Here is a 144,179-nt window from a genome sequence, read left to right on the forward strand (position 1 = left end):
CACTGAGCTAAATCCCCAGCCCTCTTTTTACACTTTTAACCTTTGCCAACCATTGAGGTGTTCTTTATTGGATAGCTTTTCCTCTTTCAATATGTCATGGAAATGAATGAAATGATATACCATTGTTTCTTTGGTTTTATTCATCAGGAAAATAATTTATTCTGTAATGTTCACTGAATTATTTATAGTTTTATCACTAGATTTTTAAAGCTTTATTACATAAAATACCAAGTATGTTTCTATTTTCTACTTACACATTAAAATGATATGATGCACTCTTAATTTTTCTAATGATTTTCATGACTTAATAATGACTGAATTAGGCCAGGCACACAAAAGTAGTGAAACACCTTTCTGAGTATATTTGCAATGTGTTTATAGAGAGTTTTTCCATGTAGTACAATACACTAAGGAGGGAAAGATCCCTCTAGTGTTGGGTGGCTTCATGCAACAGGCATGTAAAGCCAATGCAATAAAGGAAAAAAGGAGAAAGCTGAACTGCATTTTTTTTAGCTTCACTCTGCCTGAAGGGTGTTTCTGTGGCTACAGTTGGCAACTGTGGACCTCACAGTCCAATTTCTTCAGGCTTAAGGAAGACTCAGATCAGAAATTCTCCTTGGAGCTTGAGGTCCATTGCTTTGAAATTGTGCTGCCTCCTTAAACTGACTTTCTCTGACTCCATCTTCTGGGCCTGAGCTACTGTAACATCGCACTCTTTGGCATGGAGATGGTATTGTACATTCTGCTGCCTCTGATTATGCAAACCCCCTATCGAATACACAGATCTATAAAATATCTGGGCAGCTGCTGGGTCTCATCACAAATTAGCACTTGGTCATGAGACATCAAGTTCTGAGACAATGTTTGATGCCTATCACAAGCTGGATATTACCTGACCTTGCAATACAAACAGATGGCTTAAACATCATTAAAGTGATACATAGGGGATCAGACATGAAAATGTTCCTAAAGCACAAATGAGTTACCAATGATATATAAAACATGCCATGATTCTTACTTCTGTGGAACAACTTTCTGTCCCTCAACAAACGTCTAATGTGTCATGATGTTCAAACTCTTATTTATAACAAAGCATGAATATGAGAACCAAGCCTGCATGTTTACTGTGCATTATAAGCAAACTACCTGCCTGTGGACAGCCCTTTTCCAAGACATCACAGAAGGATGTTTGTGAGGGGTAGCCTCACAGGAAGCAGAATTCTGGGAAGTGAAGCTGGTCATGTATTTTGTTTGAAAGGGAATAGATAGATATAAAATTTCATGAATCAGAGCCAATGGGCTGGCAAGAACATCAGGGTTTTGGATAGAACACTATGTGAAAATTGGTGACAAAATTTTCTGGAAGAAAGATGTGGGTTGAGTGTTGCCACTGAACGATAATTGTTAAGATAATTTTGTGCTACATAAACACTCAGGATACCACTACCTCCGAAGAAGAAGCCTTCAGTAATCAGGTGCACAGTAACACCCATGCTGAGAGTAACATAAAGCTCTTCACTCAGATACTCCTCTGACTGCCCAGTGGTCCTGTGGGCAAAGGGATCCAAAGGCTGAGGTAGAAGACATGAATTGCCTTTGTCAAATTAATTTCAGGCATCAAGACTGACACAGTTTGAGCTGTGTAGCCACAATGAATAGCCATAATGAAAGACTGTCAGCTGGAGACGTCTATGGTGGCACTCTCTATGGTGATGAGCCTATGTCCTCATGGCAGGTTGATGATATATGTCATGTTTAACCATGGAATAAGTAGCACTTTCCTCAGTGGATTAGATGCACATTCCTGGTGTGACTTTACCTTCCCTCTCCATAGTACCTCTTCTAAAATGCACAACTATGTGTTAAAGATGGCTTCCCCCAACATCATGCATCATTGCTTCTGACTAAGGGATGCACTTCATGCCCATGGAGATTGGCTAAGGCTCTGGGCTCATGGATTTCCCTGGGCTCATGTTTCCTCTATCTACTTCCAGTAGGATAGATGGAAAAATGAAAGCTTTACTTCTTAAGGTTAAATTATGTTTACATTGAACTATGCAGCAATAAATTCCAGGGATGCAGACAGTTCTTCAGAATTGTTCCATATTGCAATTATTTGTTATACTCTCAGTCAACATCCAATGTATTTCCATGCCTTGACAGGTATTCTGTAAACTAATGTGGACAACTGGAAATATAGCACTAAATTTTCCCCTAGGATACCTAGGAAGAATGTTTGCTTACTGCTCCAAATACCATTGGCTTTGCTAATAACTGTGCAGTGTAAAAATGGCAAACAATTCTGAGAGAAAAAGACTGATTACATTAAATTGGATTCTGAGATTGCTTTTGGACTCATCATGCTTCTGAGGTCACACAGGGATTTTTGGTGCTCACAGAGTGATTGATTCAGACTACCATGGAGATATGATACAAATACTCCACCAGGGAGATAACACAGAGTAGGCTTGGAGCTCGGCAGTTTGTTTAGGAATCTCCTCACATTGGCAAACCTTGTTATTAAGATCAACAGAAAACAACCATAACTCCACACAGACAAAATGAGAGTCTTCCAAGACCCCCCAGGATTCATGGATTATCCCTCTAGCTGAAGTAACAAAACACCTCCTAGTAAGCTTGCTGAATATATATATTCATATAGATAATCTTCTTTGTATTTTTTATTGTCTGCAAGAAAACATTTTTGAACCATTGTCCCCAGTTTAATATTAAATCTGCATTGTTAGAAATGTCATGAGGGATTCAAACACTACCAAAAGTAACTTTGACTGCTATTCTAAAGAGAAATCTGTGCATTCCCACTTCCATGCAGGGTAATTGTATTATATTAGGTGAAATTATAAACTTGCTACAGTTTTTATTTGGAAGTGTAGTATGGTTTAAGTGTATGTACACTGTCATGTAGTTGATAGAGATGAAAAGTGACTATTAATTATGGTAGGTCTACTTGAGTGAATTTCAAAATATGCAGCATGTTAGCAAAACCCATTTCTGCATATGCCTGCAAGGTATTTGCAGATATGATTGGAATATTCTCCATCCAATTGGGTAGGCAAGACCACCAGATTGCAGCTGGCAGAATCCAATGGTCTTGCAGTCTGTGTAGAATAAAAGGCCTAGAAAAAGCTGGTCTCCTGTACTCAACATGAGCTCATCTTCCTCAGTCACCCATCTCAGCTTCTTTGCAGTGGCTCTGCTGTAAGATTCAGGGTTTTCATGTGGGTCTTAGAATTGTTTCCTTCCCCCTTGTGTTCTGCAACTTACAGCTTGTTTTCTTGATCAGGTTCTGGACACTCTAGCTTTCTAGCCCTCAGACATCCTTGTGACCTTCCCTACTGCCATACTCTAAGCCTAAATAATGCAGCTCCTAGCATAACTTTATATTTCTGTTTGCTTAATATGAATTCCATTGTTTCTTCCCTTCCAGCAAAGGCTTACACAGTTAGAAGAATAATTTTCTTCACAATAGTTATTAATTTGGTGATAAAAATCATGAAAAATGTACTATGCTGTTTTTTAGTTCCAAGTTTTATCACTGGAATAAAATTGTTATTTTTTCAGAAATCTTACTTTCTATTCCGTTTACTGTAATCAGCCTGAGCAAAAATTCTAAAATCAATTTTACTTAAGAATTTATTTCACAACCTTGAGTTGTTTCTGTTATTTTTCTCTCAAAAGTCCACCATTATTTAGTTTAAGTTCTTGCATGATAGATTACTTCATGGTGTTGTAATAAAGGGTTGTGCTTAGAACAATTAGATGAGGATGTCAAGTTTATAATATTGTTTTATGACGGTCACCCAGAGTTAACACAAGAGACTTCTGGAAATTTATCCATGACACTATATACATAGAATATTTAATTAAGGGGCTAAATCCCTCAGCAGTGTCCCTCATGAGTCCAGATGAAAACCCTGAGCTTATGACAATGTCTCCAATTAATCAACTGGAAGTCCAGAGCCCACAAGAAGGACTGACACCAGTCTTTTTTATGGATCCCTGCAGGAAAGGCCCAAAGGTCAGTACTGGAAGCCAGAAAGTTCATGCCAGTGGGGTGAAGGAGCTGTGCTAGTGGCATGAGTTTTGTATGCTGGGGCCAGGAAGCCACACTCATAACAAAGACCAGAACTGTCTTGAAAAGCAGCACAGCCATCCTCAGTGACATGGAGCTCTTCTAATGATAAGCACAGTGCAGTGCATGCCAGGAAGCCAGGGTGACGAGTTCATCCTTGAGATGAAGTGGCTGACGTCTTCCCCTTCAGAGCCAGGAAGCAATGCTGGATGTGAGGACCAGAGCTTCTCCAGTGTGTGCAGCCTATTACTGGCCTACATTATAACAACACTGGCTTCATCTTGTGACAACCAGTAGCCATCTTAGTGCTTATAGTTAAGTTTGTTGTTCCTAGATAAGTTTCTGCTTCTTCATGCCCTACTGTTTCCACTATAGTCATGCTCTCTTTAGTAGTAAGATAAGTTTTTCTTGCTCCACACTCTGTCCATATCCCCAAAGCCACTCATCTTCCCTATTGACTGAGACCAGCTGCTGTTGCCTTACTATCTGCTGACATCTAGAGCCATAGCTCCTGACTCCCCCAAATCCTATATATGTGTGACATTGCCTTTCAATAAATGAGACTTGATCAGAATCCTGTCTTGTCTCCATTCCTTGTGTTTCTTGTCCTTTTTTCATCCTCCTCTTGGGTTCCTGTTAACCTACCCACAGGTTTGTAAGTAGCACCCAGCCCAGGACAAGTGGTACCCCAATGCAGGGTTCAATAATGAAGGATCCAGTGAGGGACATTTTTTGGAAGGCCAGCACAAAGACAGGGTGGAGAAAAGCCTTCAAACAGAGGAAAAGACTATCTGGGAGCTTGCTGTAGTTTCTAAAACTTGGTGAGTGACCAGTGATTATGGGAAAAGTATTTAGTCAACATGAGATATTTATTGAAAGTTTAGGAATGGTTCTAAAGGCATGAGGAGTAAAGGTTAAAATTAAGCAATTGTGTCAATATTTTGATTTTATAAAAGAACTCTGTCCTTGGTTCCTACTGAAGGAACTATAGATACAAAAAGGTGGAAAATGGTCAGTGATGCTCTCAAAGATTATTATGAGACCTTTGGACCTGAAAAGGTCACTGTAGATGCCTTTTCTTATTGGGGTTTGACAGATGAAATTTTATCCCAAAGGCATACCGATCTAGTTGTTGCTAGCATATTTCATAAAGGGGAAAATATATTAAAAGGAAAAACTGAAAGCAAAAAAAAAAAAAAAAAAAAAAAAAAACTAATCTAAAGAGTAAGGATAAAAAACAGATAAATGCAGATGAAAAAGAGGATGACCTTATGTCCTTTGATCATGATGATGAGTAGGAAGAGGAAGCAGAGATGAACAACACAGGCATCACAAACTGATGTGTGTTCAAAGCAAAACCCAAGCCTTGTGACTTAGAGGGGGCCAAACCCAAAAATAAGATGTATCATGACTTGTCAAAATTTTTGGGGGCTGACACAGATGTTAAAGAGATAAATTTGGATAACAGCTGAAGAGGATGTGGGATATCATGATCCTGACTGGTCAGCTAATGATCAACAGCCTCTGCCTTACTATAGAAATCCTGCTATAGATTATAGATAGAATCCCCCCCTCCCCAATCTGGCATGTGCAGTTCTTGATCCCAGAAAAGAAATTAGAGACAAAATCGAACTATTAAAAAAAATTACCAAAAAATCACCAAAACTTAATAGCCAAATTAGAAAGCCTAAAAATAGGAAAAATTGATAGTACAAACAAATCTGAAACCTTCTGCATCCAACGACCATCTATAAGGGGCACAATTCCAAAAGGTACTCCTCTCCTTGACCTGGCACCAAATTTAGATGAATTGGAAGTGTTTCCAGTGACAGATACAATAGACACACAAGTCCAGGTCTATCATCACCTTAGTTTCAATTTCAAATTGATCAAAAAACTAAAAACAGCAGTAGCATAATAAGGAGCTACAGGTCCATATGCTACCACAAGTTTGGATTCAATAGCTACAAATTGGCTTACACTCATAGACTGGCAGACATTAGCCCAAGCAACTCTATCAGGAGGAGATTATCTCTTATGGAAATCAGAATATATAGCAAACAGTAAAGACACCGCAAGTCATAATGCACAAGCTGGAAATGGGTAGAATTCTTATATGTTAGCAGGAGAAGGTATTTTGTGAACAATGATACTCAAATGCAATATAGCATAGGGCTTTTTGCTCAGATTCAAACAGCAGCATGGAGGAAACTCCCCTCTAGAGGAGACGTGAGTTCTTCCCTCACTAATATTAAACAAGGGCCTGATAAAACTTTTGCAGACTTTGTCCACCGCCTGCTTACTGTGCCTGGTAGAATTTTTCACAACCCTCATGCAGGTACAGAATTTGTCAAACAGTTAGCCTTTGAAAATGCTAATGATGCATGCCAGGCAACTATCAGACCCTACAAGAAAAAGACAGATTTATTAGGAAATATATGCTTTTGTTTCTACATCAGAGCTGCTTAATAGCAGGGACTTGCTATGGCTGATGCCTTACAGGAATATAGAGTTAGACAGTTTTTGTCTCAAAAAATAAACAAAAATGTTTTAGTTGTGGAGATACTGGTCGCTTCACTAAGGACTGCAGAAAAGATTCCAATGCTAATACAAAGCCCAAAGCACCAGGGTTATGCCCTAGATGTAAGAGAGGATACCACTGGGCTAGTGAATGTAGATCTAAAAAAGACGTTAATGGCAAAAATTGCCCCTGTTGCAGGGAAACAGGGATCAGTGCCAGCCCCAGGCCCCCAAACCCAAACAGATCTATGGGGCAGTAAGCTTTGTTACAGCACATAACAATTCATTTCAGATCTCTTCAGAGCCACAGCAGGGAGTGCAAGACTGCACATCAGTTCTACCACCCACACAGTACTAACTTCTGAGATGGGGGTTCAGGTCCTCCCTACAGGAATCTTTGGGCCCCTACCAAAAATACATTTGGCCCTATAATAGGGTATAGCAGCACAACACTTAATGGACTACACGTCTTTCATGGGGTGTTAGATAATGATTACTCTGGAGAGATAAAGGTCATGGCATCCTCTCCCAAGAACATTAATACCTTCAGGGAAGGACAAAGATTTGCTCAATTGCTACTCCTATCCCTAATTCCAACTCATAATAAAGTAGTTTCTCAACAGCGAAGCAATAAGGGACTTGGGTTATTAGATGTCTATTAGGCAAAAGTCCTTTCAATGCAAAAGCCCCTTATGTCCCTGTGGTTAGATGGTAGGGATTTTCAGGACTAGTAGACACAGGTGCAGGTGTCACTATCATCAAAAAGAGTGATTGGCCTGCAGTTTGGCCTTTGGACATTACCATTACTCATTTAAAAGGCATAGGTCAAAGTCAAAACCCTGAAAGAAGCATAAAACTACTAACTTGGAAAGATAAAGAGGGAAACCAAGGCCCTATACAACCCTATGCCATAGCAGGTCTACCAATAAAGCTTTGGGACAGAGATTTGCTATTTCACATGTGGCTAATCATGGGCAGCCCTAACACTATTGTCACTGTCCAAATGTTAAAAAATGGAAACAGCTCAGGAATAGGAACACCCATTGAGACTCCCCAAAAGACGGATATAGCCGGATTAGGCCATTTTTCATAAGGGCTGTTGATTCACCTGTGGCCCATGCAGAAAAAATTATATGGCTATCAAAAAAACTGTGGGTCAATGAATGGCCTCTCACCGCTGAAAAGCTATTGGCTGCACAACATCTGGTACAAGAGCAGCTTGAGGCTGGCAATATAGTCCCCAGTAATTCTCCATGGAACACCCCTATCTTTGTCTTCAAGAAAAAAATCAGGAAAACAACGATTATTACAAGATGTTAGAGCAGTAAACAAAACCATGGTTTCGGTGGGAGCTTTACAGCCAAACCTCCCTTTGCCAACTCCCATACCACTGGGCTACTTTAAAATTGTCATAGATTTACAAGACTGCTTCTTTACTACCCCCCGGCACCCAGAGGATCAAGAATGTTTTGCTTTCAGTTTGTCTACTATTAACTTTAGAGCACCTATGAAGAGGATTCAATGGCATGTCCTCCCACAAAGCATGGCAAATAGTCATACCTTGTGCCAATCTTTTGTCGCTTCAGCGTTACAGTCAATTAGAGATTGTTGGCCACAGATGTATATCATTCATTCTATGAATGACATTTTAATAGCTGGAAAGGATGGTAGTGATATTCTGAAATGTTATAAGGCATTGCAGACCACCTTACAAAACAAGGGACTAGAGGTGGTCCCTGACAAAGTACAACTTATAGATCCAAATATATATTTAGGTTTTCAAATGAGGGAGCCCTGGATCTCTTCACAGAAGATACAATTAAAACTAGACAAACTTAAAACCTTGAATGACTTCCAAAAGCTTCTTAGAGATATTAATTTGTTTACCCCCTACATAAAACTTAGTAAAGGTGAATTAAAATCCCTTTATGACATCTTACGGGGTGATCCTAATCTCATGTCTCCTCATAAACTTACTCCTGAGGGGACACAAGGTATAAATATTGTAGAACAAGCCATCAGATCTCTGGCTGTGACTTTTATGGATTATGAAAAACCATTAAAATTTATTTTATGTAAAACCAACCTTTCCACAACTGCCGTTTTCTGGCAAATAGTGCCCTTAATGTGAGTCCATTTACTATCTTCACCCAAAAAGTCCATTGAACCCTACTATCAAGCCATTTCCATCCTTATAATCTTGGGTATAAAACAAGGAAAATGTTACTTTGGTAAAAAACCAGACGTTATTATATTGCCTTATGCTCGAGAACAAATTGATTGGCTTATGCAGACTACTGAATTCTGGCTTATCACTCTTGCTTCCTATACGGGACTCATAGATAACCATTATCCCCCAGACAAGCTTATTAGCTTTGCCAATATTTATTTTTCCCATAGTCACAGCACTTAGCCCATTAAATGATGCCCCACTAGTGTTACTGATGGCTCCTCAACAGCTATGGCCACCTATGTCTTCCATGACAAAATTATAAAGTGTCCAACAAACAGTACATCAGCCCAATTAACTGCATGCTGTCACTGCAGTTCTCTATGCGCTTTCTACTCAAGCTCTCAACATACATACTGACAGTGCATATATTGCCCATTCTGTTACCCTATTAGAAACAGCTGGCCAAATTAAAATGCCTCCAATACCAGAGAACTATTTAAACAGATATAGATGCTAATTTATAAGCTCACCCAATTTTGTAGGGCACTTACATGCTCACTCTGGGTTACCAGATCCTCTGTCTAAAGGCAATCATAAGGCTGACCTGGACACTGGAGCACAAGTTCCTCATGTGCATTGACTATTATCAGCATCAATGGTCTTGATAAAAAAAAAATTGCCATGGTTCCAAATACCCACTAGCTACATCATCTCAATGCCCAAACCTTTCGACTCATGCACAAAATTTCCACACAAGAGGCCAGAGAGACAGTCAAAAATTGCCCTTCTTGCACCACACACCTCCCAATTGCACATCTTGAAGTTAATCCTAGAGGATTAATACTCAAGGCGTTATGGCAAATGATGTCACCCATATCCCTGACTTTGGTCATCTCAAATATGTTCATGTGGTTGTGCACACCTTTAGAGGCCCCATTTTTGCCTCGCTCTGAACTGTAGAAGCTACCAAACATGTAACCAGCCACATGCTCACTGCCCTATCAGTCTTAGGATGCCCACAACAACTAAAAACAGATAATGGCCCAGGCTATGCTAGCTCTGCTTTTTCTTATTTCTGCCAACAACTTAATATTCAACACATAAAAGGCATACCCTATAACGCTCAGGGTCAAGGAATAGTTGAGAGAGCATATCTCTCCTTACAACTCACTATTGAAAAAAAGGGGGGAAATGGTATCCCTCTAGGTGGTCACCTAGAAACAACTTATCTCATCCCCATCCCAAAATTTGTGCTGCCTTCATTGAATCACTCTTTTGCTATGCATGTCCACTCGAACAGAGTGATTTCAACAAAAGTACAATAAGTGAATATCTGAAATTATCAGAAATAATGCATCATTAAAATAAAGATTTAGTATTACAGATAAAAGCAATGATAGATTTCAGTTTTGAGGTAGTAGGTACTTGTTAAACTGTACTATTTTGTGATTGTCATTGAAGAAGCTTATCTCCAACTCATGGACTCATTGTATTGCAAAGAATATTTTACCATAGGAACATAGAAAATTAGCTCTTGGGGGCTGGGGATTTAGCTCAGTGGCATAAGAGCCTTCCTTGGAAGCCAGCAGTTGTGAGTTTGATCCCCAGTACCAATAAAAAGGAAAAAGACAAAAAAAATTAGCTCTTAATTTTCAATCTTTTCTTCATCATTAAAAACCAAATCCTAGAGCTCACTTATTTGTTTCAATCTTTATCAGTTCCTGTTCTAGTTTTTCTACCACTTCTTCATTTGTTTCTACTCACACCAATTTATATTTTCATCCTGTTTTAAGGATAAAACACCAAAAGCAAATAAAAATAAACAGACAAAAATTAAGATCAACCATGCACTTTAAACTCCAATAAAAGTCCAGCAGATCATGGTGTAAAATCACCCCAGGTTCTGTCCTTCACTTTTGGAATCAGCTGACTTCTTTCCCGGAGAGTCAGGATGGGGTCTGGCATCTGGAATCCCTGGAACCTCCAGCTTGCAGGGGTCTTTTGAGCTCACAGAACACCAATGTCTTCTCTTGAACTGTGCAACACAATGTGAGGCACCCTCTCAAGACTACATATGGCATGGTGCCCATCACAGTACGTGCTTCCAGCACCCATCCTTTTAATGGTGGTACTTCCAGTAGCTGCAACCCCAGGGAACTCAAATGAAGCACATGCTCCGCATGGAAAACAGGGAGGAAATAACCCTGGGTTGAGTAAGAGACTCCTGACTGTCAGAGTCAGTTCTGTGCAAGTACCTAGTGTCTTTCTCACCACTGTTGAGGGTTTTTATTTTACGGTAACCATATGAAGAGTAATTCAATTCATAACAATGCAATATGAATAGTGACATATCAAAAATGCAAAGGGTTCACCCAGGACAAGATGATGTCAATTTCCCTTACATGACATACTACAAGCTAAATGTTCTACTCTCCCTAGTGTCATCCATGTCATCTTCCACTAGCAACTTTCTGGTTTTCCAGTTCTTTACTGCTTCTAGGAGCTCACTTCAACTATGATCACATGCATGGCAGGAAAATAAAAGATAGGCTCTGCTTCTAGATGCTAGCTGTCACCTGATTAGTAGATGTATGATCCCCTGTGTGAGATACATGAAAGCTTAGGATATTGGAAAAAGTTTTGCATTTCCATCTTTTCCTCTAATCTTAACTGCTTAATTGATTAGAAGAAAGATAAAAATTACTATTAATATGAGTAATACCTTGCTTCTCTCTTTGGTGACTAGGATGGTCTTCAGATTACATGGACTATGTTGGCTGGACTGAACTCTCATCCCTAAAGTCAGATAAAAGATATCATTGATATTTTTGCCACTTGTGCCCCTGCCTGCTCAGGTATACATATAAAGTTGACATTTTCCTAAAGGTTCTAAAAGCCCAAGTGTCCAATGATAGGCATAACTAAGCCCATAGCCCTTTTTGCTCTTCTGAGTTGGATCTTAATGATATAGGGGAATGAAATGCTCAATCTACTATGTCAGTGGGTTCGTGTTCTCTAAAACTGAAGAATGAATTTTAGGAACAATAGAGGTGAAGAGTGGACTATACTTATTGAGAGAAAGAAAGCTTCTGTCTGAGAGAAACAGAAGGGATCCAGTGTGGGTTTGCAAGGACTCTATCTTTTCCAGGGACTTTTACAGAGTAAAACCATGGGTTCAACATGGAGGAAGCCTGGAAACTCACAAGGAAGATGGGCATAAGGTGGGACACAAATATAGTTAGCCAATAAGATCAATATTTCAGATAAAATTGATTACATTAGGAACACATGGGGAAGCCAGTCACCTAGAAAGCAGGCATTCTTCCAAAGCAGTGACTCTTTCCTAAGGGGATGGGAACTATTTAGTGTATCAATCCCAGGATATGGGTGCATTTGTATAGTCATTTCTCTTGATGCCTCGCCCACAGCAGAAAGCATCAGCTTCCCCTGTAGCTCTCAGCTGTTTGTACTGGCCCCATTGAGGACCTAGCTCTATCTCATTGCCTATAACATTTCTGACAAACTCAGATGGCTGCAACACTAATGACATATGTCTTGGAAAGTTTCTTTTAATTTTACATATCATCTTCATTTATCTATATGTGTAATATTATGAAATATCTCTTCTCAAAAAAATAAAAAACTAATACATTTCAATGTGAAAATATTAGAAGTCAATGTGTCAAAGTTTCTCTTTCATTAATTTGAAAACTCTTCAAAACATATCACTATAATGGAGAAATTGAACTCAATTGATACTGGTTCCATGTAAAAAAATCTTTCTCCCTATTTCCAATGATCTAACTAGGAGGGATGGAGAAATGTGATAAAAAATGAAAATAAAGTAATTGGGATGTGTTACATTCAGTTGCAAAATACACACAAGGAACACAAACATTGGGTACTGCTCACATACACTAAGAAACTAAAATTAAAAGACAATTCTTGTGTGTAACAAAAACTAACCTTGTATATAAGAAAACAAACATTTACAGTCAATTAATATGAGACCATTAATTGGATTTGTGATCATCAAAGTGTGCATTTCATGTGATTCATTACACTCATATCATAAAGTCCAGTAAACTTTCAAACACTTGTGTATTGTGAGTCACATTCTATCTGTGCACATTTCTAATACTCTGAATCACAGCAGAATTTCTATTTTAAAGCCCATAAATAGCATAAGACTTGAGGAACAGAATAAAAATTTGCACATCACAAACGTAACATGGATTCAGATTTCAGTAACACATGCATTCAACTGTGTTCCACTGCCCTCCTAGTTCTTCCTCTTCAGCTTGGAACCACTCCATATGCTCTAATCACACTGGGCCTACCGAGGCAATTTAGTCCAGTTCTAACTCCACTTTACACACAGTTATTGAATTTCTTGCCCTCCCTCTGTGGTGGTTTATAGATACAGTGGTGGTTTAGAGAATGAAGATGGAATTTGTTTCTAGAATATTTCCCCCCTCCTCCATCTTAATCACTACTTCTCTGACTAGGGTGCAGTGTGATACACAGGCAGGAGAAATGAGAAAGTTTGACATCACAAACACATGTGGGGTTTTCATACCCTTCCTGCTGCTGCTGAGGATGCACTTCGATCTCCTACTTGGTGGCAAATGTGTCCTTTTAATCTCTCAACATAGGGACAGGTATCAATCAGAAAATATTTCTTATTGTGTCTACTTTCTCCCAAACAGTTCTTCCCCCTGAAATATTATTGCCAGTATCTATCACAGTCCCACAATGCTTAACGTACCAGTATGAAGACAGATGCTGTGAGATTAGCCTGCTATCACTGACTCTGAAGAAAATCATGTACTGTTTGCACTGTAAGCTGAAGAATGCACTGCTATTTCCACAGGACTATCCCTTCAAGGGTTTCCTCACATTCTGTTATTTTCCTGTTCTTGTGAACATTCAGGATGTAGAAGTCCATTTCAATGGCTCTCTTTGAATGTACTGCCAACTTACTTAAATGGTGCCCTATCTTCATGTATGGATATGTACAGAGTTGGCTAAGGTATTTCCTTCTCCTTTAATTGGTTCTAAGCAATGTAAATAGGGCTAGCTGGGGCACTGATGTGTAATCCTTGAAGCCACATTGTGTCTGCCAGCAAATGGTTGGGCCCGGCAGGATGGTAGAGCCACATAACTTCAGCCAGTAATGTCAACTGGATTCAAGCCTTTTCTTAGTTACTTTATGCTCATCATGAGACAAAATACCTGAAGCCCAAAGTTGAGAGAGGAAAGGTTTATTTCTTACAGTTTTTGGAGGTTTCAGTCCATGCTCAGTTGGCTCCCAGGCATGGCCTTTCATGGTGGCTGCAAACAGCAAACTCAAACCAGCAAAGAGAAAAAGACACCTTCTTCCTGCCATTACATCACGTCCTGTCTCCACCCCTATGAAGGTGTAGCACTAACACCATCAATCCAAGCACTATACAATGAATGAATAACAAATGTACAATTCAAACTCATGAGGCCTGGGGGACACAAACATAAACCATGACATTCCACCCCTGACCCACAGGACTCATATACATCCTTTATACAAAAGACATTTAGTCTACCTCCAAGAGTTGCCAAAGTCCTAAGAGCTTCAGCATTGCTGAAAAGTCCAAGGCCAAAGTCTCGACCAAGATCTATGGCAAACTCTTAACTGTAACCCCTGTGCAAATGAAACAACATTAAACATTTCTCAAATGCAAAGGCACAAGATAAACATTACCATTCCAAAAGTTACAAACAGGAGAATACAAAGTATTGGAAACAAAGCAAGTCCAACACCCAGCAGGGCAAACATTAAGTCCTAGAGTTCCACACTCAGCATCCGAAGCCAAAAGCCTTGGGTGATTCCACCCCCAGGCACTTCCAGAGATTTCAACTCCAGGAGCTTTTCTTTTTAATCTTCTCTGCTCGCTTTTTGCAGCTTCCCTTGGATCATCCACATTCCTGGCTTTTCCAAACTTCTGGGGTCTCCACTGCACCTTTGGCTTCACATTTACATCTTCACAAATTGCCCTCTCAGTGGCACACTTCTTGGCCTCCCAGGCCCTTTGCAATCAAGGTGGAAGCCATCTTACCCTCAGAATTCATGTATTTTCCTTGCAACTAAAATCAGCACCTTGTGGATGCCACCAAGGTTTGCTGCTAGCTGAAGCAGTAGCCAGGCTTTTCTCTCTCTTGGCTGTAGGGGTCAGTTGCCTGGATCACAGGGCTCTGTTTACCTGATTGTGATGAAAACTTCTCTGTGTTGCTACCATTCTGGAACCTCACGTAGCCTCTGTCACCCTTCTGGAACCTCACTTGGCCTCTGTCGCCATTCTGGAACATGGCAGTCTGTAGCTTTTTCCTCTGAGCAAAATTTTTCATCTTTACTGTGAGGCTGCACGGGGTGGGGACCTGCTTCTTGGGATGCCCCGGGGCCATCTTTCTTATCTCTCTGTTTCTCCTCAGTAATCAAAATCTCACCTCTGTCTTTAAAATCCACACCCTTCTTGGAATCTTCCTTCAGGCCAAACTCACAGCATTGTACATTATCCTGATGGGCTCGTTGCTCTTGATTTGAAACATTAAGCTGGCTGAAAGCCCCCAACAATAGCCATGCCAAAACCTCAATGTTCAATTGCTTTCTAATTTCTTTTTCAAGAATAATCAGCCCACTGCCCTTTGTCTCAGTCTCAGGCAAAGTCTCTGGGCAGGAACAAAATGCAGACAAACTTTCTGCCAAGCCATAACATACATCATGTGGAGTCCAATCACCAATGCAGTCCTTCCCTGAAGAAACCTCCCAAGCCTGGTCTTTACCATCTGGCTTTCTATCAGGCTTCTGGTTTCCTGAACTCTGAGCAGAATCTCCTCTACAGAACAGCCTAAGTTGCTCCAGCTCTATGCATCCAGGGGACATGTCCAAACCTTTCCAAACTCTGCCCACAAGCTATTTCCAAAGCCTCTCAAAAAATATTGTCAGATATAATCACAGCAAACAACCCCACTCTGCAGAACCAAATTCTGTCTTAGTTACTTTATGCTCATCATGAGACAAAATATCTGAAGCCCAAAGTTGGGAAAGGAAAGGTTTATTTCTTACAGTTTTTGGAGGTTTCAGTCCATGCTCAGTTGGCTCCCAGGCAGGCGGGCATGGCTGGGGTGCCTTTCATGGTGGCTGCAAACAGCAAACTCAAACCAGCAAAGAGAAAAAGACACCTTCTTCCTGCCATTACATCACGTCCTGTCTCCACCCCTAAGTGGGTGTAGCACTAACACCATCAATCCAAGCACTATACAATGAATGGATAACAAATGCACAATTCAAACTCATGAGGCCTGGGAGACACAAACACAAACCATGACAAGCCTTAAGATCAAAGGCTATGATTTCCCAGGGCATAAAGTTTATATATCAGAAGATGGATCATTTAAATGCTATCCAAAATGAGTTACACAGATTAATTTTTCTTTCTTTTTTTTATTTAAGGAGAAAAGAAAAAAACAGTGAAAGGGTACAAGTTATACAGATTTACAGAAGAAAAAAATGCGCAGTAGGAAATCACTAGTTAATGGATTACATATTGCCATCTTAGAAATAATTGTTCAAGTCACAAAATTAAAGCTTGTAGAGTGGACATTCCAACAATGATACTGCAAACAGTTCTGTTCAATGATCCAATAAAACTCTGTGATATCATTTTCTATCTTATACACTTAAATATACATGCAGTTATATAGTTTAGAGCACTTTCTTTTCCTCTCTTTTGTACAATGACTATTACACATTTTGGGTTTCATTGCTCCGACGGTTCTCATTGCTTTTTTGGAAAAGAGTAAAACCAAATGTGACATAACAGAACAGAATCGGTCAAGTCAAAAGGGTGGACATAATAGATAATATAAAAGCATTATACAAGGTGATCAACAATGGTTACCATAATGCATCCCGCTATCTCTAATAGAATTGCCTATATCATTAGTTGTAATACAATTGAACAAAACAGTAAAGAATAAAACAAACAAAACCAAAACATTGGAGACATTGTAGGTCTTCAAAAGTAGATAAAAGTCAATGAGAATGGGCGTTATAATGAATCTCATTATCTTCTCAGCTGATGCCTAAACTTTTGAACCTGATACTATCCAGCAAAACAGAATAGAGGAACCTCAGTCAAAAACAAGATGGTGAGAGTAATACAGGACTTCAAATCGAGATAATAGAAAGTCAAAGTGGGTTACTATATTACATCCTGCTATTTTTTCCCTTTAATTAAACGGATAAAAATAAAAAAGTAAATAATGGAGTGGAGATTGAGAAAAAAAGAGGGCATAACAGCGAAACAGGACAGATCAAAATATAACCAATTAAGCAGAATAGTGTTTCACCACCAGATAATTCCGACCCAAAAGTAGTTACCATATTGACTCTTTCCTTGAAGTCCTTGAGTACAACTTCGTATACTGTAGCATTAAGTATATCAAAACAATGTAAAACCATTTAAGAGAATGACAGCATTATAGAGTATTTAGAATCGACTAACAGAAAATGAACAATGGATTCTGTATAATCTCCTTGTCTTTAAAAGGTTTTTGCTTATACTATCGTACATAATAAAATCCAATAAGATACAACCTGTTTAGACCATTGGAGACAGAAGAACAAAAGCTAGATGAGACTTCAAAACAAGATGGTACTAAATCAGTATTACCTATTAAGATGTCATTTTCTCCAAAATAGCTGTTCCTATCATCCAATCTTCTCTGTCTCATTTCTGTTGAGCTGTTTTTCTGTCAGTAGCTGTCAGTTTGTCTTCTTCATTTTGTTCTCTGCTCCATTCGTTGTGGCCTCCCCGCCACTATTTCTGGGTTCTTTGTATTTTTCTTTTTTTAGAATATCCTTCAATACTTTCTGTAGGGTTGAATTGGTGGCTGCAAATTCCCCCAGTTCCTCTTTATCCTGGAAGCACCTCGTTTTTCCATCAATTTCCAGGGACAGTTGTGCAGGATATCTCAATCTTGGCTGGAGATTATTATCTTTCAAAGCTTGAATTATTTCCCCCCATGCTCTTCGTGATTTGATGGTTTGTGCAGAGAAATCTGCTGTAATTCTGATGGGTGTTTGTTGGGAGCCGCGGCCGAGCCCGGTCGCCTTACTTGGCGGACGTGAGGCCTGTAAGAAAGAGCAAAGCCTGAGCTAGATTACCCCTCCCATCAAGTGTGCTAAGATGGCGCTTATCTCCTGCTTCCTGCTTGGTAAACAACCCGCTCTGTAAGATAGTCTGCCTAGCAACAACTGATGTTAGCCAATCAGCCCGCATCACGCGCTTTGAACTGATTGGCCACTGTAACCCTATAAAAGTGCGTGCCTCTCCCGCCACGAGAGAAGAAGCACGGAAGGAGCCATGGAGAGCAGACTGGTAGAGGCTTCGGGACAGACTGTAGAGAAAGAAGCACGGAAGGAGCCGCGGAGAGCGGACCTGTAGAGGCTTCGGGGCAGACTGTATAAGGAGAGAATAAAGAAAAGCCTGACCACCGCCAGATATTGTTGCGTGTTCTTCCTGCCGGCCGGGAGCGACACCGACAACTGGTGGCCCGTACGGGGACTGATCAACCCCGAGACGCGGCGGTGGACTGCATTCTCCAGTACAGTGCTGCAGGACAGGTGAGTAGAGGATAAACCTGGGCCCTGGGTGGCGCGCACCTACAGGGTTTGTAGACTCCTCTCAGGCTCACGTGTAAGTGGCGGATTCCTTGGGCCTCACGCGGTGAGTAACATATTAAAAAAAAATGGGAAACATGCCAAGTAGCGGCACTAAGAGTGAGGGTAGTTATGGGGGGAGCTCTCAAGAACTTGTAGAAGTACGCGAGGTGTTTGAACAGGCACAGTCAAGGAGCTCCCGAGAGGGGTCCGTCAAGGAGGACAAAGGTATAGAAGACAGGGCTCAAGCCTCAGAGTCGTCAGACTCCGAGGAAGAGGGAGACTTGAATAATGGGGAGACCAGAAGGGCCGACTGCCGGGAGGCTAAGCCAAGTGATAGGGAGGCACACAGCTCTTTCGCCACGTTGCGCCGAGAACTGCGCTCCGCTCAACTAGGCTTACGAAAAAGCAGAGAGCTTCTGAGCGCCCCCTGGCAGGGGAGGGAGACAGAACCTTCTGCTCCGCCCTGGAATTCGTTCCCGGAAGCGGTCCCTCACCGCGAGGCCGCCGCCTGGGACTTCCCCCCTCTTCAGCCAGTACAGGAAGTAATGCCTAGGCCGCCATTTTCTACCCAACCGCGGCCGCCATCTTATGATGCTCCGTCGCCGGCGGGACGTTATTTCCACAGACAGCTGTGGCATGGGGGTCGTGTGTCTAATGAAGACCACCCGTTCCCAGGGATAGATAGCGGCCCCTATGGGATATACCCTGTACAAATGGCCCTAGGCCAGGGACATAATGTGTGGGAACCCTTTGAAATAAAACAGATTAGAGAACTTAAAAGCGCTGTTACGACCTTCGGACCTACTGCACCATATACCATTGCCATGCTGGAGAACCTATCCGCCGGGCCCCTTACCCCCGCGGATTGGGTCCAGTTGGCAAAAGCCTGCCTGCCCTCGGGTAGTTACCTAGACTGGCGAGCCTGGTACGCGGAGTTCTCCACCTAACAGGCTGAGAGAAATGCCAGCCGGGGAAACCGGGGATGGAATAAGGATATGCTTATGGGAGAAGGCCAACACGCAGATGATCAGACCCAGTTCCCCGGCGCTGTTTATGAACAAATTAATGCCATAGGGCTTCGCGCCTGGAAGCAGGTAAGTGGTGCTGGAACAGCCTCCCTATGTCTTTCAAAAATAGTTCAAGACACCACGGAGCCATTCGTTGACTTTGTGGCCAGGATGCAGGATGCTGCCGATAAAATATTTTCTGACCAGGATGTGGCTCGTCCGCTCATCAGGCAGTTAATTTTTGAACAGTGTACAAAAGAATGTAAAGCAGCAATAGCCCCACATAAGAATAAGGACCTTAACGCCTGGATCAGAATATGCAGAGAAATAGGGGGGCCACTTTCCCATTCAGGAGTTGTGGCCCTCCTAACCGTGGCAGTACAACAAAAGGGCCCTCGAGGGCCGAGGAAAGAGCGCAAGGCCAAGGGGTGCTTCAGCTGTGGGGATCCAGGGCATATCAAACGCGACTGCCCGAATAACACAAGCGCCAGGCCTCGCCCCAAAAACGAGGGATCGTATGGCGTCTGCGGGAGATGCAGAAAGGGCCCACATAAGGCAGAGGATTGCAGATCAGTCTATGATGCTCAAGGAAATTGTATTTGTGGCCGAGATGTTAACGAGCCAAAAAACGGCCAGAGGGGGCCCTCCTTGCCGGCGGGCCCCCACCCCCGAGACAGAACAACACAGGGTGGCAGCCTTCCACAAGGGCTACCCCTGGGTCAGCAGGCGTGGACCTCTGTGTCGCCTCCAGACTCATATTAGCGCCCGACATGGGTGTTCAGGTGGTCGAAACCACCTTCAAAGGACCGCTGCCTGAAAATACAGTTGGCTTAGTAATCGGAAGGTCCTCCACGGCCCTTCAGGGTCTCACCGTGATCCCTGGGGTCATAGATTCAGATTATACAGAAAATATTAAGATTATGGTTCAAACTCTTGTAGGTACTATGGTAATTAATGAGGGGAACAGGATAGCACAGCTCCTGCTGCTCCCCAGCCTCCATAAGAGGTTCCAGTCTAAGCAAAAGACCAGAGGAGATCAAGGCTTTGGCTCCTCCGGGGAGATTTTTGAGGGACTCCACATGACTCTTGATAAGAGGCCCATGCTTTCGCTTAAGATCAATGGCAGACAATTAAAGCATGGTATCCCATACAATCCTCAAGGTCAAGGAATTATTGAGAGAGCTCACAAAAGCCTCAAAGAAGTTTTATATAAACAAAGAGGGGGAGTAAGCCAAGGCCTGCCTCCAAAGGCACGGTTATCTATGGCACTGTTCACATACAATTTTTTAAATTTAAACAATAATAACCGCTCACCAGCTATGGAGCATTCTAGTCGATCCCCTAGCAATAAGGGATGGGTGAAATGGAAAGATGTCCTAACAGGACAATGGATGGGCCCGGATCCGGTAATCAGCTGGAACCGAGGTGCGGTTTGTGTTTTTCCGCAGGAACCGGGACGGGAACCACTGTGGGTCCCAGAGAGATTGACACGTGCGACAAGTCCATCGGCCGAAGACCAGACTTGCCCCACCAGGGACCAGCCGTAGACGTAAAGTCAAGATGAGCCAAAAAAGGGCTGCCCTCTATACTGGGAGTGCTATCTGTTGCCTGCTTCTGCTTTTACTTATAGGACCATTCTTGCTCAGATGGGTCACATCGTTTATTAATGGACGCCTTGCGGCGGCCCGACATCAGGTCCGCATGGTTGCCCATGCTGCTCTGGCAGCGGTCCAGAATGGGCAAAACGACCCCCAGGCATACGCATGGCTCGCTCGCATGGCCTACGACCGCGTTTAAAAGTGACAGGCTTCCCACATTCTCCTCCCTAGACAACAACATGTAGCAGGGTGGGTGAGTCAATGACGGGTAAGAGCGTGCCTCCCCAGCATGACTCGACCTAAGCCAGGCCCTACCCCACATCGCACAAAAGCCGCTGGATTGCTAGATTCTGCCCAGAGTCTAGATGCCTCTCCGAGGGGATCACACGGAGTGGCATGAGCGCATGCCTATGTGCATCCAGGTTCCATCCAGTTCGTTCCTGGCCCTGGAAAAAAGGACGAGGGCCTCAATGCCTTGGTGGACCCTGGGACAGCCACCCGGTTTCCAACCCAAAGGCCTGCGGTGGGCCTCAGATACAGGGCGTAGGCCTCTATGCTCGATCCAGGACGGGCTGCGATGCGCTCGTTCTTGTAAAATAAAATAGGGGGAGATGTTGGGAGCCGTGGCCGAGCCCGGTTGCCTTACTTGGCGGATGTGAGGCCTGTAAGAAAGAGCAAAGCCTGAGCTAGATTACCCCTCCCATCAAGTGTGCTAAGATGGTGCTTATCTCCTGCTTCCTGCTTGGTAAACAACCCGCTCTGTAAGATAGTCTGCCTAGCAACAACTGATGTTAGCCAATCAGCCCGCATTGCGCGCTTTGAACTGATTGGCCACTGTAACCCTATAAAAGTGAGTGCCTCTCCCGCCACGAGAGAAGAAGCATGGAAGGAGCCGCGGAGAGCGGACCGGTAGAGGCTTCGGGACAGACTGTAGAGAAGAAGCACAGAAGGAGCCGCGGAGAGCAGACCGGTAGAGGCTTCGGGACAGACTGTAGAGAAAGAAGCACGGAAGGAGCCGCGGAGAGCGGACCTGTAGAGGCTTCGGGGCAGACTGTATAAGGAGAGAATAAAGAAAAGCCTGACCACCGCCAGATCTTGTCGTGTGTTCTTCCTGCCGGCCGGGAGCGACACCGACAGGTGTTCCCTTGTAAGTGGTCTGTTTCTTGTCTCTTACAGCTTTTAATATTCTGTTCTTGTATTGAATTTCTGGAATTTTTATTATTATATGCCTGGGTGTTTCTCTGTTAGGGTTGTAGGTAGCTGGGGTCCTGTATGCCTCATACATCTGAGTATCTTTGCCTTTTGCTAAATTAGGAAAATTCTCCTGGATTATTTCTGTGAGTAGCTTTTGTAATTCACTTGTTTGTGTCCCTACTTCTTCTTTTATGTTCTTAATCCTTAAGTTATGGCTCCTCTTATCATCTTCTTGTCTTTGTATTATTGCTGTTTGTTTCTTTGTTATTTTTAAGAAGTTTTTCATTTCATTCTCCCATATTACAAGTCTGCCCTCCAGTTCAGATAGTCTGTCCTTACTTTCTTTCAAGCTGTTATGCCAGTCTTCGGTAGACTTCTTAATTTCTTGATAGTCCCTTTGAACCTGCTTCACATACTCAATGCTTTCTCTGTTTTCTCCATCAAGCAATTCTCTCCTCTTTTTCTGTTCTTCCATTCCACCATCTGTTTTTTCCTGGGTGGTGCTTAGCATTTCTCTAACTATTCTGCATACTTCTAGCTTCAGGTCGTTGATAACTTCATTCCTGAATTGGTCTATGAGGTTCTCTATATGGCGCTTAATGTATATTGGTGCAGTGTCCACTATTGCCTGTTTCTCAGAATTGGGGGCCGAGGAGCCTTTCTTGTTGTTTCCCTTCCCCATATTTTCTGTTCCTTATAAAATGCAAGCTTACATAGGAGGCCCTGCTTCCCTGCCTGTCAGCCACAGCCTGATCAAAGTGCGCTGGCTAGTTGTTCCCGCCCACTGCTGTGCACCAGGGAGTTGCGGAGGAGGCAGCCTACTCGGGAGTCAGTCACTCCTCCGGGCCACAGTCAGGCTCTGGGATCTGGGTTAGGCCAGCCTACCGAGTCTGCCAGCATTGTCATGCAGGCCAGGCACTTTTCAACAATCCCGTCCGAGAGGGGAATGTGTGGCTGGAGTCGCCACCACGCCCTGCTCTTACAGGACTGCCCGAGCCCAGAAAGTCCTTCGCTGGAGTCAAACTGTGGTAGGGGGTCAGTTTCTCTCCCTCACCTCGCCACCAGTCAGTTTTCGTGTATGCCTCCTTGTCCATCCTGTTTTCGACTCCGTTCGCAGACTCCCGTTCCCAGAGCTTCTGCGCGTCTCTCCTTGCTGAGCCGCTTGTGGAGGCAGCCAGCCACCGGGCGGCGGGAAACCCAAATCGCGGTTTCCAATGGTGCGGGGTCGAGCCCCCACACCGAGTCTTTTCTGTTCCTATTTTAGCGCCAGGACTCTATTCTAAGTTGGTTTCTCTCAGCCCAGTTTGTTCCTGAGTCAGCAGAGCATATCTCTACCGGTTCATGTCTCCTTAGTCCACATCATTCCTGGCCTCTGAGCCGAGCCTTTCAGAGAGCCTCCAGTAGTTGCTGTTGTCTGTCCGCCATGTTCTCCTGGAACCCCAGATTAATTTTTCTGCATACGTTTCTCTCTGCATATGGCAGAGGTTTCTTCTGACCTTGGTAAGTTTAGCTCACAGTTTCATGTAGTTTCTGTCATTCTCACTGTCACTCATCCTTCGGCCACTCTCTTTTTCCTATATTTATGTACATGTCTTAGTGGGTTTTCTCTCCCTTTGGGTTGCACTGGAGTGGTTGATTTGATTCCAATAATGTTTCAGTGGAATTACAAACATAAACTTCCTGGACTGGGAGGAGCACAGAAAAAGGGATTACAGTATTTACTGTCCATGTTTCTGGAATGCAGGATTTTCACAATACAAAATCTGCTTTTCTGTTTCTGACAACGCACTGGGTCTTGTGAGACAAGTTGTAAGGTAAGCTGCAGTTTTTTAATTATATTGCTCAGACACAAGTATTAAGTAGGAATGTATTTGTCAAGGGCAACAATGGGCCAAATGTATTCATTATTTGCCAGATAGACAGATGTCAGCCTAGTGATTATAAAGCTATCAAATGATGAAGACCTTAATGTGCTACTCAAGCAAGTTTTTATACTGCTCATTCTGTCTTTCCTTCCCCAAGCTGGAACACTTGATATAACAGCTTGGGACAGTATAGGTAAAAGCCTGAATTCCAAAAGAAAAATAAATTCACCCTAAAACAGTAGTCACTTTTTCCCTAGTCAAGGTGGCTCTACTGCCTTTATAACAAAATGAGCCAGGCCAATCCCAGTGTTCTGTTACTAAAGACTAGAACAGTGCTGCAAAATGATGATGAGTAAAGCCACTGAAAATGAAATAGTTCCAGAGATAAATCTAACAAAAGAAGCAGACCATCAAGACAATGTGTCTCTCAAAGGGCTGCTGAGACAAATGAAGCTTCTTTAAAAATTACAGATTATCAATTGGATTCAATTTGCAAGGTATTTTAAAGATTTGAGAAACGTTTCCAATTTACTCACAAACTCTGAAGATAATCAAGATAGCAGTGATAACATTTTAAAAGCTATTACACAGGAAGTGATATCTGGCATGGGCAGATAAGCTTATTTAAAACTTCAGGCTTGATCCTGTCCCTTTTTCTCATGCAGTGTGAACAACTTCTAACCTGGCAATGCATGGATTTCTATCTCAGAAGAGAGAGCATCTAATTAACATTTCACTCAGATACTCCAGTGTTCCACATAAACATTCACTTGATTTGTAGGATGATTACAAGAAGCTATTAATAGGCAGGGTTCCCATAAAATTGCAGGGAAAGTGGTCACTTGATGGTTAGTATTAGAAAACATTAACAATGGGTATAAAGAAGCAATAACCTTCTGAGTTGGCACTGAAAATCTATCCCTCTACCTCCATGCTTGCCCAAATGTTGGATCCACTCCCCATTCCACTACGCTCATAGAACAGATTATATCCCAAATCCTGAGCAATAAATTTGATCTGATTAAAAGTCTTAACTGTGGCAAATGAGGTCATTCATACTAGCCAACACGGCACAGTGCTTCTAATGGCACCAGTCTCTTTGGCTACTGAAGCTGTGCCTAATATCCATTCTCACTGCATGAAAAGCTTACATTGGAAGAAACATTGTAAAACTAAGTTTAATAAAAACTTCACACCCTTGTAGAAAAACAAATCATGTGCCAAAATAAAGAGCCTCAGCAAAAGTAAGACACCCTAGTTCTTACTTCAGTGATTTGGGAACAATTAAGTCAGTTGTATCCAATTCCAATCAGAGAGTCCACAATCCCTTTGCTTCCCTTGATTCCCTGTTCCTTCAGAGGAACTAGAGTGCAGAATTAGATTTACACATGGCTTCTTACATTCTTTCATTGGTAGGAAAAAAGCCAATTTTAAGTCCCACTGAAAGTATCACTCCTGCCCTTAAACCTGCATGTGAACCCATTAGAAATGAGCCATTAAGAAATGAAATTTATTTTCCCATGATATATCAAATCACAATCTAATAACTTAAATAGAAAAGCTCTTACTTTATTGATAGATATGAGAACTGATGTCTCCATAGTAAACAAGCAATCACAGACACCTATTTTTTCAGAATGGACTCCCTGAGTCCATTCTGAAAAAAACTTTCATAGGCTTAGGCTCCCTATAGTCACTGTCACTCCTCCATGACATCCATGATAGACAGACATGCATTGGAAAATGGCTTGTTGCACTCTCAGTTTAACTATGTAAAACTGAAGTTGGATTTATGATAAAGGGAATTGATACTTGTATGCAAAAAAAAGTGAAAGTTTTTTTACTGTAGATAAAAGAACATCTGCAATGTGATCCCCTCAAGCCCACTCTATTAGAAGTAATTGTAAATGTGCTAATGGTTTTGTTCAGTAAAACTGCCCCATTCTTTACTGATCGTAAGAAAACCTATTGTAATCTCTCAGGATCACTGTCATTAAGTAATTGCAATGTAGCTCTTGTTAGTCTATTTTTAATATTTAATACATTGACACAATCCTATGCATTTTTTCATCATAAGTATAGTTCTCTGAAAAAAGGAATTTGAATTTACCATAGCACAAGGTAGAGAAATCCTCATGGCATGTCTTTCCTTTCAGTTCATTCCTAGTTATTTACCCAACAGAGTGGCTATACTAAGGGTATTGAAACTAATCAGTTATTCCAAATAAATATTAAGCATATAACATTTTACAACAAACTGAAATAATTTCATCCCTTTATAGATGCATGCCATGTTGCCATTCAGGTAAACAAATTAAACATGTCATACAGCATTGTGTATTGTCTTTTGTTAACTTAAGGTTGTTACAAACAAGAAAACCTGATACTGATCCTGTTTATATTAATAAAGCATTAAAGGCATTTCCTGATAATTGAGATATGAAACATCATACAAGGATAATCTGTAATCACAGAGGTCAAGCAATAACTGAGTACAGTCACTCAAAACCAACTAGCCAATAACTAGTCACTGATTCTGATTTGCTACCAGGGATATTACACTGGGATCAGGCATCTGACGATTCTCTGAAATCCCTTTGTAACTTCCTAGACCTACAAACACATGTTTGGAACAGTCCAGCATAACTTGTAAATCAGGGCAGAAAACATGCTTAAGTTTCCACAGACTTGGCAGATATTATGACCATCACAGACTTTATGGGTCCAGAATCTATCAGAAAAAACATGTCAAACCCTCTGCCAAGACCCCAAGCAATGAACCTGACAGCACACAGCCCATTATCCTGAGAGGGCAGACAGCAGACTGTTCCTGAGACTTGCAATCTATTTAAAAATCAGGCTTTCATCGAATCAACTGATACATTTTCCTTGAAGTGCTTGTTACCCTAGCATCTACAGCATGTATTTCTATGTTTCATGGACAGGAGCACTGAGCTTATATCCATAACCCACCTCTGCTCAGACCTCTCACTTAGATGGATAAGCCTCCAGAAATTTTCATTTTGTAGAGAGCAGTAATCCTACATACTCTCCTGCCTGGCCCTCATATTATTATGCATTTACAAGAACAAGTTAGGCTTAATATTACCTCTCAGTTTGTATAATCTCCTTTCTGAGTAGCTCATCTATAGCAAGATTCTAGCCCATGTTTATCTACTGTAGATCAGCTGTGGAAAGTACTACTCTCTAAAGGACAATTCTCCTTACTGACCTTAATTTCTATTTCCTCAGATGTAAACCTGTAAGAGATTTTAAATCAAACATTCCTATATATTCCAGCAGTACATGCCCCTCATTTTGAAGAAGGTGATTGAGAAATTGTCAGTCTTACAGGGACCCACACCATTGACAGGTTACATGTAAATTTAAGTATTACTTTGTGGGTTGGTGACCTAGATGATTCCTTATGGGAAAAGATCGAGATTGCCATGAGATTTCCTTTCTAGGCTCTACTGACAATCCAGCAACCTCAAAAGCTTTGTCTAATGTTACATGGTCAGGCAGAAGCCTCAGTACTCCTATTCTCAGACTCATTATCAGTGACAAAACTAGATTTATACAGTATATGTTATGGAAATTAACACTTCCTTTTCATGCTGGACAGCTGCAGACTAAGTATCCTCAGCTGGTAAATGGAGGAATAATAGCAGTAGTATTACAAGGTCTTAGGTCTCTCATAGTAAGCATAGGTGCTAATGATGCTCATATACTGCTGATAGGGAAATCAGAGTGGCAACAACATATGTTCTCATGTCCTAATTGTTCTCTAACCCATTGTATCGAACTTGAACTTCTTTTTATGGACTCCATAATAATAATAATCTTGAGCAGTATGCCCAGTTTTACTTTCAGTTGATCTCATACATCCTTGTTACCATTCACCCACTTTCCTCTTGATAGAGCCATTAGTTAAAAATTTAACAATCAGATCAAGAGAATGTTTGGATTGACTACTGCAGGAATTACTTCCATTGGTACTTTTGACAGCTAACACAGCTATTGTCTCTACAACTTTAGCTCACTCAGTACAAACTGTCCACTCTGTAGACAATTGAACTATAAATGATAATGAGTGCTAGAAAGTTCAAGAAATTGATATCAAGTTGCAAAGCCAAGCTAGTACTCTTAAAACTCTGTCTTGTGGTTAGGAGAGCAGATTAAAAGTTTACAGTATCACTCCCTCATGACTTGATTTTTTCTTAACTCATCACTATATAACAAAATCCTACATTGTTGCGGAATAACCAAAAAACATATACAAGGAGTAGTTCATCAAAATATTCCTTTTGTTATCAATTCTCTTGAGAGGCTAGTGTTTTCTATGTGGTCATAGACAGCTAAATTTGATAATCAAATTCAAGATCGTATAACTATGCTGTTGCTATATATCAATTGAATCCATTTGCAAATTTCAAGACTCATCTTTGGTTTCACATTGGATTTATCACACTCTTTATCTTTTTGGTATTCTTCTCATTCTGTCATAGAGTATTCCCAACGTGGTGATGACTAGAGCTCATGCAATCACAAGTAACCTTCCTCTAGGTCCTTCAGAAAGACAAGGAAGGGAAAGATATGGAAGCCCGTGTGGATATCTCTCCATGAATGCAGGTTTGCCTCCACTTTGTTAAATTGGGGCTCTATCTCCTGACGTGTGCAGAGTTGGCTTAGCTGTTTCCTTCTCCCTTCAACTGGCTATAACCAATGTAAATAAGGCTGCACATTAGGCACTGATGTGTAATCTGTGAAGTCAGCCCACAGTTTTGTGTTTCTTTGCCTCACTTCCCCCTCTAACATGTTGAGCTTTGTGGGATGGCTGAGCAGCAAAGCTCCAGGAATGTCAACTTGGTTAAGACTCAACATAAAAGGCTATAGCTTCTCAGGGCACAAATATTTACATATCAGAAACTGAACCAACACCTTGCTAAACACTTAAATGCTACTCCAGTTTAGTTATGCAGGTTGGTCTTTCTGCATACTTTACTCTCTTCACATTGCAGTGGTATTTTCTGGACTCTAGCTCAACCTAACTCACAAGTCTCATGTAGTTCTTGCCATTCTCAACATATTTATCCTCAAGCCACTCCTTTCTTCACTCAGGAGTTAATAAATTTTGGATCAGGCCCAGGGTGTCAACCATTGCCCAGTGAATCTTAACCTGGCCAGATTTAGGGCAACTTGTCTTCTTGTACCTATGAACATGACTTAGTGTATTTATTCTTTTTTTTTAAATTTTATTTAAGAGGAAAAAGAAAAATACAAAACAAAACAAAGTGGTGTAAGGTTACACATAATACAGAAATACAAAAAACAACATAACAGTAAGAAATTACCTATTAATAGATTACATATTATCATCTTGGAAATAGTTGCTCACATCACAGTATCAAAGAATACATAATAGACATTCAAAAAGAGAGACTGCAAACAGCTGTACTCAATGATCCAAAAACATTAATATAGTCAGCTATTTAACACCCCTAAACACACTTGCTGTTATATCCATTAGAGCTCTTTTTTTTTCCTCCCTCTCTTTTTTACAACAAAATTTACACATTTTGGATTTTATTACTCCTTAGTTCTTATTACTTTTTTTTGGGGGGGGGAGAGAATAAAGTCAAATATGGCAAAACAAAGCTGTCAGTCAAAACCAAGGATAAACATAGCACATGATGTAGAACAGAGTACAAGGTTATTAACAATGGTTATCAACGTTGTCTCTTGTTTCCTTAAAAAGAATTGTCTATATCATTAGATATTATAAAGTTGGACAAAACAGTAGAGAACAAGACCAATAAAACTTAGGCATTGTAAACATTACAGGACTTCCAAAGGAGACAATAGTCAAACCAGAATGGGCATCTTAGTGAATCTTATTGCCTTCAAAGTAGTTGCCTATACCCTCAAACTTGATACTATCGCACAGAATGGAACAGAGTCTAGTCAGTCAAAACAAGATCGTGGGAGTATTACAGGACTTCAAAACAAGTTAATAGGAAATCAAAAAGAGTTACTATTATATATCCTATTTTTTTACATTTTTTCCTTAATTAAAATAAACATAAAAAATAACTAAATAATTGTTTTAAAGAATAGTAGTTACCATAGTGTCTGTCTTTTTCCTTGAAATATTTGGGTAAAACTTCATATACTATAGCTTCAAATATATATCAAGAAGGCCAGAATAAAGCCTTTCTAATTAATAAGTGAAAATTTTATAAGGCTTCAAGGCCACATAATGGGGAATCATGATTACCACTTTTTTTTATATATTTGAATCATTACTTACATTAGGGAAACTATTCGGTATTCATACATGCGAGATTGATTTATTTCACTTATGAGTATGGTCTCAAGCTGCGCCCATTTATTGATAAATATCTCAATGTGTTCCTTCTTTATAGCTGAATAATACTCCATTGTATAGAAATACCACAACTTTTTATCCATTCCTCAGTTGATGGACACTTGGGTTGTTTCCAAGATCTGGCGATTACAAATTGTGCTGCTATAAACATAGGTGCACATATATCACTGTGGTATGATGCTTTCAGTTCTTCTGGGAATATGCCTAGAAGTGGAATAGCGGGAATAAATGGGATTTCCAATCCCAACTTTTTGAGAAATCTCCAGACAGACCTCCACAAAGGCTGTGCCAGTCTACACTCCCACCAAGAGTGCAGGAGAGTTCCTTTTTCCCCACAGCCTCTCCAGCATTTGTCGTTGTTGGTTTTCTTGATCCTGGCCATTCTTTCAGGAGTGAGATGGTATCTCAGTGTGGTTTTAATTTGAATTTCTCTAATGACCAATGATGATGAGCATTTTTTCATGTATTTATTTTCCATTTGCATTTCTTCATCTGAGAATTGCGTATTCATCTCAGATGCCCATTTTTGGATCGGATCTTTGAATATTGGAGGTCTGAGTTTTTTTAATTCTTTATATGTTTTAGACAAGAGTCCCTTGTCTGAGAGAGAATTCACTAAAATCTTTTCCCAGTTTGTGGGTTTTCTTTTCACTATGCTGGCGATTTCTTTTGACATGCAGAAACTTTTTAATAAGAAGTGGTCCCAGTTATTGATTCTGGGAAGTATTTCCCGTGCGGTTTCAGTCCTGTTCATGAATTCTCTACCTACTCCTATATCTCCAAGTTTTCTACCCAATTTGTCTTCCAATAGATTTAGTGTTTCTGTTTTAATATTCAGATCTTTGACCCATTTAGATTTTAATTTAGTACATGGTGATAGACATGGGTCTAGCTTTAGTTTTCGGCAAATGGAGAGCCAGTTTTTCCAGCACCATTGATTAAAGAGACTGTCGTTCTTCCAGTGAACCTGCTTGGCTCCTTTATCAAAGATAAGGTGGTTGAGTGTGTTTGTAGTTGTGGTTGTATGTTCTAATCTATTCCATTGATCTTCAGCTCTGTTTTGATTCCAATACCATGTTGATTTTACTACTGTTGCTTTGTAGTATAATTTCAAGTCAGGGATTGTGATGCCTCCTGCTTTGTCTTTGCTGCTTAGAATTGCCTTTGCGATTCTAGGTCTCTTCTGGTTCCAGATGAAATTTAGGAGTGATTTCTCTAGATCTATAAGGTATGCTGATGGTATTTCTATTGGGATTGCATTGAATCTGTATAACAGTTTTGGGAGAATGGCCATCTTAACAATGTTTGTTCTTCCTATCCATGAGCAAGGGATGTCTTTCCATTTTCTGAGATCATCTTCAATTTCCTTTTTCAGTGTATTATAGTTTTCACTGTATAAGTCTTTCACTTCTTTCGTAAGAGTAATTCCTAAATATTTCATTTTTTTTTGCTGCTAATGTGAATAGTCCAGTTTCTCTTATTTCCCTCTCTGTGATTTTGTTGTTTGTGTATAGGAATGCTATTGATTTCTGAGTATTGATTTTGTATCCAGCCACATTACTGAATTTATTTATTGTATCTAAGAGTCTTTCAATGGAGTTTAGGGGGTCTTCTATGTAGAGTATCATGTCATCTGCAAACAATGATAACTTAACTTCTTCTTTTCCTATTTTTACCACTTTTATTTCTCTTTCTTGCCTAATTGCTCTGGCTAGTACTTCCAGTACTATATTAAATAGGAGTGGTGATAGAGGACATCCTTGTCATGTGCCTGATTTTAAAGTAAAGGCTTTCAATTTTTGGCCATTTAGTATGATGCTCGCTGTTGGTTTGTCATAAATGGCCTTTATTATATTGAGGTAAAGACCATCTATTCCAATTTTCTGTAAAGTTTTTATCATGAATAAATGTTGGACCTTATCGAAGGCTTTTTCTGCATCTATAGAAATGATCATGTGATTCTTATTTTTGGCTTTATTGATATGGTGGATTACATTTATTGATTTGCGTATGTTGAACCATCCTTGCATTCCTGGGATGAATCCCACTTGGTCATGGTGTATAATCTTCTTGATGATTTGTTGGATCCTATTTGCCAATATTTTATTGAGGATTTTTGCATCTGTGTTCATTTGGGAGATCGGTCTATAGTTCTCTTTTTTAGTTGTGTCTTTCTCAGGTTTTGGAACTAGAGTAATATTGGCTTCCAGGAATGACTTAGGAAGGATTGCTTCCCTTTCAATTTCATTGAATAGTTTGAGGAGTGTCGGCATTAGGTCTTCTTTGTATTTCTTGTAGAATTCTGCAGTGAATCCATCTGGGCCTGGGCTCTTCTTGGTGGGTAAGGACTCAATTACATTTTCAATTTCAGTAACAGAGTTTGGGTTATTCAACAGTTTTACATCCTCTTGATCTAGCTTTGGCTCTTCATATGCTTTTAAGAATCTGTCTATTTCTTCTGTGTTATCAAACTTTTGAGATTAGAGGTTTTCGAAATAGGTGTTGATGATCTTCTGTATTTCTATTGGGTCTGTAGTGATTTCTCCTTTTTCATTTCTTATTGCATGAATTTGAGCTTTTTCTTCCCTTTTTTTAATAAGGTTGGCTAGGGGCTTATTGATTTTATTTATTCTTTCAAAGAACCACCTCTTTGATTCATTGATTCTTTGGATTGTTTTCTTAGTCTCTATTGCATTGATTTCTGCTCTGATTTTTATAATTTCCTCTCTTCTTTTGGCTTTGGGCTTGACTTGCTCTTCTTTTTCTAGCTGTTTGAGGTGTAGCCTCAAGTTATTTATTTGTATTCATTCTGTTTTCCTGATGTGGGAACTCAGTGCAATAAATTTTCCTCTCAGGACGGCTTTCATTGCATCCCACAGATTCCGGTAAGTTGTATCTGCATTTTCATTTTCTTTTAGGTATTGTTTAATTTCTTCTTTAATTTCTTCTGTGACCCACTGATTACTCAAGAGTGTGTTATTCAGTTTCCATGTGTTTGTGGGATTTTTGCAGTATCTTTTATCATTAATTTCTAATTTCAGAGCGCTATGATCCGATAACATACCAGGGATGATTTCAGCTCTTTTGCACTTGTTTAAATATGTTCTGTGAGCTAATATATGGTCTATTTTAGAAAATGATCCATGTACTGCTGAGAAGAATGTGTATTCTGATGTTGTTGGGTGGAACATTCTGTATATGTCTATCAAACCCATTTGTTCAGAGGTATGATTCAGTTCTGTTATTTCTTTGCTCATTTTCTGTCTGGTTGATCTGTCCCTTGGTGTCAATGGCGTATTAAGGTCTCCTGTTACAATTGTGTTACTGATAATTTGAGTTTTCATTTCTGTTAATAATTGTTTTATATAACTGGGTGCTCTGGAGTTTGGTGTGTATATATTTAAGATAGTTATCTTTTCCTCTTGGAGTTTTCCCCTTACGAGTATGTAGTGACCTTCTTTATCCTTTATGGTCATTGTTGGTTTAAAGTTCACTTTGTCTGCAAACAGAATGGCTACTCCTGCCTTTTTTTGGATTCCTGCTGCATGAAGAATTGTTTTCCATCCTTTGACTTTCAGTCTGTGAGTATCCTTCTGGGTTAGATGGGTTTCCTGTAAACAGCATATGGTTGGATTTTGTTTCTTGATCCATTCTGCTAGTCTGTTTCTTTTGATTGGTGCATTGAGACCATTTACATTAATGGTTATTACTGTTAAATGCTGGTTAATTGTAGGAATCTTATCTCTCTGCTGTTGCATCTTTATCTTTCTGTTCTGTTTAATTATTTGCTGTGCTTAGTGGTTTTTTTCTTTGTGTATCTAAACTGACTTTCAATATTTTTTGCAGGGTTGGTTTGGTGTTCATGAAGTTCTTCAGCTGTATTTTGTCATGGAAGTATCGTATTTCACCATCTATTTTGAATGATAGTTTTGCAGGATATATCAGTCTAGGTTGGAAATCATTTTGCTTTAGGATCTGGAATACTTCACTCCATGCTCTTCTTGACTTTATTGTTTGTGATGAGAAATCTGCTGTGATTCTGATAGGTTTTCCTTTATAAGTGATCTGTCTTTTCTCTCTGACAGCTTTTAATAATCTATTCTTGTGTTGGATTTCTGGGATGGTGATTATTATATGTCTGGGTGTAGTTTTATTTTGGTTATGACTATTTGGAGTTCTATATGCTTCACTGATCCTGATGTCAGTTTCTGATCTCATGCTTGGGAAATTTTCAGCTATTACTTCTCTAAATATCCTCCTGACATCCTTCATGTTGTCTCCCTCTCTTTCATTAATCCCTATCATTCTTATGTTATTTTTCTTTGCATCGTCTTGCAGTTGTTGAATTGTTGTTTCCTGATTCCTTGTTATTTTTAAAAGATCTTTCCTTTCCTGTTCACTAGCTGCAATCCTGTCTTCAAGGTCTGAAATTCTATCTTCACTTTCATTAAGGTGGTTTTTACAACTTTCAGTGGAGTTTTAGTTTTTTATTTCCTGTATATCTCTGTGCATCTGCATTATGTATTCTGTTTGTTTCTTATATTGCTCGTCTAGGGATTCTATCTTTTTGTTTAGTTCCTCCAATTTTTTATCTGTGTTTTCTTTAGATGTATTTAGAATCTCTTTCATTTCTTTTATCATTTCTTCTTTTATCTGGGAAATTATTTCGAGTTTGAATTTCTTTAAAGCTTCCTGGAGTTGCTTGTCAACTTCAGTAGCTATTGTGTCAGATATATGAGGTGGATGGGATATATTTTCTTCTAAATACCTTCCTCCTAGGGTTTCCTGAGATGGGCTGGAGGTTTGAGGTTGTAATTTGGTCTTTTGTTTTGTCATTTTCCTATATTTCTGTGTTTCAAGTGTTATTTGAAAGCTTCCTCAGGATCTGTTGAAAATCCCCTTCTATGTTTGCAGCTATTGAGACTCTGGCACCATGCTACCCCAAGCCATTGGGCCTGCAGAACCAATGGTCCTCCTCTGCTTGTTCAGAGCTCCGCAGTTCCAAACAAGCTTGGCCTCAGGGACACTGTGCGCCCACCTGCCCCTTGGAAGCTCCACAGCTCTTCAATCACAGCTGGGTTAGGGTACTCACCACAGGCCACAGTGCCTCAGGAGCCTGTGATCCCTCTCTGTTTGCAGAGATATCCACAGTCCTCCAGACAAAGGAAGGGGCTTCTGCAGGCACTCCAGATCCGCCCAGCTCCTCCTCTGCACACCGATGGCTAGGCATGTCTGGGCTCCGGGGATAGTGTAGGCCCGCCCACCCGTTGGGAGCTCAGCAGACCTCCAAGTGCAGCCGGGATGGGGAGGTGGATGTAGTGGTCTCTAACCCGCTGCTCCACTTCACTGCACCCAGAAGCCTGGGGGGTCCGGAACAGTCTGAGATTTGGGCAGAGTGTGCTGAGCACTTACCACAGGCCGAGGTGCCTCAGGAACCTGCAATCCCTTCCTGCTTGCAGAGATATCCACAGTCCTCCAGACAAAGGAAGGGGCTTCTGCAGGCACTCCAGATCCGCCCAGCTCCTCCTCTGCACACTGATGGCTAGGCGCATCTGGGCTCCTAGTGTATTTATTCTTGTTGTGGCATGCACTAGAGTTGCTAGATCAGAATTAACTCACTGGGATTCCAATAATGTTTCAGTGGGATTACAAACATAAATATTTCAGACTGGAAGGAAGATGCAAAAAAGGATTCAAGGATTTGGATTACAATATGGGAAATGAGTACACTGAATTCATTAGCAGACATGAACCTGAGAATTAGATGGCATTCTTCCCTTCTATGTAAACTAGTGAGAAATTATCTCTATTAACAATTGCATAGGGCATGAAAATTGAACATTTTCCCCCATCAGATTGAACTGTACCATATCATGTTCTCCAAGATGCCTCATCTCTCAGTGAGTAATCTTGCAATGAGTTGACTGCATGCATGCACCTCAGTTTGGCTCTGAGTGAACAGAGATGAGGGCTATCTTTGCTTGGAAAGCAGAGGGCATTTTAAAGTTCTATTGCTTCTCAAGTGATCCAGACAGTTGATGATGGACTGCATGTCATTCAACATCCTCACAAATTAGAAGTAAAAAGGGGGAAAGGATTAAAAGAGAAGGACTGAGATGGACTAAGGAAAGGGAGAAAGTAAAGAAAACAAAATGAAGATTTTGACAGGTAAGATGCTGTTAGGAATCTACAATGATGGAAATCCCAAATGTATTTAATATTATCCATCAAAGTAAATACCATTTCATGTCCTCCTAATCTTTCTTTTTCTCTTTCTAGTTTCATTACAGATTTTTTTTCTTTTGCTCCTTGTATTACAAATACAGTCTGTAATTGCCTGCAGAGCTTCTACTACTCTAGAGACAACCAAAACGTTCCATGTCTACATACCAGAATTCAAGAAATTTTTTGAAATATTTTTCCAAAACATAAAAATAAAAAAAGTATAGGAAGATTCTGCAGGAAGTCCACTGTCTTTTATCATGGACAGGATTTTGACTACCAAAGTTTATTTGAAGTTGTTAGATTTTTTTTATTTTAAAGAGAATAAAATTAGTCAAAATAAAACAGAATAAAGCCAACCAAAACAAGCAGTAAAAGTGATAAAACTTCAAAACAGAATAATAGGAAAACAACAATCTTTCCCACAATGCATGTTGTTATCTTCAAAATTGCAACCCATACTATCAGACATAATACAATCAAACAAAACTGAATGAAATAAAACCAATCAAAACAGAATACTGAAGAAAACAAACAAACAAAAGAAAATTGGAGAAAACACAGTAGCCAGATCAATGTTGTATTTCAAACCAAGATAAAAGGAAATTCTCCACTGTTTCTCTATTGGATAGTGTCATTCTATAAAAATTGCTCAGACAACCTGTTCCACTCTGAAGGGCTGTGACTAGAATGTACTACATTTTGAAAGCCACCGATGCAATGGGGACTTTTGACATTGAACTGAAAGCTCTTAAGTCATGATCTCAAATTTACCTTTTCTGTTATTTGGCTATCTCTAATAAAAGTGAAAGAAAGCTGATCATCACACTGAGACTCTCTATTTGCATCTTTAGGAAAACTGCAAATGCTTTTCTTTTATGTTCTGAATGTTTGTCCGCTAATAATTGGAGTGAGATCAAATACCCATGACTTCCTCAGCCTCTGGCTTCTTCTTGACTGGGTCACTGTTACACAGGGGCAAAACATCAGAAAGTCAATTGAGAAGGAGTTTCATTCATTTCCTCTTTTGTCTCTATTTTTTTGTTGAGAGGTTGCCAGGTTTCATAAGCCTTGAGTTATTTTTGTGTTCCACCCAATGAGGAATCCTGAGCTACAAATGACTCTTTGGATTTCACTGTGGCTTAGCTCCCTGTCATGGTATATGTCTGTGTCCCCCAGGCCTCATGAGTTTGCATTGTGCATTTGTGATTGATTCATTGTCTAGTGCTTGGATTGATGGTGTCATTGCCCCACCCACATAGGGGTGGAGCCAGGATGTGATGTAATGGCAGAAGAAGGTTTGTCTTGCTCTCTTTGCTGGTCCCTGCTTGCTTTTTGCAGCCACCATGAACTGTGGCCTAGCCATGCCCGCTTGCCTTGGAGCCAATGAGTGTGGACTGATATCTCCAAAAACTAAGAAATAAACCTTTCCTTTCCCAACTTTGGCCTTCAGGTATTTTGTCTCAGTGATGAGTAAAAAGTAACTAAGACCCTCCCTGTCACTAAAAGTGCTAAAGACTTTAGTAGCTCCCTGTTCTTAAAAGTTCCCAAAAAATTTGGCCTATCTCTTAACTCTGACGACAGCTTGAAGCTAGGGTCTCTCTGCTCTAGTTAACTTTTTGTGCCCTCTATCTTTATTTTTCTCATTTGAAAATGTCATTTTGTTCCCTGACAATGTTACAAGTATCTACAAAGCTAGGATTTGAAGATGTTCCCTGAGTGAATTGATCTTCACGTACCACCTTCAGGAAGGTGATATTTTCCTCCCTTGCTCCAATTTCATTAATATGTAATCATCAGCAAATGAGACAGGTCAGGTAAAAACAACCCCATAAGTTTACAATAGAATATTCTTTTTTAGTAGGGATTTTAGGTATTTCTCTTGCCATAAATCTGAGCTTTATCCTTTCATTAAATGGTATTTGAAATTCTATGCATATGCACACAAGGAAGAAACCATTGAAGTCAATGACTTGCTCTTTGTGATAAATGCATAAATCCAAGAATATTTGACAACACTCTATTTTTGGCAGGCAGCAAGAATAGGTATTGTCTTCATGGTAGTCTGGGACAAACTTACTGATACAGTGTGCCCATTGTGTAGGCCAGGATTTCCTGCAGAATATTGTTCAATAAGGATGGCAATGTGCAGAAGGACAATATACAGAATAAAACAGGTGCTAATAGCAGGAGGGGCCCTACAATTCAATTCATGTTGTTACATTTTTCAAAGTCCTTTTCAAGCCTGAGTTTATCTTGATTGAAATCTCATAAAATTTCAAATTCCGTGTAGTAATGTTGAACCTGCAGCATTCATGTGTTTTCTGCTATCAAAGAAACCTTGAAATGTTTTGCATGGCTAATACATCTCATACAAAAATGGGAAATAAGAATATTTTACCAGCAATGTGGGACATATAAACCACAATTTTGAGCACACGGATGTTGTTATGGAGAAGAGGACGATGTCTGAGTAAATCAGTCTGACACGTGTATAAGCAGGAATTTTTATGAAAAAGCAATGAAAAAGGTGAATAGAAGGAAGGAAAAGTACAGATCTCTTGAAAGTAGAAAAATATCCAGGAGATCTAGGGTCAAGGAAACTGGAAGAGAAAGGGGATGTAAGTAGAATGGAGATCTACCATGTACAGATACTAAACTGACACAGTCAATGTAAATATTATATGTTATCAATAGTATGTAAGCAGAGAAAAGACAACTAAAATAAGAATGGTCAGGAAATTTCAAGACAGAGAAGAGGAGGTAAGTGGGCAGAAAAGGGATTGGAACAAAAAAAAAAAAAGCCCAATTGTGTACATACATGCATTCCCCAGTGAACATGTACTTCACATCCTGCCCACGTGTTCTAATCCAATAAAGTTTAAAATGAAAACAATAAGCATTTAATCTAACTTTATACAAAGCTACTTGACATATTGAGAAATCAAACATATATATATATATATATATATATAGAGAGAGAGAGAGAGAGAGACAGAGAGAATGAGAGAGAGACAGAGAGAGGACAGAGAGACAGAGAGAGGACAGAGAGGCAGAGAGACACATAGAGACAGAGACAAGAGACAGAGTCTTTAGGTAACTATATATAACATACAGAGGATTAGGAAGTGAGAAGAACTTGAAAAATATATATTCTATTGTTTCAAAAATATTGTAAGATCATGCCAATACATGTCACTAATACATTTAGTTTCTTTTGCCTAAAATAAGTTTTGGCCTTTGTTTGCTTTCGCTATTAGATGACATTTTATTTATAAAATGCACTCTAAGGAACATTGTGCTTAACATACACTAACATAATAAATTGTGATATTCTGTGAACTAACTTTGTTATTCATTAATTATTTTGTTAGGAATTTTTTTTTTTTACTTTTAAAGAGGTAGGAAAAGTTTCATATTTTCTTCATTAATGTCCACATGTTTTATATTAAAATAAATATAAATTCAATTCATGAAGAGGACTCAAACCGCACGGGAAATACTTCCCAGAATCAATAACTGGGACCACTTCTTATTAAAAAGTTTCTGCATGTCAAAAGAAATCGCCAGCATAGTGAAAAGAAAACCCACAAACTGGGAAAAGATTTTAGTGAACTCTCTCTCAGACAAGGGACTCTTGTCTAAAACATATAAAGAATTAAAAAAACTCAGACCTCCAAAATTCAAAGATCCAATCCAAAAATGGGCATCTGAGATGAATACGCAATTCTCAGATGAAGAAATGCAAATGGAAAATAAATACATGAAAAAATGCTCATCATCATTGGTCATTAGAGAAATGCAAATTAAAACCACACCGAGATACCATCTCACTCCTGAAAGAATGGCCGGGATCAAGAAAACCAACAACAAATGCTGGAGAGGCTGTGGGGAAAAAGAAACTCTCCTGCACTGCTGGTGGGAGTGTAGACTGGTACAGCCTTTGTGGAGATCTGTCTGGAGACTTCTCAAAAAGTTGGGACTGGAAACCCATTTATTCCAGCTATTCCACTTCTAGGCATATTCCCAGAAGAACTGAAAGCATCATACCACAGTGATATATGTGCACCTATTTTTATAGCAGCACAATTTGTAATCGCCAGATCTTGGAAACAACCCAAGTGTCCATCAACTGAGGAATGGATAAAAAGTTGTGGTATTTCTATACAATGGAGTATTATTCAGCTATAAAGAAGGATCACATTGAGATATTTATCAATAAATGGGCGCAGCTTGAGACCATACTCATAAGTGAAATAAATCAATCTCGCATGTGTGAATACCGAATAGTTTCCCTAATGTACGTAATGATTCAAATATATAAAAATATGTGGTAATCGTGATTCCCCATTAGGTGGCCTTGAAGCCTTATAAAGTTTTCACTCATTAATTAGAAAGGCTTTATTCTGGGCTTCTTGATATGGAAATATTTGAAGCTAGAGTATATGAAGTTTTATCCAAATATTTCAAGGAAAAAGACAGACACTATGGTAACTACTATTAAGTCAGGTTATATGGTGGTGAAGTACTAGGTTGCTGAAACAGTCATGCTTTGACCTCTATTGTCATATTGTTATGTCCTGTTTTATCTCAATCTCCCCCTTATTCTTTTAAAAAAATTATTTAGTCATTTCTTGTTTGTCTTAATTAAAGAAAAAATTTTAAAATTTAGCATATATAAATAGTAACTCTTTTTGATTTCCTATTAACTTGTTTTGAAGTCCTGTAATACTCCCACTATCTTGTTTTGACTGATTAGACTCTGTTGCATTCTATATGATAGTATCAAGTTTGAAGACATAGGCAACTACTTTGAAGGCAATAAGAATCACTAAGATACCCATTCTGGTTTGACTATTGTCTTCTTTGGAAGTCCTGTAATGTTTACAATGCCTAAGTTTTATTGGTCTTGTTCTCTACTGTTTTGTCCAACTTTATAATATCTAATGAGATAGACAATTCTTTTTAAGGAAACAAGAGACAACGTTGATAACCATTGTTGATAACCTTGTACTCTGTTCTACACCATGTGCTATATCTATCCTTGGTTATGACTGACAGCTTTGTTTTGCCATATTTGACTGTATCCCCCCCCCCAAAAAAAAAGTAATAAGCACTAAGGAGTAATAAAATCCAAAATGTGTAAATTTTGTTGTAAAAAAGAGAGGGAAAAAAAGAAAAAAAGAAAAGAAAAAGAGCTCTAACGGATATAACAGCAAGTGTGTTTAGGGGTGTTAAATAGCTGACTATATCAATGTTTTTGGATCATTGAACACAGCTGTTTGCAGTCTCCCTGTTTGAATGTCCACCTTGTATTCTTTGATACTGCGATTTGAGCAACTATTTTCAAGATGATAATATGTAATCTACTAACAGGTGATTTCTTACTGTTATGTTTTTTTTTTTTTGTAGTTCTTTATTACGTGTACCCTTAAACCACTTTGTTTTGTTTTGTGTTTTTCTCTTTTCCTCTTAAATAAAAAAAAAGGTCCAACACTCATTCATGATGAGAACTTGACAGAAAATTGGAATAGATGGTCTTTACCTCAAAATGATAAAGGCCAACTATGACAAACCAACAGTCAGCATCATATTAAATGGCCAAAAACTGAAGGTCTTTACCTTAAAATCAGGTGATCCGGCCTTGCAGATCAATCTGTGGTGTGTACCTGGAGGGGAAGTGGGGATGAAATAAAACAGGGGGGAGACAAAGAGAGATTGAAGTCAGTCAAGAGAATCCGATCAAGCCTCATTTATTCAGGAAGTGATCACATCTTTTATAAGCCCTAGGGTGGGTTGGTGGGACAGGAAGAGGCTACAGGGATGAATACAATAGGGTCATCGTCACATCTGAGTATGTGACATAAGCAGGAGAGGATTACAGTTAATGTAGGCAGATGCATTATGTGTGCCCATAGGATAGAGAGGTGGGGAGGCAGCAATGGGGCTGTTGTGCCGCTCCCTACAATCAGGCACAAGACAAGGATGTCCCTTATTACCACTGCTATTCAATATAGTGCTGGAAATACTAGCCAGAGCAATTAGACAAGAGAGAGAAATAAAAGGAGTAAAGATAGGAAAAAATGAAGTTAAATTATCATTATTTGCAGATGACATGATATTCTACATAGAAGACCCCCAAAACTCTATTGAAAGTCTCCTAGATATTATAAATAAATTCTATAATGTAGCTGGATACAAAATCCATACTCAAAAATAAAACTCATTTCTATACACTACCAACAATAACACTTAGAGAGAAATAAGAAGACACACCCTTCACACTAGCATCCAAAAAAAATGAAATAGTTATGAATTAGTCTCACAAAGTCATGAAAGATCTACACAGGGAAAGTTATAATACCATAAAAAAAGAAATTGAAGACAATGTCAGAAAATGGAATGACATCACTTGTTCATGAATAGGAAAAATAAATATTATGAAAATGGACATTCACACAAAACGTTTATACAGACTCAATGCAATCCCAATACAAATAGCATCAACATACCTCATAGATCTAGAGAAATCAGTCCTAAAATTCATCTGGAACCAAAAGAGACCTAGAATAACAAAGGCAATTCTAAGCAACAAAAGCAAGGCAGGAGGCAGCACAGTCCCTGACTTGAAGTTATGCTACAAAGCTACTATAATAAAATCAACATGGCACTGGAATAAAAACGGATTTGAAGATCAGTGGAACAGACTATAAGATACAACCACAACTACCAACACACTCAACCACCTTATGTTTTATAAAGGATCGAAACAAGTTCACTGGCAGAAAGATTGTCTATTTAATAAATGGTGCTGGAAAAACTGGCTCTCCATATGCCAAAAACTAAAACTATTCCATGCAAATCATCATGTACTAAACTAAAATCTAAATGGATTAAAGGTCTAAATATTAAAACAGAATCACTAAGTCTGTTGGAAAACAAATTAGGTAAAAATCTTGAAGACATAGGGGTAGGTAGAGAACTAATGAACAGGAAACAAACCACAAAGGAACTACTTTCCAGAATCAATGTCTGGGATTATATCTTATTAAAAAGTTTCTGCATATCAAGAGGAATCTCAAGCATAGTGGAAAGAGAACCCACAAACTTGGAAAAAACCTTAGTGAACTATCCCTCAGACACAGGGCTTCTATCTAAAACATATAAGGATTAAATCATAAAAGTTTATATCTAAAACATGTAAGTAATAAAAATAAGATCCCCAAAATTCAAGGACCCAATCCATAAATGGGCATCTGAGATGAATACACAGTTATAAGATAAAGAAATACAAATGGCAAATATATGAAAAATTGTTCATCATCATTATTCATTAGAGAAATGCAAATTAAAACAACACTGAGACTCCATCTCACTCCTGAAAGAATGGCCAGGATCAAGAAAACTACCAACAACAAATGTTGGAAAGGTTGTGCAGGAAAAGAAACTCTCTTACACTTTTGGTGGGTGTGTAGACTGATATAACCACTTTGGAGGTCAGTCTGAACATTCCTCAAAAACCTGAGATTGGAAGTCCCATTTGTTCCAGCTATTCCACTTCTACACATGTTCTCAGAAGAACTGAATACATCATACCACAGTGATATATGTGCATCCGTGTTTATACTAGCACAATTTGTAACAGCTAGATCTTGGAAGTAACCTAAGTGTCCATCAGCTGAGGAATGGTTAAAATATTTGTGGTATTTTTATACAATGGAGTACTACTCAGCTATAAAGGAGATATTTATAAATAAATGGGTATAACGAGACCATACTCATAAGCAAAATAAATCAAACTCACATGCATAAATACAGTGTACTCTCCCTAGTGCAAGAAATAGTAAGAGTATGTAAGAGTTTTTGGTAATCACAATTCCCCATTTAATTGCTTTGAAGTCTTATAATGATTGCTTTCATTAGTTGGAATGGTTGTTAGTCGTTGGATTTTATTATGTGTGATGGTATGAACAGCCATTTTGAAGAAAACAAGCCATTATAATAGCCAGTGCTGATTTAATAAAATCTCACTCTGAAGTCCTACCATGCTTTTGTTCTTCTATTTCCATTGGTTCTATCATGTTGTATCTTATTGGATTGTATTATGTGTGATAGTGTAAAAATTATTTTATGGAAAGAAAAAATAGAACAGAGAAACAGAAAATATTATCAAAAAGAAAAAAAGAAACAAACTAATGCAATTATCAAAAAAAGGTGAAATCACAAACATATCAAAACATATCCAGAAGGAGAAATCACAAATATATCCATGTTCATTGTAGGTGAATTTCCCTAACATAGGCTCAAAAGTCCTTATGATTTTGGCAAACAGATATGGAAGATCACAAAAAGATCAAAAGTACTTCAACACAAATCATGAAAAGTAATTCATCACATAAGCAGAAGTGAAATATAGAAATTAAAGTTGGAAAGTTGATAAATTTTGAATTTTGTTACCCATACTCAGTGGCCTCATATAGACCTCTGTTGCAGAGTCAAAACAAGTGGCACTGAAATGGCAAGTTACAGAATTTTTAGAACAGAATATTGCAAAATAAGACATCTTGTTAGAAACAATTTAGCTAGACTCTTACATTAATTTTGTGTGACATGTGTATCCTGCTTCTTTGTTGAGAAGATTAATTTTTCTCTCATAGGTGCAGCTTATTCTGCTTTTCTCATAGGATTTGTACACTGAGTAAGTTTTTGCTTGTTTAGGTCAAATAGAGTGCACTAGTCAAATATAGGGCACAAGATGGCAGTAGTTATGCCAAGCTTTAACATCCCCCACTTTTTTGTAGAAGAATCAAATCCTTGATTCCTGGTCATCTTTTTATCTAAAAATCATCTTCCTCATCTAAATTTTGCAAATCCTTATATTGGGATCATATAACCATTAATGTAATAGATTGGAATCAGCTTTGGATATAATGAATTAAACAATTTATCATGTAGGGGCCAATATTGATTGCCAGTAGGAGGAAAATAAAGGATCCTGCTAGAGCTGAGAGTAAGATGGTCAGCCATCTGGTGGCAGAGAACAAATTTTCATACCAGATCTGTTGATGAAGTCTCATTTTCCTATCAGCTATGTGCTTTCATAGCTGACTAAGACTGTCCTTTGTAACTCCTGAATGGTTGGTGTAAAAACAAGGCCTCTCTGTTTTAGGAATAGGAGGTCTAGAACTCATTGGTCCTTGTTGTAGTCAGGGGTTGTGCACAGAACAATTAAAATCAGGACACAGAATTTATAATATTTCTTATGATGGTCAACTAGAGTTTAACACAAGAAAGTGAAAGAAATCTGTCCACAACACTAAAGACCCAGAATATGCAGCTAAGGGCCTGGACCCTACAGCAACGTCCTGCATAAGTCTAGGTGAAAACCTACAGCCCATGACAATGCCTCCCATGAGTTCAACTGGAGGTCTAGAGCCCACAAGTACTCACACCAGTATGTTTTACATATCCATGCTGGAAAAGCCCAAAGGTCAGCAGTGGAAGCTAGAAAGTCTATGCCAGCAGGGTGAAGGAAATTTGCTGGTAGGTTAAGGGTGCCACACGGGGGTCAAGAAATTACACTCAAAATAAGAGCCAGGGATGCCCTGAAAAGTGCCACAACTATCCTCAGCAACAAGGAGGTCGCAAGATTCTCTGACAATAGGAACAGTCGAAGTACATGCCAGAAAGCCAGCATGATGAGTTAGTCCTAAAGATTAAATGCCACACATTCTCTCCAGAGCCAGAAAATGATGCTCAATGTAAGGAGTAGAGCTTCCCCAAAATGAACCACAGCCACTCTCACTAACAAGGTCTCCAGCTCCTCTGATGACAATGGTCAAAATCACACTGGGGAGTGTAAATATGATAAGCTCCTCCAGGAGAATCAATGGCTCAAACAGCAACATGTAGGAGAATCCACAATGCCTATCTTCTCCTTCTCTACATCTTTATTTATGCTACCAACTTTCCTCAGGTGGAAAATCTACACTCAACACCAGTCTGATTTAATACGGCTGGTATTCAGTTGACCATGAGTTATTAATACATAACATTCCTGATAAGAACAAATACTACACTTGATCTTAGCCAAAAGGCAGAGAAGCAATATACATAACATTCCTAAATGACTTTGTCAGTCAGGGAGTTCAGAGACTCCTCTAGGCAATGAACATCTTGTTCAAGTATACCCAAATCACTCTATTTCTTTGCTCAGTATCTGGTAATTTTATTCTCCCATTATGAGGGTTGTTTTTCCTAGTCCTGTGGACCTGGCTATTCCTAGTCCCAAAAGTATGTGAGTTAGGAGTGGGGCTTTGTTTTTTCTCATTAGGTTGGGTAACCCCATATGTTCCCTATCTCTTTTTTTCAGCATACCAGTACACTTGGGGAAGAATATGACTTAAGATGCAGAATCCAGGGTTAGGCCCAGCGAAGATGGTCAGTCAAATGCTAGGCATGAGGCCTATTGTACAGGCAAGCCAAGTTCCCAAGTAGGGAGATCAAATGGTTTGGGGGTAAGAGGCATTTTCTACATACACAATTGAATTAAAATTGTTTTGAAATGGGGAGTGCTTTAAGGGGAATTTACAGACTTTATCCAAACTTCAGAGCTCTGAATATTTCTCAAAATGAGGGATTTATGTCTCTATCTCTATCAACATGAAGAACCAGAATCAAGGTTTCAGGTGTTTAAAATTTGGGCTCTAGCATTCGTCCCAGTAGTAACCCATGTATAAATTACAGGATGAGGAGGATTATTTTTATATATACAAACAGATTTAAGGCCTCTGTCTTGGGAGCTTGACTTTTAAAGGGTCAGAAGACTTTTAGTAGTTCAATGAATTGGAGTCTTTGGTCCTGAGGGCATGAGGTGGGAGTGATGAATCCAATGGTTCTTTGTGGCAACCTTGAGGGTGTAGATATATTCAAGGTGACTGTATGGAGTCCTTCACAGTGTGTGCCTAGAGATATAGCCATCTCCTTTTCATGTAGATTTGATCACTAGATTGATATTCCAGGGGTCATCAGAACGTTCAGGAACTGTCTAGTGGCCCCAGAATAAGTGATGAGTCAAGTGCAAGAAGTGCAGAGTCTGTAAGTGTTAGGCTGTAACTGTTCTTGTTAGTGACAGCAGCCAACTTATCATCTTGAATATGGGGAATTAAAGAGGGTGGCCAGTCATACATTGCATCAAAAGGAGTAATGCCTTGGAGGTATGGAGTACATCATGCATGTACAAGGTAAAAAGGAAGAAGACTTACCGAGTTTTCACCAGTCTCAAAAGCCAGTTTTGAAGTAGTTTCCTTTATTCTCCTGTTTATTTTCTCTACTTGGCTGGAACTTTGAGGCCAGTAGGCACAATGTACTTTCCAATTGATTTTTAAAATGGAAGCTAAATTTTGAGTGATTTGAGAAAGCTGGGCCACTGTTGGATCCCAGGAAGGTGGGCAAACTGAACTGAGGCACTATCTCGTTGAGGAGTTTCTTAGTTACCATGAGAATTGAATCAGTCTGAGTAGCAAATCCGTCAGTCCAACCAGTGAATGTGTCTAAGAACTAAGAGATATTCATATTTCCTCTTCCTAGGCCCATTTTGCTAGTCTGTTTCCTAGTGGTCTCCAGAGGTGAGAAAACAAAGGCTTGTTGTCTCTTTCAAACATCAGTGAAGGCCTGCTTAGGGTTCACTGGAAGACATTTTGGGAATTTTCGGTTGACCTCTTTAGTTAGACAAGATAACTTGGCCTAGTTGTTTCCCCCCCAAGCGAGTGGTCTGATGTGTCTCCTGGATAAGCTGAGAGACCGATGATTCTGATATGTGAATTTCCCTATCTGGTAACGTCTGCCAGATTTCTGGAGAAAGTTGGGCCTCTGGGATTTTGACTGGTCTCAAGTCTGAATCTGAATAGGATGACTTAGGTAGCATAGGGTTGGGGTGAATTATGAGAAGCATTATAGGCCCCACTGGTTTTAGTGCCACCTCTTTGGCTTTCTTATCAGTGAGGACATTTCTATGAACTATTGGGGTATCTTCTCATTGATGCCATGAAGAGTGCATAGTGACAATCTTCCAGGGCCACCAAATGGCAGCTAGGAGGTCTAAGACCTCGAGGATATTCTTGATATTTGTTCCTGCTGAGGTTAATAGTTCTCATTCTTGATAAATGTGCCTATGAACATGGATCGTAGCAAAAGTGTATGGACTATATATTATATAGATTTATTTTGTCCCCATATTAGGGCTTGAATAGAGCTATCAGTTCTGCCCACTGAGTTGAAGTTCCCAATCCTAAAGCTTGAGTCCGTATTACCTCAATTTTGAAGGACACCATAGCTCCTTCTACAGGAGTACCTTGATGGAAGTAACTGCTACTGTGGAAGAAAAGGTCAGTTTCAGATTGAGTAAACAAGACATCAACCATGTCAGCTCACAGGCTTGAGAATGAATCACGTATGTATTGGCATTGAGGGATCATTATTTGGCAAGAGAGTCACTGGATTGAGGGCAGAGGTAGACAGGAACTCGATGTGGTCAGAATCTGGTAGAAGGGCTTGCTACTGGACAATGTGAGCAATGGAAATCCATCTGTCAGGACGTGACTGCAATACTATCTCCACAGCACATAAGGCCACTGCTTGGAGTCTTTGTCCAAAAGTCAATTTAGAGGCTTCCTTGGTTGTTGTGGCTGTAGTTATCATAAGCAATTTGTACACCCTGTAGCTGTGGGGTCTACTTGCCAGAAGAGATAGGCTCTTTTAGGGTCCAGGATACTGGGTTAAGACTCCTTTTGTGATCCTATGTCACTCTGTTATATGTAATTGGAAAGGTGCAGGGAGAGCTCGTTCCTCTATCTGAGTCCATGTTAAAATTCCAGATGAACTCCATTCATTTGAGATGTAGAGTGGTTAAGCTACGTCTTCAAAATTCAGGATCCACACTCAGCAGTAGTCCAAAGCCCCTAGAATTTTTCTGAGTTGACACATAGTCTTTGACGAAGGTATTTTTCAGATGTTTAAGTCCCATGAATTTTTGTTGCTGAAGACCTTTTGGGCTACTGCCACTAACTCTGAGTGTGTCTTTCTAATCTTTTTGTAATATATGGGGCTGAATGGGACACAATCATGATATTTCAGCACATTTGTCCTCAGATGTCTCTGGGTCAATAGGCGTATAAATGTGATATGCCTCTAAGAGGCACTCTGAGAATGCAGATGGGGCCTCATTAGGCCCCTAACTTACCTTTATGAGAGCTTAGACAGATTGGTTGGCTTCTGACTGGTCACCTTTTAGATCCCCAGGAGAATCTGAGGATACCATACAAAAGCCTCTTTACCTTGGATTTCAATTAGAGTAAAAGGGGGGAAGCACTAGGTCCAAACAGGTGGGGTCCCATCTGAGTCGAACTTGTTTTTAGGACCAGATTTGTCCCAGGTTGCAGATACATTCTCATTCCTCAGAAGTAAAGAGAGCCTTGAGAAGCTGTCAGTGGGCTCTTCAGGAGGGTGAGTCGGGAGTCATTCCCAGGGTAGATGCTGAGATAAAGGGCATCTGCTATTGGTGTGTAAGAGCTTTAAGAAGTTAATGGCCCCAATGGAACCCTTACTGGACTTCACTTTTAGCTGAAGACACCCTGTGTGGCTGCAGTCAGAGTGCTGAGATGTCTGCGCCTCAGTTTTTCATCAGGGACTCCGAGTCAAAGTGCATCCTACAGCCAGCCTTGATGGATTGCTTGATTGCTGCTGGGGCAGGAATTATCCGGCACAAAATGATTAAGGCATCATGCTTGAGATGATTGCTAAGCACATGGGGAAGAGGAATGGAGCCCCAAACTTGTCTCTGCAGTGAGGGGTGAGCACTGGGCATGCAGGCAGGGTCAAGAGCCCTCTCTTATTGAGGGATTCCTGCTGTATGATGTGCCTGAGGTGGTGGTGGCACTGTTGTTTTTCAGAATGTTGAGGTGGGTCTGCTCACAAAAAGAGAGGTTAGAGACCTTAAAAGTGAATGGAGTTTCCTGGTAAACTGGTTTGACATAGGAAGTGGCTCAAAGGTGAAATACATGAAAATGGTTAAGAACACATTGCAGGGGGAACAAAAAGCAAAGCAGACTGACCCAATCACATGAATAACGGACTAAAAACAGATACTAAACCAGTGACAAACAAGATTAACAAGACAAAGAGAGTCTGTAAGCTGGCATCAAGTAATTAGACCCTAAGACCAACCAATCCCAGGAAAACATCTTGGTCTGGGAACAAATCTTGCAGAATTTTATGTTGTATCCAATGACTCCAGAGATTCCCAAACAGCACACCAACAAACTAAAACTTGCTTAGTGGTGAGGACCCAGAAGGCTTACTCTGAGTTAGCATCCAGGGTTTGGTTTCAGTTTCTCTTTGAAATGACAGGATTCTGCAAGGGTGAGAATTATCTCTCTTTGGTCCCCCAAGGAATAATTCACCTCAAAGATAGGCTTGGATTCTTATAAATTCCTAAATAGGGATCCATCCCAGGCAACCAACAATATAGGAATTCAACAGTCAATTGATAAATTGAAATTCCATTAGCTGAGATCAGCAAACACCTATAGACACCTAGTTCTGAGTCAAAATGAGTGGCACTGACCTGGAATGTTACAGAAATTTTGAAACAGAAAACTGTAAACAATACATCCTGTTGGAAACAGATTAGCTAGAATCTTATGTTAATTTTGGATGACAACTGTATCTTGCTTGTTTGTTGAGCAGATTAATTTTTCTCTCTTGTGGGTGAAGCTTATTTTGCTTTTCTCATGGGATTTGTACTCTGAGTAATTTTGTGCTCTTCTGGGTCAAATACAGGGCACTAGTCAAATACAAGGTACAAGATGGCATTAGTTATGCCAAGTGCCACAGAAGTAAGGACAAAAATCACACAATAATCTCAATAAATGCATAAAAATCCTTTGATAAAATTCACCATCCATTAATGATGAAAATCTTGAAGTAAATCTGTGTAGATTCCTTGTCTCAATGTAATGAAATTGATTATGATCAAACTACTACCAATATTTTATTTATTTATTTTGTACAGGGGATTGAACTCATGACCTTGGGTTTGGCAAGCAGGCACTTACACTGCTGAGCTAAAACTCCGGGCCCAATACCAACAATTTATTAAATATAGCCAAGCAGAAACTTTTAGAACAAAAAATAAGAATTTCTGTCCATTATCACTACTCTGCACAACATATAAATCATCCTCACCAGAACAATCAGGTAAGGGAAAGAAATAAAGAAAGAAATAAAAAAAAATAAAAGAATGAATTTGAAATATAATTATATTCAGAAGACATAATCCTGTATTAGAAGACACAGAGAAACCATAAGGGCCTCTTAAAATTATAAACAGATACAGTAGTGAAGCTGTATGCAAAACTTTTTGGTGCATGTATTTTAATTTTATTTTCATTGTTTAAATTAATTTATGGGTACAATTTAGATATGCATAATGATCTCTTTTATCATAGGTGATTTTCTAACTATATATCATATATCTTCATTCCTCTTTTTTGATTCACTTCCCCTCCTTTGAATTCTTAATCTCTCTTTATGTTCACATTTTTAGTTCAATGTTACCCTTCTTTTCTCATTTTTTCTGTAGCATTCCTCCTTCCCCCACATGCTCCCTACTTCTCATTTCCTTTTGAACAAATTCTTCCTTTTCCATATATCTATATATGTTTATGTTTTCATTAACACTTTCAATTTCTCACATCCCAAAGACAATGTGATACTTATATGTGTGTGTTGTATATTTTACTTCAGAAATATCATGTCAAATGCATCCATTTAGCTATTGTTATGGTTTCTGTCTAGATGTTTCCCCAAACAAAGCTGGATGCTCTTTCTCATGGGACTTTTTTGGAGGTATCTGAATCAAATTGGTGGTATATCCATAGTTCAATACTAATATTAAGGGTGATGGGACTAAGAGTAATTGATTGCTGGATTGGTACTGCCTTAATCTCCACAGTATGGATAAGATAAAGGGGTAATAAGACACTTGTTTCCTCCAGCTCCTTTTTTACTCTTGTTAATTTTTATGTGTTTCTGTGCCTTTAATAACTGTTACACTACCATAGGCCACATTGCCTTTCAAACTGAATTACAAACTGAATTCTCCACAAACTGTGAGCCAAATAAAATGTTTCTACTTTAATCTTTGGTGGTAGGAATTTTGTCTAGCAAAAAAGAGAATACTGGTTGTGTTTTTGATAATAACTATTTTTCTGAATGAGATAGACTCTTCGTGTTGTTAAATTTTAATTTCTTGAGTGTCCAAGCATGTTGAACATATTTTCATAATTTTATTTGCCACATGTATTTTACATCTGAGAGCATTTATTTCTCTCAGATGCCAATTTTGAGATTGGGTCTTAAGATTTGAGAAGCCTGAGTTTTTCAGTTTTTATATATGTTCTAAACATTAGTTCTTTATCTGAAGAATGGCTGGCATCGGTTTTTTCAATCTTATGGAAAGTCTTCTTACTTGGTTGGTCATTTCCTTGGTTTTTCTGAAGTGATTTTTTTTTTTAACAAGATGAGATCCTGTTGCTGATTCTTTGTAGTATTTTCCAGAAATTGGGGTTTTGTTCATGAAGTCTTTGCTTACACCTAATTCTTCAAGAGTTCTACACATTATCACTTCCAGAAGATAGTGTTTTTGTTTTAATATTTATATATTTAACCCATTTTGATTATAGTTTGGTGCATGTTGACAGACATAAGTCTAGTTTAAGATTCTAGCATGTTAAAAGTCAGTTTTCCCAGCCATGTTTATTAAAGAGACAAGGGAAAATATGATAAAGCAAACTTGAGTTCAACCACCAGAATTTTTGAAATAATAGAAAAGTTAAAATTATGAATAAGAAAGCCAAATAAATGAATGTATAGAGAAAGTATTCTCACAGGTAAATTAAAGCATTTCTGAATAAAAAGAAAGACTTGCTTAGTTAATCTAGAGCAGATACTGATATAAAAACAGAAGTTTAGCAAAATATTAGAAAAAATGTATATCCATCATAGAAGGAAATGACATCCATGTAACACACTCAAACAGATACCCAGACCATTAGAATTTCCATTGAAAATATATGTAACTAGATGAACAATGATGAGGAGATAATAAGACATTGAGAAGACAGTATAGCCCCCATTAAAGTAATGTATCTTTAAAATAGAAAGTGGCCATGAAAAAAATTCTCTGAATAGCTACTAAATAATGCAAAGGGCAACTTAAATGTAATCATAGTCAATGACAGACAGAGTGAGCATGCCATGAAAAATCTCTTCACAGAAGTAAAGGAAATCATTAAAAAACAATTTTCCATACGCATACAAATAGTTGAGGTCTATATAATTCCAGTGAGCTAGGATACAAAGGATAATACATAAAATCATTACCTCTCTATATAATATTAATAAACTCACTGCAAAAGAAATTAGTGAAACTATACAGTTCATAATAACATAAAAATACTGAGATAATCACCTAGCTAAGGAAGTAAAAGATTTCTATATCAAAAATGACATCAGACTCTAAAAGCTAATTATGAAAGACATCAATAAAGAGAAAGATCCCCATGTTCTTTGTTTGGTAGGATCTAAATAATGGAAATGTCTAAACTTCAACAACTGATACACAGATTTAATGCACTCCTATTTAAAATAAAAATGTTGTTTCTAAAGAAGTTATAGAAAACCATCTTTAACTTTATATGGAATCAGAACAGGCCCAAAGTTTTCAAAAACTGTCACAGGCAACAAAAGCAAAGCAGATGACATTACAATCACAGAATTCAAGTTATAAAGCTACAGTGATAAAACAGTGGAGCAGTAATGGACTTTCACTGTACTGGACCCATTGGATAGCAATTATAGATAATACTATAAATTATGTCACCTGTAATAATCCTTTTCCTTGCAGTCCCTGACTACAACAATGTAATATTGTTAACATTCCATTTGATTATGATTAATTTTAACTTCTTATGGAAGAAAAATATTAATTCTAAACTTGAATTCCACTGACAACATGGAAGAGAAAAGTAAAAGTTGCATGCACATTTTAGGATACCTGAAAGTTTCATGCTTAGGAATGCATTTGTAGCAGCCAAATTGTGGACAAAGTTGGTCAGTTTGAAAGAGTAAGAAAATAATAATTCCTCAATTTTATTTACATAATTAAGAAACAGACTAATAAATACAGTCTTTTATAACATAGTTTAAAATCACACTGAGATACTCTTTCTCAATGGACTTGTTTTCTTCTAGATCACGGATGGTGGAAAACATTTCATTTCTTTCTATTCTGAGAGAAAACAATCATTTTTGCATTTCTTTGATGAAGTGATATGGTTTTCCAACAGTGTCTTAAACATCATATCTTTTTATGCTCACTCAGACTCACCTCCTTCCCCAAACGGAGCACAGGGATGGTAAAAAGGCAAGACAGGAACTACAGGGTGATAAAGATCCCAAGGATCTAGATCCTGTTCCTTTTGTGATTGAATTGATTAACTTCATTTTCTTTGTTTGTAAAATATTGCATTTCCTTACGTGACACCTGCTTCATGTGGAAGTCTACAGAAAGCTCTCTTCCAGGATGATTAATGTTTTTGGTGAATCAAAAGAATGCAGTAGAATTTGGCATCTGCAGGAAAACAGAAATGAAGCAATCAGGAAAATCCGGGTAGAGAAAACTTATGATGAGGGAGAAAGAATCTCATGGAGACAGAATGATTGCTACATACCTGCTTGGTAAGAGTGAAATGGTGAAGATAAAAGGTAAGGAAAAAAACAATCCTGAGAGTACATGTTGGCTAAAAACAAGAACCAGTAGAGTTAGACAAGAAAGTGATTCATGATTTCTGCTCAAAATTCAGCACTGTTTTACTGGAGAATGTAGTGTAAATTGTCTTGTGTTCTTCTGGCATATGAGAATAGAAGGTAAGGAGAGAGAGAGAGGGTCAGCATGGTCTTTATGGGCATGACAGGTCCAGTTATGACCTTGAATACGTTAGACAATGTGCACAGCAGAGGATTATTGCAAAAAAAAAAAAACAATAACAAGTGCATTTGGAATTCATGGTATTCAGTATAAAGCAATCACCAGTGACCATTGAGATAAAATGATATAAAGCAAAACAAACTGAGATACTATGTTTTATTGTTCCATATGTTCTTTTTTTAAAGAAAACTACTGAATTTCACTATTGTGAAATTTAGTGTTATTTATCATGGATTTTCATAGATGGTAGAAATATAAATACACGTGTTTTCCCTGCTCTGTGAGATGCATGCAAGTGGTTTACAAGTGTGACACCAGCTGAAACAATTCGTGTAGCAAAGAGATTTGTATTTAAAAATGGATTGGGATGCTACTCTTTGAAAAGGACCTTGTTTTGATCCTCATTACTGGCACAAAAAAGAGAAAAAAATGGAAGAATGTGGGGAAAGAATGAAGTGTAGGTCAAGTAGAAAATGAAGAGAAGTAAAAGTTGAAATAGAATGATAAGAGTAGAAGGGGAACAAGTTGTTTGAAAAGGAGAAAGAGGAGGATATGGAAGGGGAAATGCAGGTGGGGAAAGAGAAAGAAAATGAAATATCTGACTCAGTAGATGTCACTAAATTCCCCAAACTTTTATTTCCTTAAAGTAACATTACTTTTCCTTAATGATATGTACACATCCTTGTCCATTCTTTATTATTCCTCGGCATAGAAATATACAATATTTTTTTGCTTCTTTGAGTATATTTTGAACTTGATCATGTCACAAATAATTATATTAAATAAGTTTGTATGATGTTTACTTGTTTACCTGTTTTTTTAAACAGAATATTAAACAAAATGAAACAGAATAGAGCCAATCAATACAAAACAGTGAACATGATGCATGTATCAAAATAAGATAATAAGATAGCACCAAACACTAAATTAAGTTAGTTAAATTAAAAATAGCTGTTCACGCCATCAGCCGTAATAAAATCAAACAAACAAACAAACAAAAAAAAAAACAATGAAAGCAATAGAGAACTGCAAAACAAGAGAGCAGAAAATCAACAATGACTGCCATAGTGTATCTTGTTTACCTCTCTTTTGTTGTAGGAATCTCAAATTTGAACTAAAATGATAAAGGAAAGAAATCTTATCTTCATTATTATATATGCCACTCCAAATTGGCATGTAATTGTGTTGGATATTTTTTAAACAGAATCTGTCTTTTCTTTTATTGTTAACTTGTGCTTAACAGTCACAAATCCATCATTTATATTTGTTATCATCTATCATTTCTTTTACAGCATCAAAAACATATTTGAATCCTACTCTTTGAATTATTTGATGGCAGGCAACTTTCATATTTGTTTTCTGAAAATAATATTAGCATGCTTTATCTTTCAATTTCTTTTAATTTTTACATCAATTTGAACATAGACATTTTGCAAACATTATAGAAACTTTTTGTATTTATCCATTCTCTAAAAGTCTCATTTCGTGTAGCCTTGGGAATTCCACTTTACCAACAAGATAACACTAATGTGACACTCTTAAGGCTACTACTAGTGATTTTTGAATTTGGCTACCTATTTTAGTGTTTTGATCTTTCTCCATGATTAGATCTAGGACACTGTACCAAAATTCGTAGTTATGTCCTCTTCTTTTCTTTCTTTCTTTCTTTCTTTCTTTCTTTCTTTCTTTCTTTCTTTCTTTCTTTTACTGTTTCTTTCTTTCACTTTCTTTCCTTCTTCCTTTCTTCCTTCCTTCCTTCCTTCCTTCCTTCCTTCCTTCCTTCCTACTTTCCTTCCTTCCTTCCTTCCTTTCTCTCTTTCTCCCCACCCTTATTCTTTCTTTCTCTTGGAGATGTTTATGGTTTCTGAGCCTGTAGGTATTCTGAATTCTGTAGCTCATGAATTTTACTGAATGTTCCTGAATGTGGCCTCTTCTGATATCACTTTATTTTCAAATTGAAGTTTCAGTTTTTCCAAAAATGGTGTGCCCTTCTCCTGCAACATTTAGAAAACTTTCTTTACTGAAAATCTTGCCACTTGCAGCTTCTTGACACTCAGCCTCTTTTTGCGGTTTCAACTTTTACCAACCATTGAGGTATTCTTTATTGTATAGTTTTTCCTCTTTCATTATGTCATAGAAATGAATGGCACAATATATCATTGCTTCTCTGATTTATTCACTCATTAAAATACATTTATTTTGTAATATGTCTACTCTTATGAACTGAATTATAGTTTTCTCATTATATTTTTCATGTTTTATTACATTTAATACCAAGTATCAATATTTTTGTTTTCTTTTTACACATTAAAATGATACTATCAATTTGACATTTTTCTAATGATTGTCATGACTTAATCATGACTGAATTAGGTCAGGTACACAGGAGTAGTGAATCACCCTTTTGAGTATGTTTGTAGTGTGTTGATTAGAGGTTTTCCATGTAGGAGAGTGTACTAAGTAGGGAAAGACCCTTCTAGTTTTGGGTGAATTCATGCAACAGACTTGCAGTATGGATGCAATAAGAGGAGAAAAAGGAGAAAGCTGGACTGCATTTTTGAAGTTTCACTCTGTTTGAAGGGTGTTTCTGGGCCTATCTCTGTTACCTGCAGACATCACAGGCCAGTTTCTTCAGGCTTCCAAAGCACACTGAGATCAGAGATTCTGCATGGAGCTTGAGGGCCCAGCTGTGAACTGATGCTACTTCCTTAAGCTGCCTTTCTCTGACTCCCTTTTCTGGGCCTAAGCTACTGTAACATCTTGCTCTTTGGCATGGAGATGGCATTGTATATTCTGCTGCTGTGTTCCTGTAAATTCCGTATGGAATACACATATTCTCTAAAATATCTGGGCAGCTGCTGGGCCTCAGCACAAAATGAGCTCTTGATCATGAGACATTATGTTCTCAGGAAATGTGTGATGTCTATCATGAGCTGGGTGTTATCTAAGTGACCTTGCAACACAAACAAGTTCCCTGAACATCATAAGTTAAAGTGCTACATAAGGGATCAGATTTGAAAGAGTCCCTAAGCTGTACAAGCAAGATACTAATGATGAATCACACATGCCATGGTTTTTACTTCTGTGGAACAATTTTAGGACCCTCAACAAGCACCTAGGGGCTCATGATGTTTATACTATTACTTATAGACACAAAACGTGAACATGAGGACCAGGTTTGTAGGTTTACTTTGTATTATAAGTAAACTACTTGCCTGTGGACAACTGATGCACTACAGCCATTTTCCAAGACATCACTGAAGGATTTTGGTGAGGGGATGCTTCAGAGGGAGAATTCTGGGCAGTGAAGCTGATCATATAGTACACTTGAAAATGAAAAGATGAGAAATAGCATTTGATGAACCAGAGCTGATGGGCTGGCAAGATAAAAAGGGTTTTTGGATAGAATATGACATGGTAATTGCTTACAAACATTTTGGAAGAAATATGTGAACTGAGTGTTCCCTTTCAGTGAAGGAAGTTAAGATAATTTTGTGCTACATAAACACTCAGTATACCACTACCTCAGAAGAAGACTACTTCAGTAGCCAGGTGCACAGGAAGATACCCATGCTGAAAACAGCATAAGGCTCTTAGCTCAGCCACTTCTATCACTGCCCAGTTTTCTTGTGGGCAAAGGGATCTGAAGGCAAAGGTAAAGGCCATGAATGTCCTCAGTCAAATTACTTTCATCCATTATGACTGACATAGTCAGAGCTCAAACAGCCATTAGGAAAGACCATCAGCTGGAGATGCCTATGGTGGTGCTCTCCATGGTGATAATACTGTGCCACATGTACCGTTGATATTTGTCAGCTTTCACCATGGAATAAGCAGTAGTTTTCTTTACTGCAATATATGCATATTTATGGTGTGAACTTACTTTCCCTGTCTGTAATGCATCTTCAGAAATGCACATGTATCTACCTAAAGAAACCTTCCCCCACCATCATGTCTTCCACTCATCATTTCCTCTGACTGAGGGATGTACTTAATGGCCAAGAAGTTTGGCTGATATTGTTGGCTCGTGGAACTCCCTGGTCCTAACATGTTTTCCTTCATCCCCTTCTACCAGGATAGACAGAAAGATGAGAGTGACTTTGAAGATGCAATTACAATTACAGGGGACAATGGAGCAATACATAGGGCCAGTCGCCAGTTCTTCAGAAATGTTCCACATTATAATTATTTACTATGCTCTTAGTCAATAACCAATATATGGTGCTGTTATTTTCATAGTTTGACAGATACTCTAGAAACCAATGTGGATAACGGGGAAGATAGCACTAGCTTTTCCCCTAGGGATCCCTTGGGAAAATGTTTGCTTACAATTCCCATTACCATTTGCTCTGCTAACAGCTATACAGTACTAAAATGGCAAACAATTCTACTGACAGAAAAACAATGACTGTGTTCCACTGGAATCTGAGATTTCTTAGCAGTCCTTTTGAACTCATCATGCTTCTGATGATACACAGGGAGTTTGCTGCTCATGAATGATCGATTCTATCTAACTCAGATATCTGAAACTAATACTCCACCAGGAAGATAACATAGTAAGTAGGTTTGGTCCTCTGCAGTTTGTTTAGGAATTTCCTAATATTGGAAAGAATTGATAGTAAGGTCAGTGCAAAACTACCGCAATTCCACCCAGACAAAACGGGAGTCTGCCCAGATCCCCCAGGAGTCATGGATTATCCCTCGAGCTCAAGTAAAAAGACACCTACTAGGAAGCTCGCTGAATATATATAATCATATAGGTTATCCTTGTATTTTTCACTGCCTGCAAAATAATATTTTTGAACCACTGTCACCAATCTAATATTAAATCTACATTATTAAAAATATCATGAGGACTCAAACATCACCCAAAATAACTTTGAATCCTATTCTAAAAAAAAAAAAAAAAAAAAACCTTTGTTTCCCATTTCTATGCAGGTTAGTTGTATTGTGTTAGGTGTAATTATGAACTTGCTACTGCGTTTATTTGGAAGTTTAGTTTGGTTTAACTAGATGTATCTTGTCATGAAGTTTATAGAGATGACCAGTGACCATTAATCATGGTAAACAGATTAGAAATCCATTTCTACATATGCCTGTGAGATATTTACAGATATGTTTGGAATGTTCTTTACCCCACTGGGCATGTAAGACCACCCAAATTGATGTTGCGGCATCCAATGGGCTTGCAGACTGTGTAGAATAAAAAGAGTAGAAAGACCTGTTCTCCTGCACTCAACAGGAGCTCATCATCCTCAATCACCCATCTCAGCCTCTCTGCAGCAGCAGCTCTATTGTAAGATTTAGGGTTTTGATCTGAGTCCTAAAGTTGGTTCCTCCCCCATTGTGTTCTGCAACTTACAGCTTGTTTTCTTGATCAGGTCCTGGACAATCTGGCTCTCCAGCCTTCAACAGCTTTGTGAACTCCCTGCTGCCACACTGTAAGTGTATACAATATAGCTCCTTGCATAACTACATTTCTCTGTGCTTAATGTATATTGTTTCTGTCCTTCTAGAGAATCCCTAAGCAATCAATATAATAACATGGTTCTCAATATTGATTATTCAGTGATGGAAACCATGAAAAATATACAATGCTAGTTCTTACTTACCAGTTTTATCATAGGTATGAATTTATTATTTTTACTCAGAAAGTTTAGTTTCTGTTCCCTTTTGTATAATCAGGCTGAGCTAAATTTCTATAAGTAATTTTCCCTAAGAAGTTATCTCATAACAGTGAAATGTTTCTTTCATTTTTCTCTCCAAATCCATCATTATGTAGATTATTTATTTGCATAATAGATTTTTCCACGAAATATGTGTATTTATTGTGCATAAATATTTATTCTTCCATATTAACTGCAACAGTTAGTATTCTCTTGCATTTATCATTGTAATTAATTAAAAATACACATAATGCTATTAAGTTATGTTACATTTAATATAAATGGCTAAAAATAAATGGCTTATGGTGGCAATTTTGATGGATTTGAATAAAGAAATTTGCAAATCTATTTTCTTTCAAAGAGAAAAAAACCCCAAAATTTCAAATAAAGAAATATTTTGAACCGTGAAGCATACTTACCCTAAAGTTGCAGGTCGCATTCCCTCTTAAAATCTTTTGCTCAGTCACTATTTTTGCAATGTATTCACCACATTAGCAGTGTGTAGGGAAAGACTAGGTTTGTGTCAGGAAATGACCAGATATATGAACTGATATCAGAATATTTCAATTGGGATCAATACATATTCATATCATTCCTTCAATGACCCTTATTTCCCCACTGTCACAACTCCTCACCTTTCACGTTGGTGTCACTTGTTGACAGTTTTTCTTATGCCTATGATTCCAAGAGAGGAAAGAAATGCAATGCAGCATATATTTCTCTGTAACCCAGCTCCTTTTTTATATTAATTCCAAATTTTTTGATCCAAAGGAAAAAAGCAACTATCCAGTACCATTTTGAACTCCTGTCCCTGCATTTAGAACCAATGAATCATCAAATGTGTTGTTTAGGTTCAAAATTTAGCACTGCTTAAGCTAAGGTAGTTAGAAGATCCTGTTCAAAGATGCTAGTGTTAACTTTTTTTACTCAGATATTTGATAAAATGATTTGTGATATTCAAAACATGGCAAAGAAATACCATAGAAAGAGATTATTGTTGCATTCCTTCATTTTTCATATAATTTCAGTGAGACTTCCAAGTTCTCATGTTGTTTTAGATTTATGGATATAAAATTTAGTGAAAGTGACCACAAATTTAATTCACTATTCTATACATCATGTAAAAAATCTCCAAGTGGTGAAAGGATGTTTTGAACCATTTTCAGAGTAAGATATGTCACAGAATGCTACTTGATTAAGAGTTAATTACAGCATTTCAACCTCTGTCCTTGAAAATGAACAAACAGTGGGCAAGCCTTTCAGCTTATTTCATGAGATCAAATGTTTGAGTGAATAGGTGTGATCTGGCACATCTGTCTGGTCTCAGAAAATCCTGTGCTTTTGACGCTCTCAAATCTTTCTGCTGTGAATGCTGGTAACTTACAAATTTAGACATAACTGCACAGCATGTGCTTTAAATTATATATTTGGTAAATCATTCAAATTATTTACTTGTTAAATCTACCTTGTTCAAATTCATCCCTGTTCAAACAGAAGTAATCAATTTTTTGCACTATAAATTAGGTGAATTATTTCTGTATCTTTATATTCACATCCTCCATGCCTGTTTCTTAATCTCTATATGGTGATAATAATTTAAACTTAAATACATGCTGAACTATGCAGAAATACATGCTAAATATACTGAGAGACAAGAGAGAGAGAGACAGAGAGAGATCCCATTCACATATGTCACATGAAGTAGACAAAATAGAGCATGTAAAATCAAGGAAAATTATATATAATTATCATATATATATATACATATATATATATATGATCTTTTACCTTCTTTTTTTGTCTTTTCCCAAATCCCAGTTATTATTTCCTTGTGAGAAATTTAATTCCCTAGCACTTTCACACTATCTCCTTTATATTTTGTACCTTATTTAGATACTTTTATTTTCTTTTAAAGAGTGTAAAATTAAACACAACAAAACCGAACGAAACCAACATAAAAAAAACAATGTAAGAGACATAAATTTCAAAGCAACACAGAGATCCTCACTATCTATCATATTGTCTCTTGTTTTATTCAAAGTAGTTGCCCATATCTTCATGTACAGAGAATTCACATGAAACAACATAATATAGAACTTATCTGAACAAGTTGAGGAAGGTGTTTTAGGTCCTCAAGACCAGGCAATAGGGAAATCCACAATGGCTGTCACAGCATCTCTCATGCTCTTCAAATATCTCTTCAAAATAGCTGTCAATATCTTCATGTATGTTGAAATTATGCAAAAAAAAAAACAGGCTAAAATCACACTGAACAAAGAATAATAGTATTGCTGGATTTCACATCATAGTGCTATGGAATCAGCAGTGGGTAATGTAGTGTCTCTTTTTTTAAAAGTAGTTGTTCATTTCATCATGCATTATATAATCAGCTCTCATAAACTGTTTATGAGGTTCTATGCATGTATGTGTCTCTACATGTATTTCTATCTTTTCTACATTAGAGGAAAAAACAAAGCATAGCAAGACAAAACAAAACAAAAACCTATAAAAACATGAAATGAAAAAGTCATATAAAGCCACAGTACACGGTCATCTTCAATGGTTACTGTGTTGTCTCTTGTTATCTTCAAGAAGTGACTATATAATCAGGCATAGAATAATTGAATATAGCAGTGTACAATAATATTAATAAAAGCAAATCATTGTATCCAGTGTAAAACTTCAAAAGCAGGTAATAATCAAACCAGAGTGGGTATCCTAGTGAACCTTTTCATCTTTAGTGTAGTTGCCTATACTCTCAGATTTGATACTATCAGTCATAACAGATTTCAATAAAATCAGTCAGTACAAAACAACAATCTAACAAACCAGATTGAACTAAGATCATCATGATAAAATAGTGTAAATTATACAGGGCTTCAGATTAACTTAACAGGAAATTAATGATGATTATAATACTATATCCTGCTACTTTCAGGATAGTTGTCTGTGCCCTCAAATCAAGTACAAGTAGACCAACTGGAACAGAATATAATCAATCTAAGCAGAGCAGTGTGAACAATGTGAGTTTTAAATCTTGATACAATACTAACAATACCCTTTGCCTCTGCCTTCTTTTTAAAGACTATTCCTCCCCTTTCACTCCCACAGGGTGCTGTACATTTTGTGTACCACAAACTTCCTCAGTTTTTAGATTGGGGGCAACATGCTATTTACATAAGTGGTTCTAAAACTTCTCACTCCTGGACTTGATCTCAAGTTGTATTCCTTACATAGAAAAGTCTCAAGGTTTTCCTTCATTATAGCTGAGTAGTTCTCTACTGCATGTAATTTTCTTTTTTTTTCAACCTATCTGCAGATGCTGGTTGAGTTGCCCCTATTTCTCTCTGGTTCCCTCTCACATAGAGCATTGTTTTCTCATATTTGATTATCTATCCATAAACACTTTTTCAGGTTAATTATATTTCCTATACAGAGCATCTCAGTGGACCCTACCTCCTGATATATTCTGTCTATGTTGTTTTACTTTTAGTGTATCAAGGCCATTTATGTTAGAGATTATAGCCAAACTTCCCAGTCTCATTTATGCTATGATATTTTTCTTTCATTTGTTATCTACTTTCCTCCTTCATTCCACTGCCTGCCCCATTTATTGAGACCTCTCTGTCACTGAAATTCTGCTTTTTTTCTGTTTTTGAATGTCCTTCATTATTGCCTGTAGGGTTGGATTGGTGGTCACAAATTCTTCCCGTTCCTCTTTGTCATGAAAACATCTTGTTTCTCCATTAATTTCTAGAGACAGTTTTTCAGGATACATCAATCTGGATTGGAGGTTATTTTTTTTCAGGGCTTGGAATGCTTCACCCCAAGCTCTTCTTGATTTGATGGTCTGTGTTGAGAAGTTTGCCATAATTCTGAGGGGTTTTCCTTCTTTTCTTGTGGCTTTTAATATTCTGTTCTTATACTGAATTTCTGGGATCTTGATTATATTATTATAGCTCTGTTTTGGTTGTAGGTGGCTGGAGTTCTGATGCCTCATACATCTGAATATCATTTCCTTTTCCTATGCTTGGAAAGTTTTCCTTAATTATTTCTGTGAATAGGCTTTGTGTTTCCTTTGTTTTTACTCCTGATTCTTCACTCATGCTTTTTACTCAAGTTATAGATCCTCTTGTTGTCTTCTAGCCTATGTATTGTTACTGCCTGTTTCCTTGTTATTTTAAAGAAATCTTTTCTTTCATGATTACACATTGTAAACATGTCTTCAAGTTTTGATAGTCTATCCTTAGTTTCTTCTGAGCAGGTTCTCCAGCTTTCAATGTAGTTCTTAAATTTCTGGTAATCTCTTTGCATCTGCTTCATGTATATTCTAGGTTTTCTTTATATTTTTCATCAAACATTTCTCTCCTTTTTTGTGTTGCTCCATTCTTCTGTCTGTGTCTTCTTGAGAGGTGCTTACAATTTCTTTTATTAATCTATTTATATCTTGCTTTACTTGAATTAATATTTCAGATTTGAGCTCATCTATGGGGCCCTGAAAGTCTCTCTTTATGTCTGCTGATGTCTCATATTGCAAGTTTGCTGCCTTCAATCCCTTTTATATTTACTTCTCCTGGATCAATATTCTGAGGGATGTGGGTTGGGGCCTTGGGGCTTTTTCTTATTTCTTTATCTTGTCATATTTTTGGTTTCTTCTATACAGGTGTATACTGGAGGTCCCATCCCCTTTCCTTGTTGGCTATGGTTATCCTGAAGTGCAGTGGCTAGGGTTTTCTGTCCTCTTCAGTTTGCTGTTTGTAATTGAGGTGCAATCAGAGATAGCATTTGCTGGCCCCTCTGCTCTGGGACAGCCAACCATTCGGGGACTTCACCACGTTAGTTGGTGCTGTGTATACAGAACTAGTTTGGAATGACATATTGGGTCCTGGCCAGAAGTGTGACCCAGGCTAAGCAAATCCTACCAAATGCTCTGGAAAGGGAGTAACTGAATGAAGTCATTGCTGCTCCTAGTTCAGGCTCATCCTGCCTTGTCGATGTCGCTCCCGGCCGGCAGGAAGGACACACGACAAAGTCTGGCAGTGGACAACCTTTTCTTTTATTTTCTCTCCGTACAGCCTGCCCTGGGATCGCTCCCAGCCGAAGCCTCCTCTGGTCCGCTCCCCGCGGCTCCTTCCGTGCTTCGCTCCGAAGCCTCTACCGGTCCGCTCTCCGCGGCTCCTTCCGGGCTTCTACTTCCCCCCAGGGGTGGCACCAGTATATATACGGATACAGTGTCCAATCATATTAAAGTAAGCAAGGCAAGCTGATTGGCTAACATATTATTGAGCGGGTTGTTTACGCGGTAAGCAGGAAACTAACGTGCTCGATGGGAGGGGTAATCTAACTCAGGCTTTACTCTTTACCACAGGCCGCATGATCGCTATATGCGGCGGCTCGGCAATGTGGTGGCTCCCAACATCTCCCCCTTTTTTATTTTAAATAAGTCTACACATCACAGCCCGTCCTGAATTGAGTGTAGAGGCCTGTGCCCTGATAGGAGGCCCACCAAGGGCTCTCGGCGTCGGCCCGGGTCGGCCGTCCCCGAGTCTGCCGAGGCCCCGAGGCCCTCGTCCTTTTTCCAGGGCCAGGAAGGAACCGGACGGAACCTGGATGCACACAGGCATACACTCATGTCGCTCCGCATGATCCCCCCGGGGCGACATTTGGTTTGGGCGGAACCTAGTAATTCAGCGGCTTTCGTGCGGTATGGGGTAGGGCCTGTCTTAGGTTGAGTCATGCTGGGGAGGCATGCTCTTACCCGTCATTGACTCATCTACCCTGCTATATCATAATTTTTTAGAGGAGGAGTGTGGGAAGCTCACCGTCCCTAGACTCGGTCGTAGGCTAGGCGAGCGAGCCATGCATATGCCTGAGGATCTTCTTGTCCATTTCGGGCTACCGCTATTTCTATTCATCTTGTTGGTTGGTCTGTGATGGATCTCCGGTAGGGCAGGTCTGATCTTCAGTCGAGGGCTTTGTCGCCCGTGTCAGTCTCTCCGGTACCCACAGTGGTTCTCGTCCCGATTCCTGCAGAAAAACACAAACCGCGCCTCGGTTCCAGCTGATTACCGGATCCGGGCCCATCCATTGTCATGCCATAGATAACCGCGCCTTTGGAGGCAGGCCTTGGCTTACTCCCCCTTTTTGTTTTTTATTTTTTATTTTTTATTTTTATCTTTTTTTTATTTTTTATTTTATTTTATTTTTTTTTGTTATTGGTACCAGGGATCGAACTGGCGATTGCCTGCTTACAAGGCAGGCGCTTATGCCGCTAAGCTAAATCCCCAGCCCCCATTTCCTCGACCGGCGTTTTTCTCAGCCTGCTCGGCAGAGAACTCTGTGTACCAGGCTCGCCAATCCAGGTAACTACCCGAGGGCAGACACGCCTTTGCCAGCTGAATCCAGTCTGCGGGGGTGAGGGGCCCAGAAGACAGGTTCTCCAGCATGGCAATGGTGTAAGGCGCAGTCGGCCCAAAGGTTGTAACTGCATTTTTAAGTTCTCTAATCTGCTTTATCTCAAAAGGCTCCCATGCATTACGTCCCTGGCCCATAGCTACTTGTACAGGAAATATCCCGTAGGGGCCACTATCTATCCCAGGTGGTGGATGTACCTCATGAGACAAACGTCCCCCCTGCCAAAGCCGCCTGTAAAAATACCGACCCGCCGGCGGCGGAGCATAAGACGGCGGCCGTGATTGGGCGGAAAATGGGGGCCCGTGCATCACTTCCTGTTCTGGCGAAAGGGGAGGGAGCTCCCACGTGGCCGCCTCGTGGCGAGGGATCACTTCCGGGAACAGCCCCCAAGGTGGGGCGGAAGGCTTCGCCTCCCTCTCGCGCCAGGGGGCGCTCAGGAGCTCTCTACTCCTCCGCAGACCAAGTTGAGTGGAGCGCAATTCGCGGCGCAACGCTGGGAAAGAACCCTGCGACTCCTTATCGAGCGGCCTATCCTCTTGGCATCTAGGCTCCTTGGTCTCATCGTTGTCTAAGCCTTCCTCGTTCTCGGAGTCAGACGACTCCGAGGCCTGAGCCCCGTCTTCCTCCTTTATATCTTTGTCTCCTTTGACGGACCCCTCCCGGGAGCTCCCTGACTGGGCCTGTTCGAATGCCCTACGCACTTTAATGAGCTCTTGAGAACCTTCCCTGCAACCACCCTCGCTCTTCAAGCATGCATATATCATTTCCCACAGTGGCCGAGCGAAGACCGAAGCCCCGCCCTCCCTTTCCGCTAGAGAAAGATCCCTGCCCAACTTCTCCCACGAGGGCAGGTTTAAGTGCCCTGTGGGCAAGAACCAGGGAGTGAAACTATCAATCTCCTCAAAAAAGCTCTCCAGCATTTTGCGTCCCACCTTGAGGTCTCTGGACTTTAAGAGCTTCCGGAGGACCTGTACCAAGGGCTGGGTGTCGTTACTCGGTACGTTACCCATATTTAATATGTTACTCACCACGTGAGGCCCAAAAATCTGCCACTTACGCGTGAGCCTGAGGGGAGTCTAAAAACCGTGTAGGTGCGCGCCACCCAGGGCCCAGGTTTATCCCCTGCTCACCTGTCTCGCAGTGCTGTATCAAGGAACGTTGTCCACTACCACGTCTCGGGGGTGATCAGTTGTTCCCCGTGCGGGCCTCCAAATGTCGATGTCGCTCCCGGCCGGCAGGAAGGACACACGACAAAGTCTGGCAGTGGACAACCTTTTCTTTTATTTTCTCTCCGTACAGCCTGCCCTGGGATCGCTCCCAGCCGAAGCCTCCTCTGGTCCGCTCCCCGCGGCTCCTTCCGTGCTTCGCTCCGAAGCCTCTACCGGTCCGCTCTCCGCGGCTCCTTCCGGGCTTCTACTTCCCCCCAGGGGTGGCACCAGTATATATACGGATACAGTGTCCAATCATATTAAAGTAAGCAAGGCAAGCTGATTGGCTAACATATTATTGAGCGGGTTGTTTACGCGGTAAGCAGGAAACTAACGTGCTCGATGGGAGGGGTAATCTAACTCAGGCTTTACTCTTTACCACAGGCCGCATGATCGCTATATGCGGCGGCTCGGCAATGTGGTGGCTCCCAACACTGCCTGATTCCAACATGTGATCCAGTTGGTTGTCCCTTTCCCATGGGAGGGTCTTATTCTCAGCGCACACTGCCCATTAATTCAGGTCCCTCACTGACTCTGTTCTCCCATGGGCCCTCCAACCTCCAAATTCACCATGATCATAGCTCTGGCAAGTCGAGGTGGTGAGAGTTCAGGCCACTTCAGTGAGAACACCCTGGCCTCTAATCTTGGCTGCTCCAATGGGAGCCCCAAGACTGCATGTTTGAGGAGCTCTTTTCCCTTTAGTTTATTTATGGGTCGAGAGGATCCATCTCGCTCTGGATGCTTATTATGGCATCTAAGTTGTCTCGCTCAGGGATGCTCTGTATCTTGTTGTTTATTGATCCACCTCTTTAGCTCCTCTCCCTCTAGATTCTTACATTAGGTAGACAGAATGATATTTACATATGCAAGTCTGATTTATTTCACTTATGAGTATGGTCTCAAATAACATCTATTTACCTTAAAAAGTCTCGTTTATCCTTCATTGTAGTTGAATGATACTCCATTGTTTAAAAATATTACATCTTTTTTAATCCTATTTGGTGGTCTATGGGCCGTTGGGTTCTTTCATAGATTTAGCTATCTGAAATTGCAAATATAACACTGTAGTGTAATAGTTTCGATATTTGAAGGATATTCAGAAGTGAAATAGCTGGGTCAAATAGAACATCTAATCTTTTTTTTTTCTTTTTGAGAAATCTCTAAAACAATTACTCCAGTAGTTGCACCCGTCTAAACCCCCCCCCCAAAGATAGAGAAATGTTCCTTTCCCACCAGAGCATGATCAACATTTTTATTGGTTGATTTGTTGACGATACCCATTCTTTCTGGAGTGAAATGTTTAAAAGAAAAGCATGATTTTCATATCTGAAAGTATATCAGTTTAGACACTGGAGAAACAAGAGGTCAAATAGATAAAAATGCACAGGTATGCATTATGATCATTGCTGAAATGCTAGAGGTACATATTTCTTAACATAGGTACCTATACAGCTTTGCTGTTTTTCTTGTCTGTGTTCCACATTTTAAGTTATATGAAGGCTGAGAAAATAAAAGCATAGCAAAGTAGGAGGGTGGGAAATCAGAAAAGTCAGTTTGGGAACCAATTATATTCTAGAACAAATAGGAAAACTAGATTAAAGAGGCAATTTCCTAACTATTTTCAGACTTTTTGGAGCCTTCTTTTGAAACCAATTACACATGCATTAGATGTAAGCACATAAAGCAGATAGATGCCTATTTTTTACTCCCAAAACCAATGCACTGAATTTTTCATTGGTTCCAGATAGATAACCTTGTACTCCCTCGAGTGAGACTTCTATTTCAAGTATATGAAAAGTTGTCATACAACCTCTATCAACAGCCCCCTTGACAAGAAACCGACCCTGAAGACAAAAGTGAGTTCCTGCCCAATACAACCAGCACCTAGGAGCCAGTGTCTGGCTTTGCATGCTGTAGGCTCTCAGGGGCACTGTGGTCTGTGGTGACAGTAGCCACATTGCAGAGCAGAGCAGCAGGACAGGTAGCAGTGAGAGCAATCGCACTGTACCTGGAAATCCCAAAGAAAACCCAGTGCTGAATAAAGTTCTGTAAGCTGGAAATGCAGATGATCTTATCTCAACCAACACCCCACACCTAGGAATTTTCTGTGAGAAATGTGTGTTTTGTTTATCCAGTGCAGGTTAACTTGACTCCTGAGTGAGTGGTGGTTCCAGTCCTGACCCTGCTAAATCACACGTTCTCTATGGCCCTGGCATTTGTCCCCTTCTGCTTGTGCTATTGCAGTGACCACTCTTTCACTCCACACTTGTTCTAGCCTTGTCCTGATTCTACTGAAAGTGATCTCAGTGTGAATGTACCCTTTGATATGACGAAACCTGCTCAGAGGTACGACTTTGGCCTCTACTCTGATGATAACAAAGAAAATTTATCACCCCCCCAATAATTTATCCATGATCTATTCTTGCCTGTTATAATACTGCTCTACTGATTTTCAGCCATAGACACGGTTTTAACAGGATTTTAATGAAATCTTGGAATTCTAGAAGAATAATAATATTGAGAAATTGTTATCAATTTGAAATGCAATCCTAAAAGTATTTCTTCTAATCAGATAGTTATGTGTGTTTTTGTTTATTTTCTTGTAGTAATATTTAGACCAATAGCTTAACATAATGTTGAAGAACATCCATGACCTACAGAAAATGTTTACACATATAGAGGACCTTCTGATCAGTTTTTTCAGTCAGCCTCTGAGTAAAAGTCACTTGTAACTAACCTATCTGTGTCTCGCTCTTCTTGTGGCATGCTCCAACTTGTTGCTCAGGAGAAGCACATGATCATCCAGGTAATCTACTTGATGCACTCCTGGGATGATCCCCTGAGCCACCTCATAGCCCAATCAGCTCACCTCCCCAAAATTCCCCATAGTTTCATGATGAAAGCTGAGTTGATCCAGGAGAAAATGCACTATCTTCTAGAAGGCCAGGAGATCATGGTCAAGCAGGTGAATATCTCCTGATGGTTTCTTGGTTTTCAGATTTCAGGGTCCCCTCTGCATTGGGAAGTAGAGTGACAACCCTAGCTTTGCAGGAATAACACTTATCCTGAATATTGCACCTTCCAGTCTACTACCCCACAGAGCCAGAGGCATAGGCAGCCATGCAGATTTCAATGACATGGGGTCTCAGGGCCTATCCTGCTCAGAGAGCTGCCTCCCCTGCACAGAACAGAAGCCCCCTGGACTACCCCTTCATGGGTTGTAGTTACACATCTTCCCTGAGAAGAAATTCACACAAGGGTGCCTGCAAGAAGTGCATCGCTCAACATATTTTAGGACTCCCATGCTTAAGTTTTGGACAGATTCAAACTTTTTTAGCCTTATCAGTTGTTTAGAATCAAGAAAGAGAAAGAAAAATAACAACATGATTTCATGCTCCATCAGTGTATGCTACCCAGAGGAGACTGAAATTTCCATAGAACCTATGCTTAGAATCACTAGGTTATATAGCAGTATAAACCCAATGGGACCTCTTGTGGAATGCTTCTTATTCTATAACATGTAGAACATTATACCTCATTGTTTGGTATTTGCAATTTAAAACTTGCTCCATTTTACTAAATGTCCTCAGACAATTTATCATACCTTCACTGCATCACTCTTTTAATGTGCTTGTCCAGTGTAGTAGCGTTACTTAAACAAAATTACAATAAAATGATTTCTGAATTTCTCAAAAAATAATGCATCATCAGAATAAAGATTCAGCATTACTTAAATAATAACACAATAAATGATAGATTTCACTTTTCAGGTACTAGGTATTGTTAAATAATTTTTTTGTGATTGATTGTCACTTAAGATATTTATCTTAAACTCATAACACATTGCACTGCAAAGTATAAATTAATTATTAATTTTCAAAATTTTCTTCATTGCTAAGTACCAAATCCTAGAGCTCATTAAATGGTTTGTATTGGTTCAATTCTTTTTCTAATTATCCTACCATTTTTCACTTATTCCTGTTCATACCACATTGTATATTTATATGCATTTTAAAACAACATACATTAATGTATATATTCATGTATGTTTTAAAACACCATGTTTAAGGATTAAACACTAAAAGTAACTTAAAACAAACAGGCAGAGATTAAGATCTCCCAATGCACTTTAAATTTGAATAAAAGTCTAGCAGATCAAGGTATAAACTCACCCCTGTTTGTGTCCTTCGCTTCTGAAATCAGCTGACATCTTCACAGTATCAGGATGGTTCCTGGCATCTGAAATCCCTGGGACCTCCAGCTAGCATGGGACTTTTGAGCTCACAGAGGCCCACTGTCTTCTCTTGTACTGTGCACAACATTGTGAGGCACTGTCCCACACTACTCATAGCATGATGCACAACACAACACTTGTTCCCGGTGCCCATCTTCTTATAGGTGCTACTTCCTGCAGCTGCAATACCAGGGAACTTGAAGCAGCTGCTCCTCATGGAGAGCAGAGAAGAAATAATCCTGGGTAGAGGTAGAGACCCTGAACTGTCAGAGTCTTGTGCAAGACTTAGTGCCTTTCTCACCACCTATGAGGATTTTTATTTTACAAGAACCCTATGAAGAATAGATTCAATTCAAAACAATGCAATATGAATAATGTACTATCAAAAATGCAAAGGGTTCACCCAGGAAAAATGATGTAAATTTCCCTTAATTGACATACTAAAACTTGATGCTCCACTCTCCCTGATGACATCCATATCTGTCTTGCACTAGCAACTTTCTGGATGTCCATTTCTCTACTTCTACGGAAGCACACTTCACCAAGTGATACATGCAAGGCAGGCAAATAACAGATGGGCTCTGCTACTAGATGTTAGCTATTTTCTGATTAATAGATTCATGATCCCTTTTGTCAGATACATCAAAAGAGAACATTGGAAAAAGATTTACATTTCCATCTTTTTCTCTAATCTTAATTGAATAACTGATTAGAAAAAATATGAAAATTATATTATTATGAGTAATATATTGCTTCTCTCTTTGGTGATTAGGTTGGCCTTCCAGACACAGATTACATGGACTATGTTGTCTGGACTGAACTCCCATCCCTGCAGTCAGCTGAGGGAAAAGATTTCATTGATACTTTTCACCACTTGTACCTCTGCCTCTCAGGGATATATATATATATGTATATATATATATATTGTGGACAGTTTCCTAAAGGTCCTAAAAGCCCAAGATCCCAAGATAGGCACAACTAAGCCCACAGCCCTTGTTGCTGCTCTGAGATGGATCTTAATGACCCATACCTTGGACATATTCTTTTAATTTTACATAATTTTATTTACTTATGCATGTAATATTATGAAGCATCTCTTCTCAAAAAAGTAAAAACAGAATATTTTGCATTATCAAAATATTGGAAGTCAGTGTGTAAAATTTTCTTTCCATCATTAAATTAAAATCTTCCCCAGATATATCACTAAAATTGCAAAATTTATATTGATTGGTACTGTTTCTGTCAAAAATATTTGTCAGCCCTCCCAACCTTGGACCCTGGAAATCAAACACAGATAACAGGCTGCATCTGTGCCCACCCTCTCAAACCTCAGACCCTGAACCTCCACCTAGAAGGGCAGACTGCTTGCATGCCTGCCCTCCAAACCCTCAGGCCCCAGACTTTCACCTCAGAGGGTAGGTCACTTCCATGCCTCCCCTCCCCAGCCTTGGACCCCAGACTTCCACCTTGGAAGGAAGGCCATTCTGCCCAAGCTCTCCTCCCCTAGGGTACCCCTATACCTCCTGTCCCTGGTATTGCTGTTGATCTTTGGCCACTTAGCCCCTCCAAGTTCCTTGGAGTGCAATGGATTAATATTGTTGGGTTGATGGGAAACTCAGTAACCCCTCAACCAAACAGAGGATCTCAGCAGGCTTTAATCAGTGTGGTGAGTTTTCCTTAAAACAGACATCTTCTTTGGACAAACAGGAGCAGTGTTCAAGTCCCTCCACCTGTAGGAGATTGCCAAGATTGGTAAGCATGTGGGTGAGTCCTTCCTCCATACAGAGAACAACAAGGGGGTAGAGGAGTGTGCCAATAATACCTCCAACAACCTGGAGGAAATTAAAAGAGCTTATGAGACACCTAGTGATACTATAGGGTCCTGGCTGAGACAAACACTATAAACAGGGAGATCTAGGGGCCTAGAATAACCACAAGACATAGTAACAGTGGGAACCAAGGGTTGACTTACATAAATACTCCTAAGCTAGTCAGCCTAGGAGCACTATAGTGCTCACCCAACAGGTTCTGCAGGAGGTGTTCAGGTGACTGCCCCTCCTATTCATCGTAGTACCCAACAATTGGTCAAACATGAACCACACAGTAGAACTCTAAGATATACACTATAGATGGTTGAGACTAGTGGGATTGGAAGACTAAATATTAGCCCAAAAGTTGAAAATGACAAAAAAAAAAAAAAAAAGGAAAATGAAATCTTAAACATCAATCCGTCAGAAGCAAGTACAGGAGACAGTGAAATAGAAGATTTTAAAAGCCATACAACTGAAATTTTTGAAAAGATAGCATGAGAAATAAAGAAAAAAATCAACAAGGTTATAGAGGAAATCAAATTAGAAATTATATCTCATGTCAAGACAGAAATGACAACTTTAATAAAAGAGCTGCTCAGCATAGGTAGAGGACACTTAGACAAAAAAGTAAAGATAATGAGATAATGGAAATCTTGAATGAATGATAAAGAAAGGAAGTAGTATCCATGAAACAAGTTCAAAGATATGTCCAAGGACAAAAAATTCTATTGAACATTGACAATATCTTTTAAATAAAGCTGAGAATAGAAATTCAGACCTTGAGGATAGGATTGTAACTATTGATCCTCAAAAGGTAGAACTTTTAAAAATAACAAGGCAACATGAAATGACAATTCAACAGATTCAAGATGATGCCAAGAGAAACAATATAAGACTAATAGGCATCAATGAATATTCAGGAGTTAACACAAATGACATCATTTAACTATTCACAAAAGTGATAGCAGAAAATTTCCCACACATATGTATAGAATTGGATGTTGAGATAAGTGAGGTATACAGGACACCAAACAGCCTCAACCAACATCAATCTACATTGTGACATATAATAATTATATCCCAGACATACAACATAAAAACAGAATACTAAAAGTTGTCTGAGAAAAGACACAACGCACCTATCAAGGAAAGCTCATTGAAATTACAGCAGAATTTTCAGTGCAAACCCTCAAAATGAGATTGCAGTGAAATACTTCAAGCCCTGAGAGAAAACAACTTTCAACCCAGATTGATGTTTCGTGCAAAACTTTCTTTAAAATCTAATGGAGAAACTTGATACTTTCATTAGAAAGAATAACTGAAAAAATTCGTGTCCACCAAACCAACCCTAGAAAGTGTACTGTGAGATATACCAGATGGAGAAAAAAATAATTTCCAGAAAAACAACACAAAAAAATCACCAGACGGGGCAAGCAATTAAAAAAGGAGGAAAAGCAGAAACCTACAGCAAGAACACCACATGACAAAGTTGATCCAGTACATATGAGTGATATTCATCAAAATAAATGGCCTCAAATCAATTATAAAAAGAAACAGATTGACAGAGTGGATCAAGAAACAGGACATCACAATATTCTGTATATAAGAAACACATCTGACTCAAAAGGAAAATCATAGATTAAAACTCAAAGGATGGAAAACAGTATTTCATACAACAGGAACCCAGATAAAAGTAGAAGTAGCTTCTGTGTTTTCAGACAATGGAACCTCAAACCTGAAATAATTAAAGAAATAAATATCACCACATACTTGCTAGTGCAAAAGTTCAAGAGGAAGCACTAATAATTAAAAATATATATTCACCAAATACAGGATCACCCAGCTATATAAGGCAAATATGAATATACATGAAAATCCAAATACAGAAGAACACAATTGTAGCAGGTGACCTTAATACCACATTATCACAAAGAGAAAGATAAACTAGACAAAAAGTCAGCAAAAATTATAGAACTGAATCATAGCTGTGGGCAAATGGACTTTGTAGACTTTTAAAGTGTGTTACAACCAGCCACACTAGATTATAAATTCTTTCCAGCTGTGCATGAAACATTCACCTAAATAGACCATAGACTCACCCATAAAGTATTCTTATGTAAATGTAAAGTGATTGAAATTATCCTACACATATTATCTGACCATAGTGCACTGAAACTGAAAATTAATGGCAAAATGAATTGCAAAATCTGAATAAATACATGGAAATTAAATAATGTCCTACTGAACATTCAATGGGTTACAGATGAAATTAAAGAACAAATTAAACAATACCTAGCTTTCAATGAAAGTGAGGATAAAATATATTGAAACCTATGGTAGCTAATGAAAGCAGTCCTAAAAGGGAAACATATAAAAGTAAATTGTCATAGCAAGAAAACAGAATGAGCACAAATAAACAGTCTAATGCCCACCTCAAGCTTCTAGAAATGGAAGAGCATGTCAACTCAAAGCTCATTGATGTGAGTAAATTGTAAAGATTAGAGCAGAAATAAAGGCAATTGAGGCTAAACAAACACTACTAAGAATTAATCATTCAAAAGCTGTTTTTTGGTGAAAATAAACAAAATTGATGAAAATGTAGCCAATCTTATCAAGAAAAAAAAAATAAAAAGCTCAAATTCATGCAATAAGAACTCAAAAGAGAAATCACTACAGATCCCATGGAAATTCAAAAGATCATGAAGATCTACTTTGAACATCTACTCACATACGGTGGAAAACATAGAGGAAATAGACAGGTTTCTAGAACATATGAACAACCATAGCTCAATCAAGAATATTTAACAAGTTTGTATAACCCATTATTAGCTATAGAAATTGAAAATGCCATTAAAATCTTGCCAACAAAGAAAAGCTCAATTCCTGTTGGATTCACAGCTAAATTCTAAAAGATTTTTAGAGAACATTTAATGCCAATGCCACATAAACTCTTCAATAAAATTGAAAGAGAAGCAATGCTCCCTAAATCATTCCTGGAGGCAAGTATTACTCTGATAACAAAATCAGAGAAAGACCCAACTGTAAAGGAGAACTATAAGCCAATCTCATAATGAACACTGATGCCAAGGTTTTCATTATAATGCTTGCAAATAGAATGAAGAAGCCATCAGGAAGATTATACATCACACTCAAGTGGCTTTTATTCTGGGAATGCAGGCATGGTTTAACATATGAAAAATGTGATACTCCACATTAACAGAGCCAAAAACAAAACCACATGATCATTTCAGTAGACACAGTAAAAGCTTTTGACAAAGTTTAACACTTGTTCCAAAACTCGGAATAGATGACTGTACCTCAAGCTGATAAAGGACATCTATGACAAACCAACAGCCAACATTATACTAAGTGGAAAAAGACTGAAAGCTTTCACTCCAAAATCAGAAACAAAACAAGGATGTCCACTATCACCATTCCTATTTAATATAGTTCTGGTAATATTAGTCAGAACAATTAGACAAGAGAGAGAAATAGAAAGAATAAACATAGGAAAGGAAAAAGTTAAATTATCATCATTTGCAGATGACATGATACTCTACATAGAAGACCCACAAAACTCCACTGAAAAACTACTAGGTAAGAAACAAATTCAATAGCATAGCTAGATATGTAGTCAACACTCAAACATCAATAACATTTCTGTAAAGAAACAAAAACTACTGAAAGAGAAATTATGTAAATACTGCCTTTCACTATACCAACTAAAAAAATGAAATAGGAGTCAACCTTACCAATTATGTAAAAGCCCTATATGTTGAAAATTATATTACTCTAAAGAAGGACTTTGAAGAGGATATTAGAAAATGAAAGGATATTCTTTGCTTTTGGTTATTAAGAACCAACACTGTGAAAATGACCATACTCCCAAAACTATTCTACAGGTTAAATGCAATTCCAATCAAAATAACATTAACATACCTTACAGATTTAAATAAAACATTCCAAAAATTCTTTTGTAAACAGAAGAAACCTAGAATAGTAGAGATGATCCTAGGCAATACAGGCAAGGCAGGAGTTATCTCAATTCCTGACTTGAAATTATACTAAAAAGCTGCAGTGATAAAATCTGCATGGAACTTGGAAAGAAGGAACTGAAGATCAATGGAACAGATTATAAGATGCAAACATGACTACAAAGACAATCAGCCCCATTATATTTAATGAAGTGGGAAAACATGTTCACTAGAAGAAGGATAAGTTATTCAATAAACAATGTTGGAAAAATTGGCTTACCACATGTCGAAGACTGAAAATAGAGTCATCTCTAGCACTAAACTGAAGCCAAAATGGGTCAAAGATCTAACGATTGAAATAGAGACACTTAATCTACTAGAAGACAAGGTAGGTAGAAGTCATGGAGACATGGGATAGACAGAGAATACATGAACAAAATTCAAACCACCCAGGAAATACTTCAAAGAGTCAACAGCTGGGATCTCATATTGTTAAAAATTTTTTGCACTTCAAAAGAAATCGCCATCAGAGTGAAAAGAAAATCGACAGAATGGGAAAGCATTTATCCATCAATCCCTCAGAGCATCAATTTGTATCAGGACATATAAAGAATTGAAAAGCATCAATCCCCTCAAATTCAAAGACCCTCTCCAGAAATGGATCTCTGAAATGAACACATATTTCTGAGATGTAATGTACAAATGGCAAATAAATACATAAAGAAATGTTCACCATCACTGGTCCTTCAAGAAATGCAAGCTGAAACAGCATTAAGACTTCATCTTACTCTGGAAAGAAAGTCTGCCATCATGAAATCAACTAGTAAGAAATAATTGACAAGGTAGTGAGGCAAAAGGAACACTTCTCCACTATTGGTGGGAGTGTAGATTGGTGCATCCACTGTGGAAAGCAATGTGGATATTCGTCAACAAACTAGGATTAAAATTCCATTCAATCCAGCTATCCTTGTATATTTTCCCAGTAAAACTGAAAAGGTCATGTTACAGCTATTGTGTTCACCCATGTTTATAGGCGCACAATTTGTAACAGCTAAATCTACGAAACAACAAAAAGACCCATGCTCTGCAAAGTGGATGAAAAAGATGTGGTATTTTTATACAATGGGATATTACTCAGCTATGAAAAGGAATGATCTTGAGGCCTTTATAGGTAAGTGGAGGCCACTTGATATTATCCTTGTAAACGGAATAAATAAAACTCACATTTGTAAATATCACATTGTCTCTTGGGTGTAAAAAATAATAAAAACTGAAAGAGTAATAGGATCCAAAATGTATAATACATAATGGGGAAAAAAGGGAAGGAAATTGCTCTAAAAATATAACTGTATTATTGTTAAGTGTGCAAGATAGATAACCATACTACTAAGTGTTTGTTACTTTATCAAACAGAATGATTTGTACTGTCATTGTTTGATTGTCTGTCATCTTTAAATGCTTTGATTTTATAACTTGAAAAATTATTTTTTTCTTGGCACAAGTGATTGAAGTACAATCTTGGACTTGCCAGGCAGGCACTTATATAGCTGAGTTCAATTCCTGGCCTGTAAAAGTACTTATAAGATACCAATAAGTAATTTATCAACTAGTATTTCTTAGTGTTTTTTTTGAAATTCTGTATAATTTTGAACTTATTGTGTTTTGCATTTTTCTCTAAACAAAAAAATAAAAACATAAAATAATAATCTGTATACCTATTTCCAATTATATAAATTAAAAGGATGGAGAAAAGGAATAAAGAATGCAAAAAGCAATTAAATGTGATACAGTTCAGTCATCAAATACACACAAGGAATGGACTGGGGATTTAGCTCAGCAGCGTAAGCACCTGCCTTGCAAGCAGGCGGTCATGAGTTCAATCCCCGGTACCAATATAAAAAAACACACACAAGGAATATAAACATTATGTACTGCTCACATATACTAACAAACTAAAATTAAAAACCAATTCCTATAAGTAACAGAAGCTAATCTTGCAAATAAGACAAGAAACATTTGTAGTGAATTAATATGAGAGCATTAATGGGATCTGTGATCATCAAAGCATGAATTTTACATGATTCATTCCACTTGTATCATAAAGTCCAGTAGACTCTCAAATGATTTGTGAAAATGAATTACAATTTATCTGTGCACATTTATAATAGTTTGAGTCACAGAACAAGTTCTATTGTAAAATCCCATAAATAGCATAAGACTTGATGAACAGAATAAAAATTTACATGTCACAAACATAACAATGGCTTCAGATTTCAGTAACACATGTGTTCAAACATGTTCCACTGCCCTCCTCATTCTTCCTCTTCAGCTTTTAATCACTGCATGTACTCTATTGACTCTGGGCCTACCGAGGCAATTCAGTCCTGTTCTAACTCCATCTTACACTTGGTTATTGAATTCCTTGCCCTCCCTCTGTGGTGGCTTAGAGATACAGAAGAGAAAGCAAATGTATATAATTTCTGTAAGAATTTTCACTCTTTCTTAGACTATACTTCTTTGACTGGAATGCAATGTGACAGACAGGTAGGACATCACAAAATATTTGACATCACAAACACATTTGGGGCTTTCATACCTATCCTGTTGCTGCTAATGATGTACTTTGATCTCCCTCTTGGTGGTAAATGTGTGCCTTTAATCTCTCAATATTGAGGACATCTCTGGCACAGGGTCTGGATCAGAGAATATTTTTATTGTGTCACATTTCCATGCAACAGCTCTACCAACTGTGATATTATTTCTAGTATCTATCACAGTCTCCCAACACTCAAGGTACCAGGATGAAGACAAATGGTGTGAAATTATCCAGCTATCACTGACTCGCAAGAAAATCATGCACTCTCTACACTGCAAGCTGCAGAATGGACTGCTATTGCCACAGGAATGTCCCTCACATTGTTTTCTTTTCCTGTTCTTGTGAACATCAGGGTGTAGAAGTCCATTTCTATGGCTCTCCTTGAATGCAGAACATTTATCTTCAATTTAGTTAAGTGGGCCCTATCTTCATATTCTGAAATGAAGGGTTGGCTAAGCTATTTCCTTCTCCTTTTAATTGCCTCTAAGCAATGTAAATAGGGGTAGCTCAGGTACTGATGTGTAGTCTTTGAGGCCAGCTGGCTGTTCCCTGTTTCTCCACCTTATGTCTGCCTGCAAATAGTTGGGCCCAGCAGGATGGTACAGCCACATTACTCTAGCTGGTAATGTCAACTGGATTCAAGCCTCAAGATCAGAGGCTATGATTTCCCAGATGACAAAGTTTATATATCAGAAGAAGCATCATTTAATTACTACTTAAATGACTTATACAGATTGTTTTTCTGCATACCTTTCTCTCTGCATATGGCAGAGGTTTTTTCTGACCTTGGTAATTTTAACTCACAGCCTCATGTAGCTCCTGTCATTCTCACTGTCACTCATCCTTCAGTCACTCTGTTCTTTCCTATATCTATGCACATGTCTTAGTGTATTTTATCTCCCTTTGGGTTGCACTGGAGCTGGTTGATATAATTCCAATAATGTTTGAGTGGAATTATAAACATAAACTTGCTGGACTGGGAGCAACACAGAAAAAGGGATTAAAAAACTTGTTGTTCATGTTGTTGGAATGCAGGATTTTCACAATACAAAAACTGCTCTCCTGTTGCTGACAACCTACTGGGCCTTGTTGAGACAAGTTGTAAGGTCTGCTGCACAGTTTCTTAGTTTATATTACCTGGATACACGTAGTAAATAGGAATGTATTTGTCAACAGCAACACTGGGCCAAATGTATTCATTATCTGCCTGAGAAACAGATTTCAGCCTACTGATTATTAAGCTATTAAACGATACAGACCTAACTGTGCTACTCAAGCAAGATTTTAGACTGGTCCATCAGAAAGCTACATTTTATCCTTCTTTCCTCAAAGCTGTTAAACTTATTATTACATCTTGGGACATTATAGGTAAAAGCTTGATTCCCAAAGAAAAAGAAATTCATACAATTAGATTGCAGACAGTGCTGATCAATGATCCAACAAAAGTTCAGTAATACGGATTTCCATCCTACACACTCAAACATACATGCAGTTATACCCCTTAGACAACCTTCCTTTCCTCTGTTTTTAAAAAGAATTACACTTTTTGCGTCGTTTACTCCCACAACTCATTACTTTTTTTTTTTTTTAGAGAGAATAAAACCTAACATGGCTAAACAAAACAGAGTCAGTTAGAACAAAAGAATGGGCATAGTACATGATGTAAAAATAGAATATCAGATGATCTAAAATGGTTACCACTGTGCCTTTTGCTATTTTTTAAAAAGTTGCCTATATTGTCAGGTATAATAGAATTGATCAAAACAGTACAGAACAAGACCAAGCTGCAATGGATCCTTGGAAACCCTCAAGAATCACAATGAAGACAATGACCTTTGAGAATATAGCTGTGACTTTCACCCCAGAAGAGTGGAATTTGCTGACTCCATCCCAAAAGAAGCTCTACAGAGGTGTGATGTGGGAAACATACGTGGATATTAATGCTACAAGAAGAATATGGAATAACCAGCAAATTAAGGAAGAGAACAAAAATTCTCAGGAAGTCTCAGATACAATGAAGACAATTATTTGAGGATTGGAGAGCAGCCACATAAATATAATGAAGATGTAGAGACCTGCAGAGATTTCCAGTCATTTCAGAAGCAATGAAATGAAGAAGACTTGAGAGAGTCTTCTGTTAATATGGGCACTGTGGGGAGGACAGCTCAGATCTTAGTGAATAAACTCACCCTGGGAAGATAACAATTGTACATAAGAAAAATGAGAAATCTTACATAATACCTAACAAATTTCAAATCCACAGGAGAAATCACACTTCAAGGAGCTTATACATACACAAACACTATGAGGATAGATCTATTTCTTTATACCATATTGAAAAAAGGTTAGAAAATATGGTGGAGAGAAATACCATATAACTGAGAAATGTGCAAAAAACATTATTTTATAGTAATTCCTTTAAAAAACATAAGTAACTTCACACGGAAAAGCAGCTATATTTAAGCAAGGTGTATGGGAAAGCATTAAACACAGGCAGTAGCTGTCAAAGACATAAAAGTATTCACACTGGGGAGAAAACCTATGTATGCAACAAATGTGGAAAAATATTCATTAATCACTCAGAGTGTAGAATACATGATAAAACTCACACTGGGGAGAAACAATTTATATGTAAACAACGTGGGAATTCTTTCAGTCAATGTGATAAACTTATCATGCATGAAAGAATTCACACAGGGGAGAAACATTTTGTGTGCAACAAATGCGGGAAAGCATTCACGGCAGCCTCAGATTATGAAATACATGATATAATTCACACTAGGGAGAAACCTATGTATGCACCAAATGTGAGAAAACATCCAGGAAATCATCAGATTGTAAAAGACATATTAGAGTTCACACTGGGGAAAAACCCTATATGTGCAACAAATGTGGGAAAGCATTCAGTAGGAACTCTGGTTGTAATGCACATGCTCAAATTCACACTGGGGAGAAACCTTATGTATGCACCAAATGTGGGAAAACATTCAGTACAGCTTCTGGTTGTAAAGGGCATGACAGAATTCACACTGGGGAGAAACTATGTATGCACCAAATGTGGGAAAGCATTCACAAAAGCATCAGATCATAAAAGACATAATAGAATTCACACTGGGGGAAAAAAACTATATGTGCAACAAATGTGGGAATTCATTCATGAAAGCCTCAGATTTTAAAATGCATGGTAGAATTCACACTGGAGAAAAACCCTATGTGTGCAACAAATGTGGGAAAGCATTCAGTAGGAACTCTGGTTGTAAAGCACATGCTTGAGTTCACACTGGGGAGAAACTCCATGTATGCAACAAATTTGGGAAAGCATTCAGTACAGCTTCTGGCTGTAAAGTGCATGATAGAATTCACACTGGGGAGAAACACTATGTATGCACCAAATGTGGGAAATTATTCATGAGAGCATCAGATCATAAACGACATGATAGAGTTCTCAATGGGGAAAAACTCTATGTGTGCAACAAATGTGGGAAAACATTCAGTGCGGCCTCTGGTTGTAAAGCATATGACAGAATTCACACATGGTAGAAACCCTATGTTTACAAGAAAATTTGAAGACATTCATTCGAAGTGATAAACTTATTACACATGAAAGAATTCACACAGGGGAGAAACCCTATGTATACAACAAATGTGAGAAAACATTCAGTACAGCCTTTGATTGTAAAGCACATGATAAAGTTTGCACTGGGGAGAAATGATATATATTTAAGCAATGTGGGAAATCTTTCAGTCAAAATGGTACTCATAGTACATGAAAGAAATCCATTGGATACAACCTCTATGGATACAAACAATGTGGCAAAGCATTCAATATGCAGAAGTGCTGAAAATAAACCCTATCTATCTAGGTACAATATTAGAGATGTCTTTTAGCTATAGTAGCATCTTTTGTGTATATAAAAGAATTTACTCTGCAGAAAAACCCTACCTATATGAGACACAAGAATATGAATTTGCTGATAAATTCTCACTTTATAAACATAAAAGATCCCACACTGGGAAGAAACCTTATGAACATAAGGAATGTAGGAAAACTTTCCAGAAGCAGAGAGATTGTCACAACATGAAAGAATTCCCTCTGTAGTAATTCTATGCATTTGAACAATGGTAGATACCATTTAGTGCACAAAAATGCCATCAAATAGAGGGATAATGCACACAATTAAGAAAGCCTTTGTATGTAGGTTATGTGGAAAAGACTTGCTGCAGTGTTTCCTTTTTTCCAGTATAACATTCCCCTCATGCTGGGAGTAACTGCATGGGAGAAATATTTGGTGAAAGTTCAGCTGAAAGGTGCTATACTTCTGAGTGATGCCATATTGTTTCCTTTGCCTATGTATGTAATGTGCGAAAGCATTTAGTATTCAGAATTATTGTCAAATGTGTGAAATAATAATAAAGTGAAATCTCACATATGTGACTATTGTGAAAATATTTCAAAAATTACTCATGTGGAGGAGACCTATAAAAATAATATAAAATTATTGCTGTCAATAATATATGTTCATAGATTTTTTGACACAGAGTTATCCTAAAATATTTTCATTTTTTCTTAATCACACACAAATATCTGATTTATTTTCTTAGCCTTAATAAAAATTATATTTGTTAAACAAAAAAAAAAAAATTGAAGCAGTCACCGTCAGTTCCAGAGGCTGAGTGGCCTGTGGTAATTCCCCCCCAACCCCAGCACTTTCCCCTGATTCTGGCTAGTTTGTAACCCTTGCTCAGCCTTGACAGGGAGCTTTGCAGCTTCCAGGTGCACTGAATGAGCTCAGTGGGTCCTGAGTGGACCTGCAACAGCCTGCCCGCTCCTGGCCACACTTGGCAGATTCTGGAGTTCTAAGCAAGCAAATGGCACGATTGGCTCCAGAGGCTGGGCTTGAGCTGGCCTGCCCCAGGACCAGTGACCATCTCTCAATCTGGGGAACTGGGTGGCCAGAGTCCCAGGATCTGAGAGCATAGATTTCCAAAAGACCCTGCAGAATCCTTGAAATAACACTTAACACACTTGAAACAGAAGTATAGGAAAATGACAAAATGAAAGCCAAAATTACAATCTCAAACCTCTAGCCCAACCCAAGAAATCTTAGAAGCAATGTACATAGAAGAAAATATATGCATTACACCTGAAATATTGGACATAATAGCACCTGAAATAAAGAAGCAACTTCGGGCAGCATTAAAGGAATTCGAACTAGAAATAATCTCCCAGGTAAAAGAAGAAATGATAAAAGACATGAAGAAGAAGCTGAACATATTTAAAGAAGACACAGTTAAAAATTGGAGGAGATAAACAAAAAGATAGAATCTCTGGATGAGCAATGTAAGAAACAAAGAGAATACATAAACCAGATGCAAAAAGATACACAGGAAATCAAAAGTTCCACTGAAAGCTGTAAAAACCGCCTCAATGAAAGTGAAGATAGAATTTCAGACCTTGAAGACAAGATTGTAGCTAGTGAACAGGAAAGGAAATAATTCTTAAAAATAACAAAGAATCAGGAAATAACACCTCAACAGCTGCAACATGAAGAAAAGGGAAACAACATAAGATTGATAAGGATTAATGATAAAGAAGGGTACAACATAAAGGGTTTCAAGAAGATATTTAGAGAAGTAATAGCTGAAAAGTTCCCAAAGATGAGATCAGAAATGAACATCAGGATCAATGAAGCATATACAACTCCAAATAGTCATAACCAAAATAAAACTACAACCAGACATATATTAATCACCATCCCAGGAATCCAAAATAAGAATAGAATATTAAAAGTTGTCAGAAAAGACAGATCACTTATAAAGGAAAACCTATCAGAATCACTGCAGACTTCTCAGCACAAACAATAAAGTCAAGAAGAGCATGGAGTGAAGTACTCCAGATCCTGAAGAAAAATGATTTCCAACCTAGACTGATGTACCCTGTAAAACTGTCCTTCAAAATCAATGGAGAAATAAGATACTTCTATGACAAAGAAAAGCTGAAGAACTTCATGATCACTAAGCCAACCCTGCAAATATTGAAAGACAGTTTAGATACACTTAGGAAAAACATCACTAAGCAAAGCAGACAGTTAAAGACAGTGGAAAGAGAAAGATGCAACAGCAGAAAGATAATATGTCAAAAATAAATGAACATATAATAGTTATAACCATTAATGTAAATGGTCTCAATTAAAATAAACAGACTGGCAGAATAGATCAAGAAACAAAATCCAACTGTATGCTGTCTACAAGAAAGCAATCCAAACTAAAAGGATACTCACAGATTGAAAGTCAAAGAATGGAAAACAATACTTCATGCAACAGGAGCCCCGCCCCCCAAAAATAAATAAAAAGGGAGTAGCCATTCTGTTTGCAGAAAACGTGAACTATAAACCAATAATGATCAGAAGATATAAAGAAAGTCACTATATACTGGTTATGGGAAAATTTCAAGAGGAAGAGATAACTATCTTAAATATATATGCACCAAATTCTAGAGCACCAGTTATATAAAACAAGTATTAATAGAAATGAAAAATCAAATTATCATTAACACAATTATAACAGGAGGCATTAACACACCGTTGACACCAAGGGACAGATCAACCAGACAGAAAATCAGCAAAGAAATACCTGAACTGAATCACACCTGTGAACAATTGGACTCAATAGCACATATAGTGTTCCATCCAACATTGGAATACACATTCTTCTCAGCAGTACATGGGTCATTCTCTAAAATAGACCACATATTAGCTCACAGAACGTATTCAAATAAATGCAAAAGAGTTGAAATTATTCCTTGCATGTTATCGGATCATAGTGCTGGATATCACACTCTTGAGTAATCAGTGGGTCACAGGGGAAATTAAAGAAGAAATTAAACAATACTTACAAGCAAACGAAAATACAAATACAACTTACTGGAATCTGTGGGATGCAAAGAAATCCATACTCAGAGGAAAATTTATTGCACTGAGTCCCACATCAGAAAAACAGAACAAATACAAATAAATAACCTGATGTTACACCTCAAACATCTAGAGAAAGAAGACAGAGTCAAGCCCAGACCGAAGGAGGGAGGAAATAATAAAAATCAGAGGAGAAATCAATGCAATATAGACAAAGAAAACAATCCAAAAAATCAATGAATCAAAGACTTGGTTCTTTGAAAGAATAAATAAAATTGATAAGCTCCTACCCAACCTTATTTAAAAAAGGGAAGAAAAAGCTCAAATGTATTCAATAAGGAATGAAAAATGCAAAATCACTATACACCCAATAGAAATACAGAAGATCATCAATGCCTATTTCAAAAACCTCTACTTTCAAAGGTTTGATAACACAGAAGAAACAGACAGATTCCTAGAAGCATATGAAGTACCAAAGCTAGGTCAAGAAGATGTAAAACTGCTGAATAACCCAATTTCTTTTAATGAAATAAAAAACATAATGAAGTCCTTATCTACAAAGAAGAGCCAGGCCCAGAAGGATTCACTGAAGAATTCTACAAGAAATACAAAGAAGACCTAATGTCAAAACTCCTCAAACTCTTCAATGAAATTGAAAGGGAAGAAATCCTTCCTGAGTCATTCCTGGAAGCAAATATTACTCTAGTACCAAAACTTGAAAAAGACCCAACTGAAAAAGAGATCTACAGACCAAAATCCCTAACGAACACAGATGCAAAAATCCTCAATAAAATGTTGGCAAGTAGGATGCAGCAAATCATCAAGAAGATTATACACCATGACCAAGTGGGATTCATCCCAGCATGGCAGAGATGGTTCAACATACATATATCAACAAATGTAATCCACCATATCAAGAGTCAAAAGTAAGAATCACATGATCATTTCTATAGATGTAGAAAAAGCTTTTGATAAGGTACAACATTCATTTTAAGAATCTTGCAGAAAAATGCAATAGGTGGTCTTTATCTCAACATAATAAAGGCCATTTGTGACAGCCAGTATCATACTAATTGGCCAAAAATTGAAGACCTTTAGTTTAAAATCAGGCACAAGACAAGGATGTCCCTTATCACTAGTCCTGTTTAATATAGTAATAGCAATATGAGTCAGAGCAATTAGACAAGAGAGAGAAATAAAAAATGTAAAGATAGAAAAAAATAAATTAATTTATCATTGTTTGCAGATGACATGATACTCTACATAAAAGACCACCAAAAACTCCATTGAAAGACTCTTAGATATAATAAATAAATTCAGTATTGTAGCTAGATACAAAATCAATAATCAAAAATCAATAACATTTCTATACACTAACAACAATAGCACTGACTGAGAAATAAGAGAAGCCAAATACTTCAAATTAGCAACCAAAAAGATGAAATGTTTAGGAATTACTCTCACTAGTGAAGTGAAAGACTTATATATGGAAAATTATAATATACTGAAAAAAGAAATAAAAGACAATATTTGAAAATGGAAAGACAACCCTTGCTCATGTATAGGAAGAATAAATATTGTGAAAATGGCCATTGTCCCAAAACTCTTATACAGATTCAATGCAATCCCAATAAAAATACCCTCAACATCCTCATAGATCTGGAAAAAGCAGTTGCAAAATTCATCTGGAGCAAGAAGAGACCTAGAATAGCAAAGTCAGTTTGAAGCAGCAAAGGCAAGTCAAGCAGCATCATAATGTCTGACATGAAGTTACACTACCAAGCAACCATAGTAAAATAAACATGGTACAGTAATCAAAATGGAACTGAAGATCAATGGAATAGTTAGAAAATACAACCACTATTACAAACGCACTCAATCACTTTATCTTTGATAAAGGGGCCAAACAGGTTCACTGGAATAATGACAGTCTCTTTAATAAATGGTGTTGGAAAAACTGGCTCTCCATATGCCAAAAGCTAAAACTAGATATAGGCATATCATCATGTACTAAATTAAAATCTAAATGGATCAAAGATCTGAATATTAAACAGAGACACTAAATCTGTTGGGAGGCAAATTGGGTAAAACCCTTGAAGACATAGAGGTAGGTAGAGAATCCATGAACAGGACTCAAACCACATGGGGATTACTTCCCAGAATCAATAACTGGGATCACCTATTATTAAAATGTTTCTGTGTGTCAAAAGAAATCTCCAGCATAGAAAATAAAACCCACAAACTGGGAAAAATTCTTATTGAAGTACCCCTCAGACAAAGGACTTCTGTCTAAAACATATATTCTGTCTAAAACATATAAAGAATTAAAGAAAATCAGACCCTCAAATTTCAAAGATCCAATCCAAAAATGGCATCTGAAATGAACACACACTTCTCAGATGAAGAAATACAAATGGCAAATAAATACATGAAAACATTTTCAGCATCATTACTCATTAGAGAAATGCAAATTAAAAGCACACTGAGATTCCATTTCTCTCCTGAAAAAATGGCCAGGATCAAGAAAACCACCAACAACAAATGCTGGAGAGACTGTGGGGAAAAAAGAACAGTCCTGCACAGTTGGTGGGGGTGTAGAGAGGTGCAACCATTATGGAGATCAGTCCGGTGATTTCTTATAAAGCTGAGATTGGAAGTCCCATTTGTTCTAGTTGTTCCACTTCTGGGCATATACCCAGAAGAACCAAAAGCATCATACGACAGTGATATATGTGCACCCATGTATATACCAGCACAATTTGTAATAGCCAGATCTTGGAAAGAACTTAAGTATCCCTCAACTGAGGAATGGATAAAATATTTGTAGTATTTTTACACAATGGACTACTACTCAGCTATAAAGAAGGATCATATTGAAATATTTATAAATAAATGGGCACAGCTTCAGACCATATGCATAAGTGAAATAAATCAAATTCACATGTATGAATACTGAATAGTTTCCAAAGAGTAAGAAATGATACAAATAGATAAAAATATGTGGTAATCATGATTCCTCGTTATATGGCTTTGAAGCCTGGTAGTTTTCACTCATTAATTGGAATGGTTTTATTTTGGGGTGTCTCATTTTATTGTCTGTCATGACATAAACAGCTATTTTGAAGAAAACAAGACATCCTAATAGCTAGTGATGGTTTAATATCATCTTGTTTTAAAGTCCCATCAAACTGTTGTTCTTCTGTCTCCATTGCTTTTATCATGTTATATCTTATTGGATTTTATTATATGTGATAGTATAAACAAAATATTTTATAGACAAAGAGATAATATAGAAACCATTGTTCATTTTCTGTTATCTGGTTCTAAATACCCTGTAATACTTTCATCCTCTTGAATGGTTTCACACTGTCTTGATGTGTTTGATGCTATAGTATACAAAGTTATACTCAAATATTTCAAGGAAAGAGACACTATTGTAACTATTGTTATGTCAGATTATCTTGTGGTAAAACACTATGTCGCTTAAATTGTTCCTTTCTAACCTGTATTGTTATGTTGTTACATTCTCTCTTATCTCAATCTCCCCCTTTTTAAAAAAATATTTATTTTCATTATTTTTAATTAAGGGAAAAAATTAAAAGATTCAGCAGGATATATTATAGTAACTTTTTTGATTTCCTATTAACTTGATTTGAATCCCTGTACTGCTCTCACATCTTATATTGACTGATTTTACTGTGTTCTGTTCTATTTAATAGTATCAATTTTGAGGGAATAAACAACTACTTTGAATGCAATAAGAATTCACTATGATGCCTGCTAGGATTATTTCCAAAAGATGAAAAATATTTGCAAAAGATGAGAAGTATAAAATAAAAAGCAGCCTTTATTCTGAGAACACGGAGAGAGATGACCGGCACCCCCACTGCTGGCATCTGGTGATCTCTCTGGTGGACACGTGGCATGGGGGCCTGTAAATAGCCTCGGTTTGGGGTGGAACCTAAGGCGGGCATTAGGGATGCACAGGTAGCCCATTGGTCCTAGGTTTGGCACCATATGTAAATTTCCAGGGGCGGGAAGATAGTGTCACAGGTAACTTCCTAGGGGTAGGGGAGATGGGGCTTCCTGCTTCCGGTTGTGGCTTTCCTGGCTACAGTGTCCTATCTGGGCCAAAACCCTTTCATATCCCGTCTTATGATTATTATTATGAAAAGGAGTGAAGATTTCTCTCTTTAACTACTTCCTGCTGGCAGAGGGCTCTGTACTAGAGCCTAGGGGAGTTGACGGGATGAAGGTTGATGCCCAGGTAGACGCTGGTGCCAGGTGTTTTGGCCAGGACAACTTCACTGGTGAATGCACGTATGTTAGACTAAAAAAACAAAGAGAAAAGATGTTATGAGGAGACATGGCACTGTCATATTTAAGGACCCAGATGAGGTAGAAGGAAAGGTGTCTTTGATTTAGACATGTTCCACGGTAAGGCACAATTCTGAAAATTAAACATGGGGTTAGGAGGAGTGGAGTTATGAGAGGTGCTTACTCCCCCGTCTGAAAGCATAAAACTTAAGACAGTAGGTTGGTAAGGCTTGTCTCTGCTATGCATGATGTTGGAGTCTGTAGGCAATACTGTTAAAGAGTCCTGCTATAAAAATTATCATTAATAGAATGTAAGAAATTAGGAACCAAAGTGGATAACAAAACATGACCTAGCCTGTTAACTGTGGCTGCGAGGCCTTTGTGAGACGGAGATGGGTAGGCGACAGAAGATGAGATGACTACTCAGAATGATCAGATTTAGGGCTGGAAGGGCACCTCTTAGCCTGAGTGATGTGAAACCAGGATCTCAGTCCAGCAACTTTGATTTAGGCATGGGTCACTGTAATCTGGTTGTAGTCCTTGGAATGATTTGCTGTAACAGAGCTTTAGCAAGTATGAGAAAGGCTTTTATGTATCCTGAAAAAGTATAAACCAAGTGAGAAGACAAAATGTATCTGTCAGTCTTGACCAGGGTTGTCTGACAAATTGGTGAATAAGAAAGGAAGGGGATGGTCTATATCACTGAGGAAGGGTCCACCAGCAACAACAGGTGGAAGGTGTTGAGGCCTCAGTGTGTCTAAGTCAGCCTGTATAAAAGGCATTTTAAGATTTAGGACTGGGACCTGCACAAAATAGGCCCTGTTTGTAAATGGCATAGGTTGACCATCAATACCCTGTCATAGAGATTGAGAACTTAATATAGCAGCCTGAATACTCAGGAAGAACTCTGTATATATGGCCTCTATGTCCACAAATATAGAGAATGTCTTACCTGAGACTTTAGTGCAACTTGGAATCTGAGACGGACACCTTAAAGGGGGCTGTTGTTGCCCTGAACCCCCTCAGTCTTCAGCAGCAATTTTTGTCAGTCATGAATCTGGCAGTGTCGAAATTTCCTGTGAGGGCTAGAACTTAGGATGACTTTCCCACTCTCTGGTGGCTAAGACACCCAGTAGCCCTGGAGAAAGGTCTCAAAGAATGCCAGGAAGGGGCATTTTCTTGCCCAATGTCTTCTGCTGCATTTGAGCATGGCCCATGGAGAGGCCAGGCAGCTCCACCTTGTGTAGGTTTACGTGTCTCAGAACTCCAATTGTCACAAGTGTTAAAAATAAAAACCATATTAAGATCTTTAAAAACCACATTAAGATCTCTCTAAGGTTTGAAGGTCAAGTTTTGCCTTTTTGTTTGGGATTTGGAATATAGTAGATTTAAGTAAGTAGGCAGGAATTTAATTTTGGCATTTTAGATTAGAGAGCAGGCTTTATCTGGATGGCACATCATTTTTTATAGGGTGACACATAGAATTAACAAAAAAAGCTTTAGTCTGCCCAAAAAGGCTTTAATGGAAACATTTTGCAGTAAAGGTTTAGCAATCTTATGAATAAATCTATCAAAACTGATCTAATACTGTCAAATTCTGAACACATTTACTTTTAAAGTTGTTATTTGCAGTAGTATGAACCAAGACAAATAAAACTTTGAAGAAAACCCTTGTCTTGAAATAGAGCTAGTGGTTCCCAGCAAAAAGGAATTTATAACCTTAGTTGTTAAACAGGAGATTGGTGAAGGCTTTGATTGATAAACAAGGCTGGTAAAATTATCAGGTGGCCAGTAACTTTGATTAAATGGTTTGAGAATTGTGATAAAAAAAAAATAGCATCTCTTGAGTGGAGCTGAATTGTAAAAAAACATGCCTGAGCGGAGCCGCTGAGCTGCTGTTTCACAGCACACCGGCAGAGCATGCCCAGTGGTTGGGGCAAGCACTAGGATGTAGCACACAGGCATGTGCTGGGACTGCCCCCGGAAATGCATAAGGTGGCAGCGGCGGCGTTGACGACGGCACAGGGGGCAGGGAGGGGCTGGGATGGCGCGTGGGGGAGGTGCTGGGAGGCAGCCCAACACAGCACACGAAGCTGGAACTGCTTGGGGGGGGCGCGACGATTAGAAAGCCAATTTAGGAACTCAGCTGGGTTTTTATTAGCCTCCTGGACCTGTTTTAAAAGTTTGTTATAGTTAGTATGCTTGACCTGCTCTGGCACAGCTATAGGCCCAGAGTCATTATCAGCAGTGTTTACCTTATGTCTGTGATCAGCTTCTTTTTGAGCTGCTTGCCACAGCTGATTCTGTTCTTCTGAGCTGAGAGTGGTATTTAGAATCACATAAACATCCTTAAAATGTAAATCATAACAATTAGTAATAAATTTAAATTGCTTAATATAATTCTGTGGGTCAACAGAGAGGCTACCTAATTTAAAGGTAATCTGAGATAGATCAGAAAGGGAAAAAGGCACATGGATGTTAACAAGTCTCTCTGGGCCAGCTTGCTCCCAAAGTGGTAGCAGAGCCTGAGGAGAAGATGCCGGAGCAGAGGGTCATTGGGCAGCCATCTCTCCAGTAGGCACGTGTGAGCAATCATCTGTAGAATGGCTACAGAGCTGCTGCCAGTCACCCTGGGAAACACAAGCACATGGCATCTCATTGTGTGCCTTGCAGCGAGAGGACTGCTGTCAGCAGCACAATGAAGCATCATGTGCACTGCAACAGGGTGGCTGTTGCAGTTCACAAGAGGAGCCACAAGGGGGCAGTGAGGGTCCTGGGAACATGGTGGTATCTTGTCACGTGACCCAAAACATGGCGGCGTCCTGTCACCATGTGACCCTCCTGAACATGGCGGCACCCTGCCACGTGGCAGAGGGTTGCAACATGGTGACTGCTCTCAGCGCAAGCTGGAACAATCACGCGGCCTGCTGGAAGGACGTAGAGACTGAGACCTAGTATGGTGGGTGGGCGGTGAGAATGCTGTAGGTGATAGAGAATTCTCAGGTGAAGAAGTCAGAGACTGCGAGGAAGCACTAACAGAGGGATCAGAGCTGCTGGGAGAGATATGGGTCCCCGGAGATGGAGGGGGAGAGGATTGAGCCTTGGGAGATAACTGTGACACAGAGGGATTAGAGTTGCTGGGAGAGTTATGGGTTTCGGAAGCCGGAGAGGGAGACGATCGCACAGCAGGAGGTATCTGCAACGGACAGGGATTAGAGCTGCTGAGAGAATCAGGCATAGGGGTAGGGGAGAGCAGTCTGGTTGGAGGTAATGGCATGGAATGAGTTTGGGGGTAGGCAGGCAGTGGCCGGGAAAACACCAGAGGGCATGATGGAAAAGTTTGCAGCGCAGTAGACTTAGTTAAAAGTATCTGAGTGGGAGCACAAGACTTAATGAGAGATGGGCGTGTTCTCAGAATAACAAAGGCTTGAATATAAGGGAGTTCTAATAACTTGTTGCCAGCTTGACAAAAACCATACAAGCTCCTGAGAATGCATGGGTCAAATGTTCCTTTTTTGGGCCAAGGCTTGCTGATAAGCGGGTAGGTTGGCCAGACCTCCTGGCAGTAAAAAGTTAATTGTTTAGTTTTTATGGTACTTTTAATTTTTAGAGTACGTAAATTGGAAATTAGGCATTGTAAAGGTGTCTTTTGGGAGTTAGAAACTATGTTCCCCATGATTGATTCAGGCAAGAAAAAAACTGGAGGTCCAGAACAAGTCGTCACTTGTTTGTGGCACCACACAGCGGCTACGGTTCCAAAAACTCATAAATTCCAGTTGTCACTGAGAGATTTACGAGTGGAGCCTGGGGTCAATAACAGTTTTGCCCGTGAAAGCGCAAGGCTTTAAGGGAAGTGAGGCATTCTTTCAGTGTGGGCGGTCCCAAAAATCTCTGCTTTGGGCTATCTGAACCCAAAGAACATGAGAGATTTTGTGGACACAGATTTGCCCAGAAAGAACCCTGCCCTGGGTGGTCCTAAGGACGTGAAAATGCACAGACCCCCGCAGACAGGGAGAACAGTTGACTGGGGCTGCCCAGTGCCAAAAGTTCCCTGGGGAGTGCTCACCTGAAATCAATCTGGCCAATGCTGAGTGCAGGTGGCTGGTGACAGGGATGTCTTGGGAGAGGAAAAAGCTCGGGATTAATCCAGGATATTATCTGGTTATCAGCTAGAGGACTTAACTGGGTGTGTGTCCCAGGAGTCAATCGCCTGCCAATCGAGTCACAGCATCAAATGCTAGGATTATTTCCAAAAGACGAAAAATATTTGCAAAAGATGAGAAGTATAAAATAAAAAGCGGCCTTTATTCTGAGAACATGGACAGAAATGACCGGCACCCCTACCGCTGGTGTTCGGCGATCTCTCCGGTGGACATGTGGCGTGGGGGCCTGTAAATAGCCTAGGTTTGGCACCATATGTAAATTTCCAGCGGTGCAAAGATGGTGTCACAGGTAACTTCCTAGGAGCAGGGGAGATGGGGCTTCCTGCTTCTGGTTGTGGCTTTCCTGGCTACAGTGTCCTATCTGGGCCAAAACCCTTTCAATGCCCATTCAGGTTGGCCTATTATCTTCTTTTGAAGTTCAGTAATGTCTCCAGTGTTGAGGTTTTATTGACTTTGTTCTGTACTGTTTTGTTCAATTTTGTTTACCTGATGATATAAGCAATTCTTTTTAAGTTAACAAGAGGCATTATGGTGACCATTGTGGATTACCTTGTATTCTGTTTTTATATCATGTACTGTGTCCAACCTTTGTTTTGACTGATTGCCTTGTTTCATCACATTTGGTTTTATTCTCTTCCAAAAAAGTAATAATAACTGTGGGTGTAATAAAAACCAAAAATGTGTAAAAAAGAGAGGAAAAGAAAGTGCTCTAAAGGATTCAAATGTAAGTGTGTTTAGGTGTGTAAGATAGATGACCATTTGACTGTATTTTTTTTTTTTTTTGGATCATTCAGCACTATTGTTTGCAGTCTCACTGTTTGAATGTCCACTCTGTATGCTTTAATTTTGTAACTTGAGCAACTATTTCTAAGAAGACAATATGTACTCTATTAAGTAGTGATTTCTTATTGTTTTTTTGAAATTCTGTATTATTGTTCCCTTTTAATGTTTTTTTTTTCCTTTAAATAAAATTTTTTTAAAATGAAAAGAAAAAAATCTCATACTGGAAGGAGAATGCAAAAAAGAATTCCAGTTTTTGGATTACAATATGGGAATTGAATACATTGTGTTCCTTAGCATATATGAACCTGTGAATGTTATTTTTCTGTATACTAGCAAAAAGAGCTTTGTTATGTTTGTGTTATGTTTGCCAATGCCAAATTATATGACCAAATTACCTGTTAATTCCCTTTGTAAATGCAACTATTTTCTACAACCAGACACCCTGGGCCATGGATCACATTATTATAAAACAGCAGTAGATCCATTACACTGTTCTGTATGTGCCATCTTCCTGTGTGACCTAATTGATATGTTAACAATTGTTCCCCTCTGAAAAGGACTGTAAATTCCTGGGAATCTGACCTGATTGATATGTTAACCATTGTATCCCTCTGTAAAAGACAGATGTTATCTAAAATTAAGAGCTAAAATTAGTTGACAAAGGATTGTAAATTCCTGTCAAACCTCTCTGTCCTCAAGCAAAGGGAAACAAAGGTCTTCTCAATTGTACTTTCTATAAAGTCTGTAAAAAATTTTAAGCCAAGCACACAGCCTTGACAACTCGAACTGCGTTTTACTGGCACCAGCTTAAATAAAACAGCTCTGCATTTTATTCAAAAACATGTCTTGCCCCATATTTGAACATCACTTGGGGTTGGGGAGCTCGTTTTTGTGGTACAACAATTCTTCCCCTCTGTGTAAACCAATGAGTAATTATCCCTACCCAAAATTGCATAGGGCAAAAGAATTGAATATTTTTCCATCAGATTCAACTGTACCATATCTGTTCCCCAAGATGCCTTATCTTTCAGTGAGTAATCTTGCAGTGAGTTTACTGCATGCATGCATCACAGCTTGGCTCTGAGTGACCTGAGATGAGGGCCATCTCTCTCTTTGGAAGACAGCAGGCATTGCATTTCTCTTCTGTTTCTCAAGTGATCAAGACAGTTGATGATGAGCAGCATCCCATTCAACATCCTCACAGAACAGAAGTAAAAAGGGGGAAATGTTTAAAGGAGAGGGACTGAGATGAATGAAGGAAAGGGAGAATATAAAGGAAACAAAATGAAAGCTAGGTTGTAACTGGCAAGATGATGTTAGGAATCTACAATCTTGGAAATCCCAAGTGAATTTTAATGTTATTCATCAAAGTGAGATAGATCAGGCCCCAGAATAAAATCTAAGGAAGAAAGGAATTAACAAAGTTGGAGCAAAGAGGCTTTTATTTCAGGTCTGGCAATGCAGCCCCCTTAGGATCGAACCAGAGACAGCACAACTCACAGACTAAAGAGAGGGATTTTAAGGCAAGAGAGAAAAAAAAAAAACCCACAGATCTGTTAAGCTGTTGACTTAGTCCTGAAGACATCTGGAAACTGTAAAGCTGTCAACTTAATTCTGATAACATCTGGAGCTTTTGGTGCATTTGGTTACTCCCACCCTGTGGATAAACATTATCTTGGAATAGCACATCTGCAATAACATGTGGAGAAGGAAATAGAGAGTTAATTATCTCGGAACAGCTCGTTAGCAATAACATGTGGAAGGGGGAGGAAGTTAATTATCTCAGGACAGCTCATTAGCACTAACATGTGAAAAGGGGAGAAAGTTACAAGAAGCTGAAACTTAAGTTTTTACAAGGATTAGAAACAACTCTATTGGCTCATACAGGACAAGAGAAGGTGCATTGGTTAGAGTTAAGCCATAACATTCCCCTCTGATGTTGTAGCTGAGGCCAAGTCTTTGGCCTAATGCCATGGGTCCTGGGGAATAAGTTCATAGGCTTGCTGATGGATCATGATGAACTTTATGTTCTGCATTTGTTGTCTAATATATGCACTTAGTCTATTGATTATACAAGGACCTATTGAAATCAAGAGTAGCAACCTTAGCAATGGTCCAAGCAAGGGCAGAAGATAAGGCAAAATTCCATTCCAGACCCCCCAAAAGGGGTTTTCAAATAACTCTCTTCTTCTTTTTACCAGATCTTCCTGCAATCTCCTGATTTTATCTCTAACAATGCCGGACTTGTTTACATAAAAACAGCATCATTCTTGCAATGCCCCACAGATCCCTTGTTCTGCCATTAGGAGGTCTAGCCCTCTTCTATTTTTAAGAACTATTTCAGCTAAAGAATCTATTTGATCTAGAATGTCCTGAACGGTACTAGATAATGCCTGCACATCATTAACAATCTGGTTGGAAAGTTGAGCAGGGACCCCCAATCCTGCTGCCCCCATACCCAGGGCCTCTGCCATTCCTAGACCCACCAATAAAAGGATGAATTGAATTTCCCTCTTGGAGAGGCCTGTAATGTAACCCAGGCTAGGAATGGGGACCAGCTCAAACCTGGGTATAACCTCTATGTCAAGTAACAAGACAGCTGTGACACGTATTCCTGACCAGTTAGTTGGGAGGAAAGTATGGGCCAGATTGCCTCCACAGATGAACACCTGTCCTTTGGAAGGACAAAGGGAGGTAGTCTGGTTAATTATGGAACTACAGTGGGTAAAGGGAATGAACTGCACGTTGATGTCAGAAATGTCATGAAAACTTCCTTGGAGACAGGAAGAGTCTTTAAACCCTACTGGTTGTATTCTAAAGGGAAGACCAGCAGTACATTTCAAAGGATCTAGTTATTTTGGTATGGCCAGTGAGGCATTAGAAGGGACCACAAGAGGCCTAGGAGGGCCTTGGGCCATGCACAGCCAACAATCTTCAGCCAAAGACAGGTTGGAAACATTTAAGGCCCTATAAGTGGCCTCTAAATTCTGAGCACCTAAATCAATTCCATGTGGTTTACGCAGCATCAAGTGGTGGTAATGTATCTGGGGAAACATTATCTCTATAATCTGTTTAATTCATTGTTCAACCATGAGTCCTCTGCTCTTATCTTGTGGCCCGCCTCCATCAGAGACATGTATCGGGGCCACCTTGTTCCAACACACTAGTCTACCAGCCGTGCTGCTACATGAAGCTTGGGCATACTTTGGGTTTCCTATTACCATCGGATTGATGGGCCAGTCACCCCCAGCACTCCCAATATATGCAAACTTAAGCTCAGCAATGAAGTAACCTTTGTTATCTCTGCCTATACATTCTTGCACAGAGTCGTAGCAGGAGGAATGCATTTCTGAATACTAAGGACAATCTTTAGGGGAGGGCCCTGGTCCGCCACCTATTTTAGGTGTCACAGGAGGATTTTCTTTGCATTCCCACATTTGAGTTACCCCTCCTGTAATGGCAAGCCTAGCTACAAGTATTGCTATTTTGTTTCCACAATCTGTGTGACTGGTCTGCATAATGAGAGTCCTATCGGTGCAGTACCCACTGCCAGGAAAATGGCCTCCTCCACAGTCACACAGACTTCTGTACAGAGATTCTAACAGCTGTTTTTATCTTACAGGGGGTCCAAACCTGCTAGATGAGATCAGTAACATTCCCAGTAGTTAAAAATTCCCAGTAGTAGACTAGAAGGGGCAGAGACAAGCAAGCTATAGCAGTACATGCCTGATGCAATCTAACTAAATCTAGTCAATTTTAACTTTAAGTGGTTACCAGTCTGCTGTACAGACTGTTGGGTGTGGTCCTCATCATCTGCCATTTCCAGTGGCTTTACTTGGGTATGGTGAATCCACGCAGCCTTTCCAGCTACCTTGACTGCAGTGAGGGTACTGAGCACTACGGTGAAAGGTCCTTACCAGCAGAGTTCCAGGGAGTCTCAATGATGAAATCGCACCAAGACTGAAGTTCCTGGATCAATGGGTGTCCTTAATGGTGTCTCCAAAGTCGGGTCTGGGTGCTTTTGTCTAACTAGCTGGTGGATGGAGGTCAGCAAAGGCTGGAGCACCTGCAGGGATTTAATGAAATCTTGGTTAGTTATCTCAAGTAATTTGTCCTCAGAGAGCCTCAGGACCAGTGGAGGGGGTCTTTCAAACATAGCTTCAAATGGGGAAATTCCAGAAACATAAGGGGTACACCTAGCTCTCAGCAGAGCAAAGAAAAGAAGGCTCACCTAATTATTACCAGTTTCTAAAGGCAGCTTAGCTAAAATGTCATTGAGAGTTTGATTCATGCATTCTACTTGTCTTGAACTTTGTGGTCGATAGGCACAGAGAAGTTTCCAATCAATTTTTAATGCCTGGGCTAACTTTTGAGTAACTGGCTATGAAAGCTTGGCCATTATCAGTCCCCATGGATAGTGGAAGGCCAAATCGAGGTATGACCTCTTAAATAGTTTTCTAGTTACCACTAAGGCTGACTTGGATATGGTGGGGAAAACCTCTACCCAGCCAGTAAAAGTGTCTATTAATACCAAGAGAAAGCAATGTCCCCATAAATCAGGCTTTACCATGTCTGTAAAGTTTACTTCCCAGTGTTCTCCTGGGGCCGCTCCTCGATATTGCGTAGTCTCCAGTGGGGACCTTCTGGTCGGGTTTACTAACAAGCATTGTGGGCATCTGGAGCTCAAAGAGGCAGTCAATTTGGAAAGTCTTGGAATGAAAAAATGAGTTCTGAACAATTCAGCCAGTTGGTTCCCCCTAAATGGGTGGTTTGGTGAGCCTGGTGTAGCAGCTCACTTCCTAGCACCTCTGGAAACAGCACTTGCTTATCTGGTAATTGATACCAACCCCCTGGAGTGAGAAGCTTTGCTCCAAGCTGAGATGCTAATTTTATGTCTTTTTTTGTGTGTGTAAATTGGCTCCGATAAGGTGGGAAGAACCAACATTAAAGCAGCTACTTCCTCAGTGAGCCTCTCTGATGTGGTTGCTATTTTTCTAGCAGATTGGTCTGCTAAATTATTTCCTTGGATGATAGGATCTTCTCCTGTCTGATGAGCCTTGCAATGAATAATAGCAACTTGCTGAGGTAGCCAGACAGCTGCCAACAAGTCTAGGATTTGTGGAGCATTTTTTGTCTTAGTCCCAGCTGAGGTTAAGAGACTCCACTCTTGATAGATGGCTCCATGTACATGTGCAGTAGCAAAAGCATATCTACTGTCAGTATAGATATTTACCCCCTTCCAGGTGGCTAACTTTAATGCTTCAGTCAAAGCAATGAGCTCAACATTTTGGGCTGAGGTGCCAGCCTCTAACCCCTTGACCCAGAGTACCTCCTTTTCAGTGTTCACTGCCACTCTGGCCACTCATTTCCATCCTGGATGAAACTGCTACCATCAGTGAATTATTTATCAGCATTCTCAAAGGTCTAATCGGTAAGATTGACCCGTAGATTCTGCTGCGTTGTGAGGAGGTCCGCAATCTCATGAAGAGGCAGATTTTGAGTTCCAGGGTTGTCATCAAGCATAAGGTTGGCTGGGTTTAATGCTGAGGAAGTCTTAAAAACCATTGACTCTGGGTCTCGGAGTAAAGCCTGATAATGCAGAATTGTAGGATTCGAGAGCCACTTTTCAGGAGGGGTCTTGATAAGAGTCTCTAAACTGTGGAAGATTACCACAGAAACCTTTTGTTCAAAAGTGAGTATTTTAGCCTCTTTAAGTAACATTGCCATAGCAGCTAGTATTCTTAGGCAGGAGGGCCAACCCCCTGACACTGGATCGCATCTTTTAGAGAGGTAGGCTACAGATCTCTTCCAGTGGCCAATGTCCTGGGTTAGCACTCCTTTGGCAATGCCCCTGAGTTCATCTATAAACAAAGTGAACGGCTTGGTAATGTCAGGGAGTCAAAGGGCTGGGGCCTCTGTCAGGGCTTGTTTAAGCTGCTGGAAGGCCTGTTTACATTCATCAGTCCAGTCCAAAGATTTTTGAGTTTCTCCCTTATGGGAGTCATACAGCGGGTGCGCTATCTCAGTAAAATTTAGAATCCACAGCCTACAGTATCCTATAAGCCCCAGAACCTCTCATACTTGTTTCTTAGTTTCTGGAATAGGAAACTGTAATATAGCTTGGATTCTTTTCTTAGAGTTCTCTTTCCTCCCTGTAACTCGTAGGGTAAATAAGTCACAGTTTGGTGACATAATTGGGCCTTTTTGGCTGAAACTTTGTAGCCCAAATGTCCTAAGGTTCTTAACAGGTCAAATTTTGGAATCTGGAGGAATTATCAAATTAACCAACAGAGCAGCTCCCACCCTGGGGGAAGAGTCACAAATGGACGAGTCTTGTCCCTAAAACCAATTGACTCTGCCCTCAAGAGGTCCTTGCTCCCCAAATTGAGGGTGTCCCCTCCAAAAGTACAAATTGACCATGGTCCAAACAAATCCTCTAGAGTACTTACTTTTAGGTGGTCAGAATGAGTTGGGGATCTTGTTTCCTTCCTGGACAAGCCCCCAAATGAGATAGCTCAGACCCCAGAATAAAATCCAAGGAAGCAAGGAATTAAGGAATTTGGAGCAAAGGCTTTTACTTCAGGTCTGGCAATGCAGCCTCCTTAGGTTCGACCCAGAGATTGCCCACCTCACAGACTAAAGAAAGGAATTTTAAAGCAAGAGAAAAAAACCTCACAAAGCTGTTAAGCTGTTGATTTAGTCCTGACAGCATCTGGAAACTGTAAAGCTGTTGATTTAGTTCTGATAACATCTGGAGCTTTTGGTGCATTTTTTTACTACCACTTTGTGGATAAATTTTATATTGGAATAGCACATCTGCAATAACATGTGGAGAAGAAAGTAGAGAGTTAATTATCTCAGAACAGCTCATTAGCAATAACATGTGGAAGGGGGAGGAGGTTAGTCATCTCAGGACAGCTTGTTAGCACTAACATGTGAAAAGGGGAGAAAGTTACAAGAAGTTGAAATTTAAGTTTTTACATGGATTAGAAACTTAACTCTATCAGTACATACAGAACAAGAGGAGGCACATTGGTTAGTTAAGCTGTAACAAAAGTAAATACCATCCCACACCCTCCTTACCTTTCTTTTCTCACTTTCTTGTTTCATTCCAAATGTTTTCTTTTACTGTTCTTTTCTTTTAGTATTCGAAATACAGTCTGTGATTGCCTGGTGAGCTTCTACTTCTCTAGAGACGGCCAAACCACTCTACCTCCATACATCAGAATTCAAGAAACTTTTTGAAATATTTTTCCAAATTAAAAAAATACAAGAAGATTCTCCAGCAAATGCAATGTCTTCCATCACAGGCAGGCTTTTGACTACCGAAGTTTATTTGAAGTTGATAGATTTTTCTTCTTTAAAAAGAATTAAATCAACCAAAATAAACCAACCAAAATCAAAGATATCTCAAAACAGGATAACAAGAAATCAGCAATTTTTCCCATAAGGCCTGTTGCTATCTTAAAAATTGCAGCCTATACTATCAGACATAATAAATTCAAGCAAAACAGAACAGAATAAAACTAATCAAAACAGAATACTGAATAAAACAAAAAATAAAATAGAAGAAAATACAATAGTCAGAACGTGTTGTATTTCAAACTAAGATAAAAGGAAAATCACCCCAGTTTCTCAACTGGCTATTATTGTTCACCATAGAGTGCTCAGACTACCAGTTCCCCATGCATGGGCTGTGGACAGATTGTGTTACTTTCTGAATGCTACCAATACAATAGGTGCATTAAACTTTGAAATGAAATCTCTTTTATCTTGAGCCCAAACTTATATTTTCTGTTTTTTGATTACCTCTAATAAAAGTGAAATAAAGCTGACCAATATACTGAGATTCTCTAGCTGTATCTTTAGCAAAACTGCAATTTTTTTTCTTTTATGTTCTACGTGTTTGCCTGCTAATGATTGGAATTAGATCAAATCCCCATGACTTCCTCAGCCCTTGGCTTTTCCTTAATTGGGTCACTGTTACACAGGGGCAAAACATCAGAAAGTCAATTGAGAAGTCAATTCATTCATTTCCTCTTCTGTCTCTGTTTTTATGTTGAGATGTGGCCGGGTTCTATAAGCCCTGAGTTGTTTTTGATTCACACCAACTGAGGAACTGTGAGCTACAAATGACTGTTTTAGTCTCACTGTGGCCTTGCTTCCCTATCACTCAAACTGCTAATGACTTAACTAGCTCTCTGTTCTTAAAAGTTCCCAAGGAATGTTATCCTATCTCTTAACCCTGATCACAGCTTGAAGGTAGTGTCTATCTGCTCTGGTTAACTTACTGAACCCTCTTTCTTATTTAGAAATGTCATTTTGTTCCCTAACAATGTTATAGGTATCTACAAAGCTAGGAACTGAAGATGTTTCCTAAGTGCTTTGGTCATCATATACCCCTTCAGAAAGATGATATTCTACTCTCTTACTCCAAATTACTTAATAAGGTATCATCACCACAAGTAAGAACAACCACATACAGTTACAATATAATATTCTTTTAAAAAATAATTTAGTAGAGATTATAGCTGTTTTTGTTGCCATAAATCTGAGCTTTACCTTCCAGTAAATGTCATATGAAATTCTATGCATGTGCACACATGGAGGAAACCATTGAAGTCAAAGACTTGCTACTTATGATAAATACATAAATCCAAGAATGATACACACTTATCTCTACTGCTACAATTCAATGTCAAAAGTAAGAATCCATATGAAGTTTTCTAGGTTCATTTTCTTATGTTACCAAATAAAGCAGCCTATCTTCAAATCTTTATTATTTAAGTGAATACCAATTTGAGTATTTATTTATTTGCACATTAAACATGTTAGTCTCTTCATGGGTTCCATGTGCCCCAGGATTTTCCTCATTCTATTAGTGTTTTAACCTAGTTTTAACCTTTGTGCCTCATTTTCTGTTCTGTATGCGTCTTACTCCCCCCCTTCCCCCTTCCCCCTTCCCCCTTCCTATCTATCTAGGTTAAGTTTCAATTACCTGAAAGGCCATAAAAGTCTTAGGTTTCAGTTTCTGGTAACCCACTACCTTACCCCTCATCCAGCTATCCGTAATAAAATTTGCTCTTCTTTAAGAAATGCTCTCCTCTGTAAAGATTGTAAAATCTAACCTAGTTGATTATATTTATGTTATAGCAAATTACTTGTAACATGGCCATACCATGTATATATATGTTTTCCTTCTCCCTCTGGGTGACCTAATTGATATGTTAATCAATGCTCTCCTCTGTAAAGAATTGCAAAATCTTACCTAATTGATATGTTATCCATTGTTGCTCTCTACAAATACCAGGTGTGGTGCTAAAATAAGCTAACAGGGGTTGTTAATTACTGTTAGACTTGTCTATTCTCTGCTGAGGAAACCAGGATATTTTCCTAAATTTAAACTTGTTTGAAGGGTAACTTGCTTATATGCAGGAAGACTTGCTTGTTAGCACAACCCTTACCTGATTTTATTCTCCCCCCAAAAAAGTAATCTTGCCATATTTCTGTTCTGTAATGCACCTCCTCTTGTTCTGTATGCACCGAAAGGGTTAAGTTCCATATCCTTGTAAAAAGTTAAGTTTCAGCTTCCTGTAACTTTCGACCCCTTCTCACATGTCAGTGCTAATGAGCTGTCCCAAGATAACTAACTGCCTTCCCCCCTTCCACATGTTATTGCTAACAAGGTATCCCAAAATAATTAACTTTCTGCTTTCTTCTCTAAACGTTATTGCAGATGTGTTATTCTGAGATAATGCTTATCTGCAGAATGGGAGTAACTTGAAAGGCACCAAAGGCTCCTGATGTTATCAGAACTAAGTGGACAGCTTTACAGTTTCCAGACTTGAGTCAACAGCTTAACTGCTCTGCGTTTTTGTTTTTTCCTCCCTCTTCTGCTTTTAAAGTCCCTTTCTTCAGTCTCTGTGGTGCACAGTCTTTGGGTTGATCCTGGAGAGACTGTGCCGCCAGGCCTGGAAATAAAGCCTTTGCTCCCCAAATTTCAATCTCTTGCTTCCTTGGATTTGATTCTGGGTTCTGTGCTATCACAATTAGCACACTGGCATTTGCCTGGAGATTTGCAGTGAAAAATTGAATGTGTTACCCTGTAGAACCACCAAGTAATACTTCAACATTGGACATTGACAAAAAATGGTCATAACAGAAAATGAACACTTCATCTATTTCCAATAAGTCTTATTATTCTTATTTTATTTTATTTTAAAAGTAAAAAAGAATGAACAGAAAAATGAAAGCCTAAACTGAAACATTAACAAAAACAATTGAAGGACAACAACAAAAGAAATAAAAAACAAAGAATACTTATATTGGTTTTTAAAACAAGATGATAAGAATTAACAATGGCTGTTAATATTTAATCTTCGGTGTCCAGGTTACCAGACACAGAAATAAAACTAAACAGTAAAATACAACAAAACACTGGAATTCACAAACAAGATAGAAGGAAATCCACCACATTTCCTCTAATGTCTTGTAATCCACACATGAGCCCCCAAGCTCCAGTTTAAAAAATGAGGCAAAAACATATTTAAAAAGCAGCGCTTATTAATTTATCCTGAACACAGCGGCACAGTGTAGTAGGAGATTGCAAAAGCTGTGTGTGTGTGTCCCTCCTGTACACTTGTTGCCCCTCCCATACCTATCACAGCTCACAAAGTAAAGGTCATGGGCGTGGACCAGGAAATGAGAAGTTCCTTCATAAGCTAAGGAATGAGAAAGATCTTTGTTTCCCTTAGGAGATGACAGAGAAGTCTTACAGGAATTTATAATTCTTTACAGAGGGGAGCATTGATTAACATATCAGTTAGGTCACCCAGAGGGAGAAGGGGGAAGGGAGAGGGGGGGAAGGGACACATACACAGTATGGCTACATAACAGGTATTTTTGTATAATACAAATATTATGAAGGGGTTTTTTTCTAGAGTACAACATAATGCATAGTATGATCCTCCAAATAGTTACTCAGATAATCAGTTTCAGGCCTGCAGAGTCAATCAAACACTACAAGCACTAAGCTATTTCTTTATACTTTAGTTCCTATCAACTCGGACTGAGTTCCTCCATATCTGCCCAAGACTATGATCCAGAGGAGGTAATGCTTGTCTTCTGGAGAGAGGGTAAGAGTGAGAAGGATGCCAGTGATCCCAGGGACAGAATAGTTCTTCCAGACTCTGGCAAAGCAATAGGTCCTACTGAGTGCACTACTAGCTCAGTCAATGAGTTTTCATTTTCTGACTTGTGACAGCACAACTCTCACTCTTTGTAGTCTGGTAAAGAGTGTAGGTTTCATACTGTAGGCAACTATGCTACCTGCACTAGGGTATCTCATCCCAGCTGCATGCAGTTATGCTTACTGGAAAATCTGGGCAAGGACTCAGAAATGACATGTGCTGACTATGTCCTTCAGGTGACTTTGAAAACCCTCCCCTTGGAAGAAAACTGAGGAAAGGACTAGGGAGATGTTAAATAAGAAGAAAAATAGAAACTTATTTTATAAGATTCTAGTAAATTGCTTGTATGTCAGATTTCAGAAATAGTGTATGAATCGTCCTTTTGTTTTCTGGATATAGGATGACAATATGTTCTGTTTAAGAGCAAGTGTGTTCTTTGTTCTGGTGCTATTCAGGTATCTGGCTTTAAAGTATGATTATTGGCACATATCAATTGACAGGACAATGGCTCTCTTCATGCATTTTTGCACATGTGCATAACAGGAAAGTTTGAATCTTGTTTAAATAAATAATGGTGGCAGTATGCTAATATTTGCAAAAGGACACAATGATCTTAGTTGAGAAGAGAAAAGTTTTGGTTTTTTGGTCTTGCCAGAGAACAAGCTACTTCATTTACCTATAGCTCCCTCATTGCAGAGAATGAAAATGGCTCCAGGAAGAGAAAAGGTAGCACATCTGGAGAACCAGGCATCCCTGGAGACTGTGGAGAACCGAGCAAAAATCCAAATAGCCAGCCAATCTGGTAAGCTGTGCAAGCCTTGAGAGTTCCAGAAAGAGAAAATTCAGATAGCACCTCCTGTGAGCCTACCAGTACATGGGTTGAGAATCAAACTCACATCTCCCATGCCTTCTACCTGAATATTTTCTTGTTTTAGCTCACATATTGTGCAGTGCACCTTAAGAGAAATAACTTTCCTTTTAGGGCATCTTTCACTGAGTTACATAGCTTCTAATTTTTTGCACTGGCATAAACATTTGGTCTTCAAAAATTTTTTAAAATTCATTAATTTCAGTGACCTATTGATTATTCATGATTGTGTTATTTAATCTGTATGTATTTGCAAAATTTCTGTTGATTTTTTGCTGGTATCTGATATGCATATTTACAAATGTTTCCTATTTTTGTTGAATTATTCCATTTCATAATGTGTAGTAACTTTTATTGGTCCTTTTTCATTAATCCTGGATTGAAGTCTACCTTGTTGTAAATGAGATAGTTGCTTCATGTTTTGCTAGCTTTTGCACAAAATGCTGTCTCTATGCATTGATTACAAGTTTATATTGTTTTTCGCTTAGTTGTGTCACTTCTTTTTAATTTAAACCAAGATTTTTTTGAATTTGTTTCCCGATAACCTAAATAAATAAATAAACAAATAATATAATATTTCCTTTTAAAAAATCTATTCTTTGTACTGTTTTTCTTGATTGGGGAATCAAACCCATATACATTGAGTAGTAGTTATGAGTAATATTGATACAGTTTTAATATTGTGTTATTTTTATTATTTTGATTTCAATATGTTACCCTTACTGTGGCTGTTCATCTTGATTAGTATATTGATTCCATCATAACTTTGTACTTCATTATTCTTTAAATATATCTATGTTTCTGTAGACCAGTTAGAGTGCTGGTATGGTGGTCATAAACTGCAAGTTTTTCATCATGGTACATTCTGTGTGCTGCGTCAACTTGGAAGGTGTTTCTACAGGTTACATTCTCAAAGATTGCTTTCATTATGAGCTTTATACACTTCACCCCATGCTTCTTGAGAAGTGTGCCTTAATTCAACTGGGTTTACCTTTCTACACTAAGTGATTCCTTGTTTTGATCTGTTGTCTTCAAAGAGTTTGCTTCTGTGTTGGCTTTTACAACCAATCATGTCGTGTGAATGTAAGATTTTTCTTGTGTGTATTTCAGTTTCTGTATGCCTTATTTAAATGTATTGTTTCACTATAATGTGTGTAAATACATTTTTTTATTCCATAGATATTATTCTTTGATTTTACACAGCTCAGTCTTTGTGATATTAGTAGCTCTCAGAGTTGTTTTAACACAAGCTTTTCAGTGCCAAGAGAATTTGACCACTTTTACCTGTACTTATAAGTGATTTAGGTGCCTTCTCCTAAGATACATCTACTCATTTCAAGTTCATATTTTTTATTTGATTGGACTTTTATTTTGCAGGGGTCTGATTTATTGAGATCTTTATGTACTTTAGGTATGAATGTTTTCTCCAAGGAAGAGTTGGCAAGGTTTTTCATTCTCTAGTTGTTTTTTTTTTTACTCTGATGGTTATTTCCTTTTATTTGCAGAAGATGGTTAGTTTGATACAACTCAATTTTTGATGTGATTGATTCTTAATTCTTGATAATTGATTCTTGATTTACTCATGGGTTTGATTTTTGTGGTATTGGCATTCTGTTCAGAAAGTCCTTTTCTTTGCCTAATTTGAAAAATAACCTCTTATTTGTATCTTATAGCAGTTTAATTTTTTTCAAAATATTTATACATTTGATGCCTTTTAATTCTAGTTTACATAGATCTCCAAATCTTGGATATCTCTTCTAAGATCCTTGGGGAGAAGACTTAATGTGACAGATTTGTGTGATGAAGTTAGAAAGACTGTGCTTCAAAGTGTCATCGCTCTGCAAATTCCCTGGGTCCTTCCCCATATCTGGAACTTAAAGAATGGAAATAGTGGATGCTTAGCAAATTAAGTAACTTATAATTTGAAAGTTGTCACAAATCTTAAAAATGCCAGCATGCAAAAGTAAGAGATAAAGTCCACAATGATTCAGTATAGTAAAAATAAAAATTCATTGCTAGTTAGCAATGTGATTTTCCAAGAATTATTTAAATAATATTTCTTTATTAATTCAATATTTTTCCTTTATATGATCATATTACACATTTATTGAACACTAAAGTGTTTAGTTTAGTATGTATTGTAAAATATAAGCATTAGATTATTTTATGGTCCTGATTATGCACATATTTTCTGTCTAATATACATAACAGCAATAGGCAAAGATATATATATATATATATATATATATAGATATATATATATATACAGAAAGTAATGGCCATACATTTATGATATTTATTGCTTTTTGATATGCTAACCAATACTCTTTTCCATTAAAAATATATGCAAATGGCAAAATATGATATATCTTAGTCAAATGCTGCCTTCTCCACATTTTAAAATAAATTCATTACATATAAAATGTTTTAGGCTAACAATGATATCTTTTTCCAGTTTCCTCTTAATAGTGCATCATTGCCAATTTTAATCATTTTATTTCAGTAAACTAAAGAAATATTTAGACATGAGTCTATGGGGAAATAAAAGAGGATCCCAAAGTACACACTAGGAATTTTATGATTACAATGCTATATCAGGGAAACTAAATGAAATATTACTTCAACTAAACACTTGTCAGAAAACTATTTCTTTTTTTTTTTTTTTTTTGTCTTTTGCCTTTTTATAGGTACCAGGGATCGAACTCACGACTGCCTTCTTGCAAGGCAGGCGCTTATGCCGCTGAGCTAAATCCCCAGCCCCAACTATTTCTTTAATTACACACTTGGCATTTATAGAAGTGGTAAAATTTCTAAGACATGCAGTAAAATCTCAAAGGCATCAAGACTCCCAAATGGAAATGAACAATGCCAGTTTCATTTTTCACCAGGAAAATACTGAAATCAAATTGTTATTTACAGGGGTTCTGGGTGATGTGAGAGTTTCCTTCACTGATGCAAGCCAGGGTTCAAATAGGTTCAGTGCTGACTACTTAAAACTAAAAAGCATATATAATGTGAAGAAAAACCTATATCTGTGCAGTAAGGAATAAGGAACTAATCAGATTTATTCAGGTTTAACACTGAACCCATCTAACTTTGAACACCATGCTCCTGACTGAAAATATGGCTAGAAAACACAATGGTGAAAAATATGTGGCATGCTCCATGTAGCTAGCATGTTGCTTTGAAGAATGCCTTCTACTCAATTAGGCTGCCATATAACTTTCATCATCATCATCTTGAGTTTAGTGCTCAAATGAAACTTTAACAGTTTGGACAATACACGTGAAAAGCTCAAATTATTATATAAAGAAACAAAATCAGGTGAAAGTCTGTCTTTATTTTAAGATATGCTATTCAGTTTCCTTAAGCAGGCAGTGGGAAAATGGTTTTATGTTCTTATATTCAGGTGGCCAAATAAGAGAGTGGTCTAAAACTCAAAAAGAGAATGCATGATAAACCCAACTTGTTGTCTTTAACTTTGTTTGCTTGAGTCATGTTTGTGGTGGAATCACTAATGGTCAACTTGTACCACTCAGCTGACCTGAAACAGCATTTTGCTGAGTGTGAAACACCCTGAGAATTGTTGCCAACAGCATAGAAAAGCAAACTGAAGGAGAAAATGCTGTGCTATTGATTCTCCTGGAGAAGATCTTTATGCTGGCTTTCCTGATATGAAAGCAGCATTTCTCATCATCAGAGGAGCTGAGGATCTTGCTGTTGCAGAGGATCACTACAGTTACTTTGAGCATAGCTTCCTGGTTCTAGTGTAGACCACATGATGTAATGCCTCAAATACTTCCTCCCAGCTTAAGCCTCTCCAGTGCAGAATTTGCATGAGACATTGGTGTGGTTTCAAATCCTCCAGTTGGACCCATGTATGACGTTGCCATGGGCTCTAGAACTTCAGCTGGACTTGTACAGGATATTGACATAGGACTCAGTGTGTCAGCTGGATTCTTTGAGTCTCTAGTGTACATAACAATCATGTACAACTTTACATTTCACTGTTGGTGTGAATATTACAAAAGAATCCCATGAATTATGTGTACTGTTTTAAATTTTTTACATTGTATACACTGGCTGCAACAATATTCTAACTTATGATACAAGAAATACTTTCAAAGTGTTTTAATCTTTATAACAAGTGATATGAAACTTCAATCTCACAAAAGCATGGAGATCACATTTGGTAAATATATGAAAAAATTTTCTGTCTTACATTCCATATAACAAATCTGATTCCTAAAGTAAAACTCCAGTCTTGCCTTTTGAGTTGCCTATAAATTAAAATACTAACATAAAGGATGAGGGAGGTACAATGACATTGTGATAGCTCGGACCATGGGATAAAACCCACGGAAGCAAGAAATTAAAATTTGGGGAGCAAAGGCTTTATTTTAGGCCAGGCTTGGTGACACAATCCCCAGGAGCCAATTTGGAGACAGCACGCCTCACAGCTGTGGGATTAAGCTTTTAAGGCTAAAAACCACAGGAATGTTGTAATCCCTGAAACAGTTAGATAGCATCTGGGCCTTACAGGACTTCCTGTAATTTCATTGAAGTTAACCATTTCTTAAAGAACAGCACATTTTATTACAGATAGCCGGATGAGGAATAGAGGAGGGAGTTACAGGAAACTGAAACCTAAGGCTTTTACAGCTTTCTCAGGAAACTGAAACTTAACCTAAAAAGATAGGAAGGGGGGGGGTTGAACAGTGCATACAAAGCAGAAATGAGGCCCAAGGGTTAAAACTAGGCTGTAACAGACATCTTTGCCTGTAATTTTTTTTTACATTTTGTATGACATAGAATAGTATTAACTGGAATGGTGTGAACTAACTTTGAATACATTGTAATCTCTAGAGCAAATAATAAAATATAGACTAAATCTAGTACTTTTATATGTATTTTTGAAGCCACTGACTCAGTTCAAAAAATCAAAAGGTTTTTAAGTCACTATTAGTAGAAAAATGAAAGACGTTGCCCTGTAAACATTTTCTGCATTGATTTTTCACACTATATTCAGAGTCTGTTTTCACAAAGCTGTTGTGATACAAAATTTAAAATTTCAAGGCAAACTGTAAAAAAGCTGATTTAATTGTAACTATTCCTGATATTCCAGGTGTCCCATCAGTTTCTAGAAATGTGTTCATATCAAATTAAAAAGCTTTTGTACAGAACCTGGAAAAACAAAACAATGAAAGAACAATGTACAATGGGAAAGATTTATGGTAGCTAGTGCACAGACTGAGGACTAACATCTAGGATAAAGAATTCAAAAAACTAGATTCCGAATTAAAAGTTTTGGTAAAAATGGGCAATTGTGCTATGCAGACACTTGTAAGAAAAAGAAATTTGAATGGTAAAAAAGTATAGGATAGAATGCCCATTCCCACTGACTAAAAGAGAAATACATGGTACTACGATGTTCATATCACCTTATTCCTGAAAGAATAGCTGTTAGCCAAAATTTTAATGATAAGAAAGTGAGGATAAGAGGGGGACAGAAATTCTCTAATTGCCAATGGGAATGTTATCTATTAAGGCTATTGTGGAAATCCTTGTGGAGACACTACAAAAAACTAAAAGTAGAAATCCCCACTCACTTACCTACTACTCTTCTGAAAAGAGCAAAAATCGATGTATCACATGGAAACATGCATAGCCCAGTGTAGAGCAGCAAAATTTACAATTGCTAGATTTTATAAACACTGCATATATGCATCAAAAGTTGTGAAGGAAACTGTGGGATTCATATACATTGGGGGACTATGCTGCCATTAAAAAAAATCTGGAAGTATTCTTGGTAAACAAACACATTTGACAATATAATGTTAAATGAAATAACATGCACACATATACACAAATATTCCTAGGTTTTCCTCTTAAATGATGCACACTTTATAAAGGTAAAACAAAGTAAAAATGATAAAAGTAAGTATGAAGAATTAAAATATTTCACCAATTTACAAATTTCACTGCTTTCTAAAAAATGTACTAAGTGGTTCCCTATATGTTAGTATAGCATAGTTGCTTGAAAAGGAAGATTAAAGTTAATATTCATTTCTTTTATTATAAGATTTTTTTGGTTTATGTCTTATGCTGAGTAGGATTATTATTGTACTACTCTGTTGATCTAATTAGATTACAAAATCAAGTTTTAAATTGTTATAAAATTATGAATTCTGTACTTTTAATTCTGCTAGTGACACAGAAGGCAAAACAGAATAAGTTAAATGCAAATTCTAGGACATGTGTAAGATTCATGCTAGCAAAAATATTTTTAAAACTCAAAATGATGTCTCAGTTTGAGGAAGAAATGCAGATCATTTCTCAATTTTATTTGCATAATTGAGAAACAGTCTAATAAATACAGTCTCTCATAACATAATTTAAAATCATACTGAGATACGCTTTCACAATAAACATGTTTTCTTCCAGACCATGGATGATGGAAAACATTCCATTTCTATCTATTCTGAGGGAAAACAATCGTTTTTGCATTCCTTTGATGAAGTGATATGGTGTTAGATTGTGTCTTAAGCACCACATATTTATCTGCTCACTCAGACTCACCTCCTTCCCCAAACGGAGCACAGGGTTGGAAAAAAGAAAAGACAAGACAGGAAATACAGGACTACAGAGGTGCCAGGGAGCTAGTCCCTGTTCCTCATATTATTAAATTTATTAGCTTCACCTTCTTTTTGGTAAAATATGGTATTTCCTGACTCACCACCTGCTTCAGGTAGAAGTCGACTGAAAAAGCTCTCTTTCAGGGTGATCAGTATTTTTGGTGCAACAAAAGAATGCAGTAGAATTGGGCTTCTGCAGGAAAAGAGAAATGAAGCAATCAGGAAAATTCAGGTCCAATAACCTACGATGAGGGAGAAAGGGAATCTCATGGAGGCAGAATGATTGCTACATAACTGTTTGGTGAGAGTGAAATGTTGAAGATAAAAGAAAAGGAAACAAAAAGTTTGAGAGAACAGCTTTGCTAAAAACAGGAACCAGTAGAGGTAGAAAAGAAAATGGTTCATGATTTCTGCTCATAATTCAGCAATGTCTTCCTGAAAAGATAGTTTGAAGTGTCTTGCATTCTGGTGGCATTTGAGAACAGAATACGTGCAAAGGAAGGAGCGTTGGCAAGGTCTTCATGGGCATAACAGGTCTAGTTACAGCATTCAGTAGGTTAGACAACGTGCACAGCAGAGGATTATGTCAGAAAAGCCAATGAGAAGTGCATGGGGAGTTCATGGGATTTAGTATAAAGCAATCACCCATGGCCAGTGAAAGAAAACCTTACAAAGCAAACAAACTGAGGTACTTTTCCTTGTTCTGTGAGTTCTGGTATTTTCAGAAAACAGTTGAATTTTACTTCTGTAAAATATAGTGTCATTTATCATGGATGTTTCATAGACACTTGTAATAGAAACACACACATTTCTCCTGCCACTCTGTTAGTAAAAAAGTAAAGTTACTTTTGCATAATGATGTGTATATATCTCTGTCCATTCTTCATTATTATACCTAGGCATAGAAATAAACATTAATATTTGTTTCTCTGAGTATATTTTGAATTTTATCACATCACAAAAATTTATACTAAGTAAAAGGGCTATGATGTTCACTTGTTTATCTGTCTTTTCTTTTTTGAAAAGAGAATACAAAACAAAATGAAGCAGAATAGAGCCAATTGATAGAAAACACTGAACATGATACAGGGCTTCAAAACAGGAAAACAAAATCAACAAAGACTACTTATAAATTAAAAATAGTTGCTCATACCATCAGACATAATGAAATCAAACAAAAAACAATTAAAGTAATATGAACCTTGAAACTAGACAACAGAAAATCAACCATAACTACCATAGTATCTCTGGTTTACCTCCCTTTTGTTGCAAGACTCTCAACCATGAATTAAGATGAAAATGAAATAAATCTCTTCTTCATTATGATACATGCCACTCTAAATTGGCATGTATTTATCATTGATATTTTTAAAACAAAATGAGAAATTTTAAAATTAATTTCATATTTAATATTCACTTATATCTATAATTTATATTTGTTACCTAGTTTCATTTCTTTTCCAGCCTCAAAAACATGATTCAAATGTATCTTTTGAATTATTTGCTGGCAGGCAACTTTTGTATTTGCCTTCTGAAAATAATATTAGTATGGCTTTGGTTTTTAATTGCTTTTAACTTTTGAATCACTTTTACCGTAGATAATTCACAAACAGTGTGAAAAGTATTTGTACTTTTCTGATCTCTAACATTCTCATTTTATACAGCTGTGATAACTTCACCTTGATTAAAAAACAAACAATAATGTGACACCCTTAAGTCCACTACAGGGGATGTTTGAATTTGTCCACCTTTTTGAGTATTTTTTTTTTCTCCAAGATTAGATCTAGGACACTGTACTCAATTTCATCAGTATGTCCTCTTATTATCTTTTTTTGTTTAATAATTTCTGAGATGTTTATGATTTCTAAGGCTGTACATATTCTGAGTTCTATAGGTTAGATATTTTACTCACAGGAATTCTCCCTATCGGGATCTGTCCTAAATCTCCGATCTCCCAAACAAGTGTACATCAGAGGTTAAATAAAAAGAGACAAATTTTAGGATTTTTAGGAATCTGGGAGTGTCAAGACCCTTTAATTAAGCTGGAGGCTTTGAGGGTAAAGACAAAGGATTCTCTGGATCAGTCCACTTATATTAGGACCAGGGATAAAAGGCAGAGAAACTGAGGAAATTTTGGGGAATGAGCAGGACCTTGGGAGTCACTTCAAGGATGCCTCCAAGTAATGAACCAAGTCAGTTCAATTGCATTGTCTTTTCATGAAGACATGGTAGATGTGAAACTGCAGTAGTAATCTTTTCAGCTGCAGTCTCTACCTTGTTAATTGGGGTTGGAGCCAGCATGTCCACAGCTGTGACCTTATCTTGCCCTTTGAGGTATCTCTGGCCTCACAGACCACTACAAGCCTCAGCCAGGACCAGTGATGCATAGAGCTTCACTTACTATGAATCAACTCCCTCTGCCAGACATGGGGCCTAGGCTTAGGACAGGCTCAGAGATAATCACAGAAAGCCAAATAATAAAATTTAAATCCTGCTCAGAGCCACTTTGTAATGGTCTCCAACACTTCCAACCTGCAGTTTTTGGCACTCATCCTATTTTTGCATTTTTGACTTTTGCCAACCATTGAGGTATTCTTTATTGTATATTTTTTCCAATCTCAGTATTCCATAGAAATGAATGAAACAATATATCATTCTTTCTTTGGTTTTATTCATCAGGAAAATAATTTATTCTGTAATGTTTACTGAATTAGTTATAGTTTTATCACTAGATTTTAAAGCTTTATTACATACAATACCAAGCATGTGTTTCTGTTTTCTACTTACACATTAAAATGATATCATGCACTTTTCAATTTTCTAATAATTGTCATGACTTAATCATGATTGAATTAGGCCAGGTACACAATATTAGTGAATCACCTTTCTGAGTATGTTTGCTGTGTGTTTATAGAGAGTTTTTCTATGTAGGACAGTACACTAAGGAGGGAAAGACTCCTCTAGTGTTGTGTGGCTTCATGCAACAGGGGTGTAGTTCGGACACAATAAAGAAAAAAGGACAAAGCTGGACTGCACATTTCACTCCTCTTGAAGGGTGTTTCTATGGCTACAGTTGTCAACTGTGGACCTCACAGTCCAATTTGTTCAGTCTTAAGGCAGACTCAGATCAGAAATTCTCCATAGAGCTTGAGGTCCACAGCTTTGAAATTCTCCTCCCTCCTTAAGCTGACTTTCTCTGACTCCATCTTCTGGGCCTGAGCTACTGTAACATCTCACTCTTTGGCATGGAGATGGTATTATACATTTTGCTGCCTCTGATCCTGCAAAATACCTATGTAATACACATATTCTCTGAAAATTTGGGCAGCTGCTGGGTCTCATCACAAACTGAGCACTTGGTCATGACAAACCAAGTTCTCAGGCAATGTGTGATGCCTATCATGAGCTGGGTGTTATCTGACCTTATAATGCAAACAGTTTGCTTAAACATCATTAAGGTGGTACATAAGGGATCATATTTGAAAATGTTCCTAAAACACAAACAAGTTACAGATGATGTGTGAAACATGCCATGGTTCCTTCTGTGGAACAACTTTCTGTCCCTCAACAAGAACCTAATGACTTATGATGTTCACACACTTATTTATTGACACCAAACATGAACATGAGGGCCAAGCCTGCAGGTTTTCTGTGCATTATAAGCAAACTACCAGCCTGTAGACAACTGTTGCACTACATCCCTTTTCCAAGATATCACTGAAGGACAGTGGTGAGGGGCAGGTATACAGGAAGTAGAATTCTGGACAGTTAAGGTAGTCATGTATTTTGTTTGAAAGTGAAAACATCAGATAGAAAATTTCATGAACCAGATCCAATGGGCTGGCAAGAATATTCAGGTTTTGGATGGAACACAATGTGAAAATTGGTGACAAAATTTTCTGGAAGAAATATGTAGGTTGAGTGTTGCCATTAAATGATGCTTGTTAAGATAATTGTGTGCTACATAAATACTCAGGATACCACTACCTCAGAAGAAGAAGACTTCAGTAACCAGGTGCACAGGAAGACAACCATGCTGAGAATAGCATGAGGCTCTCAGCTCAGCCACTCCTATCACTGCCCAGTTGTCTTTCAGCAAAGGGATCCAAAGGCAGAGGTGGAGGCTATGAATGGCCTCAGTCAAATTACTTTCATCCATCATGACTGACTGGTGAGAGTTCAAATAGCCATCAGGAAAGGCCATCAGCTGGCGCTGCCTATGGTGGTGCTCTCTGTGTTGATGAGCCTATGTCCTCATGGCAGGTTGATGATATTTGTCACCTTTCACCATGGAACATGTAGCACTTTTCTTCACTTGGATAAATGCACATTCCTGGTGTGAATTTACCTTGTCTCCCCATAATGCTTCTTATAAGATACACACCTACAGACATAAAGATGCCTTCCCCCACCCTCATGCATCATTGCTTTAGACTGAGGGATGAACTTCATGCCCAAGGAGATTACCTAAGGCCCTGGGCTCATGGATTTCCCTGGGCTTATGTGTCCCTCTACTTCTGCCAGGATGGATGGAAAGATGAAAGAAGTTTTTGAAGATGCAATTATAATTACATTGAACCATGCAGCAATACATTTCAGAACCAGTACTCAGTTCTTCAGAATTATTACCTATTATAATTATTTGATATGCTTTTAATCAATATCCAATTTATAGTGTTGTTATTTCCATACCTTGACAGATACTCTGGAAACTAATGTGGACAACTGTAAAGATAGCACTAGCTTTTCCCCTAGGGATCCCTAGGAAGAAAGTTTGTTAGCTACTCCCAATACCATTTGCTCTGCTAACAGCTGTACAGTGCTAAAATGGCAAACAACTCTGCTGAGAGAAAAATACTGATTGCATTCAATTGGAATATGAGATTGAATTGCAGTCCTTTTGGATTCATCATGTTTCTGAGGTTACACAAGGAGATATGGTACATATGCAGTGATTCATTCAGACAACCATGGAGATCTGAAACTAGTCCTTCACCAGGGAGATAACACAAAGTAGGCTTGGAGCTCTGAAGCTTGTTTAGGGATCTCTTCACATTGGAAAGCCTTGTTAGCAAGGTTAACAGAAAAAGACTCCACCCAGACAGAATGAGAGTCTGTGCAGAACCCCAAGGACTCATGGATTATTCCTCTATCTGAAGTAGCAAGACACCTCTAGGAAGCTTGCTGAATACATACATATATATATATATATATATATATATATATATATATATATACACACACACACACACACACACATATATATATATATCTTCATATAAGTAATATTTTTGTACTTTTTACTGTCTTCAAGGTTACCTTTTTGAACAATTGTCTCCAGTTTAATATTAAATCTGCATTGTTAGTAAGGACCTGAGGGAATTAAACACCACCCAGATTAATTTTGACTCCTATTCTAAAAAGAAATCTGTGTCATCCCACTTCTATGCAGGATAACTGTATTACATTAGGTAGAATTATGAACTTGCTACAGCATTTGTTTGGAAGTTTAATATGGTTTCAGTAGATGTACTTTGTCATGAAGTTGATAGAAATGATGAGTGACTATTAATCATGGTAGGTCTACTTGAGTGGATATCAAAATATCCAGCAGGTTAGTAAAACCCATTTCTGCTTATGCCTGCAAGATATTTGCAGATATGAGTGGCATGTTATCCACCCCACTCGGCAGGTAAGACCACCCAGACTGGGAGTGGCAGCATCCAATGGGTTTGCAGTCTGTGTAGAATAAAAGGAGTAGAAAGACCTGGTCTCCTGCACTCCACAGGAGCTCATCTTCCTCAGTCACCCATCTCAGCCTCTTTGCGGTGGCTCTGCTGTAAGATTCAGGGTTTTCATGTGGGTCTTAGAATTGTTTCCTTACTCCCTTGTGCTCTGCAACTTAAAGCTGATTTTCATGATCAGTTCCTGGACACTCTGGCTTTCTAGCCCTCAGACACCCTTGTTACCTCCCCTGCTGCCATACTGTAAGCCTAAATAATGTAGCTCCTAGTGTAATTATAGGTTTCTGTTTGCTTAATATGCATTCCATTGCTTCTTCCTTTCTAGCGAAGACCTAAACAATTAGTATAATAACTTTTTTCACAATAGCTATTAATTTGGTGATAAAAATCATGAAAAATGTACTAAGTTGTTTTTTAGGTCCAAGTTTTCTAGCAAGTATAAAATTGTTATTTTTTTCAGAAATCTTAGTTTCTATTTCTTTTACTATAATCAGGCTGAACCAAAATTCTAATATCAATTTTACTTAAGAATTTATTTCACAACCTTGAATTGTTTCTGTCATTTTTCTCCTAAAAGTCCATCATTATATAGTTTAAGTTTTTGAACAACAGATTATTTCATAGTATTGTAGTCAGGGGTTGTGCATAGAACAATTAGAATCAGGACATGGAGTTTATAATATTGTTTTGTGATGGTCACCCAGAGTTAACACAAGAAGCTTCAGGAAATCTATTCACAACACCAAAGAAAATATTTACTCAAGGGCCTAAATCCCACAGCAGTGTGCAACGCGAGTCCAAATGAAAACCCAGACCTTATGACAATGCCCCCCATGAATCCAAATGGAGGTCCAGAGCCCTCAAGAAGGACTCACACCAGTCTCTTTTACAGATTCCTGCAGGGAAGACCCAAAGATCAGTGGTGGAAGCCAAAAAGTCCATGCTAGTACGGTGAATGAGCTGTGCTGGTAGGATGAGGGTTCTACACTGGAGCCAAGAAGCCACACGCATAACAAAGACCAGGGCTATCCTGAAAAGCACCACAGCATCCTTAGTGATATGGAGGTCTGAGCTTCTCTGATGATAAGCACAGTCTAGTACATGCCAGGAAGCCAGCGTGACGAGTTCATCCTGGAGACCAAGTGGTTCACATCTTCCTCTTCGGAGCTAGGAAGCAATGCTTGATGTGAGGACCAGAGTTTCTCCAGGAGAGCCAATGACTCAAACAACAACTTGTAAGAGAAGTTACAAACTCTAAACACCTCAATGCAATAGCTTCTTCTTCTTCATAGTCTGTATTTATGTTGACAACTTTCCTTGGATGGATCTTCTATTCTCAGTGCCATGTTGATAAAACCCAGTTGGCATTAAGTTGACCACCAATTATTAATCCATAACACGTGGCACAATTGGTTTATAATTATATTTATTTTTCCATATTAACTGAAAGAAAAAGCCACTATCTCATACTATTTTAAAATCCTATCACAGCTATTAGAACTGATGAATCACATGAGTGGTTTAGATTCAAAATCAAGCACTGCTTAAGCTAAGGTATTAGAAGATCCTATTTCAACGATGTAAATGTTGATTAAGTTTTTTGCTCAGATATTCGATAAAATGGTTTGTGATATTAAAAATATGGCAAAAATTACCATAGGAATAGATTATTCTTGAATTCCCTCATCTGTCCATATACTTACAGTGAGAAGTTCAAGTTCTCATGTTGCTTCAGATGTATAGATATAAAATTTAGGGGGAGTGGCCACAAATTTAATTCACTATACCTAACATCATGTAAAAAAAAAATCTTTCTTTTGTCCTTTCCCAAATTCCAGTTATTATTTTCTTCTTTGTAATTTCATTCATTTTCACTTTCACAATATCTAGTGTATATTTTGTACCTTATTTAAATTCTTACACTATTGAGACAGAAAATATGATATTTACATATGCAATTCTGATTTATTTCACTGATGAGTATGGTCTCAAATGGAATCCATTTACCTTAAAATGTCTCATTTATCTTTCATTGTAGTTGAATAACATTCCATTGCATAAAATATCACATTTTTTATCCCATTTGGTGGTTTATGGGGATTTGGGGCCTTTAAAAGATTTACCTATTTCAAATTGCACATACATCACTGTGATGTGATAATTTAAATTCTTGAAGGATATCCAGAAGTGAAATAGCTGGATCAAATATAACAGCTAATCCTATTTTTCTGAGAAATCTCAACCCCAGTTTCCCTAGTGTTTGCACCAGTTTACACTACCAACAGTGACAAAGGGTTCCATTTCTGAACAGCCCAATTAATATTTGTTATTGGTTGATTTGTTGAACATAGCCATTCTTTCTGGAATGAGATGTTGTTTTAATTTCTTGAGTGACCAGAAATGTTGAACATTTATTCACATATTTATTTGTCATTGTATTTCTTCATCTGAGAAGTGCACATTCATCTCAGATACCCATTTTGATTGAGGCCTTTGAATGTGGGAGGCCTGATTTTTTTCAATTCTTTATAAATTCTGGATATAAGTCCTTTTTCTGAGGGACTGATAACTAATATTTTTTTTTACCATTGTGTGAGTTCTGTTTTCACTGGAATTATTATTTCGTATCAAGTGCAAAGCTTTTAACAAGATGAGTTCCTTTTTGTTGATTATTTAATTTCTAATTTATATTAAATAAAAGTTAAATACATCATGACACTGAGGAGATAAAAATAAAGGTTATACAAAAATTTCAATAATCCTAGATTCTCTTTCCAGAAATGGTCTCTAGATCTCTCATGCACCATTTCTATCATTTTCATGTAATGTAATTACTCAAAATCCATTCTTTATCCATATATCTATCATAAATGAATGAGAAAAAATACCGCTAGATGTCTGAAAGTGTGGAGTCATTTCAGTGAGGAACACAGAAGACTGGGAAGAGTGAGGAGAATGTGTGATCAAATATGTCTGTGAATGCTTCCCAGGTTCAGAACCATCATCTGAAGTTGGACCAGGGACAGCCAGGCCTACTCCACTCAAGTGTAATTCTTGTCCTGATCACCACCCTGGATGCCAACGGGATAGATACGTGCACCAAACAATGAGTACAGGCTTCACCATCATCCTGGGTGGGTTACTCTGCAAATGTAACTAACGGCAAGAGTTTCCAGGTTTATATGGTTTATTTTATGGTTTATTGATTTTTTTACTTCAAAGACAAACCAAAAAATGAAATTTCTATGCAAATTAATAGGAGGAAAACAATGGTTAATACACTGCTTATTGGTATCTTTAAATAAGTTACTCAGAGAACAAAATATATGTATTTTATTGTCCAAACAACAGTAAGGCATTCCAAAATGTGAGATGGTAAGAAATTGTTACAAAGGAAAGATAAATTAGAATGGGGCGGGGGGAGAAGGAACAGTAAAGGACAAGATAGTTAAGGTAGTTGTATACTAATTTATGTGGATGACAGGTTTTTGCTGAGGACACAAAGGGACTGCACAGAGAATGGGTCCATGTTTGTGATATAGTCACATCACACCATTCTGTTATGCATCCCTGACTTTTTTTGGCATTTCTGACTTGCCCTCACTATTACAAAAATCTTCCTAAAATTCTTTCTCAATTTTCACAAAAATTACTCTTCTTTGTAATTCATTGGTGTTTAACCTCAATCTATTTCTTAGAATTTTATCAAGTATTTTGTCTGTTTTATGATTTAAGATTTTTGCAATAAAAACTTATATTTTTAACTGATGGTGAACTAGTTAAGTTGGATGTATGTAGAAAAAGATCTAACTGAAAGAAAAGCATGATTTTTATATCGGTTTAAGGAAAGTTTGCCAGCTTGAGCCCTGGAGAAACAAGAAGTTAAGTAGGTAGACATGAACACATATGAATCAGGATCTTTGAGTCAAATGCTAGAGCAAATTGTTACTTAACACAGTTATATTTTAAACTTTTGCTGTTTTTCATGGCTGTGTTACACATTTGTAGTAACAAGAAGACTGTAAAATAAAGGCATAACAAATAGAAGAGTGTGGGAGTTCAGAAATGTTAGTTGGGAAACAATGCATTTCTCCATCTAATGAAAAATTAGGTAAAAAGGTAAGTTCCTAACTCTGTATTTTCAGACACTTTGCAGCCCTCCTTTGGAATCAATTACACAGCATTAGATCTATCCACATTATGCAGATAGATTGCCATTGTTTCAAAGCCCAGCTCACTGAATTTTCCTTTGTTTCCAGACAACTGTTCTTCCAGGACATAGATGTCTTTTCAGTGTTAAGGAAAAGGTGCCACACAGCCTCCATCACCACCCCAGGTGACAAGGAAGAGACTCTGAAGATGAAGGTGAGTTCCTGCCCAGTGCCACCCATAACTAGAAACCAGTGTCTGGCTTTGCATGCTACAGGCTCTAAGGGGCACTGTGGTCTCTGGTGACAGGAGCCATACTGCAGAGCTGAGCAGTGGGATAGGGAGCATTGAAAGCAATCACACTGTACCTGGAAACCCCAGGGAATACCTAGTGTTGAATAAAAATCTGTAAGGTGGAAATGCAGATGATCTTATCTCAACCAACATCAAACACCTAGGATTTTATGTGAGAAATATGGGTGCTATTTACTCAGTGCAGGTTAGTTTGGCTCCTGAGTGGGTGGCAGTTCCAGTCCTGACCCTGCTATGCCACACCTTCTCTATTGCACTAGCATTTCTCCCCTTCTGTTTCTGCTACTGCAGTGCCTACTCCTTCACTTCTCTTGTTTTAGCCTTGCCCTGATTCTACTAAAAGTCACCCCACCATGACTGTATCTTTTGATATCGTGACACCTGCTCAAAGGTGTGACTTTGGTTTCTACTCTGATGATAACAAAAAAAAAAAACTTATTAAACCCCAATAATTTATCCACGATCTACCCTTGCCTATTATAATCCAGCTCTACTGACTTTCTGCCATAGACAGTGATAACAGGATTTTAATGAAATCATGGAATTATAGAAGAAAAATAACATTGAGAATTTGTTATCAATTAGAAATGCTATCCAAAAAGTATTTCTTCCAATCAGCTAGTTACATGTGATTTTTTTGGTTTATTTTCTAGTAGTAATATTTAGGCCAATAGCATAACATAATTTTTAAGAACATCTATGATCTACAGGAAATGTTTGCACACACACACACACACACACACACACACACACAAACACAGGATCCTTTCATCAGTTTTTTAAGTCAGCTTCTCTGAGCAAAAGTCATTTGTAACTGATGTGTCTGTATCTTGCTCCTGTTATGGCGTGCTCCAACCTGGTGCTCAGGAGAAGGACATGATTATCCTGGTGATCTACTTGATGCACACCTGGGATGACCCCTTGAGCCACCTCTGCCCAATCAGTTCACCTCCCAAAAACTTCCCAGAGTTTCATGAAGAAAGCTGATTTCATCTGGGAAAAAATGTACTATCTTCTAGAAGGCCTGGAAATCATGGCCACGCAGGTGGGTAGCTCCTGACGGTTTCTTGGTTTTCAGTTCAGGGTCCCCTCTGCATTGGGAAGTAGATTGACATCCCTTGCTTTGCAGGAATAAAATTTAGCCTGATTGTTGCAACTTCCATTCTGCTTCTCCACATAGTCAGTGGCATAGGCAGCAGTGCAGATCTCAATGACATGGAGCCTCAGGACAGTTGCTGCTGAGAAAGTTTCCTCCCCTGCACAGAACAGGAAGTTCCCTGGACTAACCCTTCATGTGTGGTAATTACACATCTTCCCTGAGAAGAAATTCACACAAGGGTGCCTGCAAAAGTATATCTCTCAACGTATTTTAGGACTCGCATGCTTAAGTTTTGGACAGATTCCACCTGATGTACCCTTATCAGTTGTATAGAATCAAGAAAGAGAAAGAAAAGTCACCATACGATTTAGGCTCCCCAGAGGAGACTGAAGTTTCCATAGGACCTATGTTTAGAATCACTAGATGATACAACACATAAAACACAAGGTAACCAGGTCTGGAATGCTTCATATTCTATAACATGTAGACTATTATACCTCATTGTTCAATATTTGCAAGTTAAAACTTGTTCAATTTTATTTAATTCCCACAAGCAATTTATCATACTTTCACTGAATCACTCTTTTAATGTGCTTGTACACTGTAGTAGCATGATTTAAACAAAAGTGCAATAAACTGCTTTCTGAATTTCTCAGAAATAATGCATCATCAAAATAAAGATTCAGCATTACAACAATAATAACACAAGCGATGATAGATTTCACTTTTCAGGTACTAGGTATTGTTAAATTGTAATCTTTGTGACTATCATTGAAGACGTTTATCTCAAACTCATAACAAATTGTACTGCAAAGAACAAATTAATTCTTGATTTGCAAAAGTTTCTGCATTACTAGAGAATCAAATCCTAGAGCACACTAATTTGTTGTGTATTAGATCAATGTCTTTTCTAATTTTTCTACCACTTGTTCCTGTTCATACCACATTATATTTTCATACATATTTGAAAATAACATATATATTCAGATGTATTTTAAAACTATGTTTTAAGGATCAAACACTAAAAACTACAAAACAAACAAGTAGAAATTACAATCTCCCCATGCACTTTAAATCCCAATAAAATTCCAGCAGATCAAGGTGTAAACTTACCCCAGTTTGTGTCCACTTCTGGAATCAGCTGACATTTTCACAGTGTCAGGATGGTTCTTTGCATCTGGAATTGCTGGGAAGTCCAGCTTGCAGGGGTCTTTTGAGCTCACAGAACCCCACTGTCTTCTCTTGTACTGTGCAGCATTGTTTGAGGCACCATCCCATTCTACCCATGGCAGGGTAAACAGCACAGCACTTGCTCCCATGCCCATCTTCTTAGAGGTGTTACTTCCAGCAGCTACAACACCAGGGAACTCAAATTAGGTAGCTGCTCTTCATAGAGAACATGGAGTAAATACTCCTGGGTGGAGTAACAGACTCCTGACTGTCAGAGTCAGCCCTGTGCAAACACCTAGTGCCTTTCTAACCAACTATGAGTGTTTTTAATTTACAGTAACCCTATGAAGAATAGATTCATTTCAAAACAATGCAATATAAATAATGAAATATCAAAAATGCAAAGAGTTCACTTAGGAAAAATGATGTAAATTTTCCTTAAAGTGACATACAACAAGCTAGATGCTCCACTCTCTCTCTCATGACATCCATATCTGTTTTCCACTAGCAACATTCTGGATATCCATTTCTCTACAGGAGCTCACTGCACCTGTGATCACATGCAGGCAGGAAAACAACAGATGGGCTCTGCCTCTAGATGTTAACTGTTAGCTGATTAATAGATTTATGATCCCCTGTGTGAGATACATTAAAACAGGATATTGGAAAAAGTTTTACATTTCCATCCATTTTTATAGTCTTAATTGAATAATTTATTGAACAAAGATGAAAATTACTATTAACATGAATAATACATTGCTTCTCTCTTTGGTGACTAGGGCGGCCTTGAAGTCACAGACAATGCAGGTTATGCTGTCTGGACTGAACTCCCATCCTTGCAGTCAGCTGATGGAAAAGATTTCATTGATATTTTTTTACCACCTGTGTCACTGTCTCCTCAGGGATATATACAAAGTGGACAGTTTCCTAAAGGTCCAAAAAGCCCAAGTATCCCATGATAGGCATAAGTAAGCCCATAGCCCTTTTGCTGTTCTGAGATGGATCTTAATGACTCGTGCCTTGGACAGATTCTTTTAATTTTACACAATTTCATTTATATATGTGTGTAATATTATGAAGTATCTCTTCTCAAAAAAAACAAAAATTTATCAAAATATTGGAAGCCATTGTATAAAAATTTGTTTCCTTCATTAAATTGAAAACTCACCAGAATACACTAATACAATTGAGAAATTAATATTGACTGATAGTGCTTCCTGTAAAATTGTCCGTCAACCCTCCCAACCTTGGATGCTGAAAATCCATCACAAAGAATAGGCCACATCTGTGCCCACCCTCTCAACCTTCAGACCCTGGACCTCCACCTAGGAGGGCAGACTGCTTCCGTGCCTGCCCTCCCAACCCTCAGGCCCCAGACTTTCACCTCAGTGGGCAGGTCACTTCCATGATTTCCCTCCCCAGCCTTGGGTCCCAGACTTCCACCTGGAAGAAAGGCAATTCTGCCCTTGCTCTCCTCCCATAGGGTATCCATCTACAACCTGTCCCTTGTATTGCTATAGAACTTTGGCCATCCATCCTCTCCAAGAAACTTGGAATGCAATGGATCAACCTTGCTGGGTTGATGGGAGACTTAGTAACCCTTCAAACAAGCAGAGGATCCCAGCAGGCTTTCATCAATGTAGTTTGTTTTCCTTAAAATAGATGTATTCAGTGAGTAAACAGGAGTAGTAGTGAAGTCCCATCCACCTGTAGGATCTAGGCAAGCTTGGCAAGTGTGCAGGTGAGTACTTCCTCCATACAGAGAACTACAAGGGAGTTGAAGAGTGTACCATAAGCCCTCCCACAACCTGGAAAAAATTAAAGGAGCTTATGACACACCCAGTGATACTGTAGGGTGCCGGCTGAGACAAACACTATAGACAGGGAGATCTAGTGGTCTACAACAACCAGAAGACATAGTAACAGTGGGAACCAAAGGTTGACTTATACATGAACACTCTCAAGCTAGTCAGCCTAGGAACACTATAGGGCTCACCCAACAGGCTCTGGAGAAGGTATTCAGGTGACTGGCCCTCTTATTCATTGTGGTAGCCAGCAACTGGATAAACATCAATCACACAGTAGGACCATAAGATACACACTACATATAGTTGAGCCTAGTGGGACTGAAAGATGAAATATTAGCCCAAAAGTGAAAATGACAAACAAAAAAGCATAATGTCATCACAAACATCACTCCATCAGAAGTAAGTACAGGAGACATTGAAATAGAAAATGTTAAGAGTCATACACCTGAAATCTCTGAAAACATTGCAAGAGAAATAAAGAAACAAATCAACAAGGCTATAGGGGAAATCAAATTAGAAATAATTTCTCATGTAAAAACAGAAATGACAACCTTAACAAAAGAGCTGCTCAGCATAAGTAGAGGAGACATAGATAAAAATGTAAAGGAGCATGAGATGATGGAAATCTTGAATGAATAATACAGCAAAGAAGTATAATGCATGAAGAAAATTCAAAGATATATCCAAAGACAAAATAATTCTATTGAAAGGGTGCATAGATTTTTAAATGAAGCTGAGGATAGAATTTCAGACCTTGAGGATAGAATTGTAATTAGTGATCCTGAAAGGGTAGAACTTTTAAAAATAATAAGATAGCATGAAATGACAATTAAGCAGGTTCAAGATGATGCAAAGAGAAACAATATAAGACAAATAGCTATCAATGAAGATTCAGGAGTTAACATAAATGGTATTGGATAACTATTCAGAAAAGTAATAGCAGAAAATTTCCCACACATAGAGATAGAATCAGATGTACAGATAAATAAGGCATATAGGAAACCAAACAGTCTCAACCAACATAAATCTACACTGTGACATATAATAATTAAGATTCCAGACATACAACATTAAAACAAAAAACTAAAAGTTTTCTGAGAAAAGACACAGCACAAGCAAAGTTCATTAAAATAACAGCAATTTCAGTACAAACCCTTAAAATGAGACTGCAGTGAAGTATTTCACATCACGAAACAAAACAAATTTCAACCCATGTTGATGTATCCTGCAAAACGTTCTTTCAAATTTAATGGAGAAACTTGACACTTCTGATAGAAACAATAACTGAAAAATTTATGTCCACCAAACCTACCCTAGAAAGTGTACTGAGAGATATACCAGATAGAGAAAACAAATAACATAATTTCCAGAAAAACAGCAGAAAGAAACCATCAGACAGGGCAAGCAATTCAACAAGAGGGAAAAGCAGAAATCCAACAGCAGGAACACCACATGACAAATTTGAGCCAGTACATATGAGTGATATTTATCAAAGTAAATGCCCTCAAGTCAATTATATAAAGAAATAGATTGAGTGGATCAAGAAACAGGACATCACAATATTTTGTATATAAGAAACACATCTGACTCAAAAGGAAAATCATATATTAAAAGTCAAAGGATGGAAAACAGAATGCCACACAACAGGAACCCAGATAAAAGCAGGGGTAGCTATGCTGTTTGCAGACAATGTGAACTTTAAACCTAAATAATTAAAAGAGATAAAGAAGGTCACCACATACTTGCTAGAAGGAAAATGCTAAAGGAATAACTAATAATTATAAATATATATATGTACCAAATAAAGGAGCATCCAACTATATAACACAAATATGAATGGACATGAAAAACCAAATACACAAGAACACAATTTTAGTAGGTGACCTTAATACCACATCACAAAGAGATAGATCAACTAGAAAAAGAGTCAGCAAAAAAATTATAGAACGGAGTCATAGCTTTGTAGATGTTTAAACAGTGTTGCACCCAACCACACCACATTACACATTCTTCTCAGCTGTGTATGAGACATTCTCCTAAATAAAAGAGATTATCCCATGAAACATTCTTAAGTAAATGTAAAGTGATTGAAATCATCTTATGCATATTATCTGACCATAGTGCACTGAAATAAAAAAATTAATGGCAAAACCTGCATAAAGATATGGAAATTAAAGAACACCATCCTGAACAATCAATGGGTTACATGTGAAATTAAAGAAGAAATTAAACAATACCTAGCTTTCAATGAAAGTGAAGATAAAACATACTGAACTCTGTGGTACCCAATGAAAGCAGTCCTAAGAGGGAAACATATACAAACAAATTGTCATAGCAAGAAAACAGAATGAGCACAAATAACCAATCTAATGCTCCATCTCAAGCTTCTAGAAATAGAAGAGCAAGTCAACTCAAAGCTCATAGATGAGAGTACCTTGTAAAGATGTGAGTAGAATTTAAGGCAACAGAGACTAAACAAACACTACTAAGAGTTAATGAATTGAAAGTTGATTTTTTTGAGAAAATAAAATTGATCAACCTCTAGTCAATCTTATCAAGGAAAAGAAAGAAAAAACTCAACTTCATGCAATAAGGACTCAAAAGGGAAATTACTACAAATCCTGTGGAAATTCAAAAGATCTTGAAAACCTACTTTGAACATCTCTACTCATATAGGGTGAAAAACATAGAGGAAATAGACAGAGTTCTAGAACCATATGAATGACCAAAGCTCAATTGAGAGTATATAACAAGTTTGTAAAACCCATTATTAGCTATAGAAATTGAAAATGTCATTAAAAACTTGCCAACAAAGAAAAAACCAGGTCCTGCTGTATTCACAGCTGAGTTCTACAAGATTTTTAGAGAAAATTTAATGACAATACTCCTTAAATACTTCAATGAAATTGAAAGAAAAACAATGCTCCCTAAATCATTCCTGGATGCAAATATTACTCTGATAGCAAAATAAAAAAAGACTCAAACATAAAGGGTTGTTATAAGCCAATCTCATAATGAACACTGATGCAAAGATTTTCAATATAACCCTTGCAAATAGAATGCAGCAAGTCATTAAGAAGATTATACATCACACACAAGTGGGATTTATTCCAGTAATGCAAGGATGGTTTAACCTATGAAAATCAATAAATGTAATACTTCACATCCACAGAGCCAAAAAGAAAAACCCTTGCAAATAGAATGCAGCAAATCATCCAGAAGACTATACATCATGAACAAGTGGGATTTATTCCAGGAATGCAAGGTTGGTTTAACATATGAATGGTCAATAAATGTAATACTCCACATCAACAGACCAAAACCAAAAACCACAGGATCATTTCAGTAGACACAGAAAAATCTTTTGATAAAGTTGGACACTTGTTGATGATACAAAAGCCCCCAAAACTCAGAATGGATGCATGTGACTCAATCTGATAAAGGCCATCTATGACAAAACGACAGCTAACATTATACTAACTGGACAAAAACTGAAAGCTTTTACTTCAAATCAGACACAACATAAGGATGTCAACTATCACCATTCCTATTCAATACAGTTCTGGTAATATTAGAGCAATTAGACAAGAGAGAGAAATAAAAGGAATAAACACAGGAAAGGAAAAAGTTAATTTATCATCATTTGCAGATGGCATGATACTCTACATAGAAGACCCACAAAACTCCATTGAAAGACTACTAGAGGTACGAAACAAATTCAGTAGCATAGCTAGATTTGAAGTCAACACTCAAACACCAATAGTATTTCTATAAGAAACAAAAATCCCTGATTAAAGAAATTATGAAAATATTGCCTGTCACTATAGCATCTAAATAAATGAAATAGGAATCAACCTTACCAAGAATGTAAAAGCCTTATATGCTGAAAGTTATACTGCACTAAAAAAGGACATTGAAGAGGATATTAGAAAATGGAAGATATTCTTTGTTCTTGGTTAGGAAGAACCAACACTGAATATGGCAATACTCCCAAAACTGTCCTATAGGTTGAGTGAAATTCCAATCAAAATAAACATTAATGTACCTTACATATCTAAAGAAAACATTCCAAAAATTCATTTGGAACCTGAAGAAATCTAGAATAGAGAGGAGATTCTGGGCAACAAAGGTAAGGCAGGAGGCATTTCAAAACAGGACTTGAAAATATACTACAAAGCTACAGTGATAAAATCTGCATGGTACTTGCAAAGACTAGACCTGAAAATCAGTTGGACATACTATAAGATGCAAAAATAATTACAAAGACATTCAGTCACATTATATATAACAAAAGGGCTAAACATATTCATTGGAAGAAAGACAGCCTATTTAATAAATCGTGTTGGAAAAATTTGCTTTCCACGTGCTGCAGACTGAAAATAGAGCCATGTCCATCACTAAACTGAAGCCAAAATGAATCAAAGATCTAACTATTAAAATAGAAGCACTGAATGTACTAGGAGACAAGGTAGGTAGAAGTCATGGGGACATGGGGTAGACAGAGAATGAATGAACAAGATGCAAACCACATGTGAAATGCTTCAAAGAATCAACAACTGGGATCTCATATTATTAAAAAATTTTTGCATTTAAAAAAACCACAACAACAGTGGAAAGAAAATCCACAGAATGGGAAAGAAATTTAGCCTACAATCTCTCAGACCATGGATTTATATCCAGGACATATAAAGAATTGAAAAACATCAAGCGCCTTAAATTCAAAGACCCTCTCCAAAAATGGATCTGTGAGATGAACACATATTTCTGAGATGCGATGTACAAATGGCAAATAAATACATGAAGAAATGTTCACCATCACAGGTCATTTGAGAAATGCATATTAAAATACCACTGAGACTTCATCTCACTCTGGAAAGAAAGGCTGCCATCATGAAATCAACTGGTAAGAAATGTTGCCAAGGTTTTGGGAAAAAAGGAACACTTCTCCACTATTGGTGGGGCAGTAGACTGGAGCAGCCACTGTGGAAAACGAAAGCAATGTGGAGATTCCTCAACAAACTAGATTGGAAGTTACATTTAATACAGCTGTATTCTTCTTGGATATTTTCCCAGAAAAACTGAAAAGGTCATGTCACAGCGATTTTGTTCCCCAATGTTTATAGAAGCATAATTTGTAATTGCTAAATCTTGGTAACAACCAAAATGCCCATCAACTGCAGAGTGGGTGAAAAAGATGTGATATTTTTATACAATGGGATAATAATCAGCTATAAAAGAATGATCTTGAGGCCTTTATAGGTAAATGGAGGCAACTTGAGACTTTCCTCATAAGTGGAATGAATAAGATTCACATTTATAAATATCACATTGTCTCTCTAGTGTAAAAAATAATAAAAACTAAAATAGTAGGATCCATCATGTATAAAATGTAACAAAAGGCAAGGAAGGAAAGTTCTCTAAAGAATATAACTATATTTATTATCAAGTGTGCAAAATAGATAACCATACTACTAAGTGTTTGTTAGCTTATCAAACAGAATGCTTTGTACTGTCATTGTTTGATTGCCTGTCACATTTATATGCTTTGATTTTATAACTTTAAAAGTTACTGCTTTTTTTTCTTGGCACTGGGGTTTGACCTCACAACCTTGAACTTTCCAGGAGGCATTTATGTAGCTGAACTAAATTCCTGACCTGTAAAAGTACTTCTAAGATAACAATAAGCAATTTATCAACTAGTGATTTTTATTGTAATTTTTTTTAGAAATTCTGTATTATTTTGGCCTCATTATGTTTGCAATTTTCGTCTAAATAAAAAAAAAAACAAATAAAAACATAAAAGAATAAACTGTATACCTATTTCCAATTATGTAATTTGAAAGGATGGATAAAAAGAATAAAGAATAAAAAGAGGAATTGGAATGTGTTACATTCAGTCACAACATAAAACACTAGGAATATAAACATTATGTGCTGCTCACATATATTAAGAAACTAAAATTAAAAGACAATTCTTGTAAATAACAGAAACTAAACTTGCAAACAAGGAAACAAACATTTTCAGTGAATTAATATGAATTCATTAATTGGATTTGTGATCATCAAAATGTGAATTTCATATGATTCATTCCACTAAAACCATAAAGTCCAGTAAACTCTCAAACCATTTGTGAAATTGAGTCACATTCTATCTGTGCACATTTCTAATACTTTGAGTCACAGCACAAGTTCTATTGTAAAAGTCCATAAATATATAAGACTTGATGAACAAATAAAAATTTGCATGTCACTAATGGAACCTAGCTTTAGATTTCAGTTACACATGTGTTCAAACATGTTCCACTATCCTCCTAATTCTTCCTCTTCAGCTTGTAACCGCTCCATGTACTCTATTCACTCTGGGCCTACTGAGGCAATTCAGTCCAGTTCTAACTCCATCTTACACTTGGTTATTGAATTCCTTGCCCTCCCCCTGTGGAGGCTTAGAGATACAGAAGAGAATGCAGATGTAGATAATTTCAACAAGGTTTCCCCACTCCTTCATCTTAATCTCTACTTCTTTGATTGGGGTACAATGGCATAGACAGGCTGGAGAAATGAGAACATTTGACATCACCCATGTGGGGCTTCCATACCCTTCCTGTTGCTGTCAATGATTCACTTTGATCTCCCTCTTGGTGGCAAATGTGTCCTTTTAATCTCTCAACATTGGGGACATCCCTGGCCCAGGGTCTCCAACAGAGAATATTTCTTATTTTATCATCTTTCCATCCAACAGCTCTGCCACCTGAATTTCCAGTATCTATCACAGTTCCCCAACCCTCAAGGCACCAGTATGAAGACAAATGCTGTGAGATTAGCCTGCTATCAGTGACTTCCAAGAAAACCATGTACTGTTTCAACTGCAAGCTGCAGAATGCACTGCTATTGCCAAGGACTGACCCTTCAAGGGTTTCCTCACATTCTGTTCTTTTCCTGTTCGTGTGAACATTCAGGGTGTAGAAGTCCATTTCTATGGAATATTTATCTCCAATTTAGTTAAACGGTGCCCTGTCCTCATGTACTGAAATTAAGATTTGGCTAAGCTACTTCCTTCTCCTTTTAATTGGCTCTAAGCAATGTAAATATGGCTAGCTGAGGTACTGATGTGTAATATTTAAGCCATATGGAAGTTTCCTGTTTCTTCCCCTTGTGTCTACCTTAAAATGGTTGGGCCCAGCAGGATGGTAGAGCCACGTATCTCTAACCAGGAATGTCAACTGGATTCATGACTCAAGATCAGAGTCTAATATTTGCCAGGGCATATCATTTATATATCAGAAGATGGATCATTTAAATGCTACCTCAAATGAGTTACACAGATTAATCTTTCTGCATAACCTTCTCTCTGCATATGGCAGAGGTTCTTTCCAGCATGGGTAAGCTTAGTTCACAGTCTCATGTAGTTACATTCATTCTCACTGTCACACATCCTTCAGGCACTTTCTTATTTCCTATAGTTATGAATGTGTCTTAGTGTACTTTTCTCACTTTGGGTTGCACTGGAGGTGGTTGATTTTATTCCAATAATGTTTCAGTGGAATTACAAACATTAAATTCTTGGACTGGGAGGAGGACAGAAAAAGGCATTACAATATTTGTTGCTCATGTTGTTGGAATGCAGCACTAAACTGCCCTCCTGTTCCTGACAACCTCTGGGCCTTGTTGAGACAAGATATAAGGTCAGCTGTGCAGTTTCTTAATTATATTACTTAGACACAAGTAGTAAATATGAATGTATTTGTCAAGGGCAACAATGAGTCAAATGTATTCATTATCTGACTAGGACACAGATTTCAGCATACTGATTATTAAGCTACTAAATGATATAGACCTAAATGTGCTACTTAAGCAAGATTTTAAACTGCTCTGTCAGATAACTACATTCTATCAATCTTTCCCAAAGCTGTTACACTTAATATGACACCTTGGGATGGTATAGGTAAAAAGCTTAAATCCCAAAAGAAAAAGAAATTGACCCTAGAACAGTACTCACTTTTTACCTAATCAAGCTGGCTCTACTGCCTTTACAACACACTAAGGCAGGCCAATCCTAGTGAAGACTGGAACTGTGCTGGCAAAATGATGATGAGTAAAGACACTGAAATTGAAATAAGCCCAGAGGTAAATCTAACAAAAGAAGCAGATCACCAAGACAATGTGTCTCTCAATGGCCTGCTGGGATAAGTGAAGCTTCTTTAAAAATTATTGATTATCAAATGGATTCACTCTTGAAAATTATTTTTAAAGATAATAAAAATCTGTCCAATATACTCACAAACTCAGAAGATGCTTCTGGTGCCTCTGTTATTCCCTCTCCCATAAGCCTATCTCAGGTGAATAATACCACTAACTCCCTCTGCCTCTAGATGTTTAGAGTAGTATAATATGGTAAGTGTCCAGACAAAATGCTTTCCAGTTATAGCACACAGTTCTTAATTTTTAACTCTTAAAAGAACTCAGATAGAGCATCCTGGACCAGGGAGTCCAAGCTCTCCATATAATGAGCTGCTTAGATGAATTCAAGATTTTTTTTAATTCAAAGAGAAAAAAAAACAGAAAAAAGGTAGAAATAATACAGATTTTCAGAAAAATAGTCAGAAATCAATAGTTGATAGGTTACATACTGTCATCTTAGAAATAGTTGTTCAAAATTAAAGCATACAAAGTGATATTCAAATAATGACACTTCAAACAGTTCCATTCAATGATACAACAAAAAACTTACCAATATGGTTATCAGCCTTACAGAGTTTTTTAAAATCTTTTTTTTATTTAAAGAGAAAAACAAAACAAAACAAAACAGTAAAAGAATAGAAGTAATACAGAATTTTAAGAGAAAAATATACAGTAAAAAAATCATGTTAATAGATTACATATTGTCATCTCAGAAACAGTTGTCCAAATTACAAAATCGAAGCATACAAAGTAGACATTTATACAGTGAAATTGTGTACAGTTCTGTTCAATGACCCAACAAAATCTCAGTAATACAGTTTTCTGTCCAAGACACTTAAATATACATACAGTTATATACTTTAGATCACTTTCTTTCCTCTATTTTTATGATAACAATTACAAATTTTGGGTTTTATTACTCCCACAGGTCTTATAACATTTTCTTTGAAGAGGAAAAAATACAAAAAAAAAACAGAACAGAACAAACAAACAAACAAACAAACAAAAAAACCCAATGTGACAAAACAAAACAGAGTCAGTTAGAACAGGAGGATGGACAATAGTATATAGTGCAAAAAGAGATTACCAGGTGTTCAAAAATGGTCACTATTATGCCTCTTGCTATCTTAAAAAAGAGTTGCCTGCATCATCTGTTATAATAGAATTGAACAAAACAGTACATAACAAGACCAATAAAATGCACATTGGAGACCTTACAGGAATTCCAAAGAAGATAATAGTCAAACCATAATGGGCATCATAGAATATCTTGTTACCTTCAAAGTGGTTGCCTATACCCTCAAATTTGATACTATTAAAACAGAATATAATAAAATCAGTCAGAACAAGATGTGGAGAATAATACAGGGGTTCAAATCAGATTAATAGGAAAACAAAAATGTTACTATAATATATCCCTCTATTTTTAATTTAGATTTCCCTTAATTAAAACACAATAAGAAATAAATTAATTTTTAAAAAAGCAGGGAGATTGAGATAAAAGAGAACATATCAATAGAACAACACAGGTCAGATCAGAACAATTTAAGCATCATTGTGTTTCACCACCGGATAGCCTGACATTAATAGTGTTACCATAGTGTCCCTTTCCTTGAAATATTTGAGTACAACTTCATATACTATAGCATCAAACTTATCAAAACAATGTGAAACCATTCAAGACAATGAAAGCGTTGCAGGGTATTTAGAACCAACTAACAAAAAATGAACAATGGTTTCTACGTTATCTCTTTGCCTATAAAAATTTTTGCTTATACTATCCCATATATTAAAATATAATAAAATACAACATGTTAAAACCAATGGAAACAGAAAAACAACAACTTGATGGGGCTTCAAAACAGGATGATATTAAATCAGCACTAGCTATTACACTGTCTTATTTTGTTCAAAATAGCTACTCGTACTATCACAGACAATAAAAATCAAACAACTCAGATTAAAACCATTCCAATTAATGAGTAAAAACATTATATGGCTTCAAACCAGTATGACTGGGAATCATGATTACCTAGTACTTTTATGTATTCTTATCATTTCTTACGCTAGAGAAACTATTCCGTATTTATACATGTGAGTTTGATTTGTTTCACTTATGAGTATGGTCTCATGCTGTGTCCATTTACTTATAAATGTCTCAATGTGATCATTCTTTATAGCTGAGTAGTACTCCATTATATAAAAATACCACAACTACCACAGTTCCTCAGTTGATGAACACTTAGGTTGTTTCCAAGATCTGGATATTACAAATTATGCTGCTATAAACATGGGTGCACATATAACACTGTGGTATGATGCTTTCAGTTCTTCTGGGAATATGCCTAAAGTGGAATAACTGGGTCAAATGGGGCTTCCAGTCCCAGCTTTCTGAGAAATCTCCAGACTGACCTTCACAATGGTTGCACCAGTCTACACTCCCACCTAGAGTGCAAGAGAGTTCCTTTTTCCCCCACAGCCTCTCCAGCATTTGTTGTCGGTGGTTTTCTTGATCTTTGCCATTCTTTCAGGAGTGACATGAAATCAAAGTGTGGTTTTAATTTGCATTTCTCTAATGACTAATGATGATGAACATTTTTTCAAGTATTTATTTGCCATTTGTGTTTCTTCATCTGAGAACTGTGTATTCATTTTAGATGCACATTTTTGGATTGGGTGTTTGAATATTGGGGGTCGGACTTTTTAAAATTCTTTATGTGTTTTAGACAGAAGTCCTTTGTCTGAGGGACATTTCACTAAGATTTTTTTCCAGTTTATTGGTTTTTTTTTCACTGTGTTAGAGATTTCTTTTGACGTGCAGAAACTTTTTAATAAGACGTGATCCCAGTTATTGACTCTGGGAAGTATTTCCCGTGAAGCTTAAGTCTTGTTCATGAATTCTCTACCTAACTTACGTCTTCAAGGTTTTAATCCAATTTGTCTTCCAATAGACTTAGTGTTTCTGTTTTAATATTTATATCTCTGATCCATTTAGTCTTTATTTTAGTATATGGTGATAGGAATGGGTCTTGTTTTAGTTTCCGGCATATGGAGAGTGAGTTTGTCCAACACCATTTATTAAAGAGACTGTCGTTCTTCCAGTGAACCTGTTCGGGCCCTTTATCAAAGATAAGGTTTTTCAGTGTGTTTGTAGTTGTGGTTGTATCTTCTAATCTATTCCCCTGATCTTCGGCTCTGTTTTGATTCCAGTACCATGTTGATTTTACTACAGTTGCTTTGTAGTACAATTTCAAGTCAGGGATTGTGGTGCCTCCTGCTTTGCCTTTGCTGCTTAGAACTGTCCTTGCTATTCTAGGTCCCTTCTCACTCCAGATGAATTTTAGGAGTGATTTCTCGAGATCTATGAGGTATGTTAATGGTATTTTTATGGGGATTGCATTGAATCTGTGTAAGAGTTTTGGATGAATGGCTATTTTCCCAATATTTATTCTTCCTATCCATGAGCAAGGGATGTCTTTCCATTTTCTGAGATCATATTCATTTTCATTTTTCAAAGTATTATAATTTTCCCTGTATAGGTCTTCCACTTCTTTTGTGAGAATAATTCCTAAATATATCATTTTTTTTTTTTGGTTGCTAGTGTGAAGGGTGTGGCTTCTCTTATTTCTCTCTCAGTGCTTTTGTTGTTAGTGTATAGGAATGCTATTGATTTTTGAGTACTGATTTTGTATCCAGCTACCTTACTGAATTTATTTATTATATCTAGGAGTCTTTCAATGGAGTTTTGGGGTTCTTCTATGTAGAGTATCATATCATCTGCAAATAATGATAATTTAACTTCTTTTTTTCCTATCTTTGTGCCTTTTATTTTTCTCTCTAATTGCTCTGGCTAGCATTTCCAGTACTATATTAAATAGGAGCAGTGATAAGGGACATCCTAGTCTTGTGCCTGATTTTAAAATAAAGGTCTTCAATTTTTGCCCATTTAGTATGATATTAGCTGTTGGTTTGTCATAAATGTCTTTATTATGTTGAGGTAAAGACCATCTATTCCAATTTTCTCAAGATTCTTATCATGAATGAATGTGGTACTTTCTCAAATGATTTTTCTGTATCTATAGAAATGGTCATATGATTCTTAATTTTGGCTCTATTTATATGGTGGATTACATTTATTGATTTATGTATGTTGAACCATCCATGCATTCCTGGGATGAATCCCACTTGGTCATGGTGTATAATCTTCTTGGTGATTTGCTGTATCCTATTTGCCAGTATTTTATTGTGTTCATTAGGGATTTTGGTCTGTAATTCCCTTTTTCAGTTGGGTCTTTCTCAGGTTTTGGTACTATCGTAATATTTGCTTCCAAGAATGACTCAGGAAGGATTGCTTCCCTTTCAGTCTCCTTGAAGAGTTTGAGGAGTGTCGGCATTAGGTCTTCTTTGTATTTCTTGTAGAATTCTGCAGTGAATCCATCTGGGCCTGGACTCTTCTTTGTAGATAAGGACTTCATTATGTTTTTTATTTCATTAATAGAAATTGGATTATTCAGAAGTTTTACATGTCCTTGACCTAGGTTTGGTACTTCATATGCTTCTAGGAATCTGTCTATTTCTTCTGTGTTATCAAACATTTGAGAGTAGAGTTTTTTGAAATAGGTTTTGATGATCTTCTGTATTTCTATTGGCTCTATAGTGATTTCACATTTTTCATTCCTTATTGAATGCATTTGAGCTTTTTCTCCCCCTTTTTTAATAAGGTTGGCTAGGGGCTTATAGATTTTATTTATTATTTCAAAGAACCAAGTCTTTGATTCCTTGATTTTTTGGATTGCTTTCTTAGTCTCTATTGCATTGATTTCTGCTCTGATTTTTATTATTTCTTCCTTCCTTTGCCCTGGGCTTGACTTGGGTCTGCTTTTTCTAGATATTTGAGGTGTAACATCAGGTTATTTATTTGTATTCATTCAATTTTCCTGATTTGGGAACTCAGTGCAATAAATTTTCCCCTGAGGACAGTTTTCATTGCATCCCATAGATTCCAGTAACCTGTATTTATGTTTTCATTTGTTTGTAGGTATTGATTAATTTCTTCTTTAATTTCCTCTGAAACCCACTGATTACACAAGAATGTGTTACTCAATTTCCATGTGTTTGTGGGATTTTTGCAGTATCTTT

The 144,179-nt window shown here is 38.0% G+C and overlaps 3 pseudogenes; 2 read left to right on the forward strand and 1 right to left on the reverse strand.

Annotated features, from left to right (window-relative positions):
* The first annotated feature begins 20,266 nt into the window (after positions 1–20,266).
* Positions 20,267–74,315, forward strand: LOC100712597 (prolactin-like; annotated as a pseudogene).
* Positions 46,775–46,872, reverse strand: LOC111756378 (U2 spliceosomal RNA; annotated as a pseudogene).
* Positions 74,316–109,782: 35,467 nt separating the features above from the next.
* Positions 109,783–130,026, forward strand: LOC100735971 (prolactin-like; annotated as a pseudogene).
* Positions 130,027–144,179: the final 14,153 nt, after the last annotated feature.

This window comes from Cavia porcellus, unplaced genomic scaffold (assembly GCF_034190915.1).
Source record: "Cavia porcellus strain 051 isolate PalLab524CR breed Dunkin Hartley unplaced genomic scaffold, mCavPor4.1 scaffold_13, whole genome shotgun sequence".
Lineage (NCBI taxonomy): Eukaryota > Metazoa > Chordata > Mammalia > Rodentia > Caviidae > Cavia > Cavia porcellus.